The sequence below is a fragment of the Pezoporus occidentalis genome, unplaced genomic scaffold (genome assembly GCF_034315485.1).
Source record: "Pezoporus occidentalis ecotype Australia unplaced genomic scaffold, CSIRO_AGI_Poc_V1 ctg10, whole genome shotgun sequence".
NCBI classification, from domain to species: Eukaryota; Metazoa; Chordata; class Aves; order Psittaciformes; family Psittacidae; genus Pezoporus; species Pezoporus occidentalis.
The window spans coordinates 6483431-6586381 of record NW_026912779.1 but is presented as its reverse complement, the minus strand read 5'-3'; the positions used below and the strand labels follow the sequence as shown (position 1 = coordinate 6586381).

The 102951-nt window shown below is 42.9% G+C and overlaps 1 protein-coding gene and 2 long non-coding RNA genes across 3 annotated transcripts; 1 reads left to right on the top strand and 2 right to left on the bottom strand.

The window, feature by feature from the left end:
• Nucleotides 1–10764: 10764 nt before the first annotated feature.
• LOC134159567 (uncharacterized) lies at nucleotides 10765–55281 on the bottom strand. Its single transcript, XR_009963185.1, has 5 exons — nucleotides 55040–55281; nucleotides 31156–31293; nucleotides 25107–25251; nucleotides 13887–14036; nucleotides 10765–12633 (listed from the first exon to the last, which is right to left on the bottom strand). It is a non-coding gene; the product is annotated as an uncharacterized LOC134159567 (long non-coding RNA).
• A 5836-nt stretch (nucleotides 55282–61117) lies between these two features.
• On the top strand, nucleotides 61118–97279 carry JAG1 (jagged canonical Notch ligand 1). The gene is made up of 26 exons (XM_062610552.1): nucleotides 61118–61821; nucleotides 62749–63054; nucleotides 73917–73968; nucleotides 79370–79624; nucleotides 80585–80645; nucleotides 84463–84593; nucleotides 84869–84988; nucleotides 85393–85506; nucleotides 85953–86066; nucleotides 86896–87009; nucleotides 87413–87459; nucleotides 88011–88184; nucleotides 88660–88810; nucleotides 89363–89527; nucleotides 90002–90115; nucleotides 90741–90854; nucleotides 90964–91077; nucleotides 91202–91318; nucleotides 91834–91861; nucleotides 91972–92057; nucleotides 92861–92974; nucleotides 93201–93310; nucleotides 93455–93691; nucleotides 93854–93985; nucleotides 94442–94592; nucleotides 95279–97279. Exons 1-26 carry the CDS (start codon nucleotides 61750–61752, stop codon nucleotides 95734–95736), a joined length of 3651 nt encoding a protein of 1216 aa, XP_062466536.1. The 5' UTR covers nucleotides 61118–61749; the 3' UTR covers nucleotides 95737–97279.
• LOC134159561 (uncharacterized) lies at nucleotides 78760–101341 on the bottom strand. Its single transcript, XR_009963184.1, has 4 exons — nucleotides 100929–101341; nucleotides 98131–98229; nucleotides 81151–81261; nucleotides 78760–79239 (listed from the first exon to the last, which is right to left on the bottom strand). It is a non-coding gene; the product is annotated as an uncharacterized LOC134159561 (long non-coding RNA).
• Nucleotides 101342–102951: the final 1610 nt, after the last annotated feature.

The following is a 102951-nucleotide window of genomic DNA, read 5'->3' as shown; positions in this document are numbered from 1 at the left end:
TTCAGAGCAGTAGACAGCCACAGCCCTGAATTAGTTAGGTCAGGAGCCCATGTCATTGTACTAGGCACTGGTAAAACACATTCTTCTGCAGCAAGTTGTTCTGCCTCCTGTTCAGAACACAGTTCAATGCAAGTGGAGCTCATTCTACAACATCACTTCTAATTAAATCCCCCAATTCTGGATTTGAAAATGCTTTACAACACAAATGCTCTATATTCAAAGAGAAGCCAAGAGGAGGAGCAGAATGGACTTATGAAACAGAAGCAAGGAAAAAGAGATGATACAAGTTCAACTGAGGTGGAGAACCAATGAAAAGATAATCTTCTGAGATGGCTGGAGCTGTAAGAAGGCTCTTGCTCTGAAGCTGGCCATACTGGATAAAGAGAAGTAAGTTTGAGGGTTATAATAGGGTTTCACTAAAGTCCGAGAAAAAAAGTTCCTTGAAGTAGGTCAGAGATTCCTCTTACATAGGGGCAGGCTACTGGTGAGCCCTCAGATGATGCTCAAAGTGAAAAAGACCCTGCCTGTAAACTTGGGCTGCACAAAGAGAGTTAATGCAATCCAGCAGGATCACAACAACTTTGCGAGTAGCCCAAAGTACTGACAGCTATATAAAGGCAGTAGCAGCACAAACCTGACCACAGGTTAAATGCCTGAGCACTTACTCAGCCATCCCAGGTGGGTTTTGCAGCCTTGGCTGAATCTGTGTGGCCTCTGCTTTGCTCTGATCAGTACCTCACTCTGATCAGTCTGAAGTGACCTCAGATGTGTCCCTATGGTTGCAGTCACATCTATAATCACAGCACAGATCTATCCAGTGACTTTGCAAATCCCCCCAACAGTCACTTTGTCTTCCTTAGCTTTGTATGCTTGGAAATGGCTGAGAAAAAAACCCTACAAGCTGCTATCTTTTGAACTGGTTGTTAAGGGCTCTTTTCTGTCAGATTCCTCACCTGCTCTGTCAGGATGTTCTTTTAATGCCTTTCATATTTCCCATGAAAGGCCATAATCTCCCAAAGCCCTAGCATATCTGCCATCTCAGCGCTATCAGGGAAGAGCCAATGGGAATATGATTGTCAGTGATGATTACAAGTACTTTACAAACACAGGAAAGCACGTTCTGCATTAATTGCTAATCTATTTCAGCCAATTCGGCTCCATGACAAATGCAACTGGTTGTATCTCACAAACCAGGGGATAGGGAATATTTCTCTTTTGGTACAGTTTGTCCAGGGAGAAGAATCAACCATTAATCCCAGGTGACTACTTTCTTTATAAATATATTAGCAACATAATGGAGGGCTTTTTAATGGGATTATAACCACACAAGCAGACCCCAAGCAGCTGCTCTCCTAGTCAAAGGGAACATGGCTGACAATAAGATTTAAGAAACTGAATGAGGGGAAAATGGCAAACCTCTGGCATGACACACTTAAATGACCTTGCTGCTTAAAAGGAACTGAATTGTGTTGCATACATGAAAGAAGAATCAAATACGCTTAAAGCAATCTGTTCGGTCATGCTCATCACTACTTTCTCCCCCGGTCCTCTGTCAAAAGCAGAGAAAATGGGCAAATCAAGGAGAACTCATCTTTTCATATACTATAGATACATTTTAAAGCCAAAAAGATTTCACTCGTCCACTGAGTAACCGAGGGGTCATTGTCAAGGATGGCAAGGCCCATATACTGTCATACAACTTTTGTGTTAGTCTCTCTGCAGAGATGAAATCATTCTTCATTCCAAGTACAACTTAACAGCACAATGCTGTAAATATCTAAGCGTGCAAGCATGTCTTTGAGTGTTTTTGTATATGGGGATTGGACTAGATGATCTTTAAAGGCTCCTTTCAACACAACTCATGCTATGATTCTATATATGAATATATATAAATGTACACGCAGAAAAGCACAGCCATGAGGCAACCACAGGGAAAGACCCTGCAAGAGAAGAAACAAATCTCATTCAGGAATCCCTCTCACTACATCTTACAGCACTGTTAAAATCATAGGCCCAGATTCTGTCCATGGTAATACCTGAGTTCCCTTACTTACCATTGCTTTAACTGAGAGATATAAAGATAGTATTGTAACTTACTAAAGAAATGTATGATTTATAGTTGATGGAAGTAACGAAAGACAACTGTGTCTGTATAAATGGCACATATAACTCAAAATATAATACTTACATATTTTTTTTTGAGTCATCACTTGTTTGTAGTTTGGTGGCTTGAAGCAGAGTCTAGGATTTGCCTCTGTGGCTTTGAAAGGAATACAGTGCAATATAATGCCCGTAACTGTTATGGAATACAAGCACTGACTGCAGTATGCAGCTGCTCTAGCAAGGGCTATTTAGGCAGCTTAACCTTAGCATAACGAAAGTAATTTCTGAGGTCCAGATCTAATCTGTGCAACTCTGGAATCCTGTTACCAAAGGCCCTTGGTTGAGGGTGGCAGAATGAGTCGCAAGAGTATTTAAGTGCTCATTTAACACCAAACTACACCTTGCATCCCTCTGAAATGCCTTTGTTAGGATCAGCTGAAACAAAGGACACCAACTCACCTAGCCTGAGTGATCCACACTTCAATTCACTGATACTAACAAAATATCCCTGGTGAGTTCAATGGTTTAGGATTAGCCCCATGTGTTATTCTTGAACACCTCTTAAACTCTGAGGGCTTGACCTCGAGACACACTGGCAGCAGTCCAGGTGACACCCTCCTTCCTTTCAAACAGCTGCAGATTCACTGAGCTTCATCTCCTGTTCACCAAACACTGCTGAGCCCATGGTGGTGGCACAGGAAGTGTTTAAGATACTGATTTATATACACGAGCAGGGATACTGAGGCATGTTAAAGTGTCACTGGCTTCAGTTTTCATGGTTGGGATGGCGAGCTAACAAGGTTTAACAAACTCTTTCTATCACACTGTGATGGATGCTGCATGCATCACCAAATGTTGGCAAGAACCTAATAGTATCCTCCAAAACAATTTCCAACTGTGTTAAGTGCATTACCCTCCAGCCAAGTAACCTGGGTGACTTCCTGCCTTTTCTGTACAACATTAATCAGTGTTATAAAAGCTGCCCATCTTGTTTAGTTGGTGACAATGCTTCTGCAGTGCACATAACAGGGGATGTCATATGATTCCCTGACACATTCAAGTTTTACTGATGATAAGCACTGGTTGTGATGCACTAAAAATACTGTGACTGTGGGAAGAATTAAGTGTATCTCTAGTGCCCGATTCAGAAGAGCAGTTAATGCTGTGATTAAGTCCATGGCTAGTCAGGACAAGACAGCTTATGTTTAAAGAGAGCTAGGTATGTCCGGTAGCACCATCCTGAATAACACCAACCTCCAGAATTGGGTCTGTACCAAGAATGTGGAAGGATATCCTTAAGGAGCTAAAAGCTGCTACAACCTGTCTGGTACTCAGAGGTTAAGATGTGCTTCTTTGAACTAGCTTTATCATAAAATGTAGCAACCTGTGTAGTTTTAAACCTATGTCATTTAAAAAAATCTAAACAAGAAGACTTACACCACACATATTTCTCCTCCTAAAGAAAGAATGAAAACGTCTGCATGGGCAGCAGTCAGGCACACTGAGTAACACACTGCTGGCAGGGCACTTGGAGAGCAGCTCTAGGTGCCTATTAGAATCCCTACAAAACCCAACTAACAAATGCTGGCATTAAAAATGAAGACTTGCAGGGAGACAGGGGCTTTGAGCAGAGCAGCATTGCAGATCATCTTACTGAAAGCTTCAAAATGTCACCAGCTTTCAGGCTGAAATGCGTCAGCAATCATTTCATTTTTATCAAAACACAATTAGGCTGTGGTGAATGACAGCATAAATCTTAAATAGGAAAGATACAGGATGAAAGACCACCAGGGTGGAACATAACTGTAAACCTCTCCATAAAACTACATTAGAGTTCTGATCATATACACAGGAACTCCTTTAAATGATCCAGCAAGAATCCTAACTCGCTGACTTCCAAAGAAAGTGTTACCAATTAAGGGGGAGAAACTTTAACAGTCAATTTTAATTACACTGAGAGATTCACCAATCAATTCCCAGCTCAAGCTGAAGTTTTTACTAGAGACAACTGGAACCAATTTACATGCTTTTATGTTGCGTCTAGACTTTAATAAATGGTCTAAGCAGAGAGCAATTCTATGCCAGTATCGAACTCGTTTTCATCTATACTGAGAAATGCACCAGTTTCTCTGAAATTCTCCTGTCTTTGTGCTTTGAAATGCTCACCTAAGAAATTATTGCAACGGTGACTGAATGTATGTCATAAACACCACTGTGGGGACTGCTTAAAATACATACCAAGATAGTGATGCCACAGATTGTCCTCCACCTCATTGCTTCAATCTAACTGACACAAAGCATGTAGAGCCAGCTCCTTCCTTCAGCATGACACTCTTCTGATTAGACATAATTCCTACTGAATATTAACCCAAGTCTATTCGACCAAAAAAATAACTAAACAATATGGAACCAACCAGGACAACTTCAAATATTGAACTGATGGCTCAGAAAGGAAAATCTAGGTGACACTTCAAACACCTGAAAGCCTTATCTTTCTGTTCTGTCACCCCTTCTCTGCACCACTCATGGTCCTGGTTAGGCTGTGGGCTACTGTGTGAAAGAACCCGAGCATCCAGTCAGTCCAGCAGCACTGATAGAGCAGAAAACAAAGCACCTGGTTGCTAGACCGTTCAAACACTGCAGGCCCTGCTGCAGCACACTCAGTAGTACTCCAGCTATACGAGACTCACCACCACGGCATCGCTTTGATCATTGCTGTAGGTCATGGAATCACTCTGAAAACCCAAACAGTCTTGTTAAAAAATTAAGTTGAATTACCATTTAGGGAGCTCTGTTGCTTTTTTATTCTTCCCTCCCTTCCTTCTTTTTAAACATGCCTGTCGGGAGTGTGAAATTGTACACATTCATCACTCCCCTGCTGAGCAAAGCTTGTTAAATTAAGAAAGACATATTTAATTACATGAATTGATAAACATTCATACACTTGTATTCAAAGGGCACTGTATATAGTTTTAATTTTTAACAACCGAGAGGTTGCTTTGGTGATTCAGAGCCTCTTAAGATGTTTCCCACAGGATGATGTCAGGCTAATAAAACTTCAGGGAGTTCTGTATGCCAGAGGTCTGACACAGCTGAGCATCCTGTCTTGTAGAAGCAACGCAAAGGTCTACCTGCTACTGGATTTCAAGAATAGGTAGCAAACAACTATGGAAGTGCTTGGCTACCACCAGAGATAGTAGCTGTGAAACCCAGGAAGAACTGGTTTCCGTTCTGCAGGAGCACATAGCTCTTTGGCGCAGGAACAAGCAGAGGGTGCCCCATCTCACACCTAGAGAAGGACTCTTGTATTAAGTACAGCACAAATATAGCAAAAAGAAGTCTGCTTCAGGGACAGGGCAGGGTAGGCAAACAGCAGAAAAGGAAGGAAGGAAAAGGAGGCAACTAATAAGTGAGGTTATGTGCCTATGGTCAGCCAAGAGGCCAGTAACAGAGCTGGGACCAGCACCTACCTGCCCAGTTCCCTGTTCTCCTCACAGGAGCGGTTTATCCTTGGATTACTCACCACTGCTGCCAGAATGAGCAATGCAGACTTGCACTCAGGCAGCTGGAATCTTGATTTGACAAAGTATCCCTTGCTCTCAAGGATTAATTTTGCTGAATGGCAATAATAGCTGGTAGAAATCAAATAAAAAACAAATCCACCGCATGTTGCCGGATGCTGAGATTGTATGGGGTACTGTAAGCAATGCTTTTTGCAAAGACAGAGAATGTTATTCATCATAGTTGTCTGTGGTGGGCAATTTGGTTGCTTTTCAGAAGACTCACTGTAACACAGGACCCCTGCCAATGTAAAGAACTGGTCAAAGCATTGTGCTTTTCAAAGTTGAAGGATTTCTTTTTTCCTTCTGTCTCCTTCTGAAAATGTACCAAACTATGGGAATTCACAGTGATCTCCATTGCTGCAAAAATCAGCAATTAAGAATCTTCTGATTCTTGCACACTTCCATCACAGAGAATAATATACAATGTAAAGATTCACAGCCCTTTGAGGAAGCATCATAATCTTCAGACCTGACCTTCTGAATTATATAGGCCAAAGCACTTCACTTAGTGGTCACTGCCTCAAGCCCAGATCTTGTGGCTGAACTGTAGCAAGTCATTCAGAAAGACATTCATCTTGATTTACGGGTAGCAGTCTTGATGTGAGAATGCACACAAAGCAATTACTGTCTTGAGCTTTATGCGATGAATTGCAAAGTTAAGCTTGTTCATGGGTCTGAAATGCCTGTAACCCAGCAAGATTCCCTCTCCAATTCCAGGCGGAAACTGTGTAGGTGGCTTATAAAACTTCCTTTCTACAGTGACCCCAAATCTAAGCAAATGGTCAGAATCATTTGTGTTGCTTCAGTTTTTATCCAGGCCATCTAGCTAGCCATGAAAAAACCTACATTCAATTCTTCAGTCTATGCCATAGCTAAGATGAACTTGCGGAAAGATTGTTATTTACTCAGATTCTTTCTCTACTGAGAGATGTAATACCATTTTTCAGTGCATTAATTGCTTATGGTTCTCATGCCATGGTTTTTAAATCCTAAGCGCTAATATCTACCAGATAACATGCGCATCCAGTAGCCTTTCCCTATAGAAATTCTAAAAGAGGTGGGTGAAATTCTGATCCCAGTAAAGTTAAAAGGAGTTTTGCCAGAGCCTGTAGCCAGTACCAATTCCAGTACCAATGGAGGTACCACCTCCAGCACCAAGGGGAGAAAATGAACCCTTTTACTTGCTTAAGGAAGTTTTCTGTTACCATGACCATAACTCCCTGGCAAATACAAGCTTTGAAACATCCCAGTTTTATGTAGGGGAGGCTATGTAAGTCTGCATCTCAGTACAGCCCAAGGACCTGCCTGTTGCTGTGTATGTGCATGTGCCTGAGTCTAGCAACATCTACTCACACTGCTATCTATCTGTTGTGGTTCCAATGCAATATAAGATATAAAACACCCATGTGTAACACTGCCTGTAACAGACTACTACTACTGCAATGACGTTAACTGTTCATATTTTAGTGCCAGCAACTGAAATAAGGACCTCGCCATACAAGTATTTGACTGACAAGTGCTTAATGGACAGTACCCATAAGACTAAAAAAAGAACTAGACAAGGCAGGGAAACAGAAGACTGAGAAAGAAGAATTGATTTACTGATGGCCACACAGCAGAGAGCTACAACAATTAGGAACTGGACAAGACAGATCAGAGAATTAAGTCAGCCCTCCACTATTTCTGAACAAATATTAATCATTCAAATGCCAGAACGTAATTCATTACATTACAAGGCCCTTCAGCTCCAGTCAATAGTCATTCGATTTCAGCCTGGAATGTACCTACCAAACACACATAAGCCCCATGGAAGTGTTCTTCACAATGGAAAGCATTGGCTGAAGCTTCATGTTTACCCTTTCAAGTCATGTAAACCTGAGAATAAATCCACCTGGTGCCCTATCTTCAATGGGGTCATAAAACCCCCTCCCTTCTATTTGCAAACAGTTTAGTGGCTACCAAAGAGCAGTCACCAATAAACGTACTCCCAACAGAGATTAATTCCTGATGAATCACTGAGAAAGATTAAATCAGCATTAAGGAAAATGCCAGGCACTGAAAAGTGAGATCTTTCTGTAGTAATTTATTGCAGCCTTCTGGTCTGAGGTTAACTAGAATTGGACAAAAGAAGATCTGAGACAATGTGAAAAGTAAAGTGAAAGGCCATAAAAATGGAGAAAGTCAATAATATGGAACAACAAGATAGCCAGGGAATCAGGAAAGATAACAACAAAGTGGCCAAACAAAGTATACATTTAGGTAGTAACCTGGGAATGGGCAGAAAGGAATAAAACTCAGCTCTATGTAAAGTCAGCTCTGAATAAGCCATTTGAAAAGAGCTGAACACTATCCTGTCTTTTTTTTTTATTAATAGCAAATTGAACTTAAAGTAAAACACATTTATTATCAAGTATAAGAATATAATATCTTTAACAACCCATTTATTTTGCCTCAAAATATCCTACAGGAGTTTCCTATGATTTGTAAATCCATACACTAAAATAAGCAGTTGCTAAGTGTTCCTTACTGGAAGTTCTGCCTATAAACAGCACCAGAATGGCAATTCTTCCAGCTGTGCAGCACACTGGCATCGTTGAAGGTACTTCTGATGTGAGAGAAACCCAAGATGAGCACTATTATGATGATATGATGAACCCTCAGGCATCTACTCTGTAATAGAATATATAGAATCATAGAATAGTTATGGTTGGAAAGGACCTTAAGATCATCCAGTTCCAGCCCCCTGCCATGGGCAGGGACACCTCACACTAAACCATGTCACCCAAGGCTCTGTCCAGCCTGGCCTTGAGCACTGCCAGGAGTGGAGCATTCACAACCTCCCTGGGCAACCCATTCCAGTGCCTCACCACCCTTACAGTAAAGAACTTCCCCTGATATCCAATCTAAACTTCCCCTGTTTAAGTTTTAACCTTGTCCTATCACTATGTAATAAACAACCAACAAGTTGGACTGAGGCTGGTGGAAGGTTAGATCCTCCTTCTTGTGCCTCAAGAGACAGGGGAGCAGGAAGATGAACTCTGCATCGCGGCTTCTCTCTGGAGACAAGATCAGCCCAGGCTGGCACTCTGTGCCAGAGAGAGTAGTGAGTAATAAGGATCCGCAGCAGATGGGTGATTTGCTGCATTATGGAGAATGGAGGATGGAGTGTGAGGGCACACAGCTTTCTCTAGGCTACGGTCTCCTGGTTTGAGGGAATGAAAATGTATCCAAGGAAGCTGACGTTAAAAGAAGAAAGGCCTTCCTCCTAAATTCTTATGGGAAAGCACAGCTTCTTATTAGGCTACAGCCTGGAGGCAAACGTTTTGACCTGACTTAGCCATAACCAGAGCTAGGTACGAAGGTCTTTTGTCTCCCCACCCAAACTTCAGAAATGCCACCTTTAATAAACCATAAGGAATGTAAAACAGCACAGATTTGAATGAAAAACAAAACCGACTGTTGCCCTAGTCCAACAGCCTTGAGCTAAACATTTTACTTAAGACAACAGAATTACACTTCTTGATCTTACTATTTAAGCAGAATCAAACTTTTTCAAAGTATAAATAAATAAATAAATAAATAGCAAATGCAAACTAAATATAAGGGGGAAAATGACCCAGCAGAAGAGTGTCATCCCCATGTTGGTCAAGCCCCACGAGCAGAGCTCTGGGCCTTTCTGGCCAAAGCATTTCCATGAGCAAACCTCAGAGCCTCCCCATTGTGCTGCACCACTATAAACTGAATTGTTGGCTAACGACCTAATATAATGTGGTGTTTGCAAAGCCACTGAGACTTGGCTTTACTCCACTCCTTTGACATCAGTAAGAGTCTGACAATTAAATTCAACGCAAGAAAAGGTAAACTATGGAGCCCAGGTTTTTTTTCCAGCATGCTCTCTTAAATAAGGCTTGCTAACACTGTTATAGGACGTTGTTTGCTGGAACAGTTACAGTGACATGCTTGTATTCTTTGTTATGAATTGACCATAATGATGAACACATCTGTCTTCAGCAAGGAATGTTATTTAAGGATTGGAGAACGATGCCTTTTGCTTGAAGCATTTGCTCAAATAACATGTTTTTCTCTGAGTTTTTCTTTCTGTTTTTAATAAGGCAAGGCAAGACCAGAGAGGGAGAGAGGGAGAAAAAGGCAGAAGAGGAGGGAGAGAGGAGGGAGAGAAAGAGAGAAGAAGAAGGGAGGAAAGGGAGGGAGGGATGGAGGAGGAGGAGGAAAGAAGGGAAACAAGATAATGAAGTGAAAGAATGAAGAAAGAAGAAAGAAGAAGAAAGAAAGAAGGAAAAGAAAAGAAGGCAAACAAGGCAAATAAAGGAGAGGAGAGGAGAGGAGAGGAGAGGAGAGGAGAGGAGAGGAGAGGAGAGGAGAGGAGAGGAGAGGAGAGGAGAGTAGAGGAGAGGAGAGGAGAGGAGAGGGGAAAGGGGAAAAGAAAGGGGAAAGGGGAAAGGAAAGGGGAAAGGAATGGGGAAAGGAAAGAGGGGAAAGGAAAAGGGAAAGGAAAGAGGGGAAAGGAAAGGGGAAAGGAAAGAGGGGAAAGGAAAGGGGAAAGGGGAAAGGAAAGGGGAAAGGAAAGAGGGGAAAGGAAAGGGGAAAGGAAAGAGGGGAAAGGAAAGGGGAAAGGAAAGAGGGGAAAGGAAAGGGAAAAGGAAAGAGGGGAAAGGAAAGGGGAAAGGAAAGAGGGGAAAGGAAAGGGGAAAGGGGAAAGGAAAGGGGAAAGGAAAGAGGGGAAAGGAAAGGGGAAAGGAAAGAGGGGAAAGGAAAGGGGAAAGGAAAGGGGAAAGGAAAGAGGGGAAAGGAAAGGGGAAAGGAAAGAGGGGAAAGGAAAGGGGAAAGGAAAGGGGGGAAAGGGAAGGGGAAGGGAAGGGAAAGGAAAGGAAAGGAAAGGAAAGGAAAGGAAAGGAAAGGAAAGGAAAGGAAAGGAAAGGGGAAAGGAAAGGGAAAGGGAAAGGAAAGGGAAAGGGAAAGGGAAAGGGAAAGGGAAAGGGAAAGGGAAAGGGAAAGGGAAAGGGAAAGGGAAAGGAAAGAAAGAGGAAAGGAGGCAAGCAAAGCAAGCAGCTGGTGCTGAAAGTGAGCAAGACTCTCATTTTCTTCTGTCTTTTAATAAATCATTGTAGCAGCTTTGTGACAAGTCTCTGTTATCCATAATGCCCAAGCAAACAGCTTTTCTTTCAGCCTCTATTCAGCTGGCTGCCAGGGAAGCAGGACTGCAGGCAGGAAACTTCAGTGGCTCAGCCTGCTCCCCTGTAATTCAATTAGAAAAGCAAGCATGAAGTCAATATTCATTGCGCCAGGCCAGGACTGCACAGCACAATGAAATGATAATGAGAAAGTTCACAAAGGAGACGGGCTTAATGATAAGTTTTTAAAGAGGTGCTGCAGCGGGTGACCCTCTGTACAACTGGCAAACACACACGGGCATATGGGACTTTGCCCTCAGGGATTTACTCTCATCCCTCACCATCTGTATCCAGGGCAGACGGCTGATTGTGAATCCAAGGGAATCTCATGATATACTGTCTTAGGTCACCCTATTCAGCTATTTTGCATCTCTGAAGAGAAAGAAGACACGTTTCTTAAACACCCAGGCCTCAAGGGAACACATACAACTCGCTGGATCATAGGCAATGCAGTTTCAAATGGTGTGGAACTATGACTCCCGAGCTCAGCAGGGAGGTGGGGCCTGTGGGACACAAAATCATGAGAGAGAACTTCCAACACTTCATGGAAGCATAGAAGGAGAAGAACTGCACCCTTGTGCTTTCAGAGCAAGGCAGCACTTGGTCCCTTCAACCGTGAGAACTTAAAGCGTTTGTGTTTTAAACTGGATAAATGCTGGACCCAATTCTGCAGCTCCCTCTCCAAGAGATCTCCCACTGGAGAAGGTCTTTCTATGATTTCCTTTCTTCTTTTAGCACTTTACTGGTGACAATGAAATCTGTAGTCATTTATTTTGCAAACATCATTGTATTTCGTTTTAAAAATAAGGAATGATTGAAGTAGTAATTAAAACAACAGCATTGTGTGTACAAGCCCAGGGTTGCCTTGTTCTAATTTTGTTTTGGGATTCTACATTCCAGATATGACAGAATTTGTTCTTCTTTAAAATGACTTCTATGCTAAAGCCCTGGCTTTCTCACAAAGAGACTCAGACCCCATTCTTTTTGGCACAGTACAGAAAGAACAAATGGCCCCAACTCCAAGCAGGCAAACATGAGAAACAGAAAGTTTTCCTTTTCTTTTCCTTTCACAAAGGGGAAACAGGGCACACAAAGCTTATGTAAGATCCCTGAGGTCACACAGGGTGTCACTGAGAGTCACAAATTGAATTCAGATTCTCAGGCTCTCTGTCCCAATTCCTGTCATATTGCTGTTCAGGACACTCCAAAGCTGTAACATCATTTTCATAGATACATGTAATTCCCCATAATTCATCTCTCAGCTGAACTAGTATTAACATTCCACATATCCCCATCCTCACTAATGACTGCTTAATATGCTGCTAAATAATTAATACAAGTCAACAGCTCTGTATTCTCTCAAAATCAGGAGGTATTTTTCAACACAGCTCATGACAACAGCCCATTTTTTACTTCAGAGCCCAAAGAAAAGGAAGTCAATTTTGCCATTCTTCCTGATTCAAAAAGCTTTCAACTGCTAATAATAGAAGTGGGTGGTGAATTGCTTCATCTGCAGTAGGAAGCTCTTCATGTCCTATTGGGCCAGTTCTTCAGCTGCTAGAAACCCACACAGCTTCACTAGAGGCAATTCTGCTTTGTCAAGTCACGCAAGCCAAAGGCAGATGTATTTGTGTTTCACTGCCCACTGAATCACGTAAGACAGACCCAATCTCTGCATCTCAAAGGGAGGATGAAGCACTGCTGACAACCGGAGCTATACTCAGGGATATAATTGGTAGAACAGGCTGGCTGGATCCCTCTTCTCCAGAAACCCTCTGTGGGGAAAAGCAGAGACAAACCACCAGCAACTGCAAGGCTGTCCAAACAAGCCATGCCAATATCCTGGACTAACCCACCCATCTGGAACTTAACACAGGATAACAGCAAAGCATCTCAGAACTAGCTGCTTTCTTCCAACACTGATCAAGAGAAGTTATGTGCAAAAAGGGAAGAGCCACACTTGTTGCTGCTTCTGCAGATCACAGTTTTCAACAGCTTTCTTGCCCTAACTGCAATATATTGACTTCTGCCATTATTTTGAAGGGTTACAGACCCTTGCAGGACATAAACCCCTTCTTGTTGCAGAAGGGATTAGATGCTGAACTGATGTACATATATACCTACACTGAATTATGCCAGCAAAGGGCCAGATCCCAGGATTTTTCCTTTAGGTAAATTAATCTCCAGCGCAACTCACTAAGAGACTGGAGAAAAAGGGGTAGGATCCACATCTTCCATATGTGCTTGTGCTTTTTCTGACTATTACATAAAAGGCCAGATAAGATAAGAAGTACTAGTCACTTTAGATGTCAATACAGAACATAATTATACCCCCTCTATCCTTTCACAGTACATAAACCTCAGTTTTCACAACTAAATTCAAATGTTGGGTACTCTCCAAAGGCCCATTATGTAAAACGGAGTCCTCACTGCTCAAAACGACGAGAGGTCAAATATCTCTGTGTAACTGTGTAACTCCTGCCTGCATGGAGCTGTCAGAAGTGATCACAATAACTTCCCCTTTCTTATTTTAGAGGCAGCACTCTCACTCTTATGTAACGAAGGCAAAATCTGTTGAGGTCAGGGATTCAGAGGCACCAGCTTCACCCACTAGACAGCCTTTGCCTCTTAGTGACAGCCCCTGGGAAGTTCACAAGACACCGCAGGTATCTATCTCCCTTTAGTTATCACTCTTCCATGTCAGACCCCGCTATCCTGTTTTATTCACTATGCTTTGATGGGAGATGTTGTCTGCACAATATCCTCAGCTGAGAATTGGTTTTTCTCGGAGACATTAATGCATGTAATTGGCACGTGCTTTTCTGGAGTATTTCTATCACCTTTCAAAGATAGAGACAATCAAATCTCTCCTCCACTCATCAAGAAAATGCTTAAAGCATCAAGCGGGGAATTCCAGGCTGGCTTATAGCTGGTACTTACATTTTCTCAAGCAGCAAGGTAACATGGGATGAGGACTGTCACGGTGTTTATTTTGAGTTCCCTAGTGAGAAAAACATTTTACACTTACCCTGTGTGGTTGAAACCTTCCTCCCCTCCTGTGGAAGTCAGGTTATCTCTGCTGTTCATATACAGCTGCTGTTACTTGCCTTGACCCATCTCCATTGAGCAGACATTTCAGAGAAGCACTAAAGTCAGTTATCCTCAGTTAGGCTCTAACCTTCACAAGGGTGAGGTAAAATAGAGCTCTTGTCTCTAGCTAGGTTATAGTGCTCATTAGAGATGAGCTCAAAGCTCGTAAGTTCACTTCAAAGAAAAGAAAAGTGCTAGGAAAAGACAAGAGCCCTTCGCAAAGTTCTGCATCTCTAATTGCTGCCATGCTGTTCTGAGTCCTGAACTAGGCCTTTTCAACATGGAAGAACTGAGAAATACACACTCAAAAGTAATTAAGAGATTAGTCTGACCAGGGTTGATTTTCAAACACTGACTTAAGACTGCTTCGTATCAATGGGCAGATGGAGCTATGGGCTCTCTTTCAAGAATAAATGAGAGATGGTAACACTTTTCTCCCAGTCTTTGTTTTGACTGTCAGTGTTTAGAGGCAGACATGTTTCATTTGGTCAGAAAGGAGCTTGCACAACACCCTCTCACCTTCTGGCTGATCGCGGTGTTGTGATAGACCTTTCATTTGTGTGCTACAGAACACTCCCAGATGACAAGGAATGAGATGCGCCTCCATGCTCCATGCTTCCAGCAAAAAGGGGTGATCTGGAGGTGGAGACACAGATGATCTAGATACAGGTTATAGTCAAAGACCAACAAAACTGCATGCTGAATTCAATCCAGCAGAAAAATTACAGGAACACAGAATGGAGAGCCTATTTATGTTATTAATAATAAAGGTACTGCAACCAGTGAGCCCAGAGCTATGCAATTACAAGGAGACATGGAGTGTACACAATCAGGAATCCTTATCAGATTGTTTGGTCTATCTTTTCCATTTAAAAGTGGTGTTTAAACTATGTTTATAGACAAAAGAACTGATCAATGAACCTGTCATTTGGTCATGAGTAACATGGAAAAATAAATCAGGTGATGAAAATATTGCTGTTTCTCCATTTGGGGGATAAATGGAAGAGGTTTCAAAAAGATTTTGTCAGAGCTCTGGGGCCATGTGCATCAGCAAAGTCAGATGTTTCATCTTTGAAAATTTCCCACAAGAAAACATCTCCAAAAATATTCAGAAATGAGATTTTCCAAAGGTAAAAGAGCTGGAAAAACCCAAACCAGAGATTTACTATTATTTAAGCTCTTCAGCTGCTCCCTAAGAAAATAAACTTGGAGTTAAACAAAAACTTCACTGTTTTCCTACAAAATAAATAACAGTAACATTATACCCACTAAACAGGAATCAGCTGTATAAACAGTTTACCTGCCTCTGACAGCATCAACTATAGAGAGAATTTCTGGGCAACTATGTTCAAAGAAGGAATAACCCAGATTATGGTAACTCAGGGCATAATAACTATGAAGTAGCAAGTAGGAGGCAAAAATACATGAAAACTTCATCATCTTGACTAAACATCTTCAAATCTTATACTTGAAAAAGGTGACAGTTACCATGCTCTTCTGCTTGTCACTTTAAGCTTGCCCAATAGTTGCCATCATAATCCCTTGATTCAAACTTTTAACTGTCGTTATCCCTTTAATTGCAGTTCATTCATTTCTGAAACTTGGGTGCCTGATTTTCCACGTTCATTCCCTTCACCCATAAATAGACAGACAGTATATGCGATTTGAAAGTATCTTGCAGCTCAGAAATAAACCCCTATTTTTCCATCATGTAGTCCCCCTGGATACTTTGATTAATTTCAATGAACTAAACCTAAAGAGCCCCCAGGCCTCACATGTTCCAAGCAAGGGAAGAAGAAACCCAAAAAATCAATCCCTTTCACAGTATCAGTCTCTGCAAACTTTAGAGATCAAATGACCTACAGTTGTGAACACTAAGATATTGGAGCCTTTGAAATATGTCCACATGGCAGAAACCTTATCCCCCCCATAGTCTCATCCTTCTCACCCGCTCAGCACATGTAAACCTTTTGGTATAGCTTATTTTAGTTGTTCCCACTATATAGAACAGAAAAATGCATGCTGTTGTGGAACAGAGGCATGTGTAATATTTTGTGTGCTCAAGAGCCCAGAAATAGATTGTAGGCTGCATGTGTATTACAGGCTTGTGTCAACATAGCTAAATCCATCAGGTGCATGAAGAGAAATGATCCTGATGGGTACAGCTGGGATTCAGAAGCTGCCTCTACGGCCTTATTTATAGCAGATAAATTGACCATGTTCTAGTTCAGCTCTTGACAAAAGGGTATATAACAGAGCTTTGCTAATGGGGCTGCATCCACAGTATCAGCTGCACAGCATATGATATTTGCAATGGATACAAATCACCCAGTACAAATCTGGCATGAGATTGAGGGATAGAAGTTGGATGTGGAGGGATTACATCCAGCACTTTCTAAGGCAGTACTCTCTGAAGGATGAAAAGGGCTTGACTCTACCTTGCCTCAGATTTTGTGCTGTCATCCTCATCAAAGCAATCAAGATGAAAAACCTTTTCTCTTCAGTCTTGGATACTGGTACATTTCACACTACTTTGTGAACAGGTTTGTTTAGTAACCAAGTGCCTTGAAATAACAAACCTGAATCCTCTCATGCAATTTCAGCTTTATCATGCCTGTAGTCACTTTTCCTCTAGAGGATTTGCAATAAGAACTGAATGCTGAATTCCTCTTTGTGCTTCTTTGGACCTGATCCTCAGCTGGTACAAACTTAACACCCACAGATATCACAAAATCTTCCCACATTTACACCAGCTGAAGATCCAGCCATTGTTTGCCAATGAGGGTGTTACTCTACAGTAACACTGTTTCTGGTCCAAGTTATTCCTAACACTATTGTAATTTACAACACTATCAGGCTCAACGGGGAAAGAGTAACCACCAGCAACAAACCTTCTCTGATTCTCTAGAATATGTGCAAGTAGCTAATATATAATCAAAAGTTAAAAATCTAGGGATGTGTCCATAGAGATATCCTATAATTACCTTGCTGCTTTGGGACAGATTTCATTGTTCACTTCCCTCAGATGCTCTCCTGCCTCCTACCTCACACCCTGAGCACTGTCAGTTTGCTGTCAGCTTTACAGTATCAAGCGTGTGATCTCTCCGTTGGTACCCTGTTCAGTGTCATTTAAGCTGGGCAGTCTGCAAGGCCACCAAGGTCAAGGAACTATCAGGAGTAAGGTTTCTTAAGTGCAACGTGTGAGACACCATCTGACACTGTTTATAGATAGACTTAGCCTCTTATTGACCACAGGATAGAAGTTAAAAGCATTGCTTTGGGAGTTCAAATGTGTTAACCTCTGAAGTGATGTTTGAATTAGGGTTATAAAGGGCCTAAAGTTTTGATCAGAGGCTTGGAGAATAAAAAGGATTTGGAAAAATTTTAGAGCGGGATCAGAGTAGCTCCTCTGAGTGTGCCAACTACTATATTATTGTTGATTTCATTGAGTCCATCTATCAGGTCTGTGCATTATGTGATCCAGTTCCAAAGATGTTTCCCTGCTGCAGCTGACAAAATACAGACTATACACTTCAAATGCAGTCGTCGGTCTTTAAAACAGGCAGTTACAAAACATGCTGGCTGCTCTGGCAATCAATAATGGGAAGGGCAGTGTTTGTTGGACTAACTCCCAAACAATTAGATACTTGCCAGTGTAAAGTAAAAAATGACACAAGACCACGCCAAAAGCTTGTTCACTGTTTGGCAACTCGTAGCATTACAAACACTGAGGGTTTAATAATCCGGCAATATTAACAAAGCTGGAACAGTTAAAACAGTTTCTGATGAATACACAGCAGAGGTAACAAATACACCTCCCCTGAATTGTATCTACATGACTCCTGGAATTCCTGATGCAGTTTTCCTGGAAGTTGACTCACAGAGGAGGAGGAGGAGGTTAGATACCTGTCATGAGTTGCATACACAAACTATAAGACAGCACAGCAGCTTCAGGGAAGGAAGCAATGCTTCTTACCCAGAAAGGAGGCAACTAGCAGGCTTAAATGTTTGAGAATACCAGACCTGCAACCTGAAGACTGAGAATGAACAATTCATCTCAGCCCTGAGGACAAGCGAAGGGAAGTCCTTCTTTAAGGTCCCTTCCAATCCAAGCCACTCTATGACTCTATGAAAGTGCCATGTAAGGGTGCAGCATGGGCCAGTTACTCCCTAAGGGTCCAGGAGCTGAGCATGATGACACAGCCAGGGACAGGACAGTAAGGTGAGCAGGGCAGCTCTAGGGTGACATTCTGGGGGCAGCCCTGGGCCTGGATCACCAGCCAAGCTCACTGAGAACTGCAGCCAGGCCAGGCCCTTAGACTGCAGGTTTCCACATATGTGATCTGCCTTGTCAATACAGAACAGAGTAAAAAGAGCACAAAAACTGCAGAGGAAAGGTTCGTGCTATGTGTATTTCCAGTGGCTATCTTAAAAAGTAAGGACTTCCTTTTACTGCTCCACAGTCTTGCAATATGTTACCCCTCTGCATTAAAATAATAAGGCTTGGGCAACCACACTTTGATTTAGGGGTGGAAGGAGGGAGTCACTCAGGGGCTTAGAGACAACATCCGCTTTGCTGTTAATGTCTTATTGTCATGTAACATGCCCGTACATGGCCATTTCCCTCAAACTCTCCATTCAGACAAGGGCTGGGCATAGCCCTGCTCTATTCCAGGAAGGACTGAGAGGGATCTGCAGCCAAACTAGAGAGATGATGCCTCAGAGGTGTCATGGTGTCAATCAGTGGTTATTATTCAAGTGGACAGAAACGGAGATATTAACTGGCATAACAGAATAGTCCTGAGTAGAAACAGAACTTCTCTGGGCTTGTGCTAACAGCTACAGCCTTGTTGCAAATCTCCTCAGTCTTTAAAAGTGTGGGAACCATGGTAGATTTCAGTATTATTTCTCTGAAATATAACAGGAAATGCTACGTACTCAGCTATTCTTGCTGCTTGCTATCACGGTGTACCCTGTCTACAGTGATGTTACAGCATATAATGGCCCTGTAACTCACTTTTTCTATCTCCATCAATTATCTGGGATAATATTCTCTTTATAACCTCACCTGGACTTAACCTTCAAGGACATTTCTTTGTCAAAAGATGATGCATGTGTCTGAGACAATGACCATTTCTAGAAAGCAAATATTCCAGTGCCTAAATTAAGACAAAAAATATTGGTTTCTCTATCACTTCTCCTCTTCCCCACTCTCCCAACCACCCCACCCCACCCCCTTTCTCACGTTCTCTTTTTTCTCCTTTATTTATTTCTGTGTTTCTTTCTTGCTTTCTTAACTGTGGCACATCAATCTAGCATGGGACTATGGGAGTAACTGGATATATCTATTAGCTTTTATACTTCTGGTAAAATATGGCACTTTTTGATTTCTAGACATGTCCAGAGAAAGATGAAACAAAGCAAAGTTACCTAGCAAGTGTCTTCTTAATACACCAAACTATCATTTCAGAGTGCTGCAGAATATAGTTCCCTTTCTTTAACCCTGCAATAAAATGTGGGTCAAATCTCTGTAGACCAGACTTCAAACAGCCCAAATCCAAGGCTGTGCAACCTTTCCATCTACCTCTCAGCTATCAGTAAAAGAACTAGCCCAGACAGGATGTGCAAACAAATTGTCACAATACAGTAATCTGTATTCTGCATTCTATTCTACAGTAATCTGTTTTTACATTTGGACCGAGGTCTCAATGTAGAAAACATTCTCTGATCAGTGAAAGTAAAATCCTGATGATGAAGTCCTAGACCTGGAAGTGACACCATAGGCATATCACAAAAACATTCCCTAGCCGACTGTAAAGAAGGAAGTTAGTGACAGAGCTGGTGTGTACTCCATGAGTGTCAAGAGGTGGATTCTTAAGCACAGTCCTACAGCTGTTCAGGTGGGGCGTGCTGGGAGCATGGGCTACCTAAGAAACTCTGACAATCTCACTAGAATATGGAGCCAGGGAAAATCATTTTCACCCTTAATTTTTACTGTAAGGAAAAGGAAATGCTCTTAGAAGATTAATTCTGTCAGGACATACTATTTTGTAGCAGAAGACACAGAAGCTTACTTAGTGCTTTATAAGGAAATGCACTGGTTTGTAATGCAGTCTAAGTCAAATTGCCTGCTGGCAAACCGTTCCACTGAAACCCTGGGAAAACCAGACCAACACTATGTGCCCAGTAATAGAAAACCAAAATATAGTTCTAGAGGCTAATTCTGACCCCAAAAGCTTTTTTGAGCTCTCTCTGAATGCTAATAACTTTTCCTAAATCAGGATCATTTTAGATAGAGAACCGATCGGAACTGCGATATGCAGTTATTCAGAGGACTTGCAACATGTCACTGCCATTGAAGTTGATTGTTTGGCTGAATATTCCATCCTAGCGGGGAAGAGCAAACATTTAGAAGAGATGCATCTGCTGCTGATCACTATCCAGTTGCAGAAATCATGTTAAAAATCAGAAAGTTTGGTAAAATGCATAAAAACGCAAACTTGACTTCCCATGTTTTAAAAGCGGACTAAAACAGAACTTGGTTGACTTAAGGTAATATTTTAACCAGAAAGCACAAGAAGAGAAACATCCCAATTGACTGAAAATCCAGCTGTGGACTTAAAATAGAGTTTTCAAAAGTTGCATTTTTCATGTTACTAAGTTCAGCACTGTCTGGTCTTTGAAGAAATGGATTGGCTCGACAGAGCGAGCTGGAGCACTCAGCATTCACACGGGAACTCACTCTCTTCTGCTGTCAACTGGCCCAAAAGCATGGCTGTGAGACTTACCATATCCTGGCTGTGAGCTATAAAACGTATCTGTTAGGGCCACCTTCGTGTTGAAGAAGAGATTTAAGAGATGGAACTTTCTAAGCTTTTTGTGGAGGCTTTTTTCTGTTTAAAAACATCTTTGCCTTTATTGGAGAGGTTTTCAAAGCTGAGGAAAGAATCTGTGAGCTGGATCCACTCCATTTTAGTAGTAATTAAACTCCCTATTCCTAAAGGCCCGGTCTAACTCTTAATGAAATAAACAGCATAGCTGCCATTGCGTTCTGGAGAGGCAGGATCCAGCTCCATCTACTTAGGGTTCTACACACGAATGCTTCCTAACTGTGATCCAGATAGAAATCAAAGTAGAGCAAAGTGTTTGACATTATTATCTCTAATCTGTGCCGCATTTTCCATGATCAGTCCCTTTACAGAAACTCCAAACCCCATATCCACTCTCTGTTACATTAGCATTCTGTTCTTAAACCAGCCACTTCATTTGCTGATTTCCACGCAACACCCACCTTGTAACCATATACATTAAAATCCTGCAGTGCCAAGTGTTTCAGAGATCCTGAAATGAGTCCCTGCTAACACTAACATTTCCATCTTCAAGGCCTTTACCCTACCCACTGAACTCTCCCCCTATTTCCTTGCTGCCTCATGACTCACCACTGAACCACGCTGTCTGTGCAACGCAACCAAGCGATCCCCAGCCCCAAAACCCTCCTTGCTCAAAAGCAGCACAGTAGCTGTGTTCCAAAACTCAGCTGAACTCATGGGGCTTCTGCCTTCTCTTACAACCAGTACTTGCTGGAAAAAATGCTGATTTGGTGAAATCAAGGCATTCCACAGATTCATTTTTACTACTTTTTTTCTTTTTTAAGGAAAAAAAATAAGAAATGTTTCAACCTGAAACCTCTTTCGTTCCCTGACAGCTCATCTATCCAGCACATCGACAGTTCATCAGGTGGAAAGGCATCTAGCATCTGCAGTTTATTACCTAGATGGAGCCAGGGGACCTCCAGCTTCCAGCTGATCACTGGAAAGCTCTGTAGTGAGACATAGCATTTATCTCAATTTATAAGCTTCAGGGATAAGGTTCTTCAGAGAATGAAAAATCAATGCAGCTGAAGGGAAATCAGCCAATGCCATGGCATTTTCAGGGGATTTGGCCCTCTTTTTGTAATATTTGATTAAAGGAGACTTCCACATCCCAAATGCTACACTGCCAAAGTTGAACATCAACTGCATGATCACCTATGTGGCAGGATGTGGAAAAATACTTCGTGTTAATGATTCTGTGCTCTGATCAATATTCTACAGTCTCCCCATGAAGAAGTTAGTGTTTCACAGAAGATAACACAGTGGAAGCAACAAGTGTCAAACCATTAAGACCCTGCCAGATTCCATACCGCTGCAATCCTGCACTGCAAACATTTGAGGCTGCCTGAAGCAAAATAATGGCAACTGCACAAAACATGCACAAAAAATCTCACTGTTCTACAAAATCTAGCATTTAATCACATGGATTGTTGATATTCGCAGGGTAAGACAGGCAAACAGCTCAAATAAATGCTTTTCAATAGGAAGACAATCAGCTTATGGCTGTTTCTGTCGCATAGGGACTTGATCGTATGTCTGACTCTTTGTATTTTGTAAAGAATTAATGGTATATAAATCACATTGTTAAAGCCATTGCGGAGTGTTTTATAACTGTAGGCTCTCTTTATAAACCGTAAGTTTACCATGTGACCTAAACCTGGCTATGTTTTATAATTACTTTTAATTCAGTTCCCAAGAAAACCAACTGGCAATGCTTCCTTAATTGTCCACATATACAACTAGAAGGTTTCCAAGGATGCTTCTTATTCAACACTTTCTACCTGCCTTCTGTGAAGCTGCTGATGAGCCAGAAAGGTCTGCACCTTGAACAGCCTGTCCTACCTGTGATTACAAACCTGTGTTGCTCTCTCCACTGGGACTTCACTGAGGCACCCATTCACAGGGTGAAAGTGCCAAACCCAAGCCCACAGTGACCACAGCTCTATACAGACACCCTCCAGTTGCCCACTAATCATATGGGATTTTTCCCATTCATGATTTTTAACAAGCCCCAAAAGCCTGTTCTGAGTGTCTGATCATTAGTCTTTACCTTCTTCTTTTAAGAGGTCTGAAAGAAAATGAATAACGTGGCAACATGAGACATATTTCACTAACAGGAGTGTAGAAAAGATCTTTAGCACCGTCAAAACCACCTGTTAAAATGCATATATTTAACAAAACCTTATCTCTCCTGATGGCATGAAAAGCTAAGCACTTCATCCCAAAGGTTTTCTCTGCTCTCATGGGCTTTTTTTTTCCAGATCAATTTCCAATTTTGGTATTTAAAGATGGCTTCAAAGTGTTTCTGTCTTAGGTACCACATCATTTATTATCCTGAAGACAGGAAGTATTCAGCTCTGGAAATGTCTTCTGCTTGTGTGCAGTAGGAAATTAGTAAGGGTTAAATATCTGGGCAGTGGGGATTGTCTGACATCAGCCCAACAAGTCAGCAAATTGCAGTCTTTTCTCTTTTCCTACACAGGCAATACAGGAAGGGACTGATAAATAGAATAACAATGAAGTTTCTCTCCCATCTGAGGAATACAGGAGCCTGCGAAGGCAATCATGAACTAAAAGTTCAGAGCCCAAGTTCTTCATTCTGTAACTAGAAGACAGTTGGGGGAGAAGGGACATCTGTTCCCACAACAAAAGGCCAAGAGGGACAGGATGGGGGAAGCTCAGCTTGTTGCAGTCCTCTCTGAGCTGCTATGGAAGTTTTAGCCTGATACGACTTTTAGCTCTCTTTGGAAGACATATGCATTTGACACTGCGCTTGTTCTACTTACTGTCACTACTAAACCCTTTTTATTCCTCTGCACGGAAAGCTTAGTCACTGGATCTGTCTACTCCTTCTCCCATCTTCTCCCATCAACTCCCCTCCCCGCTGACCCTCAAAGTTAAGACATGAAGTTACATTTCTCTATTTCTTCCATCAGTTATTGTGGTATGAGAGTTCCACTAAGACATGGGCACGTTCCAAAAACAACATGAGAATAAGGACTTCTGTGTTTTTAAGACCTGACCCAAAATATTTATTTATCCAGAAGTTGAAATTCTCACGAGCAATGGGTGAAATTCTGAGGAGAGAAGAGCTGCAGCAGTCCTGGACATAACACTGAATCTCTCGGCACAAGTGCTATAATATAGGCAATGAAGGATAAGCCATAAACCAAGCATCAGCAGAAATCTATATATTAACATAAGGTCATAACTCACATCAGTCACTTTTATATTAGAATGAAGTGAGAATGAAAGCATAGGTACACTTAAATAATAGGGATTCCTACAAATCCTGGAATGATTTATTACTGACAGTGCAGTAATAGATTGCTTATGGCAAACAGGAGATTCACAGTTTCCCAGGAGGCTTATTCCCCCACTGCAGGATACAAATAATTCCCATTGACTTCAGTGCTTTTCCTGCCATGAAGGACTAGGAATTTATTGGGTTCAGTGGGAGTTATGAATAACTTGCATGAGCAAAATCAAACCCTAAAGAAACAAATTATTCTGTCTACTTCTTAAATCTATTTCAGATATTTCTCTCTATGTCAGCTGGAAAAAAACACATACTCAGCTCAAACTTACCCATCCATAGAAACTAAAACTTCTTACCCATCTATAACAACACCTATAAACAAATGTGTATGGTCATTGTAGAGCAGAAGTAGCAACAAAAGCCGTAACAGGCTGAAAGATTTCTTATGGAAAATGTTCTCTGTAAAGTATTTGTCTCCTGGGCAGATTTAACCAACTAACAACCAAGATGAGGTCTAGGATGAGGTGTTCCTGCCCATGGCAAGGGGGTTGGAACTGGATGATCTTAATGTCCTTTCCAACCCTAACTATTCCATGATTCTAAGACACCTTCACCCTGCAGATGCACAGAGGATTCCCTCACTACCACTGGGTAGTCATCTCACTGTAACTGTGCATTGTTTCATTTACCAGCGAAGAGCAACCACATAAAATCAACCCAAATACCAGGTTCTACTTCTTCACAGTTGTATGCTTACATTCCCATCCTGCCCATCCCCACCACCTGAAGAGGAGGAAGAAATGTTCCTCCTTGAGAAACATACTTGAGAAAACTCATTGCTTTAAAGGAGACATAAGGGCTAATATTTAATCTGGTAGACCAGCAGATGGACAATCACACGGCTGTTGGTGTACCTAGTCAGGCATAGCACATTTCCAAAACAGGAATGTGTTTTCAGGAAAGCACTGAAATGTGCATGTTTGGCAGCTAAGTGGGTGAGCAGAGAGGACTGTTGGGGATTTCTTACCACCTCCTTACAGACGGCTAGCTGGTGCAACTCCTGATGACAGGAAACACAGCCAGAGGATCTATTCCAGTACAGCAACTTGTATGGAAGGACACCCTCCTGAAATCTCCACTGTGCTGCAATGGCGGCACTGATGGAATCACTCCTGGAAAGAATAAGTTAGTCTTAGACACCCTAGGAAGTCTCCCACTGATGTCAGTGACATTATGGGCATAGGTAAAGGAACAAATTTGGTAAGGCAGGGCTTTTCAACAAGAGGAAAATACATTTAGTGTCTTTGTGTCTATATCAGTAACTTTATATATGATATAGCATTTGGTTTCAGATGGGCTTTTCCAAGTTAATGGAGATGTCTGAAACTGAGTAAACAATGGAAATACGTCCTTGCAAATGTCATCTTTACATGGCAGATAGAGATAATGCAACATGTCTGTTATTTTCAACTTCCTATTTAGAAACCAAACTTTGCTTTGACAAACTATCAGAATGCTCCTGTGACATCCCAAAAGATACCATAGTCAGGTGTCCCAGATTGTACTAGAAATGTCAGATCATTTCTAGTCATGTAGCCCTCAGTAAATTGAGGGAAGGTTTGTATTACAGAATCATAGAATAGTTTGGGTTGAAAGAGACCTTCAAAGGTCATCTAGTCCAACACAGCTGAAGTGCTTCAATACTACCATAGAAAATCTACACCCAATTGGAAAGAAAATAGCAACTCCAGAGTATTCAGTGCCATATGTGCTGGGAGGAAAGTTTGGGGACATTGGAATTCCTGCATATCCTTATTATCCTTTTAAGTAGAAACCGAGTCCTGAAAAAGCTGATGGTGTGTATGCAAAATTATAAGCAATGTGTTTGCAAGAACTGGGTTGTCTGTGCTACAGTATAAAGTGTGGACAGCCTGTATGACTAGGAAATATAGGTTCTTCTGGAAGAGGATGAAGTAAAGATGCAGTTTTGTAAAGGATTTAGAAGGAAGGAAAGAAAAAAAGGGAGGACTCATTCTCTATTTGCTATCTTTTAAAACACCTGCCATTCAGTCAGTTCCTAAAGCTCCAAAGGAAAAGTATTCTTTCAAAGTATTTTCATGGGCCCTGGGGCCAGGCAATTGCAAATCTGGATGAGTCAAGAGCATCCACTAAGGAGGAAACAACAGCAGGAAGCATGGAAATTGTCTCAGACTTCCCTTGGCTTTACTGACTTAACAGGGAGACCCCACCTACACATTTAATAGGGTCAGAGCCATAACCCAAGGCTATAGGGTATAGAGATTCCTGATCATTCCATTACGGTAAGGATGTACATTTCTAGTTAAACTCACAGAACAATGCTGAATAGCTCCTCAGAAGATTAACAGGACCTCCCACTTCATGGAAACAGTGACTGTTTACATAATATGTAACGACAGTAAATCATAACAAATCCTAGGAGAAAACTCCAGTGAGAGATAAAATAACATGACCTTCTGATTTTTCTTCTTTTCTCAGTCTTACAATCCATGTCTTTATTCCCCTATCCTGTAAGGATTTCTGCATACCCTTAACTTTCAGCACAACAGTAGCCCCACAGCTTTCAATTAGTCCAATTAAGTGCAAAAAAAAATGAGTGCATGCACAAGAAAATGTCTTTTTTATCTGTTTGCTTAAGCAGTGCCTAATGTAGTACAACCCCTTCCATAGCCTGAGTTTCCTACCACTGTGGTATAAATAATACAAGACGTTCCACTTCGCAAGGTTCAACAATTAGCATTCTAACTCAAGGGCTGGTACAAAGTAGCACCACTATTGATCTCCATTACCGTGCTGAGCCAGACCAGCTGAGGATCAGACCCTGCCTGAGGTGGTGAGTGCTTTGTAATATGCAAAGGAATTAAACAAATACTTCTGTGGGGGGAAATATTTGCAACTGGATAACTGGTTTCTGAAACTCATCTGTCAGTTGCAATTAATTCCTGAAGAATGTCCTGCATGAGAAAACCTTGTTCTATAATTTGCTATATTCTAATACGACAAAGCTTTCGCAAGACAAACAGACTTCATTACTTTTCCCTTGGGAACTCCTGCACTCTCTTTTTGTGCATGTGCATGTGAGCAGCTCCATAATTACACAACCAGAACTCAGATTTGCTTCAAATGAACCATTTCAGGGCTTATTCCGTGACAGGACACTCCTGTGAAAACATACCCATTCCCCGCTAAGAGAACAGAGTCAAAGCAAGTTAAAATGATTATAAAAAAATACCCATTCCCTGCTAAGAGAAAAGAGTCAAAGCAAGTTAAAACAATTATACTAAAAGGAAAATTGGGGGGGGGGGGGGGGGGGGGGGGGAGGTGTCACATCTAGCATTTCCATCAAGAAGTTATCACGTCAGGCCTGAAAACCAGTACACTAAGCGCTGTACCACCATGTGAAAAAAGAGTCTACTCCTGAAGATTTCCATCAGAAGTGCATCTGCATGGCATTAAAATGTGTGTTTAAGGGAAGAGATCGCCTGGAGCAGATGTGCAAGACTCGATGCAAAATTGCTGTGTGCCTGCCAGGGGCTGCAGGAATGCAAACCCTTCACATCAGTGCTTTAGGAGGTGATGCATATCCTGAGAGCGCTGTCTGCAGCCTCCTGCACGCCCTCTCAATGTGGCCAGGGTGTCCAACAGACAGGGTGGATAGTCCTCCTGCACAGTGTCCCCACGTGGTCAGTGGCTGGGAGCGGGTTCTGGCTGCTCTTTTAATATTATTAGTGATTTAATCATCCAACAAAGAAGCCAAATTCAAAACGAGGACTCTTACATGTGAATTAAGTACACTTCAGCACTTGCCCAACTCCCATTCATATGGCAGCTTAAAGATCTAATGGAAAAGAACAGACTTTTAATGACCACGCGTCCTTGTGCTCTGGAGTGTGGGCTACAGCAACTAATAATAGATGAAGGTTTACATGTTTTTCTTGTGTTTCTGCTGGGGCTGCTGTGTCATTAATTCAGCTTGTGCCTGGCTACTTATGTTAAACATTCCCTTTGTGGCTTTCTCTAAATCTTAAATTTTGCATGTGACCACACGTAAATGTAAATGTGTATTTTTATGGTCCTGTAATCTCAGTGCTTTTAAATCCCAATTGCCTGAAGGCATACAGGGAGCTGAAGCAGAAAAGCTTGGTCAGTTTGTGATCATTTAGAGCTAGTTTATTTGCTCTTTCTGAATGGATTTGGTTCCTGTAGAGGTTTTTGCCTTTTGTGTAATAGAGTAAAGATAAGATCTAGGAACCTAATTAACCCTGCAGGGCCTGTGAACAAGGCTTATTAGAAAACAGTCAAACACATTTATATTTAAATACCTTATTTACAGGAATTCACATCATATTTCTGAGCAGCAGATATACATGCCACACACTCATACCTTTAACCACTGTAAACCATTTCCTTAAATAAAGCTGAAAAATGCTCTGAGTTGGAGCTCAAAGTCATCTGGATTACAGGAGTAAAAGACTCCCCAGTAATAAATGAAAGTCTGCAGGATCCTGCAAGCTATAGTGTTCTTTCACCTGCACCCCAAATAAAGGGCAAAACCAGTTACTGCAGCCCACATCCTGACCAGTAAACACCACTCCAAAGTAATTTCTCTGGGGACCTTCCCATCTGTCTAAGGGAGTGACAATAAGATATATGTGATCACAGACATCTCTGAGGACTTCTGGAGAGACTTCATAAGGAGTCAGAATAAGGTTATTAAAAACCTCATTTTGAGGTTACTTCAGATTTTTATAAATATCCTGGGTCAGACAGGAGCAAAGCATAGGTTTTAGTACTATGTGTCTATGAATATACATGTACCTGTCATACAGGTTCCAGTTACTTGAGAACAAAAGTATCCGCAGCAATTCTGAGTTCTCCTTTCTTAACCCTTCACTCCTCCCACCCTTCATCACAGAGAGACCAGAAAAAACAAGTGAAGAGAGATCTTTGGAAACACTTGACCCAATTTTCTACTCTGAAGAAAGGTATGGGAAAGGAAATGTTTATTTGTGGGCACAATTGGTAATTCAAACCCACATCCTCAAAGTGCCAGCACTTAACATATCCTACTGATTGAGGACTTCAGAAGTCAAGAGCCTAATGCTGGTGATTAGCCCCTGCCTCCTATGTTGGTGCATTACCGGGTGCAGCTCTATATATGTACCCTGTGCGTAGCAGCTTAAAAGCCAGAAGAATTAGTCTTGCTTCTCATGACATCTTGAAGGGCAGCCTGGATTCAGAATTAGGTCTGGACAGTACTTAACTTTGTTGTAAATGACTGCCTGACCGGTGAGTAGGATAAATGATGCCACTGGGACTGAAATGTATCTTAAAATTAATCATTTGCTTAATGGTTTTCCTGGAGAAGGATTGGTTTAAATACAAATTTAAGAGCATTTTCAGCTGCAAGGCATGTGGGAGTGAAGATCCCATCAGACAGAGATTCTAAACAAGACAGACCTATATTGTGTCACAGGTATTTTAAAATCAGAGACATTATTAATGTAATTTAAATTCTATATCCAGGCACAGTTGGTAAAAGCAACCGTATCTTTACCCTATAAGTTCTTCAGGAAGGGAATTATTTTTGTTTGGGATTTATATGGCATTTTAGACAACAGGAACTGGTCTAGGACTGGGGCAATGGCACTGTAAAGCTGTACAAATGAACATAACTGTGTTTTTTTAAAATTCCTTAGCTTAAAATTCTTCAAAGGCCTAAAATTAATATTTTATTAGCCAATTTAAAAGCGTGCTGCTTAGAAAAGACAAAACCTTGATTGTTTCTATAAGTAGGTCCATGATTTATATCATGAATCACTTTGGCAAGAGCAGGAAAATCCCAAATCAAGTTACTCTTCAACCTGCACTAATAAATCCTGTGTTGACACGAATTCCTTTTTCAGTGCCTCATTTTCAAGGAGCCGTGTGGCTTTTTAATAATCAGTCTTGTTGGATCCTCTTCATCCTATTCAAGAATATAGCGATAACTGCAAAAGCATCTTGGGCAACACAGGGCAACTCAAACTCAGCGCTGAGAAATAGCTCTGTGAAATCCAGTTTAATGAGATATCAAAATATCACATCTGCAAGTCTTGGCTGCTGGACAGTGCTTTGGAAAGCAAAGCCAGTTCCCCTCGTCTAGATTAGTCAACATCAGGTTCATTGGTCTAACATTTCACAAAATATTTTCCCACATTTGTCTGACTGCAGATTGAAGGGTGTAGCTGACAACATAAATGTGCCCTAAGGTGAAAAGCCCTAAACATTTCCCTCTGCGATCTATGGGGCTGGACATTACCAATGCAGATGTCTGTAATCAAGAGATCTCTATGGACCTGCTAATTATTCCCTGGGCTTTTCCATCGGCAATAAAAATCCCATTTGTCGCAGCTTGTTTGCAGAACTGCTCCATTTCCACAGTGGTGGCATTAATTAGCAAAAAAACTGTGAAAATTGACAGAGTTTATAGGTTCAAAAAAGCCCCACTAAGCAATGCTTCTAAATATTCCTATAAATTCAACCATGGCAACGAGTCCTGCAAGCCCAACTTTCTCAGTTGGAGCAATTTTTCATGCTTGTAGCAATAAGTGGGAAATAATGGGGGTCTCAGATTCACATTAGGGAAGTTGCTTCTGTGACCTCTTCATGCAGATGGATGGTGAATTTCTCAGATAATAAATCAAGGTTTCCTGATGCTACAGTGGCATCTCTCGCTGAGGCCTGTAGAGCTGCTGCTGCCTTCTATTCAAAGGCGGCAGGCCTCTCCCCTGCAGGATGCTTTCTCTACAGATCCTGCAGTCAGGATCAGGAGATATTAGGGCCTCTATAAACTGCCCAGCATCCTGCTGGGAAATGGACACTTTTCAACTTCATTGACATCTGTCACACATACAAAGAATAGAAAGCGATCAGGAAAAAAGCCACATCATGACTTTCCCATCAGCAGGGCCAGTGAAGCCTTTGTTCTTAAAAGATATTTAAATGTTCATCGGAGATTACTTTGCTTAATAGTATCTTTACAAAGACAATCTTACCTTTGGGTTTTAGTGGCCACAGAATGTTTCTGTTTCTTGATACTTTTTTTTTTCCTGTAGGAATTTCAAATGAGAAAAAAATAGCTGTGATGCCAGTTTTTCCATGCAGTTTTTATTAACTTTCTTCTCAGTAAGTCCCTGCAAGAAAAATGACACCAATTTTTATTATCAGAACTATATTAAGTGACAATTTAATTCCCAGAGTAGCAATGCGTTCATTTTTTTGGAGTTAAAGCTTTTTCCCAAATGACCCTAAAATAAGCATGGGAAAGCAGGATTGTAAATACAGTAATAAAGCCAACATACTTTTTTTCCCCCTCAATGTATTGCCTATATTAAATACCATTTGGGGGATATGGCTGTCAATTATTAAGCTTATATAACATAAGGATAAAACTTCAGGTGATGCTTTTTTGCCATTTATAATAATTTTTAAGTGCCTTAAATGCAGATGAGAAAACTTTAGTAGGAAATTCCCTCTCTTCTGAGTGCGATGCATGCACACAACTACATTTTCAGTTCCATCTCTATGCAAGTATTGCCTTCAAAAAGCAACAGAATCCAGTATTTTCAGCTGTAGCTCTGACATGCTATGGGATCACGAGTGTACTTCTGGGACTCAGTTTCTCAAAAGCTGATGATGCATAAGATAAGTGCTTCTATATAGCACTGTTATACCTAATGATAAAAAGAATTCTTTATTTCTTTTGCACTTATCACAGAAGTCAATATAATCTATTCATTCTAGGGTTCCTCTACCGCCTTCAATAGAGTCAGCGTAGTTTATGTAATGGTAATGGATTTGGCCAACTGGCTTCAGTCTTTTCACTACTTTCACCAAAACCAACTAAATTCAACAGTGAGGTGAATGAAGCAAGCAGGGCTGGGCCATATTTTATACAAAGACAACACAGAGCTTGAGCTGGCAGCAATATGGGAGATAATGCAATTAGCCAAATAAAAACTGAGGGGGAAACCTCAATGTGCCTGCTCGGCTGCAATGACAAAGCTGTGGTACTGCAGAGGCACCTAGGGAAAGGGGTTTTTATTCCCTCCTGGGGGCTGGACAAAGAGGAGCAGTGACAGGCTGGGATCATCAGTCATTGAATTCTGACCATGGTATAATATTTGCAATTTAAGATTAGATGTAAGATTAGATGAGCAAAGAATAAGGTTGGCTTAGAAATGGTCCTGGTGAGGCTTACAACTGACCACTGAGCCCACAGCCAGCTGGCGCATTGGTTTCCCAAAGCAGCATGAGAGCCAAAGAGCCAAACAGATGAGTCCCACCTGCTTAAAGCCATGGCCACAGAGAGGCAATGGAAAGCAGTCTGGATCCCTCCAATGGGTGATAGATATTTAATAACCTTTTCCCCCCACCTATTCAGAAGACTTTTTGCTAAAGGCTGAGCCTGAGTGTGCAAACTTCACAGCACTGTAAAATTCAGCAGTCTGCAAAGTTTTAATGGAAAACACCATCAAATTCTGTTGGGCAGAAAATGTGCTTTTCATGAAGAAAACTTCTTCGTTAAAAATTAACATACTGAAAGCATTAACACAGTGTTTAAAAGACTAGGCTCATTCCGAACACCTTAAAACAAAAGTAACTACAACATTCCAGAAACAAGTTTTCATCCAGTCAGGAGTTTAACCGTTAAATACCTTCAAAGGTCCAAAGTTTAATGATTCAGCCCCTGGAATGACTTTTTAAAACTGCCTAATTCTACTAAGGCAATGTAATTTTTAATAGCAAATGGGTTTTTCTGAAATAAAGCTGCAATTTCCATCTTTCTTATTATGATTTCATGAAATGCCCACAGAATGTAGTTCACTGCACATTTCAGTTCTGGGTGTATGTGAACATGGCACAAAGATGGAGCTCAGTCTATCATCAGTCCTACCTATGCTCAGAGCTCAGGTTTGTCCTTCCCTTTCCATCAGGCTGTACCTTTCTCTGAACAGCGGCATCTTTTATCAATCCATATAGAGGGCATTTTAGCACCAAGATTTGAAACAATCTAGATATTCTGGAATATAAATATTCCAGAAGTGTCCCTGACAATCTGCAAGTAGCTACATGTACTAAAGAAGCACATTTACTACTGACAATAAGCGTGCAGCTGAAGTCTAAAGGCAAACAGCACAAGTCCTGAAACACAGGCTTTTAAGGGCTCTAATTTTATATCACCAGGTTCTTTTGCTAGCATTATCATATAGCTTCAGAAATAATCTGGTATTATTGTTCCCATGTGCCCCATATATACAAGCCTGCCATCCTTCTTTCACCTATTGTCTTGCTCCATGGAGGGACTTCTGGGTTGGTTTGTTTAGGAAAAGCCTTCAGAATGCTGAATATGCCTTACTGTCATTCAAGCACATTTAAAAGATAAGGGATGTCTCTCCTCTTCCTGGGTCAAAAAATTTCCTCCATGTAAACATGCTTAAAGTTTAAAAACTCCTTTTACACATAAAATCTGGCAATGTTTTCCCCAGGATTTTCTGTTGAAAATGTGAACACTTCATATTCCTGTGCTGTAAAGCGGAATATTCATTCAACCTCTGACATTCACCCTTTGCAGTTACTGCAGAATATAAGCTAATGATCCAAGATTTGCAAAGGGACTGCCCTACACTGCGACTTCCAGCTTTGTAAAGGCCACACAACTGAAGGTTCCAATTGTCTCATTAACTTTCTGACTGTACCAATCAGAAGTTTATTATACAGTACTTTTCTCTTTCAACTTTTACAGTTCATATACCCCAGCAGGAGCCTGGACACAATGATCCAGGACGCCCCTTTCAGCCCTGGGTTCATGAGATGCATGAAAACAAATCACAAAGGTCCAAAGCAGTATTTTTAGAAACCTAGATTAGATGAAGCACAATGGGACATACAATTACAACAACAACCTTCAAGGTAATACAACAGACACAAACCATAGTGTGTTGTATATAACCTATACAAACATTTCCACTTGATTTCCTAAGGAAATGAGGCTTATGCAGTCATGCCGTCTGTCTGTTCATGTCTCCCCTTAGTAACTTCCAAACCCACTGGCACATTTCAATGAAGTTGTCAGGGGAGAAGCAAAAGATTTAGAGATAATTATGTTCTTACAGGTCTTGTCATTGCACAAAGAAAAGAGACCTAAATTAGTGCCCCCAGATGAGGAAAATCTCCTTGAAGGTGTGGGATCAATGGTGTCCAATCAGTGCAAATCAGCTTATTTCTAGCCTTTGAATTGGCACATGTGTAGCTCCATAGCGGATGCAGCAGAAGCTGCCTTCTGCCTTTCTGGTCATGAGTGGTTTTGGGAAGGATCCGGAGGTCTCATGAAGGTCCCTAGAAGGTGCATGGGAGACAGAGGATACGGTTCCATAGGAAACTGAGCTGCTGCTGCTACTGGAACAGTTCCTTATACTTTTTCACAAAACAAACAGGATGGTTTCTGATTTTAACCCCTTGGCTGGACTATTTCTGCTCTGTCAGGTCTTCCACTGTCCTCAAAGGGCTAGGAATCCACTGCACAGTCACTCAAGAATGCTTGGTCATAATACTGGCTGCATTTTCATTTGAGATCAAGAAATATAATCACTGGGCTCAGGATTCCCTGAGACTTTGGAGAAACACTTTTAGAAAGGGCATGTCCCATTCTCCCAACTGCCAGTAATTCATTAAACCACATGAGTCTCTGCCGACATGCATGTTTGCTCTTTCTCACACTAAAGTTAAATCTACTCAATTTTATTCTTCTGCCACCCTTAGCTTGAGGGTGTCCTTTGGAACCAGTTCATCTTCCATAGTTACCTTCCTTGCCCCCTAACCTGCCTTCTTGTTTTATTCCCAGATCACATACGCTTAATACTGCTGTATTCAGGGGATTCCTGAGACACCTGTTAAACTCATGCCAAGTGGAAAGCAAAATGAGAAGACACTCCTTGAAGCTGTGCTGCTGACATGCATCATATGGAAAACTTTCGTAGAAGTGGCCGACTTTCAACATCCCGTGGAGCATTCCAAATCCTATTGCTGTACTTCAAAACCCAACAATTTTCAATTAACACATCAGGGTGCAAGAAAAATCACCCTGAAAAAAAGAATTAATGCTCTGAAAAACAGCTGACACTGTTTTCAAGCCTCTAAGAAAGTCAAATAGAGCAGGTAATGCAGCACCTTGAGAGAGGGACTCTTCATCAGGGACTGTAGCGATAGGACAAGGGATAATGGGTTTAAACTAAACAGGGGAAGTTCGGGTTATCTATAAGGAAGTTCTTTACTGTCAGGGTGGTGAGGCACTGGCACAGGCTGCCCACAAAAGTGGTAAATGCCCCATTCCTGGCAGAGTTCAAGGCCAGGTTTGACAGAGCCTTGGGTGACATGGTCTAGTGTGAGGTGTCCCTGCCCATGGCAAGGGATTGGAACTGGATGATCTTGAGGTTCTTTCCAACCCAAACCATTCTATGATAAAAGAAAGAAAGCTTTAATCCAAATGTACCTTGAAGTACAGTACTTATGGATCCAGCAGGGCCTGTCTTCTTAAATTAATAGCTATTAAGTGCTTAAACACAGGGAAGAAGGACAGATGCACTGCTTGTGAGATAAACAGAAAACTTATGCCAAGCTGGGGAGTCTTTTAAAAGTAAGATCAATTCAGTCAATAGATTAAGGACCACATCTTGGATGGAAAGCTGCCTCCCTTCCAAGTTCTCTGACCCTTCTTTTCAGGATTTACAGTCTGCATAAAGGATTTATAGAGATTGTGATTTTGAAAAGGTTTATGCTTGCAATTTTTGCTGAAAGTGAGTCACTTGCTCGGGATGCAGTCATATTTTTAAAGGATTCACCAGCAGACCTTATTTTTAGTAACTGTTCACCATTTTGCCAACAGAGCATCACTCTTCAGAATGAATGAATGGATAAATGTTGTTAAATAGTGGTTTTCAAAAAGGAAAAATGAAACTGCAATCAGGGAATCTGAACAACGACCACACCATCCGCCAGCCCCAGTGTTACAACTCAGTTGGGCACTGTTGCTCAAGCCAGTCTGTAATTAGCACGGATATGAATTGTGAGAATTGGGCTTTTTTATTTTTCATGACTTAATTGATTTTAGACAACCACTCAAGGCAGAAAATCCATACATTAACAGGCTGGCTTCACTTGGCAAGACATGTTAGCACTGCTGATAAATTCAATGCATAAAGTCCTTTCAGCTACTCGAGACAAGACAGATCAATGTGCCTCTCAGACAGAGATCAAGGCTTTACAGTACTGATCAATAAGGAAATACCTGAGAGACTCCTCCCTTAGAGGAATTAAGGGTTTTAACTTTTTCAGTGTGACAAAGACCTGAGATACAGGACTATGGGGGTGAAGTAGATATCCTATTTATTGCACACAGGGCTCTTAGAGATTTCCAGGAGATTGCCTTGTATAAGAAATTCCAGGTCTTGACAACTAAGAGGTTGTAAGAACGTAAAGGAATATACTTTATAACTCAATAGGATGTTAAAGCAGATGGTTTTGAATGGGAAATAGAAGAAAAGCATGCCAGAAGAATAGAACTCCCTTAAAACAGCTGAAGCACACAAGCTTATCTCCAGGATAAGCTCAGGAGAGCATCCCTATTCAGGGAATGTATTTGTGCACCCAATTGCATGTTGTCCATAAGAAGGATGGAATTCACTATGTGTTTAAGTGTTGCCAGAGTTTGGATCGGCAGCCTTCTATAAAATAAATGTGTTCAAATCTATTCAGAAAATTCCTGAACTTAGGAAATGCAATGGTATCTATCTTAGGTGTTAATGATACTCACTTCCTTGTGACTTGTTAACTGACAAATATTTCCAAGTTAAACATTGATTTTCCTTTGCCTCCTTTCATTCCTGTCTTGAGCAATCTCTCCGATTGCTGGATCACAAAAAGAGTACATACATATGTCACTCATTTCAGGCTTCACGGACTTCGGAATCATTAGGTCTCTATACAGTAAACCAGCAACAGCCTAGATGTAGGTTTGGAGAGTGCTATTGCTTTGAAACTCAAGTAGTTGGTTAGCAGAGGTATGATCTGCCCACTATCTGGCAGGAAATAGTTTTGTAGAGGTAACAGTGGAATTCTACGACATGCAAAACACATACCATCATATTAGATGGTCTTGAGTTTCCTTCTCACCTAAAATCCATTCATTTAGTTATGTTTCCTTCTTAAATGAAAGAGGAACTTTCGATGAGAAGCAGATATATTTGCATCTTCACTAAATTTCTGCTGTACCTCTTGAACTCAATGTTGTCCCAGCTTTGGACTAACTTCACTGCAAAAACAAGACACAATTTGGGAATAGAAGCCAAGACACCATCTGGTATTTGGAAAAAGATACCAGAACTGCAATGGCTCACATCATTTTGGCATTTGCAAACTCTAGAAGGGAGGTACTGGAGAAAGTCCAGTACAAAGTCAATGGCCACTGCACAACTAGCTCAGAAAAGGTCATAGGATATTAGATAATGCTGCAGAGGATCAACTGCTGAGAAAATGGACTGTTTCCGCTGCAAGACAGTTTGAGCTCACAAAAAGCAGCATTTGTGCTATTTTGTCAATATTAGTGATGAACATAGAAAACAGCCAACAAAAAGGCAAAACTCCTCTCTTTACTAGGGAAATGTAAACTAAGCACTGAGGTAGATAAACTAGAGAGATACATTGTGTAGCAGCACCAAGAAAAAGTATCTGCTGTGGTAAAAAACATGTTCCCAGATCTTCTCAAGAATGTACATTCACTGCAAGGTTATGGGACAGAAACAAATGAAGACTTTGATGTAAACTTTCAGGGGCAACTTCTCTGAGTACACAAAACCCAGAGAGCCCAAACACATGATATTTTATACTCCTGGGAAAGTGTCCCTGGAAGCTGCTAGGATATTTGAAAAAGATTATTGTTTGAGAACAAGTAGAAGAGCCAAGAGTCAGTTCAATCATCAGTTCAGGTGAAGGGTAAAAAACAAGTTCTTCAGCTGTATATTGGCACCTCCATTCTCCCCCAGCAAAAAAAAAACCCAACCCCCAAACCTTCAAATGGGCTCATTCAAGCCGTCAAAGAGATCAGATACAGAGATCCACAGGGAGAAGAGTGTGTGATATGAAGATAACATTCAGCTTAACTATCCAGTGCTAATCTGAGAGGACATTGGCAGGCAACAGATCCAAGGGCAAATCACAGTAAAAACCAGGAAAACTGAAGGAACAAGTAGGAGGCACCAGACCCAAGGTGGGACTGCAAACTTCAACCTGAATTCCCTTGCAAATTCCTAAGGTCAGTACCAGGACAGCTTTCACAGCTGGGATGCTGAAGCTGCTGGTGACTTGAAGCTTGCTGTAGTGGCAAAGGGCACCCTGAACACTGAATGAATATTACTAACTTGTTAATAGATATTTACACCACATAAAATGCTGTAGTAGAATCATGGAATGGTTTGGGTTGGAAGGGACATTAAAGCTCATCCAGTTCCAACCGCCCCTGCCACAGGCAGGGACTCCTTCCACTAGATCAGGTTGCTCCAAGCCCTATCCAGCCTGGCCTTGAATGCTGCTAGGGATGGGGCAGCCACAACTTCTCTGGGCAACCTGTGCCATTGCCTCAGCACACCCACAGTCCTAATAGCTAATCTAAATCTACCCCCCTTTAGTTTAAAGCCATTCCCCCTTGTCCTGTCACTACAGGACCTGTAAAAAGTCCCTTTCCAGATTTCTTGTAGGTGCCATTTAGGTGCTGGAAGGCTGCTCTGGAGTCTTCCTTGAATCTTCTCTTCTCCAGGCTGCACAGCCCCAGTTTTCCTAGCCTGCCTTCATATGGAAGGTGCTCCACCCCTCTGATCATCATTGTGGTGTTAATGTTTTGTAGGAAACTAATGTAATTGATTATGAGCAAGCTGGAATTTCGCATGTCACACAATCTATTAAGTAAAGCTGGGTCTGTCAGACACCTTGGCTCCAAGCAGCTTCTGCATGGCAGAGGACTGGAGGCTACTCTTGCTTCCTACATGTTTCTCAGTGATGAAAGTCCTCTGTCAAAACTTGCAAGGTTGTACCTGTATCAAGTTCATGGTGAATGAGGTAAGGCTCTGCTCCCTCTGATGTAATCCGAAATAAATGGGATGGACAAGTGATCAGATTAAAGAAGTGGGTCAGATCTGCCGCTGGCGCCGCTCCACTGACGTCAATGGAACTAAGCTGATTTACACCAGCTGAGTATCTGTCCTGGAGGTTTCAATGTATTTAGACAAAATAAATGAAAATGCACATAAAAAGCTCCCTTTGGAAGATCCAAAGTCCAAACCCTTCATTCCTAAATAGAGCAAATAAATTACAAGGAAGCAGTTACTGTAGACATCACTCATTAGGCCACCCTAAATCTTCAAATGCCCCTTACACTCCTGAGTGAGGAAGAACCTGATAATTCAGCACAAAACCAACTTAACTCTGATCCAAAACAAGTTATCTTAGTAGTGACTGTTCCTGGAATGAACAGGTGCTGTCCTTTTGCCTCATGAAACATTAACTTCAATCCACATCAGGCAACTGAGGCTACAAAGTCAAGTTTAGCTTCTGCCCAGGACCGGGTGATACCTTTATTGCTGAAGAAAAGTAGAATTCATGGGTTATACACAGGAACACAAACACTTTCTGAAAACAAATCCACATGCTTGGATAAACTTAGAATTAAGTTCATATCCCTCTCACTCTTATCCTAACTCTGATACAATTTCCTTTGGAAAAATGTCTTTATAATTGCTATTCTTCTAAATAATGCTTTGAAAATATTACAGCGAGGCAATACGTGTGCACTGTAATACTTCATAACTTTGTCCCTGATGAGGAAATATTTAGCTGTTGATAGTGTAAAATAACCATAAGAAATGGAAAAATCAGACTTACTAGAATGAAATTATAAACCATACAAATATCTTTGCACCTAGGAAAAACAGACCATATCCTCAGATTGTTGGAAATCAGTGTTACCCAGCAGAAGTTACATAGCATTGCCACTCTCCCCAGTTGAGTGCTTGCTTTGGCTCTTATATCAAGAAATAGACCATACCACCAGTTATTTCAGGATAGTAATGTAGAAAGGTGGACTTTCAGATCAGGTTAGATACACCTATTTTCAGGAATGACACCAAGCTGTATGTATCCCATCCAAAAGCACTCTGATCTGTGTTTCCAATTCACTCCAACCTTAGCAATTCATAGGTGCTTCTGTTCACACTGTGTCAACTTAAAGGACAGATGTTTCTTTTGAGGTCCTGAAGAGAGCTGGAGGCTTTTATCATGTTTTAAAAGTCCATCAGAAATCATATATCAAGAAGGAGTCAAAACGTCTTGCCAGACATAAAGACTTAGTTTGGCATCTCCGAAGTCTCTACTTCTTGTGTTTGCCACAGTAACCTGAGCTGCGTTTTACATACACAAACTCCTCCTAAAATATTTGCAAAGCAAATAGATTTGTTTGTATTTATATTGTTGAATTTTTTTCTCACAGAAAAATAACTGTTTTCCAATTCTACACTTCAGCCTCAGTTTTGATTCCAGCTCTCTGCTGCCTTGGGACTCAACCTACACCTCTACAGAGAACATGTGCAAGGATACTAACCTGGGAAGGCTGAGTTGCTCATCCAATCTTTTCTTTTCTACATGCAGTTATCAAAGCCTTCTTTCCTGCTATATGTTTTTGCACTAGAAACCCTCCTCTTCAAACATCTACCCTGGGTAGCTGTATGTGGAATAAGCCTTGCGCTGAACTTGTGCTGCCAGCATTCCTAAAATGCTACAGCTAAGCACAGAATTTGACCTATAGCACAGCGGAGGAGAAGTTCAAACACAAAATGAGATATCCATTCCACAATCTGAATTCCAATAAGCAATTTCCTCTTCCTAGTGTACCACAGATTCCCATCAGAGAGGCAGTAACAAACAGAAACCTTCCTGGGTTTTATTTTATTTCTTTATAACCCATAACTTTTCTTCAAGCAGTTGTACAGATTTCAGGCTTCCCTTTGATCAGTCTTTGCAACAGTGACTCCGGGCCCTTGCCTAGGTATGATTCTTCAATCCCAACACATACAATGGAAGTGCCCTAGCCCACAGAAAGCCCTCTCATTAAAGCTCTAATCTGTTCCACTACATTCTTGCAAGACAGAATTATCCAGCTTTAAAGCATGCCTCAATAGTGAGCCGTAATAAGACTGATAGAAACAGCTTAAGTAATTGGATTGCTGTATGGTATTGAATGTCTGACAACAAAAGATATCAATCTCTATTCTACCACTGAATCTTTGTTCCAGCAATGAATTCATTTAGTAATGCACTTGGAAGCTTGCAGTCCCTGCAGGAGAAATAACAGACTGTGGACACAAAAGCAGGGCCATCTGATGAGCACAGAGAAAGCGACTGTGCCATTCCAAGAAGTTAATTACAGTGAACAAAAGCACAAGACTATGACTTGTTGACCATTACCATAATCACATTACTATAGTCTTCTTTTATCCCCAGCAGCAGAGGGTCTATTCTTTCTTTCCATTCTGCACTGTGCATCATATTTGTGTTTTGTCACCTGAAATATATTGTTGAACAGACCTCCCTCTAAAAATAGCTGGAAATGTCACACTTCTGCTTCAGTGATGTTTCTTTTACAGTTTAGCCTTTACAAACACTAAGTAGATCACTTTTGTCTAACTCTGAACAAGGACAACAGCTCCGAAGATTTCTTGCAAATGAGAATTTGTAGCAATGGTTGCCTATGAAAGCTTGAGCTTATGACACATGATGCTTCTATGATTTATCTATATTGTTATAACTAAGACACAACAGAATGGTTCATGACACACTGTTTACACCCACACCACTCCTGGAGCTAAGCATATCCTACACTTGCAGATAAAATGAAAGAGGGTAAATTTAGAGTAGATATAAGGAAGAAAGTTTTTACAATGAGGGTCGTGAAACACTGGCACAGGTTGCCCGGGGAGGTGGTAGATGCCCCATCCCTGCACACATTCAAGGTCAGGTTGGATGGGGTTCTGAAAAACCTGATCTAGTTGAAGATGTCCTTGCAGGGAGGTTGGATTAGATATCTTTAAATGTCCAGTCCAACCAACCTAAACTTATCTATGATTCTGTGATATTTAACAATGGTTTAAATCCTGCTAGTTACTCCTGATATATTCCAGGGTAAGGTCCCTTCTAATAACATGTGACAAATATTTTGCTTTAGACAAAAGCAAGTTCTAAGACCTTCAAAATGGATGACTTGATGGCAATAGCAATGGAAACCAAGCGTTTTCCTATCTATTAGACACAGTAACCTTCCCGGGGGTGAGGATACCTAGAAGTGAGGAAATTGAGTGGCATCTGTGTCTGAGAAAACCCTCAGCTTCCAATTTCATATGCCAGGGGACACATTTTGAACTGGTGTACATCAGCCTAGCACAAAGTTATGATATCTGGTTTCAATAGCTCTACACATTTCATACAAAGTACAACCCAAATAAAATATAGCTAGATCGCTTATTCTTCAAAGTAGCTTAAATGGCACAGTGAATTAATTCCCAGCCACTCAGAAGTACTTAAATGGTGCTGTGCCAAAAACTGTATGAATTTACTTTTTAACACTGCAATCAGCTTCAGTAGAGGAGTAAGAACTTCCCAATTTGAAGGACAGGGAGAAGTTTCTCCCTGCAGTAGATTGTTTGCAGTGGAAAAGACCAGAGCAGTGTCCATTCCTCCCAGAAAGCTCCAGAAACAAGATCCCCAAGTGCTCTCCAAGAAAAGGGAGAAATGAGCAAAAACATGGGAGAATATCAATATCACCAACTTTCTCTGGTGTTCAACCAGCAGCCAGGAAGAAAATGCAAGAACCTGCCTGCAATCCATCTTGGACTCCTAGTTTCTATAAGAAGGACCCAATCTCTGCTATTGAAGTTAACATACGGATCATAAATCAGCCTTTTAACTAACCAGCCAGTGTATCGAGTGCTGTCACAGGAGCAACTGAATTGCCAACTGCCACTGGAACAATCAAGACCCAAAAGAATCTCCAGTCTATCCAAACCTCACCTCATCCATGGCTGGTCACAGAACACTTTACTTAGTCGTTACAGATCACACCCTGCCTCTGTAGTGAACCATCTCCAGCACAGTGCAGCTCCCAGATGAAGGACAGGGAGGTTTAATGAAGCATCATTCTCCAGACCAAGGCTGACCAGTGTAACTTCTACTTTGCTAAAACGCATCTCACCCAAACCAATCCTTTTCACACCCCCAAAAAAATCCCTTGTGCACCAGCCAAACCCTGAAACATTTCAACTGAAGCAGGACATGCTATTGAAGAAGCAATTGCCCAGCAGAGGGCTGGGGAGCCCAGTGGATGACCACAGAGCAGTATGATAAAAATCACTCACTGCTGACTGAAATCACTCTCTGTGGTACAGTCTGACACACCACAGCACAATTCCTGTCATACATAACCCATATTCCAGCAACGGCCCATCAAAACACAAAAACACCCATCTCTCCTGAAGCATTTCTTGCCTCCAGAGCAGCAATGTGCTACACAGCAGTGCCCGCAGAACCCAGTGTTCAGACATGAAACTGTGGCACAGACTGGCAGTGGGGGTTACTGGTTAGTTAGACCTGGAGAGGACCATGGGGTCTCTGCTCACCAGCCCTCTCCTCTTCCAGCTGTGAAGTCAGGAATCACACCCCCCCCCAAAGTTTAGTTTGAATTGTGACAGCTTCTAAATCCAGACCTGACTTTTTAATAGCAGCATTGCTTTTTAGCAGATCTTTTAGCAGCACTGGTTTGGGAGCACTAAGCAGTATAGACACTGCCCTATGCAGAGTAATGATTAAAATCAGCAGTGCTGTAGGCTCTCTTGAAACTTGCTGAAGATTTATTCTTTAAACAAGAGAATGATTTATTTCAAAAATTATCTTCAGGCAGATTAAATTATGTGCTTTCAGGGCTCTTATTCACCACAAAATTAAGAGCACTGGGTGCCAGCCATGGAAGCCCCATGATCCTCTGAGGCTCGGCACTGACGGAGACTCATCCCGACCCAGGAGAAAGAGCTGTCTCTTTCCCATGGCCACAAAATGCCATCCCTGACCTTCTGCTTGGCTCCACCATTTGCACAAATCCTTTGGCTTCCCCCTACTTGACCTCCTGCAAGTTGCAGGACATATAAGGCACATGGCTCCCCAGGACCACACTAAGCATGCTCTGGGTTGGTGTTGTGACAGAAGAGTTAGGCTGTGAAAGGACTGACTGATTAGAAGCCAGATGCCCCAAAGCAACAGCATTTCCTAAGAATATCTCTTTTAAAATGCTCTGAAAGACCAAAGATTTTTCAAGGAAGCAGTAGCTTTCAGTGAGCAGGAAGCCTCCACCAGGAATACTGAAAGCATATTTTATTTTTAAGAATTTAAGAAAGCTTTTCCTGCATCTTACAAAGGAGGACCCTTGCTTCAGCTAGCAGCCTAAAAGTATATTTATCACAGAATCAAAGCATGGTTTGAGTTAGAAGGAACCTTTAAATTCATCTAGTTCCAATCCCTTCCACGGGCAGGGACACCTTCCACTAGACCAGGTTGCTCCAAGCTCTGTCCAACCTGGCCTTGAACACTGCCAGGGATGGGTTAGCCACAGGTCCTCTGGGCACCCTGTGCCAGCACCTCACCACCACCACACTCACTCACCACCACCACAGTGATTTTTTCCTAATATCTCATCTAATAATCATGTAAGGCTACTTTTTGGCTGTGATGAATCAAGCTGAAAGCTGAGCAGGGAAGGTGTTGATAAATTCTTGCTGATAAATAACATCTTCACCTCCATGAATCTCAAATCCAAACTTAAATAAAGGGGTTCTTACATCAAGCAAAGCTGTGTAAGAATGAGTCATGCTTTTCCCCCATTGCCCGAACCCAGATCTCTGTTTCACACAGAAGAACCCTCAAATGTTGATTTTCCTTTTCCCTTCCCACTCCATTATTTTTATTTCCCTTGATTTCAGCTTTTGCTCCCTTTATGGTTTTACAGCTTTGACTTAGTAAACAAAAGCCAGTTGTTCTGTGTGTGCTGGACTTGTTCCTGTTCTCTTCACCACAGACCAAGATCACTCAAAATGAGCCATTCACACTGCCTAATGCTCAGTGTCAGCAGCAAGACACTGAAATATGGAGAGTGCAAGCCTTCCTAAAACATGTACTCCAGAATTAGAGATACCCAAGTGTCCAGGAAACATTAAAGTTGCAATGTGATCGTCCTGCAGAAGACCACAGGCCCTGAACCAACACATTTTCAGTACCACCATGCTATGAGTCACTATCAGGATACCTCCAGCAGCAATCTGAAAGATCATGCTCAGTGCTGCAGCTCTTCTGTAATTTAAATACCTTTATTTTCACTCAGCTGTAATTATTAAGTAGCAGCAGCACATCATGCCTATGTGGCTCAGCCAAGCCACCGTTTCTTAGCAAAAGGATTCATTATCTTTCTACTTTGATAGCCTAAAACCTAAAAAAAGAGCCATGGATAAGTGTTTTAAAATATTGTCTAGACATTCATTTAGAATTTATGGACACTTAGTATAAATTTTATTACTTTCCTATTATGATAGTGTTACTACATAAGTTTCTTGTCCGAAATACTGAATCCACAGATAGAAGAGACCAGAAACAATAGGGGTCCAAGAGATTGGCAAGTGAAATGCCTAGAAACTTTAAGAAATATCTGGAAAAAATAGGTTGAAAACACCAGGATTACCATTGCTAAGTGAAAATGAGAAGAGAGTTACATCCCAGATCAAAACCAAAAAGTGAGTCACGTCCTTTTCAGCCTCTCCCATAATCACAGAACCATAGAATGGTTTGAGTTGGAAAGGACCTCAAGATCATACAGTTCCAATCCCTTGCCATGGGCAGGGACACCTTCCACTGGACCATGTTGCCCAAGGCTTTGTCCAACCTGGTCTTGAACACTGCCAGGGATGGGACATCTACCACTTCTCTGGGCAGTCTGTTCCAGTGCCTCACCAACCTTACAGTCAAGTACTTCTTCGTTATATCTAACCTGAACTTTCCCTATCTAAGTTTGAACCTGTTCTGCCTTGTCTATCACTCCAGTCCCTGATGAAGAGTCCCTCTCCAGCATCCTTATAGGCCCCCTTCAGATACTGGAAGCTGCTGTGAGGTCTCTACTCAGCTTCTCTTCTCCAGGCTCTCAGCCTGTCTTCATATGGGAGGTGCTCCAGTCCCCTGATCAATCTCATGGCTTCCTCTGGACTCGTTCCAACAGTTCCATGTCCTTTTTATGTTGAGGACACCAGAAATAAAATACAATGAAGGAGAAAGATCACATTTTAAAGCTATTTAAGAAAAATCTCAGTATGAATAATCTGTGAAATTCTGCCAGGAGAACGACTGGGAAACCAAAAATGCTGCGTTTTAAAGCTAATTAGTGTTATCTATGACAAGATACCACTAAATGGTTATAAAGCCATCCAAACTAGTAACTAAATGCTCAGGATATTTATTTTTTCTTTAGGCAGATAACAGCTTCCTAATTTTTTTGCCCCTTGTACTGACCAATACCAACAGAAATTACCACACTGGATCTTACCTGGTATGGCAGTGTTCATGGTTCTCTTTTGCTTTCATTCTTATGTAACAGACTTCTCTATAATATAGTTATATTAGCAGCATTTTCCTGTTTTAGAAGCAGTCCCTTTCAAGCTCAGAGTTGTCAGAAATCTCCTGAATGCAGGCTTTCCATTGTGAAAGTGCTGCTTATACCAAAATTATTCTGATTATAGATTTTTGCTGACGAAAAGCCAATGACTATTTTGAGGGAGACTTCAATTCTCGTGCTGACATATGCAAGCATAACAGATACTGTGAAGGAACCACACTGTAATAACAGCTATATTAAAGGTTATGTAAAAGCAGCTGTTTCTAATGTTTAGCAATCTCTAATGTTAAGGGTATCTAATGTTTAAGGACACATTTTAGGGACATGGTTTAGTGGTGTACATGGTAGTGCTGGGTTAACAGTTGGACTCAAAGATCTGTAAGGTCTTTTCCAATCTAAACAGTTCTATGATTCTTTACGAGTTTTTGAGATTCTGTAAGTTTGGGGACAATTGTTTATTGATGTTTAAAATCCCCGAATTAGAGACTGATCAGTTTTAGTTGTAGTCAAAGTTATCAAATATTTAATCATGTTTCAGAAAGCTGCATCTTGATGAAGAATGTGTAAAATCAAAACCCCACAGGTCCTTTCAGATCAGTTTTCAACACTGGCACATAGCAAGGTATTTCAGCAAAAGAAGGTCAGACAATTGATGTCATCAGTTCCATGTTAAAGTATATATTTCATTTCCTGCCTGGGTTGGTTTTGCGTAAGGTCTAGGCTAGGTCCTTATTCCTAAGCAGTCTTTCTTATGCACTTCATGCCTCTATGCCATTTTTCAGTCCCAACTATTTAAACTCAGTTTTACAGACTATGGTTTGTTTCCCGAATAATATAATTGATCTCTGATACCCATCATCAGTGCTAAGCACAACCATCACAATCACACTGGAAGCTGTCTCACAGGAATGAGCCTTTCACTCTTCATCTCTGTACAAGGCCTTCATCAAGCAATCTGTTGTCCCTAAAACATGCCCCATTCCAATATGACTTTCCATATACCTGAGGCCAGCTAAACACAGTGGGACAGTATAAAAACTCCTGGACTCAATGAGAGATTTTCTAGCAACTATGAAATACTCTGTGTAAAACTACTCAGAATTTGTTCAGCCTGAATTAGGGCTGCTCTACTCCATGCCTTTCATCAAGATCTCTTCAACCTTTCTCCCTTTCAGTGAAGTGATAGGACAAGGGGCAATGGGTTAAAACTTAAACAGGGGAAGTTTAGATTGGATATAAGGAGGAAATTCTTTACTGTAAGGGTGGTGAGGCACTGGAATGGGTTGCCCAAGGAAGGTGTGAATGCTCCATCCCTGGCAGTGTTCAAGGTCGGGTTGGACAGAGCCTTGGGTGGCATGTTTTAGTGTGAGGTGTCCCTGCCCATGGCAGGGGGGTTGGAACTGGATGATCCTAAGGTTTTTTCTTAAGGTCCTTTCCTTAAGCTCCTTATAGAACCCTAACTATTCTATGGTAAATTCCTCCCAAAACTCCCCGAGTCCAGCATCTTTTCCTGTGGAGCCCAGAATCACCCAGTTAGCCAGCAGATGCAGAGTGCTGACCAAGTTTGAGATCTGCTGGCCATATATTTACCAAGAACCAAGGAGGTCACAAATATAAATTGTTTCTGTACTTGGAAGATATCACCTTGAGAATAAATTTTGCAAAGATACTCCTCCAGTAGCAAATTTCCCCTAGCAAAGCCAGCTTGGACCTGGGGATAATCCTCTTTCAACAACCCCACTGCATTATTGGTAACCTGAAGTCACAAAAAGAAAGACCACATCTGAGTAGAAAAACAGAAGGCAGTGTGTGGATGTACTCTTTTTAGAACACCAGCTTTATTTTGCTTGTTCAGATCGGACACCTTTGCATTTTCTCACTTGATGTGGATAGGTTGAAACAACCTAAAAGCAAGCCATGCACAAACTTCTGCACAGCAACAAATCTTCCCAATCACTTGCCATCAATGACTGCAGTGCACTCACCCTGCCTACAGAGCACCGTAAGCACTCTGTCTACGGAAACCATCATGCTTAGAATCACAGCACAGCAAACTGTCAAGTCTTATTTCCCTTCTTACAGGGTTAGCAAATGGGCTGACATTTTTTTTACAAGCATCTAATTTGTGAATTGATAGTGTTTACCTTTGGCTATTATTTTTAAGGAAGCCTGTTCAGGCCACAATACAAACATCCCTTTTGCTGCAGGCTGCCCCTTTGTCTAACAATCTGATACGTGGAGCCTATTGACTGGTCCACTTCTCACACAGAGATGAGTTTCCCCGGATATAGTGCCTGAACTTTCACTAGTCTCCATTCAGGCTAAAAGTAGCCACGTTAAAAAAAGTTCAAAGAGATGGCAAACAATTCCAGAGTCCTAGAGAAATCAAAAGTTCCTAGAGGAAACCTTTGTGTGGCACAAATAAGCCTTTATTGGTACATTGGAAAAGCATTGTTTTCCACCTACCCCACATCTATCCCAGTGACAGCCTTCTGAAGAGTAGCATTTCTACAGTAACCTGACCTTCACACAATGAGCAGGCATCTTTTTGTGCACAGCCAAGGGGAAGATGGGAAGGTGCGACGTATATCCTATGACCTGTACAGGATGGGTGCAGTGGGGCCTGCCCTTCCTGATGGCAGGCTTCTCTGGACTGCGTCAGTTCAGCTTGTGTCCTGTCCTCACATATAGAGCCCTGGGGAACCCACTCTGCTCCAGCCTTAGACAGGCTGCTTTCAAAAGGCATGTGGCTGCAGAAGTAAGAGATACAGGGTGAGAGGCAAGAGACACATTCAGTTCTATGTAAAGAAATGTGGCTCAAAGATATGCTGCCTTCTCACTTGTTGGCCTAGAGGAAATTAATTATCTTCAGCACAACCAAAGAGTTGTTTTCTACCAAAGGTGAGGTAGGTGGAACACATGAATCTTCTTCAGCTGGGGAGGCACATGGAAAGAGCTAATAGGACAAAAGAGACATGGAGAGGTCTGCAGGACCCACAGGAGGGAACACAGCTATCTCAGAAATCCCATTCCCTTCCTGGCTGGTGGACAAAGGACCCTTCTCCGTTCTGCAAGGTCCTTTCTCTTGTATCAAGAATTCTGTGAATCAAAACCACCAAGGAGTTCAGGAATTATATTCCCATCACTTGATGAAGAGGCATCCAAGAAAGAACTGGACAAGTCACTCAGCTAGAGTGACTTCACTGCAACTGCCAAATTCCTATTAATTCAATTTATACAAGCCTTGATTGTTGCAGTAACAGTTTTATTAAAAGAAAGTGAAACAATAAGTTTAAAAATACTTAGCAATGACTTTCTTTTCATATTGTCTATTAAAAACAGTTCTGATGTAGATTTATACTCTCATATACCACATTAAACAATGCATTCCAATTTAACCAGCTAATACCTATATACATACAGATTTTTTTGTTTTGAAAAGTATGAAAGTTAAACTACCTAAAAATTGAAATCTTAGTTATAGAAGATGAGTTGATGATGAGCTTTAACAGCATTATGGGCAAGCAATAAACCAAACATGTTTTGCCACAGATTTAGGCAAACAGAGGCTCAGGGAAGCCAGTGAGACAAGGAAAGTGAAAGATAAGATAGAGTGGTGAAAGGCAGAAGTTGGTATCAGTGAGATCTGGTGCTGAGTATGCCACTTATATGCAACTTTGCAAATACAATGGATATGCAAAAACAGGCTGGAAAAAATCCTCTGAGGAGAAATATCTATAGCCTGATACACCCCTCTCAAGTATCTTCTTTAGCCATCTTGCATTTGGTTTCAGTGTAATATGAACAGACCTATCTACTTACAAAAGCTCCCCTCTTCCCACCAGCCTTGTTTGTTATTTTATGCGTTTCTGCATCATTTGCAGAGTTTGCTTTGATCTACATTCCTCCTGGATGTGCGGTTTCCTTTTCGGCTACCAAAAGGAAAACTGTTTGGTTTGAGAATTTGCTTATTTTGAAGCTCCGCTGGCCAAAAATACCTATTTTTAATCCAAATGAGCACAGCTCAGTGCTTTCAGCTCTTCAGCACTGGTTGTCTTCCTTTCAGGAAAAACCTCTTTGAAACAATAAGTGACCTCTTCATACTCTAATAAAATTGCCAAACTAATCTTAGCTGGCACAAATGAGAGCATTCTATTTGCTGCAGCTGAGTTTGAATATTTATGCTTACGTATAACTTGATCCTCAAATTGCTTTAATTTAGCACTACCCTGAAATGGTTGTTATTTCATTCCACATCTGACACCTGACAACACAAACCATGCTGCTCTAAAACTTCACCAGAACAGGTAATTATGAATTCTCACAATATTTCTCTATTAAAGACTCTATCTATCTCCCACTAATGGCACAATTTCTGCTGCCTCCAAGGGCTATCTAAGTTTTGGTGTGTTCGTGACATGATTGTTAAGTCCTTCTGCATACAGTATGTGATGTTGAATGCAAAGTCTGAGCCATTTTAATCCTTCCTCCTTCTCCAATAAGCATCACAATGCCACCAGACTAGGAATAGTCCATAGACAAAACACAGTTCATTAATAACAGGTAAACAATCTTCAAATGAGAAGAGAAGACAGGACACATCCTTGGAATAATTCTTTGACTGGGAAACAGGATATATTCTTCAAGGACCTTGCAGGAATAGTCCCAGAGGACAATCAGAGATTAGATCTTCTCTTCTACGGGGTTAGGCCACAGGAGTTAACTTGGGAAACAATTCAGATAAACAAAGCACTAGCAAAAGGAAGGACACTCTTAGATTTTGCTTCTGTGTCTTCAGTAGACACAGGCCTTCATGTCAAGCTCCACATTAAGAACTTTGTTTCAAATGGTAACAGCATTAGATGACATCACCAGGATTGAAAAGGATCAACCCCCTGTGATTCTGGAGACTAACACTGTAAGAATATTCTTAATGAGATAGATAGCCTAGAATTAGTGCTCTGATCCACTGACTGAACAGAAGGGCAAACGTGGTTAGCATCCCTCAGCAAATACACAACTCCTGTAACAGCAAGCGCAAAAGCTTGGAGATTTATGCTCTTTTTATCTGCAGCCTGGTCTGATTATATGCAGTCAAAGGCAGACACATTCACTATGAATAAGTTTCATTTTAAGAAAAAATTGATAAGAGATATTGGTATTCAAGTGCATGTGCACCACAGACTGCTACTGCAGAGCTGCATAAGTAGGGGGGGAAATAGTGCTCCTACCCTGCAAGAAGAAAAATATTCCTCGTAAGAACACAGCTATAGCCACTTTACCAAGTAAGTATTAAGGGAACAGTTAGCAAGGGTGAGTAACTGAAATGCCTAATAGCAGCTCCCCTTTTTTATACAGATATATATCGGGGGGGGGGGGGAGGGAAATACATACATAGAGCAATGTATACTTTGTAAGTCTATATGAATTATGAAGAAGCTTTGCTGGAAAAGAAGACACGTATATAGAAGGCCTGAAATTCTGAGCTGTTCTGTATCTAATCTAAAATAAAGCAAATGGAAGCTGTTTCCTGCCAAGTGTACGTGAATGAGGCTATTGCAGATTTTAACATAGAACATAGAGGTTTCCAAACACACTCTTTTGAAACACGTTTCTCTGTATCTTGAAAATATAACACCTAAATAATAAAGATACATAGTGATGGTGCTCCGTGTGGTTCATCCTGTAAAGCCAAGTTCCCCGGCTCAGCAAGTGAGAAGATTAAAATATCACAGAAGAGAATTAGTACTTGAGGCACGCAAACATTAATGCCTGGGCACGATCCAGGGACACACTTTGTTTCTTTTTCCTAGATAAGTATTTAGAAACATATATAAATTGTAAAACTCAGATAAATAAGCTAAAAGCAGGAAACACCACATGTCCCAGTTGACAATGCATCAGAAAAGCAGCACCTTGAGGTTACTCAAAAACAGACCCGTAAGAGCAGTGTCTGTCCTGCTGGCTGGAAAGCAGTGCCTCAGCTGCGCTGCCTGCCATCTCCTGCACTGTCAGTACCACAGCTTGCCTCCTTAAGACTTGAAACTGATCCACTTCAGTGATTAGGCTGATCCAAGGACACGGACAGAAGAGCAGGATTTAATGGGCAGGCAGGCAGGAAAAGTCTTTTAACACTTTAGAAAACATTGACTTGGTGGAAGGAATTGGCTAGCTCAAGGGATTAGTAATGAGATACTGAGCCCCTTAGCTCTAGGTCACCACACTGAATCTGGTCCAGGTCAGTAGAAATCAAAAGCTGCTGGTGTTCGGTGGCCTTCAGGAAGTCAGCTGGTGGTCCTACCCAAGCTCCTCCTGCCAAAATGTCTGTACCATCATCACTGAGAGTAGTTGGCAGCACTTACAGGAAAGGTTTAGGACTGCCACGGTAGAGGAAAAGACTGGGCAGAGAAAGATGTCCCAGCAAACACACTAAGCTGGGACTCAAGCTAAATAAAATAAGCTGCCTGATCATCTACAGATTCCAGTGTCACTTGGGGCATGAGACTCATGAACCTGTTCAAGGTAACTTTTGTTTCATCACTGCTATCCTCTTCACATGGCGTTTGTGGCCTAAATGTCTCTGAAGGCCATAAGCAATTGCTGAAGCTCAGATACCCATCTTTAACATGGGAGTAAATAGCTCACAGGTTTGCTGCAGGGAGATGCACAGTAAAGGGTTGTTCAGATATAAAAGCTAAACAAGAAACCAAGACAGATGAGCAAACGCTTTCTACCTAAATTCAGCTCCCCTAACTCCAAAGCAAGGCATTTGCTGCATGTACACAGGGCTCCCATTGGCAAAGCTCTATGTTTAATGTGCTTAAGAAGAACAAATTCCCCTTATAGCAAAAAGCACCTCCCAAAAACCCCCACATTTCCACCACTGCCCAGCAGAGCAGCATTAAAGAATTCAGCTGCTCCCAGCTTTTATCCTACCTAAGATGAAATTATAATGTCTGTGTTGTGCAGGAGGTCAAATAGATTATCATAATAGTGCCTTCTGGCCTTAAAAACTGTGAAATTGGAGAGTGAATCACAAGATACCGGTCACTGTCGAAGGCAGGATGGTAGGCGGCATAGCTCAGTGGTAGGGTGTGATATGACAGAGTAAATCCCATGTACTTAGGCTGTGTGAAGCTGAAAACTGATGTTTTGCCTTCTTTGTTGCTCCTTTGGGTCACCGAGAGAGATGCAGGTTATTTTAATAATAAACCCAGTCCTCTCTCAATGCAGTCTAAGAATATTGCCTCTTACAGGAGTGAGTGCGTGAAGGATTGAGAAACACTAGTTATTTTCAAACTGGATTAAGTCTTTCAAAAGCTAATAGGTTTCCAATGAGCTGTGGTGTTGCTGCTGCAGCTGCTCTAATTTGAGAATAAAAGAATGCGGGCTTTGTGCCTAGGGACCTGCTATTGATCCGAGCAAGGAGGATGGGAAGGAAGGGGGTAGAGGAGGGTTATCCTCTTTTCAGCTGGGGTGGGGGGCGTTCTTTTCAAAGTCACATTATCTGCTAGTAACAACAAAACCTCACTCCATGACATGCTGCTCTATACAGGATTGCACTTGTTGAGAACTAAAAGCATTAGAGAAAAAAAACCTCCTCTGGCAACCTTGCGTAGCTAACTTCATTGAGGGCCCACGAGACTCAACAGATGGGTCTCGGGACTCCCTCATTAGGAACCGCGCCTGGCCCTTTGCATCTGCCCCGCTCTGCTCTATGCCACGCACTCATTAGCATTGCAGGCTCACAGATTCCTTAGCACGTGCTTCCAATAAATATTGGAAAGAAAGGAGGGGAGGGAAGGCACTGCTTGGAGCAGCAAGATGCGAGGTCACCAACTAGGCTGGGAAATCCTTCCACACACACACACACATACAAGTCCCCTACAGCCCCAGAGGAGGGAGGACAATACAAGGCAGCCAACCACAAATGTGCATTTAAAGGGACAGGTGTGGAATTGCTTCTATTCAAGTTGTGGCAGATCCTCATTCGTTCCCCTCTGCCACAGTAAATAAAAATCATCATTATGTATATATAAAACCCCCAGCAGTTTAGGGCAACACACAGATTGTGGATCTGCGAGGGTCTGTGGCCCCTTTCAGACACAGAGAGGACGCACACTGGGTAATGCCATTACCTTCAAAGAAGTTAATTGGTTTTAAGGGTCCGATTCTACAGCCAGGCTCTTTTTTCTTTCAGGTCTTCACCAAGCATGTCTTGCTGCCAGTGCTACAAATCAGGGATGTCCTTAATCACACTTGGAGTGAGCCCATGACTCAGGGTTGAGAACAGGAGCAATTGAAGGGAAAATCATCCCCCATGTGTTTGAAAATGCAAGACAGAACAGCTGACAGAGAGGCAGGAATGTAAAACGTTCCAGGTTCTGTGGAAAGAGCAAAAAAATCCTTTAATCAGAGAAGCAGGTGACAGAACACTGTATCTCGCTCATACTCTCCAGAATAGGGGCTTTTATTTGCCATCTCTCCATGATGCACCTAGCCTATTATTATTCCATTCCTTCTCATTCACTCTTGTTTCCACTCTCCTGCTAGTAGTTGCAGGGATTTTGACCACAGGTAACTCCAGAGTGGGACTGGGAGAGTCTCAAGAGATGAACTGCTGCAGTTGAGGTGGCCCTTGTTCAAAATGCAGCGTTTCAACACCAAAACTCCCAAATCGGAGCGGGCTCAGACTATTCTGAATGCTGCTGGCTCTGACATACAGTCCTGTCACATCTCTCACCGTATGATCAATGACACACGAGCCCTCAATACACATACAGATAACATCCACATGTTGCAACATGCAGAATGGTCAAGGTTGGGGTTTTTTAATTCCTGTGTAAAGGATGGATATGGGGAAAGCCATTTTGAGCCCCTTTACCTAGGACCTTGTCTTTATCTGTACCACCAAGGATGCTAGCCACCCTCTGGGGCCTGTCCTTTATCTAAAAGTATTTAGCTGATACAGAAATGTTCTCTCTGCCAGGGAGCAGGCAGTGCCATCAACACAGGCCACTGTGCCATGTTATATACCCCTAACTCCCCGGAGAAACATTTTCCCTGCAGATCAGCAGGGTCGCTCCCATCCACCCAGTCTTGAGGCTCAATACACTTGCCATTCCAGCAAGTTACTTAAGAATCTGGATTTTATCAATTCTAATGCATCTAGATATTACTTCCTACGAAATGAAGCAATTCCTTCTATATCCCCCATGCAGGACTAAGTAAACTCAAGGTCCAGAATATTAGATCAGCCATGGAATGGCCATGCCCATGGTGGGCAAAGGCAAGAAGTCATATATTGAACACCCAAATTTAAAATTCCCAATTACAGCTCTTTTTTAGTCATTTCCTTAGCTAAATGACACCCCTGCATGCTTCAGTCTTGCACCCTTAGGGTAGTTGGTGATAAAGAACCTGTTAAACATATGCATTGAACAATAAAGAGAGAGCAGTATATATGAAAACTGTGGGCATTTTGATGCTTTCATAACAATAAAATGAAACTTGATCTGAGCACTTACTAAAATTAGCTAAATTAAGCACCCTTGCAGAAGGCTATGAGGAAAGCCCACCTAGAAACTTGGAGCTCTCTTGAAAGCTTACAATTCATTGTTCATTGGAGATGGGGCTCAGCCTAGGTTTCAAGCACAGCCTTTTCTACAACTGACAAGAATAGCTGAGGTTACTGCTTATCAAATGAAAGTGTCATCTTGTCTGTGACAGATGTGCCAGCACTGCTCAGTGTCACAGTCTTTGCACCTACTGGAAGCTACTCTAGCTTGATAAGGTGCACTCCTACTCAGACCTAAAACTGTAGTCTCAGCTCTCCCGTTTTTAGAAAGCAGGGATTTGAGATCAAATCACCGGTGTACAGAAATCCAGCCACTGGGGAGGATAACTGGAGGACAAAGCAGTGGGGTTCACAGGTTAAGGTGTAGGCATTTGATTCCTGAAGGATTAACAGAGAAACAACCAGAAAACAGGTTTTATATGCATATAAATAAAGGAAACTGAAGGAGAAACTACTATTCTCTGGAACAGAGTAAGGTCTCAATTTTAAGCTGTGACAGAAAGCAATAATGTTATGGATTCAGTTAATTACAGCTGGATAAAACTTAAAAGCTCTACAATAGACATATTTCAGCTCTACAACTTTTAACTCTTTCAGGAACTTTACTGGTTCTCACTACAGCCATTTCTGAGCATCCCAGAGTCTTTAGATTTATTGTTCTCAGAATACCCTCTGAATTAGATTTAGTTCCTCATTTGCATTCCGGGAAGATAAGATACAGAAAACTAAGGTGGGAATTTCAAAGTCACAAAATGCACATGCAAAATATGCACAATGGGGCTTTGAAAATTTCATTCTCTTAACCAATGTGCTCCAGGGAAAGAAGAAAGTATGTGCTTGTAGCAGCAAACTGGATTTGGGTCTCTGGTCACTGGAGCATCTTCTCCAGAATCTTTCGTCACATTTGGAAAGCTTGCTTCAAGATACAGCTTTAAGAAATGGCCTGACTCTGAAAAACTGCAGCTTTTGTGGTCATAGACATGCCCTGCTCAGTGTTTGGTAAGCTCTACTCCTTCTCCTAACCTCTGCCGCTTGCTCAACTTTCTCATCAGAGGTAGTGTCCTCTCCCAATCCGTTTGTGAAATAGTCTAACCCGGGGTGTGGCCTCCCCACAAAACGCTTTCTAATTAGTTTCTAAACATGAAATGATTATGGAAGTGCAATTCCCATTCCACTCAGGTGATGAAAAGCTTTACAGGAGTTCAGTCTCACTTTGTAATTAGAGAAATTAGCTTTCTAAGTTTAGATCACTCAACTGTGCAAATGGGTTCATCTGCTGGAATGTGTTGCTCTGAAATGTGTGTCAGCCAAGCAGCACGGCACAGTCCCTATCTCTGCCTCCACAACACTTGCCCAAGTGGGGAGGTCAGTTCCAGTACAAGAGGAAAATAAAGTGTTATGGGTGTATTATAGGAAAGGCCTTATCTAAAAGCTCACTCATCCATGATTGACTGATATGTTGTTCTCCTTGCAATAGGGAAGCTTAACTCCTAGATAAAGGATCATCCAAGTGGATGCAAATTTCACTCTTTCACTCAGTTTGTCCAGAATTACACCTAAAACAACAGTAAATGAATTTTAGAGGGTGGATAATTTTGAGAAGCAAAACTACTTTTATGAGACTATGAAGAAACAAAGGGCTCCTCTAGCCTCTTTCTTTGCTGTGAAATGAGGTCATTGAGCTTTACGAATTCTTTATGACTCCAGATTCCACATTTCAACGGATGCTTTTCAGGTAGCCCTTTCCACTGGTTTATCAAAGGCTGATGCAGGAACAGGCCCCACGATTACACAACCCTCTTGATCTGCGTTATAGTGGTAAACAAAAGTTCAGTTACTGACTTGAAAATGAGATGGATCAGGCCCCTGAACGAAGAAATTTTCCAGGGGCGCCATTCCAAGCTTACCTTCAGCTATCACAAATCTAAGGAAATCCTGTGGGATTGTTCACAGCCATGATTCAATGAGTCACTGAGCTTTAAAAGGAAATTACAACTTTCCTAACACAAAGAATTGACTTCATGACACCTGACCCTCGTAAGCCAGGCGCTCCCTCTAAAGGCTGTGATCCTCATCCCACCAAAGTCCTGGGCATTCTCCCAGTGGCTTCAATGAAGCAGGATCCAACTTTATATTAGGGAACTGATTCAGGCTTGAAGTGCTGTCTGTAAGGCCGGACCTTGGCACACTAAATGTTTATAACGGCTTCAAATGTGGATGCAATCTCATTATGTCAGAATAGGAAGATTAGCAGGAAGTAACTTTACGCAATGTAAAAAGCTGAGTGCCAGACACTGAAAAGCTCTTCACCGGCCTCAAAGGAAGATGCATTGGCTCCCCACCTCATGATACATTGAGATGTGCAAGCAGAGAACCGCAGCAGGAATTTTACATGTACTGGTTTCAGACTACTCAAAGTGGCTACAATACAGGCCCCTTATGCACACGCAGGAATTTATTTGTATGTTGCTGTGTATGTAGTGAAAAAGGCATCTTAAAAAGACCCACAGGCCGTGCAATGGGTAAAGATCTGGCCTCAAGATCTCAGTGTAGAAAAGCAGGAGACAAGACCTCAAGGATGAAATTCTGGCCTTAATAAATTAAAGGGATTTTACTCCTGACTTTTACTAGGTCAAAATTTCTTTCAGAGCCGTGAGAGAAAGGGTTTGCAATGTGCTTCTGCACATGACTCACGCTCTGCCTTGGTTTACCTATCAGTAACACTTCTCATCTCAAGGCATTGGGAAGCCTAATTCATTGGTGCTTGCAAAGCATTTTAAGCTGTTGGACGAGTAATTCTGTTTAAGGGCAGTTACTCTGCTGAGTCACAAGCACTGTGGGAACCAGAGCTCTGGATTTCCTAAGCACTGGAGTCAAACAGGTGGAGTAACCTTTTGCAGGAAGGCCAACTCCAGGCCTGCCCTAAAGGTACGGAGCGTACCAGCAAGCAGTAGGGTATTTAAAGGCCCAGAGGAACACATGTGTGGCACCTGTGAATGAGTAACACTTAAATAGGCTGCAGAAGCTAACCAACACCCACTGGAAAGTAAGAAGAGAGGTTCTTGTATCACCAAACTGCAGCCACTTTGTGGATTAAACACAATGAAGGTTCACCAGCCCAAGAGAAGTTAATTAACAACTGATATGGTTAGAACTGGGCTGAATGAGGCTGGAAGGAGCATTCGGCAACCGCTCACCTCACTGGCATGCCAGAATTGCTGCTGTGTAATCTGAGTTTTGAACTCGCACATGGGAAGTGATCCACAGGAGTGCGAGCATGGTTTTAGGGTTAGGTGCATGAACACAGCCAGCTTCACAGCCTTTGATACGCCATGACAGGCCAGACCTCACCACAGCCAAGAACTTGCGCGTACTTCGTTTTGCCATAGGAAATGAAAACAAAGGATATAAAACCAGGTCAGAAATCTTGTTTTCCTCTATACGACTGACTCTGATGTACAAAATAGACATTCACACATCTACTGCGTTAGATCAGGGTGAATTAGGAGATAGGGACACAAGAATAGCTGTTGTGGGTCAGACCAAACGTCATGGAGGCCAGGTTCCTGTCTCCAGCGCCTCAGGAAGAAAGGGACAGTGATGCAGTGGCAGTTCCCAGCACCCACCCGACCTCCAGATCAGCGGCTCAGGGACTTCCCGAACCAAAGTTAGGGGTGGCTTTTTTTTGTTGTTGGGTTTTGTTTTTTTTTCCTTCTCCTTTTTTCCAATGCCCTTTGATGTGTGGCTTTTCCTCTGGGAGCTACTGTGCAAACCTGTGTTTCTCAGCATCCTGTGGCAAAAACTCCCACAGGTAACCACTTGTTCATGTACCTCCAGACCCTGCTCCCGAATAAGGTAGCTGACAAACCCCAGAGCTCACTGGGCAGCCGGGGCGTGCATCTCCAGCACCTCTGGAAACGCTGTCTTCCCTGACTAAACAGCCTGGAGCTGGAGCTGGGGGATGCGCCCCTTAACCACGGCGGAATCCCGGCTGCACGGCCTCCTGTTAAGAAGGGAATAACCGAGGGCGGCTGCCACCTCCGCTTCCCTCAGGGGAGCCGCTGGCCAGGGACCGGTCGCTCCGCCTGCCCTTCCTCTCCCCTCAGGGAGCGAACACCCGCTCCCGGGCACCGCCATCACCTCAGCGGTCCCGCCAAGAGCGCGCGCGCGCGCGCCCCCCGCCCTGTAACGGCCGCGCTGCCTCAGGTACCGCGGGGCGGGAAGGCAGGCGGGCGGGCGAGGCTTCCACCGCCGCACTGAGCCCAAAGGCTCCCTTCTCCCTTCACCCAGCCCCGAGGAGGAGAGGAAAGCGGAGCTAAGGCTCCTGCGGACGGGAAGAGCCCTCTCTTTCTAGCGGTGCCGCCGAGCGAAGGCTCCCGCCCGCTCGCCGCTCCTGGGCCACCTCAGCGAGCCGCTGCCGCAGGTAGCACGGGAGGCACCTGCGGAGCGGGGCTTCCTGAGGGAGGCGGAGCGGAGCGCAGCGCCCGGCTGCGACCCGCAGGGCGGTTGGGGACCCGCCGCCTCCCACAGGAGGAGCAGCCGCCGCCCCGCAGCTCGGCTCCCGCCTGCGGGCGGGCTGCCGGCCGGCCGGCCCTCTTCTCCGCCTACCTTCTCCTCTTCCTTCTCTCCTGCCGGTACCTGCCATTCCCCTCCTTCCTTCCCTCCTCCTTTCCCCCCTCATGCATATGGATAGGCGCATGCGCGGGCGGGCGGCCTCCCCGCCTGCCGCCGTGGGCTAGATGAAGCCGATCGGCGGCGGGGCTCCCAGACGGGCGGCCGGCTCCCGGGCGGTGTGTGTGCTGCATGTGTGTGCGTGCGTGCGTGCGTGTGTGTGTGTGCGTGTGTGTCTCGGGGGGGCGGGGGGCTCGCCGCGCCTCCGGCGACCTGAAAGAAATAAAAGGATCGGGATAATAATCGCAATAATAAAAAAGGAGAGGAAAAAAAAAACAACAAACCAACAAAACCCAGAGAAAAGAAAAGGGAAAGAAAAGAGGGAGGCGAGAGAATAAGGAGAATAAAAGGAGGCCGGGCTGCTTTGCATTGAAGACCGGGGCGCTATTGAAAGCGCTTGAAAAGCGGCGTTGTTCGGCGCGGGTGCGCGCCGCAGCCGGCGCGGTATATTAGAGCGGGGCGGCGGCGGCGGCGGGCAACAGCGGCGGCGGCACCTCCTCCTCCTCCTCCTCCCCTCCTGGCCCTCCCCGGCCCGGCCCGGAGTGAGCGGCGGCGGCGGCGGCCTGCAGGCGGGCGGGCGGGCAGCGCGGCGGCGGCGGCATGCGTGCGCCCCGGCGGGCAGCCGCGGCGGCGTGCTTCCTCGTCCTAGCCCTGCTGGGGCTGCGGGCAAAGGTACGTACCTGGGCACCGCGCGTCCTCCCGGCACGGGCAGGGAGAAGGGGAGAGGGGAAGCTCCGGCGAGCCCGAATGGGGCTCCCCGAGCCCGCCGCGCGGAGCGGGGGATTTTGCCGCTTTTCCGCGAAACGCGGCTCCCGCGGTGATTGCGATAGACGGGCTTGGGAAAACCCGAAGCTTGAGTGGTGCACAAGGCGCTTTTGCAGGGCTCTTCCCGCGGGACTGGAGTTACTGCTCCGCTGCTAACTTTGCTGTGCGGAGATGGCAAACGCAGAAGTTCTTGCAGCAAGACTTGTTTCCTTGGGAATAAAAAATGCAATTGCTGCAAAACGCTTTTTTATTTATTTGTTTTTTCCAAACTTTTTTCCTTTTTTTTTCCTTTTTTTTTTTTTCTTTTACATTGGGTCTCATTGCAGTTCTCCTGGGGTGACTAACGAGCAGGGTCTGACTCTCAGCTGGGCAGCCTTGAGCGAGGAGGTGATTTTCCCCGTCTCAGCTGCACCCCGGATTAGGCAGAGGGATTGCATTTCCAGGCTCTGCTTTAGCCCCATCGTTCTGTTGGGTTTGCATTTGCTTATAAGCGCTTGGTTCGGTTTAGTTTTATTTCCTAACCTTTTAGAAGCCTTCCCAGTGTGGTTTTGGAGTTGACACTTAAGGTTCATTTTTAGCATTAATGGCATTATTTGGTTGGGATGATATATGAGCTTTTCTCATGGATGTCTCATAGGGAAAAGCTTGGAGTGGTTGCTATATGTGCATTTTTAATACTGTGCGTGTGCTTCTTGAAAGCACGCTTAAAATGACTTTGTCCTGTCTGCAGAGTTGTTGTAGGTTGTGTTTGGGAATAAAGTGAGGTAACTGTTTGTTTCTTGTTTCTTGGTTTTTTTTTGTTTTCCTTCCCCGGTTCTTTCTTGGGATTAACAGGTGACTTTAGCGTCAGGACAGTTCGAGCTGGAGATCTTATCCATGCAAAATGCCAATGGTGAATTGCAAAATGGAAATTGCTGTGATGGCACCCGAAACCCAGGAGATAAAAAATGCACCAGAGACGAGTGTGATACCTATTTTAAAGTTTGCCTGAAGGAGTATCAATCGCGGGTCACTGCTGGCGGTCCTTGCAGCTTCGGATCCAAATCCACTCCTGTCATCGGAGGAAATACCTTCAATTTAAAGTACAACCGGAATAATGAAAAGAACCGGATTGTTATCCCTTTCAGCTTCGCCTGGCCGGTGAGTTGTGTGGCCTGCTCAGGCTCTGCTTCTGTTGGACGGTGCTATTTGACATGGCCGTGGCGAGCAGAGCGCTAACTTCTTGTGCAGGGGGAGAGGGACCAGGATTGGGGAGGGAGCATCTTGGCAAGAGCATCGGGAATCCGCAACACAGAAATGAGTAAAATGTGGTGGTGTTTTTGTTTTTGTTCCCTGGGGCTCACAATGCAAAGCCTGTTAAATTTGAAAGTCAGATGTGCAGTGAGGGGGATCTAAATGGGTCAGGGAAGCAAACCCAGTATCTCTGCACTTTACAGCATGAATAAGTCCCTTGAGACTTAGAAGGTCAGAAGTTCATTTATTTTTTTCTTTTTTCTTTTTTTTTTCCTCCTCCCTAACCAGTGAAGTCTTGGGCTTAAGCCAAAAGAGCAGTGGGTTAGGGGCTGTAGAGGGATCCCGTGTGAAAAGTGTGTGTCATAGCTGGCCTCCTTCCCTGGAGCGTGTTTGGGAAGGCTTCCTGGCTCTCCCAAGGGGAAATCACGCTGCGCTGCTTGGTGTTGATGGGAGCTGCTGTTGCTGCTCTTGGTGAGCTAGTTGCTAGTTTCCCTGGGAAGCTTGCAGTGTGTTGAGGTACTTGCAGACTCTAGAAGTTAAAGATTGAGAAAAGCTTGGCCTTGTCTTTTGGTGCATTTTACCCACTCCTGGCAGCACACCTTTTCCTGGCTGCTTGCCTCTGTGGTCCACAGATATGGGCTTCCCCCAGCTGTGTGCAAAACTCGATGGCTTAAGGAGGTGGGGCTCTTTGCCAGGCACTTTCCCAGTGTTGTCTACTCTAGCAGAACACTGGTCAGCTTTGTAGGGTGGTGACGCAGAGGACAGGTGACCCCTTCATTAGCTGAAACTGCTTTGTTGTTGGTCATATAAAGAACACCTGCTTAGACTTCAGTGCTGCTTGTTTCTTCTGGGGGGTGTTCAGGAAGGTTGACACTTTGAGACCATCAGCTCTGCAGAGGAGTCCTTTCCTCACTGCACAGAAACTGAGGACCGTCTTTCCAACCTGGCCATCACCCAGGACAGACCCACAGATACAGGCTCAAGGGCCACAGGGTTTGTGGACATGGAAGGCTGCCACAGCCTTGGATGGCAGGAGATGCATTGTTCTGTGCCCACCAGTGCTGTGTGCAGGCAGGCAGAAACTGAGGATGACTGATCTGGGGGGGCTCTTACGCACACATGACAGTTTGTTTTTCGAAGTGACTCTCTGGGATGCTATGGTTTGAAAGCTGAAAACTCCCAAATTTACACTCCTAAAACTTATATTTAGAGGTCACCTAGGAAACAAAACTGTTTTCTCCTCCTCCCCATCTCCAAAGGCGCTGAGCAGACAGTTTCCCACCAACTGCCTTGGGATATGTTGATGCTCAGCAGTTTTGAAAATCCAGTCATCCTAACCTAGATGCCTAAGGTCATTTTAGTGAGGGGAGGAGGGCTCTTACGTGCACGCAGAGGAGGGGTGAGTCTTGTTTCCTATCCTCTGTCACTATCACTGCTGGCAAGGTGGAAGCATGCGTAGACTTTCCGCTCGCTCCAAAGCTTGGCCCTTCCTAGTCAGATAAGGAATGGTTGCTGGCAGTGCCTGGATGGTTTTGGAGGGGGGAAAAGCCCGCCCCATAAGCATTCCTCCTCCAGTTGTAGTGTAGACACCCACTTCGTAGTCCTGCAGCCAAGTGCTGCAGGCAGCCATGTGTTCTTGAAACGTCCTGTGCTGCCTCCTGCCTGCCTCTGTCAGTTGTGCCTTCTGGAGTATTGAGGGCTGGAGAGGCGCAAGGGTGAAATCAAGCCTGCGTTTTGAAGGAGGTAGTATTACAAAGTACAATAGCAGAGTTAACAAAGGTATTCTCTGTTGGAAATACAAGTCCTTCCTTTCTTTCTTCATCTTTTTTTCTTCTTCCCCTTACATGAAATGAGATAAAACTGTTATCAAATATGCCATCAAAGGGATAAAGGGCTTTGTAAAAATCTGAGGTATTTGAAGCTCTGCCAATGGCTGCAGTGCTTGTGTTGCAGAATTTGGCTTTTTTTTTTATTTCCAGAAAAGTCAGGTTCATCAAGGGTTTCTTTTTTCCTTTTTTAACTGTCCCTTTACCCGGCTCCAGTAATTGGAGCACCCTGAATCTGAAGATACGTATATAAGAAGATAGCTGAAGATACGTGCGTGTCCCTTTTAACAGCCCTTTTCTTCATGGGGTTGGGAAGGGAAATCTGTGTGTTGAGGGTGGGTTTGGGGGGCTGGGGACCCTGGGAGAAGTTTCTTAAGCTTGCATCTTGGTAAAAGAAATGCTTCTATTGTCCTCCTGAATCTAATTGAGCACTGGAATCCCAGAGCAGCAGCGGCAGTGAAACTCCAGTGCAGCCTTTGAAATGTGTAAAACTCAACAACTTGAGACACTCTGGTTCCCAAGACTGGAATTTTTGGAATAAACTTGCATATTCCTATGCAGGCATGCACTTTTTGAGATGGTGATGCTAGTCTGTTTGCAATTACCAAGCCTACCTCCCAGCTTTAACTTCCATAGGACACAGCTTTTATGCTAGGCATTGTGACTTTCAAATGGCACTTGAACAAAAGAATATCTAATGTGGCAAAGCCCTTATTTGTACTAAAATTGTGTACACAAATCCTTTTAGGTATTTTGAAAGTTCCACAAAGTAGTAACTTAGCTCAAATCTGATGCTGAAATTTTAGATCTTAAAAGAATTTCTTTAGATGGATGAATACTCTTGACTTTGGTAAAGGCAAAGCCAGTCTCAAGCTTGTACTAATGTGGTTTATCATGAGAGTTGGCTTTGAATACATCCAACTGAAAACTGCAGTAAAGGTAACAGGAGCTAGACTGGAATGTAAATCATATTGCACTTGAAAATTCATGCTCATCTCTGAATATGTATTGTTTGTGTCCTGCTGTCTGAGGGAGGCTTTTCTTGGATGTTCCAGCTTGAGTCAGTAACATTAAGAAGCCTTGTTGCCTTGACTCCTTTTAAAAATGAAACAAAAAACCCTCTTCTGATGTCAAGCTGCCCCCTTATGCTGTTCATGAAAAATAGTTATTGCTTTGGACTCCTTTATTCGTCATGCAGGAGAGGAAGAGAAAGAGAATGGTGTACTTTAAATGTGGTGTTAGATTTGGCTTGTAGTTGTAATGTAGATTTGAAGTGTTGGAGTCTTACTAATAACTTGCATGGTTTGCTCCTGTCAGTTTTGATACGTACCCCTGTGAGTAATGGGTGTGGAGGTGGTGGGCCATAAATTAATTGAAGTGATGGGAGGTTTGAGTAAGTTGCTAGGAAACAGGGCAGCAGACCAGCAGAAAGGAACTGGAGTGCATCAGAAAGCTGCCCCTGCAGTAGCTAGCAATTCTTCAGTAACTTGAAACAACAGTGATGATGATTTAAAAGAAGAAACACGCATAAGCTTGCTTCTTGCATTCATTTTGAGACTTCAGTAACTTTCTTGATGGGCAGACTTTGCTTATGGAGCCATAAAAAAGTATGGAACAAAAGAATTTCCATGTTCCACTTGTCAAAGTCTGTCTCAGCAAGTCTTGTTTCATGGTAGGCACATGCTTTTTTCTGACATAAATCAAATCTCTTGCCTTTCTTAAAGCATCCAAAGTGTGATGTGTGCTATTCCTTAAGGGAGCTGTGCATGAATATTAGCTTAAGCAAAGCTTAGCACTAAACTTTGCTTTTATATAAAGAAAGATCTTTTGGGGGTTTGGCGAGACTGAGTAAGGAGGAGGTCAAACTTGACAATCCCTTTGGTGTGCATAGCTCCAGTTTCAAACAGCTTGTTTATCCTGAAATTATGATCCTTGTAATTATTTAATATTGGGGCCAATTGCCCCAACACACCAGGAAACTACAGAGGTGGAAAAAAACCCTCAAGCATCTAAATGACTTTAGTGTAAAATACAATTAAAAAGAGGTTTGAACATCTTTAGTTCAACCTTACTCTAGAAAATAAAATAGTCAGCCTTTTCCCTCTTTTAATGCCAAATCTTACTGCTACTGGTTCCTGCAGACGTAAAATATGTTTTCTGGGTAGGCATTGTTTTTTCTGGCTAGAAAGAGATAATGAAAGAGCTTAGTGTTTTTTAAGCTTCGTGAACTTTTTCACCCTGTTTTGACACAAGAGGTTTCCAAAATACTTATCTACAGCTGACATTAAAGTAACAGCCTTCTGAATCCAAGAGAAAAATGTCACTTCATTCAACTGCCTTTAGAAAGAAAACAAAACCCTAACAACCCCCAAATCAGTAGATCACAGTCGTAAGACTAAAGCTTTTGTTTTGATTTTGTTTTTCCCTCCTTCCAGTTAGCATTTGCTTGTACAAGCTTTCAGAAAGTTAGCTGTTGTGCAAGCTTTTCTTAAGGAAGCCTGATAAGTCATCTTGAAGCATGGGCAGATCAGAAGAAATTTTTATAATAACAAAACACATATTAACCAAATCCACGCTGAGTCATCTATTGTTGATTAATAACTGAAGAACAAGTCTTCAGCACTCAAAGTGCAATGTTTTTCCTAGGATTACTATCCAAAATGGAGCTGAGAGTATTAAGTGACATCTGAAGCATAATTAGCATCCACAAGGCTGGTTTTTCCCAGGACTGCAGAGAAGCGATGCATCCATTCGGAGGTTTTGGACTTCTTGTATGTTCTTAAAAGTTAGTTATGTTCCAGTCAGCTCAGAACTTCATCTTCCTGCTAAATCCATTTGACTATATTACCCTAATACATCTAAAAATAAATCCTCATCCTGCCTGCTCCCAGAATTTTTGTTCTTGTTATAATAAAGGGCTGCTCCAGTTTCACGTCAGTGGCAGCTGGATTGGACCTGGCACTGAAGCTTTCTCAGGCTACCTACATCCAGCACTGTCAGCTTGTTTGTGCAGCTGGAAGTCTGCATGGCTGAAAATGAATTGCATAAAATTGATGCTTTATGCTTAAAATTCTAGTGAACTCAAGGAAACTTACCCCTTCATTGTGGACTGAAGGCTGCAGTAGAAGTAAACTAGTTCTGAAGCTGGTAAAGTTGGCCCTTAGCTAATTGAGAGAGATGATGTGCCATGCAAGAGGCTTGCACACTTACACATGACACTTACTCCAGCTTTAGTTCTTGCGTCTGGTGCCCTGCAGCCCATGCAGAAACCTTAAGCTACAGTTCTTAAAAGTATTTCTGCATAGATAATACTAACAACAGGATTGCTTTTGAAAATTCAACCCAAACTTGCCTTTGCATTTCTGCTGATGAATAGAAGTTTTATATGTTAATTGACTCAGCTCTAATAATTTTAGCTAGTAACCCGTATGTCTTAACATGGGGAAAGATGTCAAAACTAGAAGCTGTTGCATTCATTTCTCGTTAGTCTGTGGAGCTCATGGTTGTGTGGTCACAATTCTGCACAAATTACACTCATTATTCTTGTAGTATTCAGGAGAAACTGTAAAATGTGGATAGAAGTGGTTAAAGTGGTTTGTAAATAGTCAAACATCTAGAGTCCTTTACCAGCTCAACCCAGTTCTTATGCACTTAGGTAAATAAGTAGAAAGGCTTCTTGTTCAGGCTTGCTCTATGTGAACCTGGCTGTTTTGCTTGGCTGGCTGCTAGGTATTCTCTCTATTAACCTTGCCACCCTTCTGTAACTGGTGCATTTAATTATCAGTGGGATGCTTTAAACAGGTAGGGGGACTGATAAGAGCAGGTAATCTGCTTGTTGGGGAAGGTTGAAAGCAGCCATTGACATTTTGGCCTACCTGCTAGTCTTTGACAAGTAGGGCTCCGTGAGAAAATAACTCTGTAACTAGATAAGGTGCTGATTAAAATGCTGTTGTATGAAACACCCTGGTAACTGAGATTGCTTGAAATCATTAGTTTAAATAGAAAGAAAAAATGGGGGAGAACTAAAAGATGCTATACTTTATTTTTCTTTTCCCATTTTGTTTTAAAGGAGGGGAGGAGGGAGAACCCCAAGTTCTCCCCCTTTACCCCAGTACATTGTTCGGTTAATGCATGCTAGTTTTATGATTGGAATACACTGTAGTCCGGCCACCCAGACAGAGGCATTGACTGCTAATATTAACCAAGAACAATAGTGTGGCCATACTGACTGCAGTGAGGATTACAGAACATAATGGGGCCTATCCAAAAATAATGCTAATACAGGACAAGCAACAGGAAGCAGCAGTAGACTCAGCATTGCTCGGCTCCCAGACAAACCATGGACTTACTTCACACAATGGCAACTTCAGCACATTATGTATTCACAGGATACTCATTATTCCAGCAGGCTTGCCAGATCAGAGATCAGCCTGGTTTGCTGGATGCTTAAGCGTATGCATAGTTTGGATAGCGGTGCTTTTCTGTCCTTCATCATTTGGCAGGAGGGTGGCAGTTGTATCGCAGAGACAGTCTTGCCTTTGGTTACTGGTTTGGCTTGTGCCAAGGCAGAATTAGGGGGAACATCTCTCCTAGAAGCTGCTAATAGAGTTAAATTTGTTTTCGTGTCTTCTCCTTTATGTGGCAGTGAAGTGTTTACTTCACTAAGAGCAATGAAAGAACTACTCAAAATGAAGACTAAAGGAACAGTGCGCTCTGTTTTCATGTGGGCATGTTCTGAGGAGGCTCTTGCCTGGGCTGCCTGCTGGAGGTTCAGCCTATCTCTTGGTTGCAAGATTGTTCAGCTTGGACTTGTATATATATGTGTGGGGTTGAGTGAGTAGCAGCTATAACGTTAGGGTAAGGTGTTGTCTTATCCTTATGTGGGATGGCCCAAAGAGGTGTTTCCTGGCGATGCTCCCTTCCACAAAGCGTTAAGAGAGTTAGGTTGTTTTCCTTCTTTTCCCAAATATGTCTGTATCTCCTCTGGAGGAGGAACCAGTTGTATTCATCTCCTTTGAAGGAACGTTTTGTTGTCAAAGTTGACTGGCCGACCGTGACATGACGTTGTGACGCATCTTATAGCATCATCATAACTTGTCATGTGCCAGCGGGGGTACCCAAGTGAGAGTCCTGCTGACGTTTAGAGGAAGTGGTTTTGTGACTAGCTGTAACTCTGCTCAGAGACACCCTCCTCCCTGGCCCATGGGTGCTTTGAAATACTCCTTAGCTTCCCTCTTCCCTATCTCACCCCCTTCCAGCTGAAAGGAGGAGGGATTGCTGTAGCTCTTGGCAATTTGCCTGTGGCCTGCTGTGACAGTGTGCCACTCTCCTAGCATTCTTCCCTAGGACACAAGGCAGGGTGCAAGCACTAACTGGTCTTCACAGCTGTGTATGGCTGGCAGTGTGAGGAGAGCAGTGCTGGGCTTAACCTGCTCTCCTTGTTTGGCAGAGGAGGAGCAGGCACAGCATTCAGAATGCAAACGTCCCACTGCATTTGTCTAGTCATGGTTTCACATGCTCAGCAAAGCTCTTGCATGGTTTAACCACAAGGATAGGAGGGAAAGAAGTTTGACTAGTTGCAGCCTCTTACAAAAAGGAGGCAGTCCTTTCCCTAATGAGCCTGATGTTTTAATCTTCTTCTGTCCCACTGATCTGCAGATTGCCTTTAGAAGGCAAAGTACAAAAACGCCTCTTTTGGGTGGATGTCTGGATGAAGGGAAGAAAGTAAACAAGCAGAGAGCTTTAAACAACCTTCTGTTGATCTGGAGCTGTTAATATTACATTTAAATAACCAGAAAAGAGGTTGCATTGCCTGTTCAGACCCTTTATAGGGACAGTTTCTGATAGATTTCAGTGATTTCACAGTCTGTCTTGACGTGTATCAAGACTAAATCCTGGTGTCTTCTCATTGAGGAAAACAGCTCTTGCACATTGGTGCTTTGTTATTTTTTGGAGTGTGAATTTAACCATCTCCATCCTCTCACAGGTTAACTCATAGAAGCTTTGCTTAAATTTGGCCATGCTGCTTTTCAGTCCTCTGGGCTGATCAGACAGTGGATATTCTGAAAAGCATGCCGGCTTGCTGTTCCTTTCAAGCTGCTTTTCCTCTCAAGCCAGAATCCCTGCCTTCTGGTCAAGCTCAGGTTTACAGTGGCTAATTGGGTGTGACTCTGGAAAATTCACTGCTGCCTCGTTGCCTAGGACATTGCTTTGATGGAATAAGGTGCATGATGTGGAATTCTTGTGTCTGGATATATATATATTTATTCAAAGATGGGCAGAGGTCATCTATGGGCATGGGAAAGCTTAAACCTCCACGCTGTAAGTAGTCATTCCTGAGATATCTGAATTGCTGATCTATAGAGTGGGGATGATATGCACTTAAATCTCAACAGTGCAGTCTTTGTACAGAACTGCTTTTTTCTGGGGGGGGAGGTTGGCTAGAGGTATGTGATGGTTGGATTGTTGAGGGGGGCTTGCTACTGTTGTGGGGCTGTGAGTGTCTGTGTGCCTTTTGTTTAGAAGTGTCCCATCTTGAACACAAAGTCTTGTCCTTTTCGTGCCCCGTGCTGAGCAGGACAGAACCATGAGATTAAACTGCCACTCTTTGTCTAATCCCTTTTCAGGGTAGGGATTCTTCATTTAAAATATTCAGATGAGGTGAGAGGGTGCACATAGGAAACAGGGGAATTGCTGGGGTAGGTCTGTTCCCCCTGCATTGTGTTTACATCCATCCAGTTAAGCAGAAGTACCTTTTCTCTTTAAACCAAATCCTGTGTAGTGTTGCAAAGTGGTCACACAAGTATCCAGCAACAGTAGCACTTAAAGCTAGGATTCAGCCTTTCCTTTCCTTAAGGGCTAGGTGTGTTGGTAAACAGTCCTGAGAACCAACCGGGAACTGTTGCTATGAGTTTAGACAAAATATCTTCCAAAACAATTATGCAAGGCCGAAAGGAAAACATCCTTAACTTTATTGGAAGTAGTGCTACTTGCCATAATTTATTCTCTGTATCATAATACTTTTTTTGAGCTTGCAGGAACATGTTGTGTTTGTGCTTCTCAATGTTGGTAATTAAGGCAGTGAGGAAGCACCCAAGATAGAGCGATCTGTGTCTGTAATATGACTTGGGAGTTCTATTCTGGTTTGGTTTTGATTTTTTTTTTATCTCTGACTTGTGCAAGGACTTCTTAAATCTGCTTTAAGTAGTGTTAAATGATCACTAAAATGATAGCTTTTAGTCTGTTCTTAGAGGTTCTTTCAATTTGACAGACTTGGTCTAGAATAGTAACAAATAACATATAACTTCTACAAAATACTAACCAAAAATGGTTTGGGCCAATGGAGCCTCTGCACGGGAGTTTGGGTGCATGTCTCAGCTTGCCCAGCTTTGCTTACTTTTGGAAGCATTTTCCCACAGTTATCAGTGAGTGAAATGGAATCCAAGTCTGCTTTGAATATGAAACATATTTAGGCTATATTGCAAGGCGGTGTCCGTCACAAAGTAGGTTTTCATTCAGAGGCTGCATGCTGTGTCCAGTCGTGAGAAAGCGGGCTGCTTCAACTCTCTTTTTTTTTCCTCTCCTCTTAAGGAATTTGAGGTCTGCTTCCACTTGCGTCTTGTAGTAGCTTCCTCTCCGAGCTCTGTTTTGGTTTCTGTTACAGAAAAGGTGTTAAGCGCTGCAGACCACAAATGAGCACACTGTGATTGAGCGCAGATGCAATTAAGAAGAAATAAACCTTACGATACACAGCTTCTATGGCAACGCACCAAAACCCGTCACAAAGAGCTCTTATTTGTTCTATTAGTGTTCTGCACACCAGAAGCATGTTACGTTTATTGCTTCATTTGTAGTTTGCATTATACTTTTCAAGTCATATTTTTCTTGAGCTTTCTGTAGGAGTGAAGGGGGTTGGTGGTGGTTGGTTTTGGTTTTGAATCATTCTGTAAGTTTGGATAGGGCTGACTAAATGGCAGTTTTGAAAGATACGGCCTGGATAATAATATCTGAGTGGAGCTGGGGGAGGAGAAGATCTTTTAATGGCTCTTGTTCTCAAGTTAGGATTGAAGATAAAGGTGGCTTAGATGTAATAGCTGGCGTCTTCCCAACCCATGGAGTCACTTCAGTTAGTTTATGCTTATGATTATTATTACTGGAGTGCTGGAGAGCTCATTGGCAGCTTAGTATGTCTGTAGATGTGACACGGGGTGGATAGTGCCTCTTCCCTTTCCCTGCTCGTCCAAATAGTCTGATCTTAGCCTTTGTTTTACAATGCTTCTCTCTCACCCCACCCCCTTCCCGTATCCATCAGTTCTTCCCTCAGTTACCTGATACTTGTGGGAGCTGCGATGGCCCTCATGCAGACAAAGCTTTCAAAGGGGGTGCTGAAAAGCAGAGTCCCTCGAGATTGTGCTGTCAAGGCAGAGCCCAGTAATCTTAGCAACACTTCTTGCTTTCAGGATGGCTGGGGGAAGGGACATCAAGATTACTGTCCTGTAACTAAAATTCTTTTGAAGCTGTTTGGGAGGGTGGGGGTTTGTTTTTGGCTTTCTGGGGTTTTTGATGCTGCTTTGCTAGCCTGGTGTTTCCTGCCTTCCATGTGCAATTCTTCCACACATGCTTTATTGTGGCTGCAGCGCGGTGTCAAAGGCAGGGCTTCCTGGCTAAGTACATAAGATACATTAATGATGACAAAGATGAGCTACCCAAGGTGAAAGGTCTTCTAAGTCAGACTGGATAAGGTGGCTTATGGGGATTCAAGATCATGTTTGTCTCAAGTATAATCTATTACCTATTTATATTTTCAAGTATTCTAGTTTGGGGCAGAGACAAGAATTTTTCTTTGTAATTGAAATTTATGTTCTGGGTTTGATTTTTGTTGCTTTTTTTCTCATTTTTTTTTAATGTATAGCTTTGAAACTAACTCTCATTTCTCTTTTGCAGCGATCCTACACGTTGCTCGTTGAGGCATGGGATTACAATGATAACTCCACTAGTAAGTATTCATTCTGCTGGCTGACTTAGTTCAGACACCTTGATCTCCTGTCTGTTGAAAGGCCTTTGGTAGTCTAACCAGCTCACTGTGAAGCAGAGCATGAGGAGAGGGAAAAGCTCTCCACCAGACAATACAGAACAACTACTCCAGGCTCCACAGCAGCCTGTCTTCCTCATATTGCTTGTAGAGGATGAGTAGCTTGCTCACCTAGGCGCCCATGGTTTTGTGCCTAAAAATAGTTGCTGTTAATTCCCTCTTTTTCCTTAGATAGAATAAAAGCTAAGGGGTTTCTTTAGGGATTTTTGATTGGATTTTTTTAATTAGGAGTGATATTCAGAAGCCTGAGTGGTGCTGACTTGGAACCTCCCTATAAACTAGGTACTTCTCAAAACTGAATGTGCTGCTATAAAAAGAAAGCCATCTCCTAAGACTTACTACAGATATCCATCTGATGACTGTAGATGAGAAACAGGAGTGACTACCAGCTCTTCCTTGGGAGTTGGATGTCTAGGAATTTATATTCAGGGGCTGAAAAGTATTTACCAGACAGCACCTGGTAGAGCTGGCTGGAAATCAAGGGTGGGAATCTTTTGCCTGGAATGTCTTTGGTTGGTTTCAGAAACTTTCTGCTAAGCTAGAAGAAGCTGTACGGAGTCTCTTGGCATGTGAGCTGTTCTGCTTATCGTCTAGTGTTACTGAAGGAGGTGGGCAAAATTAGCTCTGTTTTCAACCTAAGGCTTTAATAGTGTGTGGTAAAAGCCACAGGAGAAGGTACGAATCTGAACTCCTAAACCTTTTGTTGACACAACAAGCCTACTCCTTCAACAGAAAAGCGCGAATACTGTGGCCCATCTCACACAAATCTTGTAGCTTCTTGTGCACTTTGGAATGCCAGGTGACAGGCTCACAGGAACAAAATGGACTTCATGCTTCAGGGAAGAAAGGCCTTATAGAAACGTGCACAGTGCTGTGGTGGTGTGTTTTAATTGGCAAAGGGTATAGTGCTTGGGAATGGCCTCTGAGTCTGAGAACCTCTCTGCACAGATCTCTTCATGGGTTTTTAACATACACGGGATGTCCTATCAGTTGCACACAAGTTGTCCAGTGTAGATGGTTCATATGACCTGTCAGTGATAGTCAAGGTTTGCTTTACAACCGACTACATTCAATGCTATTCAATGTGGAACCTGTGATTTTTGGGCCCTACCCCAGCTTTACCCAGCACTGGGGGACTTTTTGGCTCTTGACTATGGGGTGTTTTCTGGAGGAGCAGAAAATAGCTTGCTGTATTAAAAATCGAAGATGCCTGAATTCAAAATAAAGGTCTTGTTTATAGTAGGATCTGAGAGGTTTTTCAGACTGGGTCTCTGTCACTTTTACTATTATTAGAGCTCATCTTTTTTCATGAAACAACTGCATTTCTGAAGCTACACAATGAACCCTTTCTTTGCTTTCATGTGCTGGAAGTACAATTGTCTTCAGACAAAATTGCCTCATTTCTCAGCAGTGCATTTGACCAAGTGCAGACATGTTCTTACATATGTTCCTGATTTGCATTCCTACTCTAGTTTTGCTGTCACATACCCATCTCTAGGTCACTTCAGTCACAGTATTGCACAAAGCTTTGCCTTTGTGCCACATCGCTTTACTTACAGTCAGCTTTCCCATAGCTGAAGAGTAAGTCTTGAAGAGCTAGTTAAGGAAATCATTAGGACTAGGCATCATATATAAAGCAATGAGGACTTTTTTGATGTCCAGGATTTTCTTTTGCATCAGTTGCCACTGAATTGTGAGGAGTCTGAGACAGCTCTCTTTCAGAAAAGTGGGTTTAGTAGGCTTTGTGTAACTTCTCAATAGCTCTAGCATCCTCCCATCAATGCAGTCCTTAGGAGATCCTAGAGTGGATGCTTCCTTCCCCCCTCTACATTCCACTCCTCCTACGTTCCCTTTACCACATACTCTCTTGTCTTGCTTCCAAGAGTGGTTTGCAGTTAAATTCTGGCCCTGTTGAACTTGATGAGAATCACGCTTTGTTGGAGCCAAGATTCAACCTAAATGGTTTCCTTACTCTGCTTCTTGTCTAGATGCCATCTTGCTACTGTCGCTTCATACATAAAGCTAATGGGGCTGACATTGCATCTCAAACTGTGTCAAAGAGCTATTGTAAATTACTGGTATCAGTTGCATGTGAATTCCAGTTGGGCATAAGAGACTTTAGCACAATGTAAACTAAGCCATAGCTGGAAGTTGTCAGAAACAAAGACCTTCAAAAATAACTGTGGTGTCCTTGGCCACCCAAACTGCCTTGAGGAGTCTGGGCTTTTCTTGTTGTTGTTTGCTTCCTGATGCTGCATAGTTATAATTTCCAGGCATTGGAGCACTGCAAAGCAAAGGTGGGCAGTCAGAACAGCTCATTTCCCTGTGCCTACAGCCATTGATACAGTTGCCCACTGAATAAAGAGATTAATAGCTTTGAAACGTAGCCATGAGAAGTGAATGAAACCAGCAAACTCTCTTACAGCAGAGTGGAAGCTAAAGATGTACAGAAAGCCTCTCTCTTCCACTTCATCGATTTTGAATTGGTTAATGTTTCCTCAACCCTTTGTATCGAAGCACGGGCTTCCGAGTCAGCTGGTGTCAGAGGGGTTAGGAGGATGGCTTTCTCTCAAGCCTGGTTGACTGCTGCTTTCTATTTACTTCACCAGTCTGCTGCTTTGGGATTGCTTACTATAAAACTTAAAACACTGTCGGTGCAAGCTAAGAATGGAAGAGTTGTTGCGACAAAGTCTGGGTCAGCACACTTGTGTAAGTGCATACTCGCAGGCAGGAATAGGGAAGGGTGGAGAAATTTTAGTACAAGAAGGAACACGCCAATACTTCATTGTGAAAACTGTGGGTGATGGCTCATGGAAAGGGATCTTAAGCCTGTGAGACCTTACTTGAATTGAAATGTATGGTGGTAGCTTTGTAAGGCGTATCAAATGAAAGGCATTTTAGGCATGATCCAAAGAAAAATAGCAGCTGGTTTTCATCTGGGCCCTTAGAATAATAAAGTCCAGTGGTCTAATAAGGATGTTTCCATTTGAGTTCAGCCTGTGGTTAAGGGCTCAAAAGAGCCGGTGGTTGGAGTGAGATGTTGTAGACATACAGCAAGGACATGTTTCCTAATGAGCTGGCAGATAGGGGAGGAATGATAGAGCACAGGCAAGAGGAAAGATCTCTTTTCCAAGGCGACTGTTTTTCTGGTGCCAAGGACTGAAATAGCTGTCAGTGGTATGTTCCCAATGGGGAACAGGAAAAGGCTGGAAAAGCAAGAGTGAGTGAGTGTGTGTGTGTGTGCATGGAGGGGGGTGGTTTACAAAACTAAATTGAGCGTCATTCCCCTTTTCTTCTCCCCCTTGCAGGAGAAAAGGATTGAGTTGTTTTATTACGCGAAACAGGATGTCTTTATGAACAGAGTGTCGGTATTTGGGGAAATGCATTTGCTTTCCAACTGTGCTGTAGATCAGGGTGTAATCTTGGCAAATGCAGCAAAGCCATCCCCAGCATGCATGAGTGGAGCTCTAATCGCCTGACTAGCCCTATTCAAGACGAATAGATATGCATCTGCTTAAGCACCTCTGAGAATTAGTCAATAATCTCGTTGATGAGATCTAAGAGCCTTACACCTGCACAGTACAGGACATGATATTGCTCTGGATAGACCAGTATGGAAAAGTCCTTAGGCATCTGCATGACTTGTGAATGGGGTTTAAATTAATAAAGGCCTGCACGCATTTGAAAGTCTTGCACATAGATGTGGGGTTGGGGGCTTAGTGCCAAGGAATAATAAAACCTGATTTAAATGGAAAATAGTATAGAACCAGAAATACCAGAAGGTGAATAAGAAGTTGCCCTTAATTTCACACTGTAAACACTTAATGAATGCTCTAGTCCCATGCCAAGGATACCCTAAGAATGGGTAAATGCTTGGTGTGTGTGTGTATTGACAGGGGTCTGTGGTGGTGCAGCGAGTGCTTTGAGCTTTATTCAGAGCTGCAGACAAGCGGGCAGAATGGGGACTTGATAATGGGGATCTGAGGCTTGAGAAGCCTGTTTTGGAAGTTCTTTTTGAAAGCTACAAATCAAAGGTCCTTAGCAAAGACATCTAAAAATATTTTAGATGAAGAACTGCCCATGTGGCATCTTAAGGTTTACGCAGGAACTTCATTAGTCTTCAGCTCTGCCTTATGTAAAATCCCCAACCTTGCCTTTGTAATTGTTGGAAGAGCAAGTTGGACATCAGTACCTTTTAATTCTCAATGCTCAAACGTGCCGGTGCTTCTCACACCGCTTTCTAACACATCGTTGGCAAACTGCCCTTCTACCTTCTACAGCTGCTTCTGTCACTGGGTTATGCTCCCATATACAGAACAGTGCAGCCTGGTACTTACTGTTGTTTTTGTACTATGTCTGCAAGGATATTTTGGCTGTTTTATGATAAACTTTCACTTGACAGTCAAGTGCTTGCTAGCAGCAGGTCGTAAGGCAGCATCAGATCGTTTAAGTCACAGGACCCGGCCTACAAAGTGAAATACCACAGATATATACAATGCTCTGAGCTAAGGTGAAGTATTATTATTTCAAGCCATAATTTAGACAGTTGTAGGGCTCTGAAAGCCAGAAGAGTTTTGCTGCAGCTAAATGTCAAGTACAAAGTATAAGCTCTATAGAGAGTACCCAGCTCTACAGCAGACATAAGCAGTAATCTGAGTGCTCTGCTTCAAGTTGTGGTAGTCCTGAATTTTTAGGGTCAGGTACCATCTGAGGAGAGAACTTCCATGGCATTTCTTAGCCAAAACCTGGTGAGGTCACCGATGTCATCTGAATGCCAGAGTTGCTGGTTCTGGATTTAGAGTTTACACCAGAGTCCCGGAAGGCTGCAAACCTTTAGCGATGCTTATGTTCACTTTGCAGGCATTGCTTTATTAGGCTATTGTAGGATGATGTTTTCATAAATATTCCCCTTAAAAACAAAACTAGTACCATGAAAGGAGAAGCGAGGAAAATCACATTATGTACCAATCTGTTGCAGCTAGAAGTAAAAGCAGCTGGATTTTCTTCAGTCATGAACTGTGTAATTCTTCCTGGATGCCCTTATGCTGCAAAAGGGATAAGTGATTGCCAGTGGCCTAGGAGTCCCTTTTGATTTCAGGCTTTGCTCAGTTTGATAATGCTGCATATGTGTTTCAGTTAATGGCTTGTAGCTCCAGGGCAGCCTTATCTTGCTCTCTAAAACAGAAAGTTAATAAACCCAACTAGCTGCCTTAAAGAGCCTTGCCTGTGAAGCTGGTGAGCTGTGATGTGGGAGGTAATGAAACCTAAACAGACTTTTAACTCTGACATCTCTTGTAAATTCTAGATCCCGATCGCATTATTGAGAAGGCATCCCACTCTGGCATGATCAACCCAAGCCGTCAGTGGCAGACCTTGAAACATAATGCAGGAGCTGCCCACTTCGAGTATCAGATCCGTGTGACCTGTGCAGAACATTACTATGGCTTTGGCTGCAACAAGTTTTGTCGACCGAGAGATGACTTCTTCACTCATCATACCTGTGACCAGAATGGCAACAAAACCTGCTTGGAAGGCTGGATGGGACCAGAGTGCAACAAAGGTTTGTGACGAATGCTCGAGCCCCAAATGATCAGCAGGCTTGGTTAGGATTTGAGTGTATTGTAGCCAGGTTGCAATTGAGTGGTCAGTTTGTGCAGGGGTAATGGGACAGCAGCTCACTCTTTACACAGAGCAGTAGGGGCAGGACTAGCTTCTGCCTTGTTTTAATATCTTGGAGAGGTCTGACAAGTACTGGGCACTTAGCAGATGTGTTCGTTCTCTGATTATCCCCATCTTTGCCCTTGGGAAGAAAACCCAGCCCATTGACTTCAATGGGACTTCTGCCGCTGACTTCAAAAAGGATTTCCCCTTTGGTGCAGAACTTCAAGAGAAGCAGGAAGGAGAGACTTGTTTTAGGGCTGACCTGGCAAGTGTAAAGCTTTGGTGTCTGAAGAGTCCCAGGCTGTTTGTTCTACCTGAGATGGTTTGACATGTTTATTAGGGAATGGCAACTTCCTCACTAATTTCAGAAGGAGAAAGCAGGACTCTGAGCAGGAACAGACTATGAGCAGGTCTTGCTGACTGAGTTTACCTGCAGTTTGAATTGATGCCCATCTTAATATCTTGTCCAGAGATACGGCTCAAAAGTAATCCTGGAGTAGTTAAAAGTTGCCTTGATGTAAAGCCAGGGAGAGTGGACCGGTCCATGTGCAAAAGACAGAGAAAGGAAACCTGTAGACTCAGAGTGACTTGAGCTCTCTAACGTGAGACGGTTTCTCTTGAATAGAAGCAACATTGAACAGCATTAGGTACGATTCCCCTGTGACGCTAGCTGATGGATTTCCCATCACAGGGAGCCACCTACCTTGGTTTGCCTTCCAGTAGGCTTGATACGAGAAACTTATTAAAACCTTGGATTTAGTAGGATTACAGTGCTGGTTGGAGATTAAAACATTCCCACGAGTGTGAAGATGCAGGAAGCAGACAGCGTGCTGATACTTCTCTTTCTTTGTCTTAACAGCCATTTGTCGTCAGGGATGTAGCCCCAAGCATGGCTCTTGCACAATTCCAGGAGAGTGCAGGTAAATGCCCCCTCTCCCTCCTTGTTTCCCTCCATCCCCCCCAAATAATTAAACAAGTGATGCTAAACACAATAGGACTGGGGAGGGAATGTGGTTTTGGAGGCGTGTTTTTGACCAAGGCACATTATTCATGCTGACTTGCCCAGAATAAGGGGGGAGCAGGCTTTTAATGCACTGATAATTTTAAGAAGCTTTTGGTTTGTGAAATGGTGGCGCTGGGAGAAGAGGGGGGTATGAGATAAATCGCGTGAATGCTGCCTAATGAGCGCTAACTAATTGTTCCTGCATAAATAGTGCATATGTTTTGTGAGTACTTTCCCCCCCCACAAGCCCGATTAATAGGCTTTTTCAACTACAAGCTTGAAGTACAGTGTGGTTTTTCTCTCCCCTTCTCCCTTTCAGTCTTTTCCCCCTCCCTCCTTCCCACCCCCTGGTTTCTTCCATCAGTAGGCAAAAGTCAAGCATTCTTTAGAATGGGATTAGTTAAATCTCTCAGTTCCTTTACCATTGTGAGCCAGGCTCCGAGTGCTGAGAGGTTAATAGCTGGGATGAAATCTTGTCAGTAGGCTCTGATGAATGCAGAATTTTGCTCCCATGCTTTGAAGTCCATTCTGTCCTGGCAAGGATACAACGAAAAGCAGAGTTTATCCATAACCCAGCAATTAGATATTTGGAATACAGCATATTTATATAGCACAGGGAAACGTGTTGTTCCCTCCCTTACAAATACAGGGTTAATGGGTATTAAATGTGACAATTCCTCATCAGCAAACAGCTTGTAAGTTGCTGTGTGTAACCCCTTATCGTACCTGTTTACAGGTGATAGGGAAGTGAGGGCTTCTGAGGTTATGAGATACTGATGCTGAGTAGGAAGGGTTAAAAATGAAGCTTGGGAATTCAGGGATAAAACTCACAAATCTGAAGGAACAGAAAGCAGATTTTCTGCCTAACAAACCTATGGTTGGATTCTCTGTTGCTGCAAACTTTTGCTTGAAGGGGGCTGCTTTTCTTTCTGGATAAGCTATAGTTCAAACAAGGACCAGGTCTGGGGTGTCTAACACACTATAGGAAATCAGCCTAAATAGACACAGGGGTTCATTCTTTCTCTGTCCCTGTGTTCTGTGCTTCAAAACCAAAACACAAAGTCATGCAGGAATGTTCTGAGAGGAAGGTGGAAAATAACTTCATCCTCTGCAAGAGATGTTGCAAAGTGAAAGTCAAGCCACAGGATGGATGGGGCCGTTGTAGGTTGTGCAGTGATTTCAATGTGTAGCAGTGCTGATATAAGCTGCTTCACCCTCAGAAGACCAAATCTAAAGCTTTTTTTAATTAGAAAAGGAAAAAAAGCCTCACAAGGAAGTATTGGGGGGCCAGATGGTGAGAGGATTGTATCAGTCAAGGCTACCAGTGATTTGTGCTTCTGTCATCAGAATAAACATGCCTTGTAGAGGTTGCTGTCTCCTAGTCAGAACAACAGGCTTTGTTTCCAGAGTTTTTTCTTCCCTTTCTCTTTCTAAGTCTCTTGCCTCCCACTCACTGCCCAGACATGCACTAGTGCTCTTATTTACTTAAGGTGCAACTTTCCCACACTTGATTTGCATAGTCTTGAAACAATGCTGTCCTTCTGGTGCTTTCAGATAACTTCTGCTTGCCAAGGTAGACCAGTATCTTTAAAGTGAACACAGAAACAAGATTTTATTCTCTTTTAAGTTTTGATGAGTCATATAGCCTGTATGTTATAAACGCAACAGAGGTTAAAAATAACATCCCAGCAGAAACTGCTCTGGGTTCTGGTACAATAGACAACTTGCAAACATTCCTAAAATATCCTTTTCCCTTTTGGTGCGAGTCACTTTCTTTAATGCAGGCCAGCCAACAAAACCATATTTACTCATGAATCACTAAACAAGGAAAGTTAACGTTAAATTTCTCATGAGAAACTGCTGCATACATATTATTAAATGAGAATTATTACCATGAATCTTATTTCTGGAATGGGTATCTAACTCTTTTTCTAATGCCCGTAGCCTTACCCAGCTTTGTTTGTTACACTTTGAAGCTGATGTTTGAAGAAAGTTGTATCTTTGGCTCTAAAGCTCATGGGTTTTTTTCCTCTGTGATTTAGATATATATATATATCATTCTTAATTACTTGTTTCTCTTCACACTTGCTTTAAGGAAAACAAGCATTCCTTTGATTTGGCAGAAAGGAGTAAAAGTCTCAGTCTGGATACCTGTTTTTGCAGGGGAGGTCCCTTAGTTTTGCTTGCATGCAAGCTCACAAGGGAGTTGCTTTGAATGCAACACAAATTAAAAGGGGATGTTCCTGAATTTTGATCTTTGTGCCTTCTTACTGTATTTCCTACACAGAAGGATTTTCCAAGAGCTACTAGAGAGAGGTTGTTTTGCCTGATCTGGGTTTCTTTCATGTTCTTTGCACAGACAGACACATAAGTCGGCCTAGTGCTTCTTTTTAACACACGAGCTAATAAGATTTTCCCATTGAGTTTGAATAGGCTGCTATTGAAATAGCTATTAAAGAAAGCACTTAATTAGGATGCAGTTTGTCACCTGAGGTTTCAGAAGGGAAGTCAGACTTACCACTGGCTGTGTGTGATTACCCATTGGATAGATCCTTCCAGCTTTTTCCCATGAGAAGAAATCGGCAGCGGAATGGTGGGGGGTTTCACAAATAGAAAGCTTAGCTGACTTCTGTGCAGATGAGGTTTGTTTTCATAACTTAGTGACAGCTTAGTGCATAATTGCTGCTGATCAATTACTCTCAGGACCTGTTAATGAAATACAGGACCTCAACAAACCCTGGCTTTTTACTTTCAGCTTGTTTTCCTTGTTTCTATCTTTAGATTCACTTTAATCTGAAGAATCCTTGCTCTGCTTGGCTAGTGAGAGCTAAATGAAAGCCAAAATGAGCTTTCCCTTAAGGGGGCTTTACTTTACAAGAACATCTTTGTTTTAAGTAGGAATTCAGGTAGCTCACTGGTCGCAGCAATACATGATTTCAATAATAATAATAATCATAATCAGTTCTTCTCCAGACATTAAATGAAAAGCTTTTCAGCATTGGATGTGTGCTAGTTATTCCATGACAAGATGCCAGCATAAATCAAACTGAAATACTGACAGCTGATCCTCTCTGAGGCCATGTAAAATCCTGATGGCTGCTGTTCTCTTTCACTTCTTCTGTGGCCCAGTCCATATTTGCAGTGTACATCTTCCAGTTCAGAATAAGGTTATATTCTGATAGAGCAGAGAGCTCCTGGTGCTTTGCTGCTGCCTTGCCAAGGGCTCCGGGTTGGTGTTTATGGTTTTGTTTGTCTTCCTGCAAACCCAGCCCGGCTGAAATGCCTGGAACCTTGTATTCATGGGGACCTCTGCATAACCATTGTTTCCACTGACTTTTTCTTCCCCCCCCCCCTCTCAGTTTATAAAGCACCCTGTCAAAGTCCAGAGATTGATTTGTAGTGCACACCCACCCTCTCTGCCACATTTGTATGAGGCTCCAAAGGAGGAGTATTGTGCTGAATGGCCTCATGCTGGTTCTCTCAGAACAGTTATTCTTTTGTCAGGAGGCCGGCAAGAGAGACCTTGGCAAAGCTACCATAATGTTTGTTTACAAGAAACCATCAAACAAACCTCCAATAGCTTCTCCCCTCCCCTCCTCCTGCCCTTCTCCCCCACCACCCTGGTTTCTCTCCAAGCTTTGGAGTTCCACACTCGCATCTACACAGGGTGATTCTAACGGGGTTTTGGGTTGTTTCCCTATTCTGACTTCTTTTTTCCCTCTCTTTAAACGAAGGTGTCAGTATGGATGGCAAGGCCAGTACTGTGATAAGTGCATTCCACACCCGGGATGTGTCCATGGCACTTGCATTGAACCATGGCAATGCCTCTGTGAAACCAACTGGGGTGGTCAGCTCTGTGACAAAGGTATGCTAATCTTGTCCATAACCCAGTGTAATGCTTGCGTTTTAACACTGGCAAACTCCGCGTGGAGAGAGTGTGCAGAGACTGAGTGAGTCCACTGGAACGTGGTGTTGGCATTTGGCACTGTTAGCATGTGTCCTTAGCTTCTCCCTGTCCTGCCCTGCAGGATGTGGGTGGTTGTATTGTGTAAAGGCTCTGGAGTAATGGAACAAAGCACGCATGTGCTGATGTTTCTGTTGCTTTTCAGCCACGGTTTTAATGCTCCTCACCTCTTGCAGATCTGAACTACTGCGGAACCCACCCGCCCTGCTTGAATGGGGGTACCTGCAGCAACACTGGCCCTGATAAATACCAGTGTTCCTGCCCTGAGGGCTACTCGGGACAGAACTGTGAGATTGGTAAGTGTGTGATGCTGCCACGTGGTAGTTAATCCTCGCCAGCTTTCAGTGGCTGGTTTTGGATGAAGTTGGGAAAAGCTCCTTTTCCGGTGTGAAGATGTCAGGGCTGGCTGCGAAGAGCCAGACTTGCTTGTTCATGCTTCATCATGAACAGCTGGTATCTCTGAACATCAGCCTTCTGCTTACCGGCGGGATCACTGCAAGTACCTTGCCTGGCTCTGACTCAAACAGGTGCAAGTCAGTGTGGTGATGAATTCAGCATGGAAGATGCTTCCTGCTGTCGAGTAGCTTTTGATTTGAGGTTCTCACAGCAGCACTGATGGTGTGTCCAGAGGGAGGGAGCAGGGGGGTGCCTTGTGGTCACTGCTATAGACTCTAAATGCTGTGTTTCTGTGCCGGTGCAGCGGAGCACGCCTGCCTCTCTGACCCTTGTCACAATGGAGGAAGCTGCTTAGAGACGTCTCTGGGATTTGAGTGTGTGTGTGCGCCTGGCTGGGCTGGACCAACTTGCACTGATAGTAAGTGCTCGGAGAATAGCATTAAAAATGTCCTGCTCTGCTGGTTGACACCAGTCTCTCTGATCCCTGATAAACTTAACCTTACCCAGCTTTAGCGTTGATTCTTGGCATCCATTTATACCACTGTGCATTCTCTTCTCCTTTGCTTATACCAAGGTTTTTGTTAAACACCAGGGGAAAGAATAGTCAATGGCTTCTTGAAAGAAGCAGAACACTGAATTCTTGTAGCATGCTGGCAAGCTGCTTAAAATACTGTTTAGAGAGGTTTGCTGCACCAAAATATAACTCCCACTTGCCAAAAGGCCACAGGTGTAAGCTTCTTCCCCTGTGCTTTGAATCCCCTTTCACACTGCTGTGAAATAACAGGAGGCTTTTGCTGAAATCAGAGTAGATGTAGAAATCGGAGTAGACACAGAGTCTCAGCCTCTCTTTACTCTGCTTTACAGATATTGATGATTGTTCTCCAAATCCCTGTGGTCATGGAGGAACTTGCCAGGATCTAGTTGATGGATTTAAGTGTATTTGCCCACCTCAGTGGACTGGCAAAACGTGCCAGCTAGGTGAGAACTGCTCTTCTCTACATCCAGTGTTGCTCTGGGGCGAGTGGGGGGAGATAAATGCAAAAGGGATCATAGTTGGGCAGACAAAGGGTGGCTGTGCCCTTTGCATTAGGCAATGGTTTATGGTTTTGGAGCCTATGGGTGTATTGTGGCACATGGAGAATATTGTCAGTGTTTGCAGGACTGGGGTCTAGACCACTCTGAGTGGTTTCCTTGTGTTGTCATTTTGATGTATGCTAGCAGTTAGAGGAAATAGTTAACTAAGGCAGAGAGACATACTATAAACCACAAATGAACTGAAGTGGGGAGGGTGCATGTGTATGCCTTCCACTCCCACCCCCACACGGATTTCTTCCTTTAGCCTGTGAGAAAGTTGCTGTATCTCTTCAGCCATGTCAACTCCTCCAGACCAAGGAGTTCACAGCTGGGTTCCAAAATGTGGATGATCTCATGAAGAATGAGCTGTCTGCATTCTTCACACAACACACTAATCCCAGTGACCAGGCTGTAGCACTCCTCCTTTGGAATGCTCACTTGAGATGTGTGTATGGGGGGAGAAGGTTACTCTTAATGAGTGGCTGGGTGTAATTATCAAATAATTAGCATAGCCTATATGTTCTAATTGCAGAGAAATTGAAAGAGACTTCAGAGGCTGATGTATGGCTGACTTTTGTTTGTCCAAGTCATGCTAATCCATGCTGTGTATTAAAAGTTCCCCTTAGATCTGACCAGAGGGCTGATGACTGCTGTGAAAACCAGCTGTAGGCTGTTCTCCCTTCTCCCCCTGCCCTACAAGCCCTGCATTTGACCGTCCACCTTGCTTTTCCAGATGCGAATGAATGTGAGGGCAAACCCTGTGTCAATGCCAACTCCTGCAGGAACCTGATTGGCAGCTACTATTGCGACTGCATTACTGGCTGGTCTGGCCACAACTGTGATATCAGTAAGTGGCTGTATTCTTGGTTTATTAAAGGCCAGTTGTGTGTGTGTATGTGTTTAAGCCACCGAGTCCTAAGCTCGGATTTAAGCATCAGGCAGAGCCTCAGTGGTTGATGTTTTCAGAAAGGGAGTAGTTGGTGTGGAATGAAAATACACAGCTTTATCAGACTTGTTAGTCCATAACATAGTTATATTCTGATAAAGTGACTAAAACAATGATGTGAAGTTTCACTGCCTTTAGTAGAAGAAGCACGAAAGGTTCCCACCCATTATAATAACCTTATCTTGAGGAAGGCATGCAGGAAACTTGACAAAAGCTTTATCTAGCTGCAGTTTTAGAGAGACTTGAACTCTGTATCTAAAGTAAATATATTTTTTGCCTTCTAACCACAGTAGTTTTATTGCAGATATTAACGACTGTCGTGGACAATGTCAGAATGGAGGATCCTGTCGGGTAAAGCCACTTTGCTTTATTTTGCTTTCCCCAAGACTTGTAACAGTAAAACATTTGAGACTAAACAGCCATAGTGTGGCAAATAGCAATTAGCTGGGATAAACTCATTTCTTTGACTTGGGGGGAGGACCTGTGTCATGCTACAGCGTGTCAGGGTACGCGGGTAGAGCAGCAAGGGCAAAAATGAGATAACTGCAATAAATGACTCGTTTTCAGTGCCAGTGTCACCAGTAAATGGGCCGGTTGTTGTGCAGATTACCTGCTATAAATATAGATACTCCATATCAAAATGTGGGTTAATTTATCCTGCCTGGAAATTAAAGAGTGTAAGGCAGTACTGGGGGGAAGCAGGGGGAGTGTGTGAGTGTGTGTTTTATTTCCCACTTAAAAAACCTCTTGCCTTGTTTGGACATAGTAAGAGCATTTTTGTTTGTTCATTATGGACTGTTGGGGGGGGAGTTGTGGTTTGGGGGTTATTGTTTTCTTTAATAAGAATATAACAAGAGGGAGGAAAAGCCTTAACTCTAGACTTTTGTGTTCCTTCTTCCCAGGACTTGGTTAATGGTTATCGGTGTATCTGTTCACCTGGCTATGCAGGAGATCACTGTGAGAAAGACATCAATGAATGTGCAAGTAACCCTTGCATGAATGGGGGTCACTGCCAGGATGAAATCAATGGATTCCAATGTCTGTGTCCCGCTGGTTTCTCAGGAAACCTCTGTCAGGTAAGAAGCATGGGTGAAAGGCAGGCCCTCCGCCAGCAGCGTTCCTACCGGCACTCTGGGTCTGTACGTTGAATGCCTGGCACTCAGTGAACCATGGGATAAAGTTGTACTTGATATCGCTGTCAGTCTGCCAAGAACGTGCTTGATTAATATATATTGGGGGGGAACCCACAGACCCCCTGATGGGTTGCTGAGGATTCCTTTTGAGAAGCAGAGTGCAAGTGTTTGCATGTCAGGTTTTGTTGCACGCTGTTAACTTTTGAGGGGCTGTTTAACATCAAGAGCGCTGCTGTCTGCTGAAATAGTTGCAAATCGAACTAAACTGTGCATGATGAACAACTCATTGAGGCAGCAGATAAAAAGGTCAGATTCCACAATGTCTGCCTGTCCTAGTGAGGGAAGGTGATGATAAAACTTGTTTCTCTCTTCCCTGCCCCCTTTTTATTTCCCTTTCCTTTCTGTGCACTGCTTACAGCTGGATATAGATTATTGTGAGCCAAATCCTTGCCAGAATGGTGCCCAGTGCTTCAATCTTGCTATGGACTATTTCTGTAACTGCCCTGAAGACTACGAAGGGAAGAACTGCTCCCACCTGAAAGATCACTGCCGCACAACCCCTTGTGAAGGTCTGTGTCGCCTTGCAGGTGAACGGGAATGACTGGCATTAGCTTCCACCCCTCCTCTGGCTGGAGCCCTAATGAAGCTCCCGTGTGTACTTGCTGGAGTAGCTCTTGCATAAAGATGCTGAATTTTGCCCTGTGCCTTATGCCACTCTTTGTGTGAGAAGATGAGTAATGCTAGCTTTCACATAGCCAGTATGATAAATATGGGCTATTTGAAAGGCAGTGTTACATCAGTGTGTGCAGAAAACACGTGTAGCAAATAGCCTGCTTTGCTGAATTTATTCCAGGCCACAGATGTGGTCCAGCGGTTGTCATATAAGATGCTGTGATTATTTTATGCACAAACAGTTGGAGCAGTCATTTTAAAGCAGCAGGCATATTTGGCAGTGTTATTTTTACAGCTGGACACAGTGATCTTAAAGCTCTTTTCCAACCCAAATGATTCTATGATACGTATGTCTTTTAAACATCCATCACTGGAAATGAAAATGTTGCTCTGAGCTTAAGAAATCGGGTAGGGTGGTCAGTCCTCACCCAGCTCTCTCTTTTCTGCAGTGATTGACAGCTGCACGGTGGCGGTAGCTTCTAACAGCACACCAGAAGGGGTTCGTTACATCTCGTCAAACGTCTGTGGTCCTCACGGGAAGTGCAAGAGCCAAGCAGGTGGAAAATTCACCTGTGAATGCAACAAAGGATTCACCGGCACCTACTGTCATGAGAGTAAGAGCTGACAATATATCTTGTGGGAAAGAAATTCCATCCTTTCCTCCTAGGCTGCTGGATGGTTTCTTGTAGCACCGTGAACCTTGGAACTGCTTTAAGTTTTCATATCCCGCTTGGGCGAGGCAGATTGGAATTTGCTGGGCCTTGGGGAAAGTTCACAGTAATGAACCTTCTGGCCTTGAATTGTGTGTTTTTAAAAGCCTTAGGTATACAAGGGCTGAGGTAGTTAATGGTGGGGTTTAACATCGATCGTGAGGACTCCTGGGTTTGCTTTTGGTTTTAGCAGTAATTGTTGAGTGACAGGCTCATCGCTTTGTGCAGTTTGTCACCTATTTCTCATCTTGCTTATAACCCTTCCTCTCAGGGGTCTTAGCCAAGTAGTCTGCAAGACGATGATGACTTCTGGTGGCTGCTCTTCTGATCTGATTTTTCTTTTCCTTCTGTTTTGTTTTCTCCTCCAAACTGTTGCAGATATTAATGACTGCGAGAGCAACCCCTGTAAAAATGGTGGCACTTGTATCGATGGCATCAACTCCTACAAGTGTATTTGTAGTGATGGATGGGAAGGAACGTATTGTGAAACAAGTAAGTTATCATTCTCCAGCACACAGAAAGATCTGGGGAAACATCAGGAAGGAATGGCTGGTACTGTCTTTAGGATGACAGTGACCAATACCAATTTGACATGATCTCTGCTTCAAAGGCCACAGAGAACAAGGTGTCCTCTTTTTCCATCAAGTCCTAGGCTTCTGTATTGGAACGAAACCCGAGTTTTGGGAGCAGAACCTTTCTCTCTATTTTTTCCCGCTCTACCCTTTGGATAACTTCAAGTAATAGAGCCTTAGCATTAGCACCTGCTGTTTTGGGAATGGTGTATCTGCATATACCATACTTACACCCTGTCAGTCTCTGGAACAGAAGAGGAGCAAGTTCTCAGCTCCTATCCTGTGACTGGTAGGATAGTTTATGTAATTGGCCTTTTCACTTCTCATTTAGTGAAACAAGATGACAAACAAAATGAAAACAAACTGGAGGGTTGTGGTTGGAGTATTCTTCATCTCTGTGACAGCACTTAAAGCTTTTAAAATACAGACTTAAGTGCTTAATCCGTGATTGAAACACAAGCCAACGTTAGGGATGGGGCAGGCATCAAGTGCTTGTCAATTCTGTAAACATGGCTTAGCTCGTTTTCTCTTCTTAACATATCTAGATATTAATGACTGCAGTAAAAACCCTTGCCACAATGGAGGAACTTGCCGAGACTTGGTCAACGACTTCTTCTGTGAATGTAAAAATGGGTGGAAAGGAAAAACCTGCCACTCCCGTAAGTTCAGCGTTTCCAAAACATAGCATGTGTTTTGTTGAGGCTGCTTCAACTTGTTGCATTGCATTAAGAAAGCACCGGCATTAAGGGTAGTTCGGGTTCTCTACAGGTGACAGCCAGTGCGATGAGGCAACATGCAACAACGGAGGAACGTGTTACGACGAGGGGGACACCTTCAAGTGCATGTGTCCTGCAGGATGGGAAGGAGCCACTTGTAACATAGGTAAATACCCTGTGTAATCACCAGGAAGCAGATGCAGCGTGAAATCTGTGACCTCAGTTCTTCCTCTTGGCTCGGTTTCGACGCCTTTCCAACAACTCAGGGGCCAATCTTGTTTCTGTTACAGCGAGAAACAGCAGCTGCCTGCCAAACCCCTGTCATAACGGTGGTACCTGCGTAGTCAGCGGGGAGTCTTTCACTTGTGTCTGCAAGGAGGGCTGGGAAGGACCCACGTGTACTCAGAGTAAGTTGTCTCTGCTTGAACTCTTCCAGAGTGTTGCATGATGAGAACATTAGCTCATCCTGTCGCCCTTGGAGTCAAGATTGAAACCAGAAGGGAAAGCTTGTTTGATGTAGGCTTTAGCATCACCTGAATCTTTGTTTTTAATGACTTTATGTGATAGAGCCTTGACCTGGGCATGAGAAAGTTGCAAATGAGCTAAGTGGAGACAGATGGTGTCTTGTTTTCTCCTGCATTCTTCTTCTAAGAGCAGCTCTGTCTGCTTCCACTTTTTTCCTCCCCCTTCCCATTAGATTCTTTACAAGGATCTCTTCCTGTGTACATGTGTTCCACGACGTAGTTAACAAATTTTGTGGTAGAAGCCTGGAATCAATTTAGTAGAGAATTTCAGCATATTTTTGTTAAAAGTTGAGTTAAGTGTAACTTGGGTATGAGGGGAAGTTTGATCATTCTTTACTGACAGTACGGTTGTTTTAGCCAAACTCTGCATATTTAAGTTGTCTGTCTTTGCTTTGCAGACACAAATGACTGCAGCCCTCACCCTTGGTAAGTTTCATGTGTTTCTCTTTCATCCTTTGCCTTTATTTTGGTTTTGAATTTTAGATTCTCTTTACCTGTAGCAGGTTTTTAATTTGCATCATGGCTTTTCTTTACAGTTATAACAGTGGCACTTGTGTGGATGGAGACAACTGGTACCGCTGTGAGTGTGCTCCAGGCTTCGCCGGTCCCGACTGCAGGATCAGTAAGTGTTTCAGTGGCGCGCTGCCTTTGGGTTTGTCTCACTTCCATCTTGTTGCGAGACAATCATCTTAATTGAGTTAAGTGGTAGATCAGATTAAGGATAGGTGTCTCTTGCATCCATACCCGGAGCTGTAGCAGATGTGGGGAGGGCAGGAATGGCCCTGAAAATGAAGGATATCATGAAGTCTGTTTAGCTGGAGCTGAAACCCCTTGGTTCAGCTGAGTGGGCAAAATGCCCTTCAGCACACTCTTCCCAGTCAAGAGTGTGTTTGTGTGGTTACGTTTCTGCTTGAGGTGAAAGCGTGCCAGCCAAAAACCTTGTCAATTAATAATCCACCTACAAGCCCCGGGGTGATGTGTGCACTTCCCTGTAATTTAATAATAATTACAGGTAGGAGGACACTAACACTTTTCTTTAATAACAGCCATGGAAATGGAAGTTTCATAGTAAAAATGCAACTGGAAAGGGGTTTGACGCTGTCTTCCCTTGGAGAATGTAGCAGGGGAGCAAAACTGGAGTATGTCAGAGGAGAGGAAGTGTGTTTGTGTGAGAAGGAATGTGTCCTTGCCCTTGAAAAGCTTAAGTAGCCATAGGGGTCAGGTTTTGATCTTCGTTAGTCCCACACAGCAGGAACTTCAAAGAAGTTGCTCTGGGCTTATACTGGTGCTGAGAATAAGCATCGATCTCCAAGCAGACCTAGAAAAGGAACACAAAGCTCCAGCAGGAAAGCCTTTTGTATGGTTTTCTGACGAAATAAAGGGATATTATAGAGTAACCTTTATTTCCTCTCCTTCCTTCCGCAGATATCAATGAATGCCAGTCTTCCCCCTGTGCCTTTGGAGCTACATGTGTAGATGAAATCAACGGCTACCGTTGCATTTGCCCACCAGGTCGTAGCGGTGTGGGATGCCAAGAAGGTACTTGTGGTGTCATATCTGGTCCTTGTAGTGAGGTCTCTGTAACTGCATGTTAACAGTCTGTGGTTGTATGGGGGTTGTGAGGGGTGCTCTTTGTTGCTTTCAAGCAAGTGTGTGTCTGTATTGAGTAAGTAAACTTAGTGATAAGATTAGATTAATTTAGAAAGGTGTTCTTCCACATTTTTTCCCTATTTTGAGTCTATAATCCTGTTCCATTTCTCTTCAGTCACAGGAAGGCCTTGCCTTACCAGTGTTCGGGTGATGCCAGATGGGGCCAAGTGGGATGATGACTGCAATACCTGTCAGTGTCTGAATGGAAAGGTCACGTGCTCCAAGGTACGACTTTGCTGTGGTTGGGATTGTGAATCCTCCAAAACAGGATGATAGACAACTTGAAGGCAAAATGGAGGAATGTGGTGGGATACTCTTCGTGTCTGTCCTGTAACCAGTGGTTATTTATCAGCGTTTATTCTCTTCCAGGTTTGGTGTGGTCCTCGACCTTGTGTCCTACATGCCAAAGGCCATAACGAATGCCCAGCTGGACACGCTTGTGTTCCTGTCCGAGAAGACCACTGCTTTACTCACCCGTGTGCTGCAGTGGGTGAATGCTGGCCTTCAAACCAACAACCGGTGAAGACCAAATGCAATTCTGATTCTTACTACCAAGACAACTGTGCCAACATCACCTTCACCTTTAATAAAGAAATGATGGCACCAGTAAGTAGCAGAACATAAAAGAACAGCAAAAGCTGGCTTGGAGGCAATTCTACCTCCTCTTCCCTTGAGAACTCTTACTTCAGGGCAGAAACAGAAACATAAGTCTACTATCTGTGTGTTCATGTGCATAAAAACCTCCAACACCTCTTTTGCATCCTCCAGGGACTTACCACAGAGCACATTTGCAGTGAATTGAGGAATCTGAATATTCTGAAGAATGTTTCTGTTGAATATTCCATCTATATTACCTGTGAGCCTTCGCACTTGGCAAATAATGAAATACATGTTGCTATTGTAAGTATTCCTGGAATATCTTTAAATGCCTTAGTAGTTAATTGCTTGGCTATGTGTGCAACATGTGGATCTTGTAAAAATCCAATTCTTGGCTTTGTCAGCTCTTCTTGTGGTTTAGTTTCCATCCCAGTTCCCTGTAAGAACAGGGAAGAAATCCTGGTTACATGTGCATACCTGAAAGCTACATCTGGTGGCAACTGTAGTAGGGGTAGAAAAACATGTTTCTGTTACATTCCCTTGAGAGCTGCTTTTGGGAGGTTTTTTGGCTCTTTTTTAAGGATGGGGACAGAAATTTTGCATTATTAGTTCCTGCCCCCAGCTCTTAGTTTGTTTCTGGTGTGCTTTTGAAGTATTCAAAGTGCCAAGAGCCGTAACTGATTGTGAAAGCTTTTAAATAGCAGCTTACCCATGCATCTGATCTGGCATTTGGTATTAATTGTATGGCTTCTTCTGTAGTCTGCAGAAGATATAGGGGAAGATGAAAACCCCATCAAAGACATCACAGATAAGATCATCGACCTTGTCAGTAAGCGCGATGGTAACAACACGCTCATCGCGGCAGTGGCGGAGGTCAGAGTACAGCGGCGACCAGTTAAAAACAAAACAGGTGAGCTTCTCCTCCAGACCCTCTGTATGTGCCATGGCCAGAGCAGCCTTCCACAGCGGGGGAAGCTTCCTCACCTTTTGGATTTGTAGCAAGTCTGAGACCTTCAGCCTCTGGCTCTGATAACGGGGAGCACAGTAAGGAGGCTTTGTGCTGGAGCCTTGCTACTTAAAAAACTGAGTTCTGAAATTGCTTTAACCCAGTGGCCTGACCTGTTGAAAGGACTGCTACTCCTCTATGCATGTCAGTAAGGCAGAAAGCAGCAGCTGGCTGGCTCCGGAAGCCCTCGTGTCACAGTTAGACACTATCAGAGGTATCTGCTTCTAGTTTCCCACAGAGTGCCAGGCATGTAACAGGCATCTTACCAATAGCCACCAGTGAGACAGGAGTGGTTGTAGCAGGAGCTGTTATGTGGGAGCCATGGCAGGTGATGTACTGATGCCTGCGTTACTCCCACCAGCGATGCCTGGCTCTGTGTGTACGAGGTGAACGTTTTCCATGAGGGCTACCAGGCAGCACTCTGAGTTCCAGACTTGGTTTAAACGCCATGTGTTCTAAGGGAGATCCTCCTTAGGTCTGGATCCCAGTGGAAAAATAAGGCTTAAACCCCAAGATGTGTTTTGTTTGCAGGAAGCCTGGCTGGGAGCGCTTGGTTCGTGGTGGGGTTAACGCTGTCCTGTCTCTTCCAGATTTCTTGGTGCCGTTGCTGAGCTCAGTGCTGACAGTAGCCTGGATCTGCTGCCTGGTGACTGTTTTCTATTGGTGCATTCGGAAGCGCCGAAAGCAGAGCAGCCACACTCACACAGCGTCTGACGACAACACTACCAACAATGTGAGGGAGCAGCTCAACCAGATCAAGAACCCCATTGAGAAACACGGAGCAAACACTGTCCCAATCAAAGACTACGAAAACAAAAACTCTAAAATCGCCAAAATAAGGACACACAACTCCGAGGTGGAGGAAGACGACATGGACAAACACCAGCAGAAGGCCCGCTTTGCCAAGCAGCCAGCGTACACTTTGGTAGACAGAGATGAAAAGCCCCCCAACAGCACCCCCACCAAACACCCGAACTGGACAAACAAACAGGACAACAGAGACTTGGAAAGTGCACAAAGCCTCAATCGGATGGAGTACATTGTATAGCAGACGGTGGGGTGCTGCCATGCAGGGCCTTTAAGTATCACTAGAAAGGCACTCAAGAGCTTGTAGTTCTTAAACTGTTGTGTAATATTTGAGTCTGAGGCTATTATTTACTTAGAATCCCTGTGTTAATTTAAGTTTTGACAAGCTGGCTTACACTGGCAATGATAGTTGCTGTGGTTGGCTGGAATACCAAGTGCTGCATTTCACATCTATGCAAAACTAGTCGAAAGTGCCCTCGCGGAAATTCAGCTGCAGCTGATGCATCACGGAAACGTTTCCCAAGGTATCACAGAGCCTTAACTACTCCTCCTTCCTCTTCATTTGTTATTTTTCTTTTTCCTGCCAGATTTATACAGTTCCTTTCGAATGAATACATTTTATTTATATTTATTGAATTTGAGGTTTTTGTATATTGGTTTTATGGTTGACGTACAACTAGTTCTGTATTTGAAAGTGCCTTTGCAGCTCGGAACCACAGCAACTATCACAAATAAGTTTATTATTTATTTTTTTATTGTATTTTTGTTGGGGGCGGGGTGGGGGGAACTTGTCAGCAGTTGCTGGTAAATGAAGAATTTAAAGAGGAAAATGTGTCAAAAATAGAAGTTTGTATAGATCTGTAAATAATTCTTTTTTTATTAATCACTGTGTATATTTGATTTATTAACTTAATAATCAAGAGCCTTAAAATATCATTCCTTTTTATTTATATGTACGTGTTTAGAGTTGAAGGTTTTTGATAGCATTGTAAGCTTGTGGCTTCTCTATTTCGAATTTATTTCCTTGTTACATGTTGCCTATATGCCAAAACTGAGGTGTTCGAAAATAGGTTATTTTTAATAGGATGGGCTCCCAGGCCTTGATGCTGGTTTTTGTACAATGTCCAACGTTTGAAACACCTTCCATAGTATCACTTTAAGACTATTTGTAAGTACTGACTGAGGCAGTTTAGAGAATTAGACTAGAACATTCTTTCTTTTTGTTTTGCTGCTTTAGACTTGAAACCCGAGTGACAGGCAGATCATCTGCTAAGAAGCAGTTTAAGGGAACAAAACTGAGCTATTACTTTATGTAGAGGAAACGTGAGTGGTTGCATGTACTGAAAGTATCCGATTAGCGTGTGAAGTTGGGAACACAGCAATCTTCTTTTGTAAATTCTAATTCTTTGTTTTTTCTCACCATGAATATGTAATACTGAACCACTTGTAGATTTGACTTTTTTTGTAATCTACTGCATTTAGGGAGTATTCTAATAAGCTAGTTGTTGAATACTTGAACAGTAGAATGTCCAGTAAGATCACTGTGTAGGTTTGCCATAGATTCCACTGCCCGCCTTAACAAGTGAGGAAATCAAAGTGCTATTACGATGTTTAAGATCAAAAGGCTTATAAACATAGTCATCTCGGTGGTTAACCATTGAGATCATGAAGATACCTTGTATTGTGATATTAGTGTTATATGAAAATGCATCTTTGATGTGTTGTTCCTGGCAATAAATCTTGAAAAGTAATATTTATTAAATTTTTTGTATGAAAACATGAAAGAGCGTGGAGATTATTGAGCAGGGAGGTGCTCCTGCCTGCCACACTGCTGGGGCAGGGGCAGCTTTGTGCTTCGAAGACCTGCCACCCGTTTCCATGCAGTAGGGTTTTGTTAGCTGATTCCATGTTCCCCCCTGGTTCCCAGTCAGGTTGAAGGGGTTGGAAAGCAGCATGTCCCTTGTTCTCCATGTCTTTTGGCTAGTGGCCCTCTGCGTACTTCTAAGAATAGGAGGAGGAGGATGTGACTGGAATTGTGCAATCAGTTTACTTTGCATGAGCCAATGAGCTCCCACCAGATAGTAACCAAATGTACGTAGCTAGGCAGGATCCAAACTGCTGACCTGGATGGGAAAGGATCCACAGATGATACCGATTTCTAATGGGCAAGAAGTGCTTGTAAAGCATAAAACAAACTTTTAAACTATTCAACACAATGGCTTTTAGTGCTGAACCAGCGCTGCCCCTCCCACCTCAGAGGGGCCGTGTGTGCCGGTTTGCGTTTGCTCTCTGATGGTCTACTCCTATTTTAGCATATTTTCTTGATAAGGCTGCAGCAGTGTTTTACAGGAAGGTGCTAGTACAGAGCTGGAGGAACAATTTGCTGTGGGTAAGAAACTCAACTGAAACCCAAGCAGGGTTGGGTTGCTGTCTGTACTTGAGTTTAAACCAGTCACTGCAAGGTTATGCTGCTTCATACATATCTAGTAAAGTATCTCTATTTATGCACTGCGATAGGAATACAATGAACACTAAACAAGATGACAGCAAGGCATCTCTGCCTTGTAGTTTCTTTACAGCTGTCTTAAAACATCTGTTAAAATCTCTTTAGTGTTGCTTCTTATTTCACACTCACTTTAACAGGAGATGTCAAACGCGCCACTATGCTGCCGTGACAGGGGACAGCTTTCCCTCCTCACAGTCACATGCTGGAGAATCATCAGTTGGCTGCCTGCTGAATGGGAAGTCAACAACATTAGCTTCATCTGACCACTTCCACAATTCCTCGAACAAATCCCAGGGAGTATTTGTTTTCCTCTTTTTCCTTGACATGTTGCCTCCAAAAATGCCATTTAAAAGATAATAGAACCTTCCACCTGCCTCAGAAGTACACAGTGAATTGATTAACTAGATGCTTTCCTGTACTCAGTGTTGAATTAACCATCATCCTGGTGTCTACTGTTCATGTAGGTCCCCAATGACGCAGAAACCAACTACCTCTTCTAAATGACTGAAACATTTATACCTGAATTAATAGGAATAAATCTGTCTTCTATAAGGCTAATTAAAAAAAAAAAACCAGGGCTTTTGCTAGTCCTGGGAGCTGGTATGTGACAGGCTACAGTGGAAACCTATGGAGGTGAATTCTCAATACAGACTTCATCATTTAACATAGTGCTAAATCTATTTAGGTCGCTGGAGGCTCCATGTAGAGCAAAACCTGGGCTCCTCTGGACTTGTCAAACCCTCAGTGCAGGATTCATTTATGTATTTCCAGCCTTTCCTGTGCTGTGAAGCACTGCACTGACTGTGCAGAGGTTTTGTTACAGTGGAGTTTCTCCATACAACTCATTTCCATTGCCACCTGCCAGTGTTATAAACCCACAACCACACGGGGGAAGGGAAGAGAATGCTGTGAAATTGCTGTAATATCTTTAAATTACATCCTCATATGTCAGTGGTAGCTTCAAATTTTACACTGGTGAATGAATGTAACCCCAAACCAGGCTTCCAAACCCTGGAACCACCACCAAGCTGGGCACTGGTGTATGAACTGTTTTCCACTGCCATGGAACTAGACACATGGAGCTGAAGGCCTTCCCGTTACAATACTAATTTTGTGTAACTTAAACTTTGCCAGTTCGCATCTTACTGCTCTGGGAAGATGCATTCTGTTTAGTCAGGAGAAGTTTCCTGCTGTTAGTGTGTGTTCTTTGGATACTTACTCATCTAAGAACTGGGAAAATGTGTGCTTCCTGAGCTGCCATTTAAACATGGGAGCTTTACAAAACAATAATGATGAAATTGCTCCCCTGAGCACCCTCAGCTTTGCTCTAGCTACAGCTAATGGAGCCTGTTGAATCTGGGTTTGGTTCAACTGGAGCTGAACACAGCCACATCAAAGCCTCTGCACCCCCGCACAGAGAGGGCCCATCTTAAGCCAAGGTAACTTGCAAAAGGTGCTGATGGTGCACCTTACATCAGCCTTGATGCCAATATACCCTTGTCACTCAGGGAAGAGCCTTGGGAACAGCTATTGCTGCATTGCTAATAGGAGCAAAGGACAGCCAGCAAGTGCTTGTGCACCTGAAGCCTAGCAAGTGAGAAACATCATAAACCAGGTAGAGCCTAAACAGGAGACTAGATTCTTCAAGCAATTCTGCTGCTGAAGCCATTTGCCTTTCCACTGAAGACACAGAGCAGCAAAAACACCTGCATAGTAATGGTTAATATAATCAATCAGCCCTTTACCAAGCTAGGGAATGCAGGAGGTCACTCTCTGTATGGTTCAGCTTTGCCTCTGCAGCTATCAGGCTAAGGGGGCTCAGCTCTCCAGGGGCCTTCATCACCACCCCTGCCCTTGGCAGAGTCCCTCTGGAACAAGTCACAGGGCAGAGGCTCAATGCTTTTATTAGTGTATGCAAAGATGAGAAGTTCTGACAAGGGAAGTACCAGATTCAGCCTTTTCCTCCCCAGAAGATGGAAGTGATTGCGTAAGCTCTCCCCCCCTTTGAAATGGAGCAAGAATAGTTAAATACAAGATATTTTTCAGCTTCCTCTTTTTCAGTATTGACACCAGTGGCTAATTCCAACTTCTGGGGGTGAGGAGGAAGAAAGCAGTGAAGGTTCTGTCTGTTCTGTTGGCCTCTGGCTGGAGGTTCAGGTTAGCACTGGAGCAATGCGGTATCAGACAGGGCATCAGACCCAAGCTCCAGCTCCAGCCCAGCTCTTCCAGCGAGCGCCTTCTCTGTGATGTGCAAATTGTCCCTACCAGTTTCTCTACAGGGTGGAGAATACATCTCTACTCTTTTCATTCTAGCCCCATGAGATCATATAAATATTAAAAAGGGGAATGCCCATCTCTCGAATTACAGCTCAAGAAACTTTTCTTTCAAAGATCTGATGCACAAATTAAAACATAATTATTGTGGCAGCAAATGAAGCAGTTATGGAGCTGCATTAGCAATTCCTGCTGCTGGGGTTCTGTGTCTCCGCTACACTAAAGGATTTAGCTGACAGAATAGGAGCAAATCAGTGAAATTCTCATTCAAAAAAGGTGCAGCATCAGCTCTCACAGGAACCAATTCCCAGCTCTGGAATTATTTATGTGGACAGTAAAGGAGATGGGATGGTGGAGATTAATTCCCTGGGTAATTTCCCAGGGGAATGCCCTGTGACACTGCATCATCTTCACAACTCTTCTATGATTTCTCAGCATCAGCCAACACCAAACAAACAAGAAGTCCCCATCTAAAAATGTCACATTATGGGTACCGTGGAAAGGGCAAGGTCATGTGCTGACAGATTCCATTTTAATTATCTGGGAAAAAAAAGAGGGAGCAAGATGGGAGAACCATGTTCAAAAACACTTGAGTTGATGAAAGATCTGCAGCACAAGTTCCTTCCCCAGCTTACCTGGAAGGAACTGCTTACCCTCAGTGCTGCACAACTGTCAAAATAAGCATATTCATATCCCTCCCAGGTTCAGCTGCAGAATGCTTTGATATCCCTTTGATGAAAGGCTCCATGTGCTGCTGTTTCCCCAGCCAGCATCTTCTTCACATCAGGGTTTGGATGCTATTTAATGCTTATTAGAGAAGAAAAAAGCAGAAAGCAAAGAAGTGAGGAGTGCCTTTTATTAAAGCTAATTTCTGAGGCCAACCCACACGTCCCACTGCTGGCTAAAAGCCTCTTGATACTATTAACTCTGTCTGCTCAAGCTTGCAACAGAGTGTTTTAACATAGCACGAAACCTTCTATTAGATACTGGTATAGGCAAGGAGATAACTACTCCTAACATGCAATCTGTGACAGTCTAACTATGTTTTACATCCTTCATATTCCAATTGCAAGTATACATATTCCAGTCAAAAGCCAATGAGATGGTAATATAAAAAGTCAATTCAGACCCAGGCAATGTGGCCCACATGCAGAATAGTGGGAAGGAAGTAAGTTCACACAGACAAAATAAACACCTTCAGAAGGCTACTTACTTAACACCTCACTCGTCACAACTTTGGGTTCTGAACGTTCTCCTTTTTGGTTAGAAACAGGTGCTTTTGAAGTGCTTCAAGTAAAGTGTAACCCAGAAATGGTGCTGTGCAATTGTACTAACATGCTAACATGCACGTTGGACCCTGGTGAGCAGAACTACAACCTGACTGATAACATAGAGAGCAAAGCTTGTTACTCACAATTAACTCCTGTGATAGTTAAAACCTTCCGACCGATCAACACTGTCCAAGGGAGATTTTACATCAGCCTGCTTCCTCTTTATAAATAAACAGGTAAGGGCTGGTCCAGATTTTGATGTGTGATTGAAGATAGAATTTCACTGAACAAGTATTTTAACTACTCACATGCACAGAATAATGGATAGTCTGCACATATTAGAAAGTGTCTCAGCAGGAAGGGACTGCTGCACTATCAGCAAACAGCACAGACCAAATTAACCAGATGATTCATTAAAAACCCAAAACAACAAGAGAGCTGGCTTGGAATAGACAGTTACTTCTCTTCAAGACAAACATGTATTTTTCAATGGTAGCTTCAGCCAGTGTCAGATCTCCACATATTGCAGAGCTCAAAGAAGCTCTGAAAATGAAGAAAAAAAACAGCATATCAAACACAAGATCAAACAAAAACCCAAAGAAATGGTTTCTGTGCTTCAGTGGCAGTTTCAGAACAGAACAGAGCCTTAAATATCTTACACTTTTAAGAGAAAGGTACATGAATGCTGCTCAGAAGCAAACTGGTAATAGAAAGCCACAGCCAAGACCTGCAAACTGATTTCACTCCTGATCAGTTTCCAGCTTCTTTCCTCCTCCCCTCCCAGCCTGATTTCAGCATTTTCAGGTTTGTGGTTCAAAAGCACGCTCTGCCAGTCACCTGGGTGCAGGTGGATTGTCAACAATGCAAAGGGTGAGAAGAGAACCTCGGGCTTCCAGTACAGTGAGAACATAGAGGCATGGTAACAACCCAGCCTGGATGTCACACATCACATAAAGCACCCATAAGGGTTGCAAATGGGAAACTTTTATAGTCCTGCTGCAGAGACAAAAAGAATGGTTTGGAGCAGTGACACCATCTAAAATCCAGAAATTATCATGAATTCAAAGCTTTTTCACTGAGTAATAGCATTTCTGAGGACCCAAGAGGCAACTTTAACGTATAAATAAGCTCTAAATACACAGCTATAAAGAGCCTAGGAACCTAACAAGTCAGTAATTACAGCGAGAATGAGGCAACTGTGCACCTCTGAGAAGTCCCTTTGTATTTGTTCTGACTCTCTAGGCTCTTAACACCTTTAATGCATCTAGCTTAACATTTCTAACTGTTGCACCACAACTTGCCTCATAAGGGACTGTAGCAATAGGACAAGGGGTGATGAGTTCAAACTTAAACAGGGGAAGTTTAGGTTAGATATAAGGAAGAAGTTCTTTACTGCAAGGGTGGT

Bases quoted from the DNA above. Each gene is read 5' to 3' on its own strand.
- JAG1 (XM_062610552.1), top strand. From the start codon at position 61,750: ATGCGTGCGCCCCGGCGGGCAGCCGCGGCGGCGTGCTTCCTCGTCCTA. The intron at 86,067-86,895 runs GTGAGAACTGCT...TTGCTTTTCCAG, and splicing joins TGGCAAAACGTGCCAGCTAG to ATGCGAATGAATGTGAGGGC. The intron at 88,811-89,362 runs GTCTGTGTCGCC...TCTTTTCTGCAG, and splicing joins CCGCACAACCCCTTGTGAAG to TGATTGACAGCTGCACGGTG.